This window comes from Patagioenas fasciata, chromosome Z, assembly GCF_037038585.1.
Source record: "Patagioenas fasciata isolate bPatFas1 chromosome Z, bPatFas1.hap1, whole genome shotgun sequence".
Taxonomy (NCBI): domain Eukaryota; kingdom Metazoa; phylum Chordata; class Aves; order Columbiformes; family Columbidae; genus Patagioenas; species Patagioenas fasciata.
In genome coordinates, this window is record NC_092560.1 from 49,506,924 (window position 1) to 49,651,102 (window position 144,179).

General features: G+C 38.5%; 1 protein-coding gene across 3 annotated transcripts; it reads left to right on the top strand.

The window, feature by feature from the left end:
* Window positions 1-2,579: 2,579 nt before the first annotated feature.
* On the top strand, window positions 2,580-72,801 carry KCNN2 (potassium calcium-activated channel subfamily N member 2). 3 transcript variants are annotated; one of them, XM_071801841.1, is made up of 9 exons: window positions 2,584-3,731; window positions 4,016-4,111; window positions 23,403-23,821; window positions 48,345-48,486; window positions 60,897-61,007; window positions 63,516-63,643; window positions 65,662-65,800; window positions 68,229-68,298; window positions 70,147-70,291. In XM_071801841.1, the coding sequence occupies exons 1-9, from the start codon at window positions 2,631-2,633 to the stop codon at window positions 70,164-70,166; spliced, it is 2,226 nt and encodes a 741-aa protein (XP_071657942.1). In that variant the 5' UTR covers window positions 2,584-2,630; the 3' UTR covers window positions 70,167-70,291. The 3 variants fall into 3 exon arrangements, 2 of the variants coding, with proteins under 2 accessions (XP_071657942.1, XP_065716824.1); XM_065860752.2 differs by lacking the exon at window positions 65,662-65,800 and having other exon boundaries at window positions 2,603-3,731; window positions 70,147-72,801; XR_011736362.1 differs by lacking the exons at window positions 65,662-65,800; window positions 68,229-68,298; window positions 70,147-70,291 and adding an exon at window positions 54,026-54,168 and having other exon boundaries at window positions 2,580-3,731.
* Window positions 72,802-144,179: the final 71,378 nt, after the last annotated feature.

Genomic DNA, 144,179 nt, shown 5'->3' on the forward strand with positions numbered 1-144,179 from the left:
TGAAATTACTTTACAAGGGAAGATGTTAGATTAAATAGCATCTTTTTATTCTGTCTCATTAATCAGTCTCATAGAGAGGGTTTATCTCTTTAGCTATGAAAATGCGAACTCTCCACAATTCGTATTTTAGACCTTGAAAGCCTGATGAGAAATTCCAGGTTGCACAATGGAACTGAAATAAAACATCTAGTTGATAAGTTTTATAACATGTTGTGTGATTCATATGACCTCTTGCGTTAAAAACAGGAATATTCATTTGTTTATTTGTATAATGAAACAATCAAGCACATAGACAAAAAATCCAAAAGCTAGTAACAGCACTGTTCTTGCCAGTTCTACAAATAAATAGGATAGCAGCAGTAGATGAAGTAAAACTGGAACTTGTAACATTTATATTTGAATTAGAAAAAATAAATGCAGTCATTTTCCCGTATAGAACACAGCTATCACATATTTTAGTCTACCAAAACTTTGAAGGTCATTTTTTTCTTCACAATCCTAATAAAAGCTTGCATGGCTAGAGTAGATGAAATTACAGGACAGAGCCTTGGTGACTTCTAAATAAAACATGAAGATTTACCAATTTCTTAAAAAGCCTTTCATGGTAAACTAGGTCCTGAGGACTTTCTTTTCTGTTAGGGAGAACACTTAAAGTATCTTTAAGCAAATATTAAGGATATGACACGCACAGAGAAAGAAAGATGAAACCTAGGCCTGTCTAAGCCTTTAACCAGTGCACAAAACATATATTCTGACAGTATATTTGTGCAGGACTTTTATTTACAGAATGATAACAGCCTGGGTTCCATAAAATTGTAATTTTCTAAGCTACATGCAATTCATGTGTGTGTTTGAGAACAGAGGCAAAATAGGACCAGTGAGATGGGATTACAGCACCATATTCTTTCAAATAGTGGGAGATCTGAAGCTGTGCTAAACAGACTCTTCATTCTTAAAAATAAATCCACCTGTTTGGCGGTAGCCTTTCATGCTCAAGAGAACTGAGTGCAATGGAGAGTTTCCAAATACACTTTAGTATAATTTAAAAACATGGAGTGATGTATTTGGAAAGTGCTTTATCATTCATACAAGAATATGTGTGTGGATTTTTATTCAAAATTTGATTGTTAAACAAACTGTGAATTATCACAAGGCATTATGAGGCTGTATATCACACATACTCCTTTTTATGGGTGCTTTTTTTCCAAAATAACCTATGCTATGTAAATATACTCAAATTTTTAATTTTTGTTCACTCTCTGAATAATCTACCTATATGGTACAACTGTGATATTTCAATATTATCGAGGGTTGTTTGACTCTGTGTGTGTGCAATATGTGCTTGCTTTAAAAAGTACACCTTGGTTAGGAATTAAGTCACGGAAATTTTATGGCAGAATATGAAAGCTTTGTTAATGACAGTGCCTTACTCTTATTTCTAAAATGCAAGGCATTCAAATGTGCAGTTTCAAAGGAAACTGAACATTATGTGAGACACAGAAGTAATATGGATGTAGGCTTTTATCTGCTGAAGGCATAGTGAATTTTATCTTTGACATCAGAGAGAAGTTAAAGATGTAAGGAAACCTTCCATGCTGTAAAATTGTGCAGCTGATTTTTCAAGAGAAACAGTGCTGCCTAAAAAAAAAAAAACCAAAACCCTGCTCTTATAATCTCAGCTAGTTGACAAGAATGGCACAGCTGTAACAACAGAAATGACTTACCGTTTTCACGGTTCTTCCCTTAAAGAATCTTCCCTTAAATAAATGCAGAAAAGAGGCTACCTGCTTCAGGCATTACTCTGCCTAAAAGAGCTTCAGGAGTGAATTATACAACGAGAGTTTGGGAGGGAAAGGACGGAAGGGGAAAAGGCAAAATGGTAGCAGGCGACCAGCCTCAGGACTGCATTGGCATTGCGTGCCAGGAAACCGGAGCCAGACGCAGCGACTCAGTGGCACCGATCCCGTTTCACGGTAAAGCTCCTGCCGAGCCGCCGGAGCAGCTCTCCAGCCCCTCAACCAGCTCCTGTAGTGCTCCGGGCGGCGGCCTCGCACCCCGCCGGCCGGCTATCCCTTCTCCAGCAGCGGGAAGGCGCGGCCGACACAAGAGCCCCCCGCCCCGCTTCCCGCCATGTGCCGGGGAGGGATCCCGCGCCCCGGTTTCCTCCGGCGGCCCGCGCAGGCCCCGGCCCGAGGCCGTGGCGCGGACAGCGGGAGGCGCAGGCCCGCCAGGGCGGCGGCGGGCAGCGAGCGCGGCGCTGTGTTTTGCAGGGCGGCGGCGGCGGGCGGGAGGCGCCGCTGGACAGCTCCGGAGCGCGGCGCCCATGTTCCGAAGACGGCGCAGATGTGAGCGGTGGCGGGGAGCGGGGGGAGCCGGGGAGACCCGCCGCGGCGGCCCTTCCTGTCGGGGGCGATCCCGGGAGCAGCGCGTTCCCCGCCTCCGGGAACCCCCGTGTTTCCGCGGCGCGGGGCTCCCCGCGACGGGCGGGGCGGCGCGGGGGGCGAGGGCAGCCCTTACCTGCGGGCGCGGCGGGGCGGAGGTGGGATCCCTGAGCGGGGCGGGGCGGCGGGGGATCCTGCGCCGCCCCCGCCGCCTCACGCCGCGGCCGGTCACCCCCCTCAGGTGACGTGATGCCCATTGTTTTGGTCCGCCCAACCAATCGGACGCGGCGGCTGGATTCTACGGGAGCCGGAATGGGCCCTTCGTGGCGGCAACAGGACTCTCCCCTGCCGACCATAACGCATTGCGCAGGGTGCACCACCGCCCGGTCCTCCTGCGGCTTTAACGGCCCCGGCATGGACGCGCCGCGGCAGTTCCCGGCGGGCTTCGGCTCCGAGCAGCAGCAGCAACAGCAGCAGCAGCGCCCGCCGCCGCCGCACTGTCAGCAGCAGCACGGCCACGACAAGCAGAGCCTCCACCAGCAGCAGCAGCAAAGCCCATGCCTCCAGTGCAACAACTGCGCCTACTATGGGGCTGCTGCGGCAGCCGCGGGGGATAACCTGCCCCTGCTGCTCCGCGCCTCCTCGCCCCTCTCGGGCGCCTTCCGGACTCACTCCTCGCCGCTCTCATCTGCCGCCTCCTCCCGGCAGGGCAGCCAGCTGAACGTCAGCGAGCTCACTCCCTCCAGCCATGCCGGCACCTCCAGGCAGCCTCACCAGTACCCCCAGTACCACCAGTGCCATACCCTGCAGCAGCACCAGGCAGCCAGCCCCAGCAGCAGTGTCAGCAGCGGCAGCACCCATCACCACCATCACCACCACCACCATCACCACCAGCAGCAGCAGCGCCGGGAGAGCAACCCCTTCACCGAAATAGCCATGAGCAGCTGCAGGTACAACGGCGGCGTCATGCGGCCGCTCAGCAACCTGAGCTCGTCCCGCAGGAACCTACAGGAGCTGGACTCCGAGTCGCAGCCGCTCCAGCAGCCTCTCTCCAGCCCCACCGCAGCCGGCACCCCCGCCGCCCCGGAGATCGTGGTCTCCAAGCCCGAGCACAACAACTCCAACAACCTGGCGCTCTACGGCCCCGCCGGACCCGGCCCAGGCGGCACCAACAACGGCGGGGGCAAGTCCAGCAAGAAGAAAAACCAGAACATCGGCTACAAGCTGGGGCACCGCCGGGCGCTCTTCGAGAAACGCAAGCGCCTCAGTGACTACGCGCTCATCTTCGGCATGTTCGGCATCGTCGTCATGGTCATCGAGACCGAGCTCTCCTGGGGCGCCTACACCAAGGTACCCACCACCTCACGCACGGGCCACCCCGGCAGCCGGTCCGACCGCCCCCACGGCCCCGCGGAGGGGCGGCCCCGGCCCCTCGGAGAGCCCAGCGCTGCGAGGTTGCCTGTCCCCCGTCCCGTCCCCGTCCCGAGGCGCTCCCCGCGTCCTGCGGCCGGGCGCCGCCGGCCCCCGCTCTGCCGCCGGCCCCGCTAGGCGAGGTGCCCTCCCGGGGTCTGTGGTGGGGCGGGAGCGGCCCGTGCCCGTGGGTCTCAGGGACGGCGATGTCTTTTCTCTTGCAGGAGTCGCTGTATTCTCTTGCTCTGAAATGCCTTATTAGCCTCTCCACGATTATCCTGCTTGGGCTCATTATTGTGTACCATGCAAGGGAAATCCAGGTAACGTTTCCTTCTGCGGGCTGGTGAGTGCTGCTGGTATATAGCTGGGGGTGCGAGGTGGTTTGTGTAAGGGCACAGTGGTGGTAAGTACTGGGCAATTCGCACTGGTTCAGAGAGCAAAAGTGCTCCCTGCTCATCTCCTGAAGTTCAGTGAATGGACCTCAGCCCTGGAGAGAAACACAGTGGGCATGTATTCACCAGGAAGTTTTGCCTGCCAGGGACTGTTGCCTGCAGTTGTGATATAGGATCGTTTATCCCTGAAGTTATTACACGCTTTCTCGGTGACACGCCTGCTGTCTTCTGTAACAGATGTACAGCAACAATCTTTTGTTTCCCAGTGACTACATTTCATGCCGTGCATTCTCTCTTGATGGCGAGGTTAATTATCTTCACCATGAAAGGTATGTAATCTTCACTGCACTGTCTCAGATATGAGTGTATGCTATGAGAATATTCAAGAGAAGGGGGAAGACTTATGTTTGACTTGTTTTACTTAATGTCGCACAACCGCTAGGAATGTGACAGAGGAAAACTGTTGAGAATGGTAGGTCTAAAGGTAGGAGGAATGTAATGATCAAAGATGCAGAATAAGTCTTACAAATGCTGTCACAGATTTTTGTTCAAGGGACTTAGTTCTAATTACATTTGTAATTTTTTTCACCAATAAATTAAAATTTTGGCATTCAGCTCAACTGAAACTTAGAACAGATTTCAAAGTTGTGAAGGTAAAAATAACTTGCTCATAGGTGCATCGATGCTTTTGCTTTTTCAGATTACTTAAGAGATACTTTGAGCTACAAGCTGAAATGACAGCTTTCAAGGGCAAATAAGACTTTTCTATGAGTACCAATCAGTAAAAGAAAAAAAAAAAAGAAAAAAGAAAAAAAGATTAAGAATTGTATAGTACCCTGCTTCCATGCAAATGAATGCTGTAGTTTCAATGTGAAATGGTACCATAGTCTCCTACTTAGGGTAAGGTTAGAGAAGTATAATGTTACTGAAGACTCTTTGCCAAATTGGATCTTCTTGTGCAGTCTTTGCATATGCAAAACTTCTATTCCTGTCTCAGAACCCAGTTTCTCTGCATTGATATCAAAGATATTGAAAGCTGTTTAATGACATTGTAGTCAATAAACAAGTGTTCTGGTGAAAGAGCATCTTTATAAACTACTAGAGTACTAATGGAGAGGTTTCTTTATCTGTATAAAAACGAACAAGTGGTGTTGCTGCAATGAGGGAGCCAGCTTCTCTGGTGTATCTTCCCACAAGTGGTGATTGAGGCATGAAGAGCAAAGCTGAAAGAAAATCTAGGTAAACATTTTAATTACTCTATGCATTTTCTAGAAGCTTTAAATTGAAAATTTTATGCAAGATAACCAATTAATGGTAGGTCCCTCTGTACATCAGCTTATACTGAGTAGTTACTCCAAGATTTGATTGTGTTTTTTCTCAGGTAAATAGTTACAGATTTTCTTTCCCTTAGGAGTAGGTTATGGATCAGAAAAGAAACTATCTTAACTAAAGTCGTAATTCCATTTTTTGTTTGTTTGCATTTTTTTAATCGTTAATTTTAAATAACTTCCTAATATATGGGACTACGTGGAAGGAGTTATGCAATCATGTGACTTAATCAAGGTTGATATAGTTCTCAGTGCTGCCTGACAGTACAGAACACAACTATACCTGCCTGTAGCAGCAATATTCTATGTTTTTGCCTGAGAGACGCTGAAAACTGCAGGAGTCAAGGCAAGGCCTGGAGTTAGCTGCAGCTTAAAGGGGCTCTGTCATTCATCTTGAAAAGGAAGTTCTCTTTTTCAAGGAGGCTGCTAGAAGGAAAGTGTGTAGTACCACCGTTAGCTATTAGATATCTGATAGCCTTTTAACTTAGGCACAGTCTGGTTTTGTGCACACACTTGACTTTTAAAAAATAAGTTGAAGAACATGCAGAACAAAATTTATGTCCACCTGTGGTCAGAAATGTGTGTTATACTTGACATGTGAAAAGGAGTACATTTAATATATTTTGGCTTAGAAACATAGGGAATTTTCTCCAGGCCAGAGAAACTACTGTGTAGCCCTGATAATGCAATGTTTAAGAAACAATTTTTAAAGGTGACTGTTTTCTGGAGGCCCACGTGCCTTTAATTCAAGGAAATATTCTGCCGTGTGCAGTAGAATGAATCAGGTCTTTAGAATCATGCCTACAGATAGTTGGCTGTGTCCTGGAGGACTGTTTGCATCAGCTATTTGTCAATCCTGTTCAAGTTTGAACATTCTTTTCTAATGCTTCTCTGAAGCATGTTTAGACTTCACCAGTTGGTGTAGTGTAAATAAGTAGGAGTTCACTGATAGAAGAAAAATTGTTCTATAGACCAGAAGAAGGTCACTACTTGCAGTGTGGTATGTTTCATACTCGGGTGGAAGCAAACCAACCTAAATATAAGTGGATTTTTCCACAAAGCATGAGACAAAATATGTTGGGAAATAAAAAGATAACAGTTTAGTGATTATTACTGCTTGCAGGTGTAATATTTAGAAACTCCTGGTGGTCTAAAATGCTTGCAAACGGACATGAGCTATCTCGTTCTTTTCAGTAGTCTGTGACCTTGATTTATTAGTAGGAAGTCCAAACAGCCATGCTGCAAGCAAGTCTGTGGCTCTGCCTAGCAGCACAGCAGGTGACTCTAGTCTTTCCTTTAAAATGACCTTGCCAGTATGATTCACTTTGAAGATGGTCGGCTAATCAGTTAAACCAAGCTCTGGAGTTTGCTTGTCCCAGACCTGCTGAACATTTTAAGGGAGTTAGAAGGGAAGTTTATAAAGACTTGCAGGGATTCTTCCCTGGAGCTGTGAACATGAGACAGATGAGTTTTCTTTTTTGTTCTTTCGGCCCGTTCGACCGGGCAGTGGAGGAGCTGGAGCACCTTCCTCCTCTGGAGGCGGGGGGGGGAGGTTTTCCGCCGCCCGTTCAGCACCGCAGACAGCTCCACGCGTCGGCACGGCCCCGCGCAGCCGCAGCGGCGGGGGGCGGCCGCCCGCCCCCTCCTCCAGGTGAGCTCCCCCTGGGAGAGAGTTAACGAGCCTGGAGTTCGAGACCAGCCAGCAGCCGGGCTTTGGTTTTGAATTCCCGGGAACTTGCCCAGAGCCCTGTATCTGAGGGACCGAAGTCCCTAGAAGGGTGCAGCTGCTGTATTTAAACCAGAATTACTGTATGGGTGCAGTTTTGTGATATGCTGGAAATGTTAAAGTATTTTTGTCAAATAGGTTTTCAGTGATCTCACTGTTAGTTTTTCTGTGTCACTTTAAGAATAAAGCAGGAGCTGTTATTCAATTTAATAAATGTTAGTGCAAAAAGTATAATAAAACTAAAATGAAACCTGGTGGATTTAAATGACAGTTCATAGCTTACATTGTCATTTCCAGGAAAGAGGATAGAAATTATAAGTAAGTTTCTTTCACCCCTCCTAGAAATAAAAAAAAAAATCCAAATGAGCAACAGTAGCGATGTTGGATCAATCCCAAATCTGTGTGTTCTCCTTTTAGTCCGTTGTTGTCATGCCTGTAATGGTGTTAAGAACATCACATTTGGGAAATTATGAAATACGCATTGCTTTCTCCTCAAGCATGTATGGTTGTTGATCCAGTTTTTCAGAGCAAGTGCTGTATGTTTGCAAGATCAATGGGAAGAATGTAATTCACCATCACCCCAACCTAGGACAGGTATTTCTCTGACTATTACTCCACTTCAGAGTTTGAAGAAGGAGAGGTGGGAAGAGCTAAGAAGATAGCATGATCCAATTATCATAATAGTTTTTGATGTGTAAATTATCCACTTCATGCATAAACAGTTTGTTACTTAATACTGTTTTACATAATTAAAGCAGCAGCATGGAACATGGTTAAAATTCTAGTTCCTACACAATTTACTGTTCCTTTCCGTATTTCTCTAGTGGAATTCGCTCTTAGTTCAAAAAAGAAGGTGGAATTTAAGAAAGCTTTGGGTGGCATTTTACATTATAAAGCTGCAGTTTTTCTACCTTTATTGAAAAATAGACCTCTCCTTCTCTCTCTAGTACTGCTGGAGATAGAAAGGTTTATTTTTTTAAGTATGCAGTCCTGAAAGTTCTACTGGCACTTTCTTGTATTAGTCAGAGCAAGGGGTTAAAATCAAAAATGTCTGAGGTTACCAGTAGGAGGCATACCATATTCTGATACTTCTTGAGAGATGATGGTCACTGAAGGAATATATCCACTGGAACACTTTTGCTTTGATGCTGGACTGCTTACTGTATCCCTTCTGTAAATAAACATTACCCTTCTATTGCTTGTCCTGAATAATAGTAACCTGAGTATTGCTAACCTGAACCCCTTTCCTTCTCCCTGATACAGATGCTCTCACTCATGCAGGAACATGAAAGTTGTTGCTATTTGGTAGAATTGTTGCTATTTGGTAGAAGTGAAGAGAAATATTTTTATTTTATTTTGTTTTATTTTTTAATTTTCTCTATGACAGTTGATATTTCTAACCACTTCTAAAATGTATTGGTAGTTCATACTTACATAGAACACCTGTGGAAAGCCTTGCAAACTCCAAGGTTAAGGTTAAGCCATTGCTTTCACAGCAGAGCCTCCCAGGGCTCCAGGGAGAAAGCACCTTCAGTCCCTAGATGATTCTGAAGTGGTGAGAAAATAATGTGCGACTAATTGATTTGGAGTAAAACACTCTCAGTCTTAGTTAGCTTTATGGAAATTTATTGTAGCTGAAAGCGCAAGTATCTTCCTGAAATCAGGAGTCTTCTTTCCCTGTTCCTGAAAACATGAAGAAATAGAACAGGCAGTATTAGGAAATCGCAAAGAATGGCAATAAATACAAATCTTGACCTGTTTATTGCACAAATATATTCCATAGTTCATCATAGCAATAAGCACTGTTCACGGGAGTTTCATTATCTTATTGGCATCGGTGGAAAGTTCTGCAGTAAAAATATTGCACTCCTGAATAAATCTGAAGTTAACCTCCCTTACAGTTTCCTGCCATAAGAAGTAATGGGTATTCTGCAGGTCAAATTATTTGATTTTATCTATATTATTGCTTTGTCTTCACTGGGGTGGAACATGTACATCTCATTAGCTGTCTTGTAGGCAATCTGTTTACTCTGTGCTCAGTCTCACTTGCCTTTGCTTAGGTATCAGGGCTTGCGCACGTAGACTGTAAACTTCAGCTGCAGAAACAAGTGAGTTAGATTAAGACCACAGAGAATAATGGGTGAAAATCAAGAGATAAACTTCGAGTGGTAATTTTATTCTGATCTGAAGCCTGTTGAGAATTAGTGATTTTTTTTTTTTTCCTATTTATTTTAATAGGCCTTATATCAGTGAGAAAAGAACTCACTGTTTCGATCCAGGATACAGTAAATGTTATGGGTGTGCTCTGTCTCCGAAACGCAACACCGTGGTGTGTATGGCATTAAAGGCAGGCTAGGGAATCCTTTGATATTGCTAGTCATCCAAAGCGATCTGAGGCCTTCTGCATTAACGTGACACATAGAAGGTGCCTCTGTTTCCAACAGGCTCCATTAGAATGCAGGAGGAGGTTGTACCTGATGCTCAGGACATTGAATGTTGGACTGGTCGTATTTAGGATTATCTATTCATATGCACCTTTGTTCTCAGCATTTTTTTATTGAGGCTGTTAGAAGTTACCAAGACATAGTAGTGCATAGTGAAGTGTGAGAAGGTAAGTTATTGCCCCTCTTGGAGGAGAACATTTGTAACCAGAGAGCAGATTCTGGAGTTGTATAAATTGTGTGGCTTAGATGAAACCAACAGAGATACTGTTGTCTACAATGTTAGAGGCATTCTGCATGCATATCTTAGTTTGAATGGATTGTACATGTCAGATGCAGGGACTTCAGATTAGAAAGTTGTCAGGTACTTCACTGTGGCTCTGGTTTGCCTGAGTTTATGTGGAAGTGTGCCAAGACTGACAAGCATCTATTAATGCTCTGTTGATTCTGGTTCTGGTTTGTATGTGATCTATTAAATGTAGTGTTCTGGGCTTTGAATTCGATTTGAGACATATTTGTGGTCTGTTCTGAGCAAAGACCAAAACCAGGTGTTGCTTAGGACTTGAGAGAATTAAAAAGCTGTGTAGGAGCTTCATGCAATTTCAATCAGCTGTTTTCACCATTGAATTTGCTGATAAAAGTTGTTGTCACACTTGCCTACCAGAGGATGAATTACTGCTCTAAGTCTATGAAGCTCCTTTTAAGATGTAAATTACCCCTAAGAGAAGAGGCTGTAATGGATATTGTAATTAACTTTCAGGTAAGGTGGGTATATTGGTCATTACATAAAGTTTCCTTTATTAACTGAAAATAAGTATGCAGAAGCAAAAGCAATTTTATGAGGAAGTTTCCACAGCTTTCTTTTGTGGAAAAGAGAAAAGTTAGATATCACGACAACACAAAAAACCCATAGAGTTTAATTTAACTTTTTTCATTCCCCCACCACTTTTTTTTTTCCCCTCAATAACGTAAACTATATTACATTGAAAAATGTGAATGGAAAAACTTCCATTCAAAAGTGTGATATGTGGAATACCTATGTATCACAGTATAATATATTTTAAATGAAATTGTGTGAATTGACTTTGTCCCATTATTTAATGAAAGCTGCATTAAGTGATTTCTTCTTACTGTGGTCAGAAGATCAGAAGAAATTGCCATGAGAACATGTAAAGGCAGTGGTAAAACATGAACATTTTATACTTTGAACTGGTGCATGTGAACCCAGGCCTTTGAAACTGAAAATGTTCAGTTAATATTTTATATAATGCTGTTTTAATGTAGTTGCTAGGAATCACGCATTTGTAACTTACTGATTCATTAAGCTGTTCTCTCTTGAACAGTCCATGCAATTGAGCTCCATCTATGCAAAAACAGTCCTTAGTAAACATAGTTTTATATTGGCAGTTTGAAAACAAAAGGGTGTGAAGAAGTGAAGAGCGATGAATTCTGAAGCAGGTTGTGTGCATCTTCTGAGGTGCTTACTTGTCTCACTCATTTTGGTGGAGACTGGCAGACCTTTCAGAATTAAATTCCTTTTGAGCAAATATTAAGCCTTTCCATGACAGATGGAAATGACACTGTGAATTCCAAGTAAAGTAAAAATCAAAGGCTAGGCCTTAAATATCTTTATATTTTAAAGTCATTACTCTTAGTCTTTTTAAGAGTAAATTGCTCTGGGTTGTTTTTTGTTTGTTTGTGTTTTCATGTGGTTGGTTGGTTTGTTTTTCTGTAAAGAAACTTATTTATTAAAAGAAAAACCCACTCTGTTGAAGTGGCACCTTCAAAACTTTTATGCATATTAATACTTTACTGCTATCCTGATGGATGGAGGAGAGCTGCGTTCTGTGTTATGTGACTAACCAACAAAATTGTTTATTGAATTCTAACTGTCTAATCAGACGGTTACTGAAGACTGCTGGATTCATGAAGGTCAGAGTTAAAAGACTGTACAGGTGTAATTTGTATTGCAATAAACACTGTCACTTGTAATGATAGCTTGATACTGAATCTGGGTGTTCAGAAGATTGTATCAGAGGCAAAGGAAGAGTTTTGGCTTGTAAAAGAGCGTATTTGAAATAAAAAATAATTGAAGAATAAACGTATATGGGCTCAAATCTATAGATTTTATTGTCACCTGTGTGTAAAGAGCTTCCTTACCTGTAGTCTGCATAACTATTGTTGATTGTAGTATTTTAGAGCTTACCTCTGTGTCTTCCATAAACAATTATACATCAGTTCTCTGGTTTGATGTGTAGGTCTAAGCCTGTAAAGAAGGACCCACATGTATAACAAGCATTTATATTGTAATTTTCATTGTTGAAGGGAATCACCTAGACAAATCTTCACTTTTTTTTTTTCCATGTCACTTAAATGATGTTTTTACAAAAGGGAATGCTGAGACCAAGAGTTCAAGTGCTGTGGAAGTAATCTGGGGAAGGCTTCATAACTGCATTTGAAGCTCAGGATTTTTTGTCTTGTGGTCTTATGCTCAGATCAGTCCTTTGTCACATAAATAAGACACTGTTGTTACCATCCAGCTATGCCTATAATTTTCAAGAACATCCTGCTTTAGCAGATGTCCCAAACACTGCAATGTAAAATGAATGCAGTGCTCCATGATATGTCCTAATGAGATACTGTTGTGATCCTTCATGAAGCATTTTATTCCTATTACAATTGTTTATTCCAGCACTGCAGCTTCTGTAACATTACTACAGGTGTAGGCAGACATTCACACCTGACATAGCCCTGACCTCTGACAGTAGTGTCTTTCACAAGAGTAACTTATTAGGAAGGAATGCTTCATCTTCAGTCTCTTAAAAAACCAAAGATTCGTCCCAGGTGGTGAATGGCATTTATTTCTTTTTTGATGGTTGTTATGCTTGCAGCAAGGGAAAGAAGCGTATCTTTAATTAAAATAAAAAATTGCATAGTAGCTTTGATTCAGTCTGTACCATTGCATCCATAAAATTCATATGTATAGGACTTTTGATTTCAGTCTGGAAAACGGAAGAGAGATTGAATGTTCGGTTGTGGCTAGACAGCGCAAAATAAATTGTTTTCTATGTGAAACAAGTAATAAATATGTCCAGCAATAATGGTCACTAAACATTCACTGATAGCACCTAGGTTTAATGAATTTTTCATCGAAAGTATTCTCACTGCCTTTTTGACAGAACATTAGTTACCATTTTTACACCAGTCATGCACATTTGAGGTGTGTTTTGACTTCAGAAGAGAATCTTTCTTTATGAGTTTCTAAATTAGTGGGATCTTTAGAGCCTTTCAATTTAGAGCATCCTCATATGCTAAGGATTTGATCCTAGTCACCTTTGTCATTATTAAAATATCTTTACAAGAAGACTTGGAAACTCTTGAACAGACATTGCTTTATGAACAAACTTCTCCTTTGCCTGCTGAACTGCTCTCTGCCTAGTTGTAACATTCAGTTTTGGCCATGCAGCTGCTACAACCAAATTGTAGTGGGTTCTTTTGACTGTAGATTTCTTGTAGAATATTGGCCAGAGTTGTTCCTGGGCTCTGCATAAGAAGTGGGCTGATACAGGAGAAGTTTTCATCCATCTGTACTCCAGTATAGCCAAAAAGTTATCTTGTGACAGCTACTATTGAACACAATCCTCATCTGAATGGTGTGATGGATGAAGTGGCTTCACACTAAGCCCACCCCCTCCTTTTGTTCTCATTCAGGTTTGGGCTTCATGGTGAAAGTTAATAACTTGCATTCTGTTGTGATGTTTGCAGGATGATAGTTTACAATAACTACATCCTTATGCAGTAGGATATAGCAGTGCTCCGCCTGGTGGACTCCCAGTTCAGCTTCTGGATAGTTTTAAGATAGTTTAATGGAAAAATGGGTTAAAAATGATAGTCCAGTCCAATCCCCTTTCCAGATTTGGTTGTCAGACAGGAAAACATGCTTTTGTCCATGTTCCAGCAACAGAATGGGATGCAGCAAAGCTAGATGAGAAATTTACCAGTGCGGCTGTAAGCTGGCTGACTGTTCTTTTCATCTGCCATTTGACACTTGGAAGGAAAATAGAAAGATGAACAGTTTTTGTTGTTTGTTTGTTTTGGTTTTTTTTTTCTTTTTTTTTTTTTTTTTTAATATCCAGCCTGTGATCAGAGATATCAGCTCATCCAAAATCAATAAGTTGTGCATTTCACCTGTGACTTTTTAATGTATGCTGTGGTTGGTGTTAACTGCTGAACGTCAGACTTTTTCTGCCATGGACTGTCCTGTTGAGCATAACTGCTGTGAAAATTAAGCTTTCTAAAACATTATGAATAGCAATTTTATGTTTAAAACATGGAAGGTAAGGGACTCAGTGCAGACTTGTTTTGTGTATTTAGTTTGCAGACTTCTTAAAAAAAAAAAAGTGGCTTTGAGGCAAGAGCATCTTTTACGTGAGAGAGCTACTGTAAACTAGACATCTTTGACAAAGCTGTAACATCAAAATAGTTAATGGGGCAGCAACAAGAACTGTGTATGCTAAGAGGTGTTTGACAGAATATGCTGGGATTTGGGGTTTTCGGGAGGTGGTGGATTTTTTGGTTGGTTGGTTGTTTTGTTTTGTTTTGTTTGTTTTTGTTTGTTTGTTTTCTGAGGAAGCACCTGCAGTTGTAATTAGTAGTGATCAAGTAAAACAGTATTTACCTATAAAGTAAAACAGATAAATACCTGTAAAGAAACTCGTGCTTATGTTTAACTTTTAGTTGAAAGTTGCTCTTCTTAGAGATATTTTAACGTAATCTTTGAAGCAGTTTGAAGACTTTATCTGCTGTATGGTTTATCCAGAACCCCACTTCAGGCCTTCAGGAGTAACAAGTACGAACTAAATAGCTGCTATGTTGCTGCTTCCTCCCAGTTTTACTTGCCAGGGTGGATTGCAGAGGCAGGTCTTGCAGGAATGCCTCTATGCACTTGGGATTACTGTGTCACTATGTTTATTAGGATTTTTAAATCCACAAGTACATTGAACTCCACTCTGCCTTTCCTGCTGCCCAGTTCCTAGTTTCCCTTATTTATCTGGCCATGCCTTAGAAAAATGCTTGAATACTTAGATTTTGCATTTCTGTATTTAGATTTATTTTAAACACAGCCTTAAATGAAGTTCCTAGTTTAACAGTGTTTCTGAGACAGTAAAAACTCTACAAGGACTTTGTAATTCCTCTGGTGCTGATATGTGTTCACCCATTGTCAGTTAAATACAAATCTACCCAGTTTAAAAAGAATTGCACACATTCCCAAATACCTGAAGTGTTTATGTCAGAAATAAACATTAAAGGAAGAACCAAGAAGATATATTCTTGTGTGTATGATGTGTTGGTACCAGTCATTCCTTAAAAACAAGTTCCTGAGTTTTGAATCACTTGTGTACTCCTTTGGCAGAATGAATGAGTTAGCTCACTCTATCTCGCTTCAGATTCAGCGTTTCTTCCTTTAACTTCTGTTTCCCCTATTCACTTGCAAAAACATTGCCAGTTTCTTCAGAGAATACATATTTGTCTTTTCAGTTAGTTCCAGTTTTCCTAGGAGTAATGAAGCTGAGCATCCCTGAAGAGAATGAGGGTTTTCTCGCGCTGGGAACAGTGGCAGATGGCAGCCATTTTGGGAGATGGCATTTCTTTGTGCAGTGATCTGTAGAACAAATTATTTTTAGTACTGAATGAAGAAAAACAAATCCTAAATGAAGAATTGTAAAATAATAATTTAAAGTGAACAACATAAAAATATTGAGATGTTGATAGTTCTCCACAGTGAGTTTTACTTCAGCAAGAAGATTATAGAATCAAAGTTACTTTCTTTCTGAGGTACTTGAAATGGAGAAAAATCTAACAGACCACTAGGTTTCTTAAAAAAAAAATGCTTTCTAAAACGTATGAAACAGCACAGTTATTTTGTGGGAAGACGTGCTGTGTTCTTCACATAAGAAATTTTGAAACTGCTGCTTCAGTGCAAAACCGAATTAATCCCTAACTTTGAAATCAGTGTTTCCATCCCCTTACTGCTAAGATCAGTGTAGTATTTGTAGCAGACCTAAAAGAGCAGAAAAAGTTTTTAAGGAGATTTTTTGTTGTTGTTTGGGGATTATTTTATTAGCGTGGTAATTTGTTCACTGTGGTCATTTGTTTATATTTGTGAAAGTGCAACAGGAACATAAGCAGTTAATTCACTATTTCTTTGCAGCGTTCCCTTTAGATGCAATAAAGCCCATGTCCTGCTGCACTTCTTGGCAGGGGGAGAGAGCCAGAGCAGGCTGGCAAAAGCAGGGGGTAGTGTGGAGTGGTGGCTGATGGAAGTTGGGTTCTGAACAAGTTGTGGTGTGGTTAGGTTAGGTTAGGTTAGGTTAGGTAAGGTTAGGTTAGGTGCTAAAATGTTTCATAAGGACTTGCTGCATCCGAATAACCTTGCTCAGTCCTTGGGTTCTTGTGGAAAAAAAGCTGTGGTTGAAAACTATCAGTCTTTTTCATTCCATCTCTGTCAATTGTATGAAGCTGCTATTCTGGATTGCTCTGGGCCACCCAGTGCATTCTGTAGCAAATAGATCTGTTACACAGTAATGTACATATTCTTTTTATTTTCTTTGTTATTTCTTCCTTGGTTTTTTAAATAGCAGAATAATAAACAGTATAAGACAAAATTAGTGCTATTTTAGTCAACAGGTCCCATTTTCCCATTTTGCATGTTTATGTAGGAGACCTATCTCAACTGTTCGTTCTCTGTTACTATTCTTGCACCTAAGTGCTATTCAGAGCTTTATTAAGTCATGCTCCTTCTGTATCTGCTTGGAGAACATTTTTGACTGTCAACCCCAGTCACAAAAGCTTTTGGCAACTACTGGTGCTGGATGGAAGCCTTCTTAACCTGTGTTAACTTAAGGCACTTACTGTGTTTTAGGCAGCTGGAGAGGGTGGGATCTGAAGCTCTGCTATGATGAAATAGCTGTTAAATTAAGAATACTCTTAAAACACAGAAGTATCTGTCATGGACATTTGCTTTGTAGAAACTCCCTATTCAATCAATTCAGTCACTTACTGCTGAGTCTACGGAGTATCTCAAATGAGTATAGTAACCCTGAGTGATGAACTTTTATTTCTGGACCTATAATTTGGTTCAAAGGTTCATAAAATTTCATATACCTAAATATCTCCCTCTTGTTTACAGATCTGAGGAAGCTCAGCTGCGAGTGTTCCAGGAAGAGTCCAAACTACATTAAATTATGAGATTGTCTTGTGAAATATATTTGAAATAATAAAAGATAACACAAGTAAAAAAACTTTTGTTTTGATATCAACCTTTTTTTAATCAGACATTTCTATTAATAATAATAATACATTTATTATCTAATTATTTTGATTTTTTCATATAAGTTTGTGATGATTTTTAGTTAGATGCATAATTATGCTTTTCTCGAGGGCTTCTTCTTCTCCATACCATTGGGAAAGAAATCTTGATATCTTGGAATATCCTTTTTGTTCTTTTGTTGCCCTTGGATTTAAATTCTTAACACTATTACCTGTGTAGAAAGTTACTGGGTAGAAAGAATGGCATTTTTAGGATCATCCTACCTTCGTTGATTCCCTGGAGCACATACATATATATGGAGAAACCTATATGAAAAGAAATTACATATTTCCCAGCAATCGCTGAGTGCTATAATGGTCTTTTGTCATTGTAGGCTGTTGGGGGGTTTAAGCTCTTTCACGACTGTAGATATAGACAAACCTGATAAGACCGTTGTTTAACACATATCTGTTTTTGAAATGGTTGTGGTCTGTCAGAGTAACAAAGATGTATCATTCAGATGTATTTTCATGTGAAGTTTTTGATGCTGCACTTCTGAAAATATTGTTCACAAAGACTATAAATGGCTTGAGCCTCTCTTATGCTTGTCTTCCTGAGATAGTAAGGTTAAAATGCAGTCTTTGAACAAAGTATTTTGAGCATGCTTAGCCACCAGCACACATTAACGTGATGTTTTCTTTACATGTGTTGACATACACAGTGTTTATGGCAAAATATCAATAATGATGAAAAACTCATTTTGCACAGAGACGCCAAATTTAAATAATACTACGCAAATAATCACTTTCATGCTGAAGCTAAGTACCGGACTTTTGCAATTCTCTGTTTAAATCGGCATTTTTATAATGGAGGGTGGGGAGTGGCATATGCATGTATACATGTATAAGTGGTACTGCAGTCTAGCTTCCCTGTTTTAATGAACCAAGCATGTTACATTTGGTAAAGTGCTATATCCAGAAGACCTTGTGAATCGATATCTAATGACCTGCTAGAAAGTTTGTTTTTAACTCTGGATGTCTGAAACATTCTGGAAAATATAAGATAGCCAAACCCTTTGACTTCTGTACTTTGCATGCAGAAGGTGTTTGATGCCTCATGACTTTACACATTACACACCAAGGTATCTGCTCTGTGGTGTTGTATTTGGGATGAGGGGTACAGCAGCCCTCAGGAACTGCTGCAGTCTCTCTGTGGTCAAGGACAGGCCTATTTGATTATGTGCCTTCTGATTATAAAAGAAGGTCCTTTTCATCCCCTAGTTAGGGGGAACTTTGTTAAAGGCTTGAAATATCTATCTCCCACTGCCATATGGCTTTACATCATTTTTATTTAGCAGGATACTGTGAGAGAATCACTTGGCTGTTTGGAGTAGTGAGACTAAAGCAGTATCTTCTTCCTCTCTGGGTGTCATAATAGTCTTTCTGATTGTATAAATAATACTTTGGGGACTACAAACTATACAATAATGTCTGGCCATAAATGTTTGTAAATCAGCAGCTCTATTTTGGTACTCTGAATCATAATCCCATCAATTCTTTTACAGCATTTATGTGGCTCCAGTATTTAACCATTTTAAATTTGGATTTTAAAATTAAACAATTGCAACAATATGTTCGTGAGTACTGTTGATTCCCCTTCTGCAAGGAATACTTCCAGGAGTACAGTTGATCCTACTTTATTAGTATTTATTGTTTCCTTTTTACTCCTGTGTTAATGTATCTCCACAGTATTACAGCAAGGCAGTGATAGTTTTCAGATTTTTTCTTTTACCTGGATTGTAAAGGCATTTTTAGAAAATGGCTAGTTTCCTTAATCTTTGCATTCACTAACATCCTCTGATAGCCTTCTAGAAATCTGTTTTGATATACTAATGATTTACAAAATTAGCTTTCTCCTTTTGTTTTAAGTAGCTTCAGGAAGTCTCTGATCTAAGTTGTCGTTGTGTGCAATCTGTCTGCTTTGAATGTGTTTCAGTTTTTCTGATCTGGTGTTACATGAATTTAACAAAATGTTATGTAAATATACACATACCTGTATATATATGTGATAATATATTTATTTTTATGCTTTTACTGTATGGCATTGAAAGTATTAAGTTTATTTGAAGTTAAAGATTGATTTATGTCATATTTACATACAACATACTGGAAATACAGTTCATAATTTCAGGTGAAAATAACCTTAAGATTTCTCATATAAAATACAGATTTAGTAAACGTATATGAGAGTTTTGTATTTAAAGAATCTTGCAGAACACCGATGAAGTACTTGCATTGGATTTCAACACTGAATAATTATAAGAAATTTGAAATCTATGAACAGGTATAACATCTTTGACCTTGACTGGATTTGACCTTGTCTACAGAGCACAGGACTCAGTTCTGTGGGAAGATTTGGTCACTCTTTTGTTATGTCATCTTTTTATTGCTAGCATCGTTCTCTGTTCAAATGGAGACTAGTATCTTGAAATTAATGCATGGTTATTATAACACGAGCAACTGTAAGCAGCTGAGAGAGTGTATACATACCCTTGAAATTGTGCTGTTCTGTTGTTCTTTCTCTTCTTCATTCATTTACCTTCCTCACTTTCTGAATAGGAAATGTACCTAGCCAAGCACACAGGTGCACACAACTAGCTCTGTATCTTCCAAATTAAAAGTGAAACTAGCATTTAGTAGGTTGCATAATTGCAAGTATATAAAATGTCCATGAAATCCCGTACTAATTCCTTTGTCATTTCAGTACGTCCAAATTTAATTGATATTCACAGCTTGTTTCAGAGGCCCATATTTGTTCCAGAGAGTTTGGTATTCGTCATAGATTGAATTTTGAGGCACAGAATTGTAATGAAATCTTCCTCATAGATATTATTCCGAACTGTTAACGTATTTGTGAAAGAGAAATGTTTGTACTGGGTCTATGGTCCTTTGTGAATTCTGGTGTTTTCCACCTTCCATGTTTTCACCTCCTAAATCTCATGATAAGAGAGCTGAAGATACTGTAACTTAAAAATATTATTTTCCTTGGAAGAAATCGGCACAGCTAAGGTGCTAAGGAAGTTTATATGGGTCTTCTGTGTCTGCAAACGTAACCCGTTCCACTGAGCACTACTGAGAAAGTTCTTTCTTTGTAGCATGTTAGGATTTCTTCTGCCAACAGGTGCTATGTTATGAAGTATATATTCCATAATGACATCTTAAAGTTTTTTGAAGCTCAGTGGTTAAAATAACATTTTCTTCTATGGAAATTATAAGATCAAATTTTAATGCCTAGGTTTAGCTACACATTCTTCTATTATCATTTTTTTAATTGAATCACTACTTAAGGTATCATTTTTCTTGAATTGCCTTTCTACATATAGAATTCTTTTTGAAATCTATAAAGATGGTATGTAAAAAGGGAGGACAAAAGACCATTGCTTTTTTTCAGCAGATTTTGAAACTTTAAAGGAAATTTTAAACCACTGCCAGTTTGACATGTATTTGATAATGTATCTGAGAATTGAAATATTGAACTCTGTTTTTATTTTATTCTTTTCTTCTGAAATTCACACAGCACTTGAGAGATTTTATATTATCTTCCTCTTTTTCAGTGAAGCTGATTACTATTCATCTGTGTTCTAGGTGTTCTAGATACCTGGACCTTTTCATAACTAATGTAGCACTTCTCTGATCTGCCCGATAGCATTAACAGGCTTAATTAACGCAAGAATTAATTAGCACAATTAATTAACACAAGAATCAAATGCACTTGAGCCTTACTGTACTTGTTTGTTTTATTTTCAGGGAATACTGAATTATTTTAATTGTACTTTGAAAGTTTGGTCCTTCATACCAAGTAGTATGTTTGCTAATTGCAAACCAGCACTCTTTTGGTAATACATACATATATACACACATATATAAACTGGCCTTCAATTATCAATTCACGTATCTAGTATGTAAAGCGTGCAGAATGACCACAGGTAAAAGAAAGTGTATCTGCTCGTGTTATATGCATTGAATTCACTGAGTGTTTCTTTAGCTTAATTCAACATTGTGTTTCTTTGTCTTTACAGTATTGCAGTATGGTTCTTTCCTTGAACTATACTTAAGTGTGGTGGCTTGACCTTGGCCAGCTGCCAGACCCCACCCAGCCACTCTCTCACTCTCACTCCCCAACAGAACAAGGAGAGAAGTTTTAAAAGTTCATGAGTAGAGATAAAATTGGGAAGATCCCTTACCAATTACCAGCACTAGCAAAACAGGCTCACTTTGGTGAAAATTAATTTAATTTATTGCCATTTAAAAATAGAGTAGGATGGTGAGAAAGAAAGACAAAAACTAAAACACCTTTCCCTGCCCCACTCTTCCGAGGCTCAACATCTCTCCTTCATTCTTAGCTCCTCTGTCTTTTCCTCCATGAGTGACACAGGGCATATGGGGAATGGGAGACTGTCCATGACAGCTCGTCTCTGCCACTTCTTCCTCCCCACGCTTTTCCCTTGCCACACTGTGGGTCGTCTCTACGGCCTGCAGCCCTTCAGGCTAAAGCTGCTCCAGCAGCTGCTCCAGCATGGGTCTTCCATGGGCATTAGTGGAGAATATGCTCCAGTGTGGGCTCTCTGCAGGTAGAAGTTCCTTCAGAAAATACCCACTGTGGTTTGGCACAGGCTGCAGTGTAGGTATCTAGTCCAGCATGGTCCTTTCCATGGGCTCCAGGGAAATATCTTCTTTGTCATAGTCCTCTCCATGGGCTGCAGGGAAATCTCTGTTCCAGTGCCTGGAACCTCCTTCCACTTCTTCTTTGACCTTAGCATTTCTTGGGTTGTTTCTCACACTTTTTTTCCCTCACTTCTCACTGCCTGGGAAGCATTTTACACTTTTTAAAATGTGCTTTCGCAGAAGTACCACTAGCCTCGCTGATGAGCTCAGCTGTGTCCTGCAATTGGTCCATTGCAGAGCAGTCCCGGATCTTTTCTTGCAGACACCACCCCTGCAGCCTTCCCAGTACCAAACCCTTATCACTGACACCCAATATAGTAAGATGAAGGAAAATAAGATAAAGGGATGAAAACCAGGTGCACAAATACAGAAATTGGTTTTGTTTTGTTTCTTACTGTGGTTAACTTTTTTTTTTTTAGTATCAGTTCAACTATAATAAAGGTTAATTTGTGGTTATCACGTTCCTAAACAAATGACTGGAACAATTTTCTGAAAGACAAACTGAATGTATTGGAAGGAGATGTTGACTATGTTTTTGATCTCTAAAATATACAGAGAGAGATGAGGCTTGTATTTTTAAACTCTTAAAAGATGGAAAGGGGCAAAGAGCAGTGCAGATGAGTGTGGTTTTGGTTGTGTATATGTGTATATGTTAAAACACTTTTCTTACATTGAGGAGCACATTCTTTGTGTACTTTTCTTTCTTACCCATTAGTTTTGAAGAATCTAATTTTTAAAGTCCTGCAAAATAATTTTTATTTCCTCTACCCTGTTTACTGAACAGCCCTGTTTAGATTTGGACTATAGCTGAAGTGATCAGGTCTTCTCCTGTCACTGAGATTATATCTTCATCATCATGGGTTACATTCCTTTTTGAAAAGTTGCCTATTTGCATCTTCTTGCATACCACAGCTCTCCACTAGTGACAAATACTTTTTGAGTATGTATTTATTTAGTAAATCATCAGGAACAAGATTTACTAAACAGTATAAAAAGTTTCTGTACCTTTGTTCCTGAGTGGCAAACGGAAGGCCTTGATTGTGCAAGAACCAACATGTACATTTAATTTTCAGCTACGGATAGACACCGCCTGGTGCCTGGGCTACTCTGATATTTGCTGGTCTTTGCTTTTCAGATTTTCACCACAAGATATATTTTTGAGTCTTTCTGTCTTTTCTCATGTAGTTTTGATGCCTGAAGCTTGAATAGAACTATAATATCACCCTGACTGAAGCATGAATATGCTCTAGAGCAGGCTTAACATTGCAGTTTAGAAAGCATTTTTCAGTTGTAATTTAGATATCTATTCCGAAAATGCTTTCATAAATTGTTCTCAATTTTATGAACTTAGAGTAAGCAATTGATTTCGAAGGGACAAGGCTTAATTGGTCCAGAGTTTTGTTTTGTCAGAAATGACAGTTACAGAAAATATGAGAAATTCTTGGTAAATAATATGTAAAAATTCAGTTTCATGTACAGTTTTAAAAATAATGCATGAAAAATTTATTTTTTTCTTAACCAAAGTTATGTTTCAGTTCATAGTGGTGTAGTAATGTCATTTTCTGAAATGGCATATTTATTTTCTTTTTAGTGGTTGTTGGAAGCTCTGAAAACTATGGTATTTTAAAGTGGAATTATAACAAGATTTGTTAATGATATACTAAAGTTAACCTTATATTTTATTATTTCAGTTGTTCATGGTGGACAATGGAGCAGATGACTGGAGAATAGCCATGACTTATGAACGTATTTTCTTTATCTGCTTGGAAATACTGGTGTGTGCTATACATCCCATACCTGGGAACTATACATTCACATGGACAGCCCGGCTCGCCTTTTCTTACGCTCCATCCACAACAACAGCTGATGTGGATATTATTTTATCTATACCAATGTTCTTAAGACTTTATCTTATTGCCAGAGTTATGCTTTTGCATAGCAAACTTTTCACTGATGCCTCATCTAGAAGCATTGGAGCATTAAATAAGATAAACTTCAATACCCGTTTTGTTATGAAGACTCTAATGACAATATGTCCAGGAACTGTACTGTTGGTTTTTAGTATCTCATTATGGATAATTGCTGCATGGACTGTCCGAGCTTGTGAAAGGTAAGGTTGTTCTGTTTGTTTAGTTCCTTCTGTCTGTCTGGTTTTTATCCTGTTTTGCCTCTTCAGTTTTTGATTTGGGCGACCTAAATATTTAATGAAATGGAGCTTCCAGATCCTTGATATTTTGAGTGTTGGATGGGTTAGATTCTGTGTCACAGATTGTCAGGAATGCTTTGCCTTTTAATCTGAAGGACTTCTGCAGAGAGGTTTGTGACACATGGTTTACTGTAGCATTGCAATTTGATTTCAGTGTTTTGATATAACTTTATATATGTTTGTGAAAACACAGTGGACAGGTACCATAGAATGTTGTTAAAAGTAGTTGATGATACTCTGCATTAATATCAACTTTCATTAATTTCTGCTGCTAATTGTTGACCATTTTGTTTTTCCCTTCCTTTACATGTCTACCCATTTTAGCATCTGTTTAGGGGAGTTATTTGTGACAGGTAGCTGATTTAAATTAGCAGTTTTGCATTCCAACTGTTATGGTTATGATGCTTTTGGAAGATACTCCTTGCGTTACTTCTCAATTTATTACAAAGAAAAAGAGCTGATCTTATAAACTGACTGTAGGGATCATGTTGATATTGTAGTTTTTATTATTAAAATGGCCAGAATTGTAGAATGTGATTTGCTATGGTAGATGCTTTGTGTCAATATTTTTTCCTCATGTTATGGTAAGACCAATCATTTAGGAATGTTCTGAAAATGCCATGTTAACAGTGACGTATTGTAGTTTCAAAATACTCTCTGTAGTAGGAGCAGAAGTAGCACGCTAGACATCAACTTAATATATAATAGTTCTATTTTAATAAGCATGTTCTCATTTCAGATGTAATTGACTTCTGCAAAGCCTCTCCTCTTTGTCTCACATTCTTCACCTCTGTTCCCACTAGTTTTCCTTCAACAGAATTACTGCTTAGGAATTCCTGAGTGTCTACTCAGGCATTTCCCAAATTATCACTTGTGAAGTGGCTCTCAATAATCTCAGCATCCATTGCTGTCATTGTTTTACATATTGCTGGTTAATAATCTATATTTTTATTACTACTAGTATCATTATAAAGTGGCATTAAAAAGTCGTTGTGTTATTAACATTCAATATAAGATTATAAAACTTGTACCTCTCACAGTGCAAACTGCTGAAAAATATTAACTACTGTCTGATACACATTTGTAGAACATCTTTATTTACTAGTATAAAGATGTCAGGACAAGAATGTATACTCCGTAAGTAATATTAAAAGAAACAAAGACTACCTCAGCTATTTTCCAATCAAGGAGAGTGAAGAAAACACTATCACAAAGTTTTGATTCTGTGAGTGTGTTTATTTCTGTTTAGAAACTGAGGGACATCACTGTGATCCTGGGAAGAAGCTTATTTTGTTTGATCAGGTACATTGAACTCAGGGTTGCAAACAAAGCTGAGTTTTCTTCAACTCTCTGCTAAACTAGTAATGTATTTTCCACATTTTAATTTGCAGTTGCTGTCCTTGAAGTGACTGTAATGGTTTGGACAATAAGCTGGATAGCCACTGACTCGTCTAAAACTGAAACAAAACACAACTAAAAGCAAGTTAAATATAGAAGTGAGATTTAGATTAATATTTCTCTAGTATAATTACATTCTGTCAATGGAGTCCAGCCCAAGATTATATCCCTTTAACAAAATTCTTATTTTTTTGTTTCAAAAACACTAAAAGGGATATATTTTGGCTTTGGGAATTAGATAGTAATGTCATTCATGCTAGTTGCACCATCAGTTTTGTTTGTTTTGCCTCAGATTTTCCCTTGTAAGTATTTTGCCAAATGAATGATACTGGCTTTGCATTTGGGGTACTAATTAGTTCACCAAAAACCTGTAGGTCCATAGCTCATAAAGAAGTACATTTTTAGAAAAAGCTCTTAGAAGAAAACTCCCAAACCCCACACATCAGAATGCTCTTAACACTCTGCCCTCTGAAGCTAAACATCCCTTTTTTTGTAGCTGGGGACAGATACAATACCCATTTGTTGTGGGAAGGGGAAAACATGGCTACTGAATCCATTCTGTGCTGTGTAGAGGTCGTAGTCCTCAGAAGATGTCTCCCAAGATCTTGATGGCTGTGATTTGCTTAGTAGTTAAAAGTTTAGTTTACACAACAAAATACATTTCTTGCAGCTGCTCCTAAGTTTTTGTTTGTTTTGTTTTGTTTTGTTTTTCTTTGTTTTCTCTAGAGGGAATCTTTATCTCTTGGAACAGACTATTTTATGTACACAAAATAATCCTGAAAATAAATGTTGGGAATATACCTACTACAAAGTTTCCACCTGCGAAGACTGGGTTCAGATCCAAGCTGAGGGCATTTGGGAGCTTGACTATTAGCTTCAGCCTTTCAGACTAGAACCAGGATTCTTGCCCCAGGACCTTGGTGCAGCTGACTAGTCATGCTCTGGCTCTTCTGCCTCCTTTCCACAAGCCAGTTTGTACCAAAAAGTTCCCAAAACCACTCAATGCCATTTTTCCATGTGTTTTTCATGATGTTAAGCAGTTGGGCAAGAAATCTGACATGATCTACATGACTTTCTGTCTTCATCCATGAGAGAAAGTGGATAGTCAAAGGTTGTCCCTGCTAATATGAAAAATCATGCAAAAAGTGGGAGTTTTTGTTGCTGTTCTTTTTAATTCATCTCTATTCTCTACTCAGAAATGGATGTGAGTTTGTAGAAATGACGCCATGAAGCATTTTGGGAAGAGGAAAATAAGACAATTTTTGATTAAGATAGAAAAGCTAAGCTAGTTAGTAAACGGCTAGTTAATGAAAAGCCTAAGAAATATCCACCTCTGCTGGCAGTACCCACGAAGAAGACTTTTCTCGGCACCCCAGCCTGCTGCTGCCAGCACCTTGTCTCAGCCAAATTCCCCTTGCTCTGGTTGCGGCTGAGGTCCACGTGCCGCCATGCTGTGCCACCTCTCTCATCCTCCCGGCCAGCTTTTGGTGTCACCCTGGCGCAGGGGCTCTTTGCAGAGAGCCCACCTCCATGGACGCAAAGCTCTCCACCTTAAACACCAGCTGGTGCCAGGAGATGGGTTGGACAAGTCCAAACTCCTGAGGGAAGAAATGTGGTTTGTTGCATACTTGTCCCGTTTCTTCAAAGCTGGACCGTGCCATGCATGAGAATTTTTTTTGAAAGAGTACTTGCTATTTAGCGTGACACTGTGCATGAAAGTCTAATGAATTTTGATACATTCAGCAAAAAATTTGGAATTAAGCAGCAGTCTGGTGGCTTTGTTTTGATGATGAAAGATTTACATGAATGAAATGTGATGGTGTGAGATGGTTCTCAGTATCCCTTGAGCACCAAGCCCTTAAATTTATGTTATATAGTAGTTTTACATGAAGCTTTGCTCTAGTGGTTTTAGTATTTCTTCAGTGTATTAAATCAGTTAGCTGGCCACCCAAATGGGAATGAGATGGTGGTGATGAGATTTAATAGACTAAAATATTAACATTTTGGAATGGAAATGAAACACTCTCTTGCTATTTTGTGTCCTCAGTGAGGGAGGAGGTTGCAGTAGGCAGTGTCCTTACTGTGAAGTTGTGTGTGCTCAGCAAAAGCTATGGCTGCAGAATCACAGCCTGATTTTGAGACTGTTGTTCCATTCGAAGTCAGATATTTTCCACTGCAGTCTGTCCTGGGAATAGGAATAGGAAATTTGGAAGCACGGCACAGAGAAGAAGGTAACATGAAAAAGGATCATTATCCATCTCTGTAAGGAAAACCCTGTGGATACACGTTGTGGGTTGAGGCAGGCAAGTTGTCTGTGTGAATAAAGACTTCACCATTTTAATGGTCATCTGACTGATCACTTGATATACACCAAACTAAGGCAGGACGTGTATCTTTCTCAGTGCCTTAATGGCTTTGTTAGCTCCCAGAATGCTAATTATAGCAAGTGACACTTTGGGTTGGTGAGCAAGGTATTTTCCAGGATTGCAGTTTAAGGTCATCCATGAGGGCAGAATGTGAGATGATGGTGGACAGCCAGCTGAGTATAAATGGGTTGCTATGGCTGCAGAGTAATCTGGTTGAGCGAGTTTGGGAGGAAAAGGTGGGGAAAGCATGAAATGTTGCCAGAAACTCTTGCTTCTTTATAGCTCAGGTTTTTATGTCTGTTTTGAGGGGAATATTACATTACATAAGTTTTTAATATCTGCCTTTTCATTGCCAGTCATACGTGGGCTTCATAATGAAAAATCTAAATTTTTTTATTACGTCTAACTCAGTAGATGTTTGTGTTTATAACATTTCAGAGGCACATGGTCTAGAACACTTACGAATACATTACTTTCATATATGAACTGTGAGCCCTGTAAGCAGATTACTTTTTGCAGGCTCCCTTACTGATCGTGTCATTGAAATAGCTCTGTGCGTGGTCATCAGTTGTTTGTGGCAGTTAAAATAGAAATGTTTGGTTTCTCAAAAAAAAAAAAAACAACAAGGAAGTTAGTATGTATAGGATTACGTCATTGAAAAGTCTGACAAATCTGCTTTGCTCTTCTGGAGAAGACCTGTCCCTGCTTTAAGTGTGCTGCTTTTCTAGGGTAAGTAGAAGGTAGTTGCTTTTGTTGAGCCTTCATTTTTTTCTGTGCAAAGGAAGAAAGGACCTTGCCTTTTGAATACCCACATGGCTAGAACATGCCCAGAAAATGCCCATCAGTGCAGCATGAATCACATGCACCCACCTTACGCTCTTGTATGTCCAGAACAGCTTCTGTCACATGCCTGGAGTTACTGTGGATTCACAGCAAAATAACTGAGAACAGAAGTGGATTTTCTGCTTCCCCAAAGAGCACATTTTTGGCACCATTTTTGGTTCTGTTTGTACCTCTTTTTAACTTCTGGCAATGAAGTCAGTTCAGACTGAGTTGTTTGTTTAGTCAGCATTACTTCCTCCCTTTAGCTTCTGCTCTATGTTCTTTCCTTGCTTTAACGAAGACAAAACCAAACAAAAAAGCACTAAAAAAATCTGTTTGTGAAGGTGAAATCCTTGTCTGCTCTCTTCTCATTCTTGTTTTCTGCAAATAAGTAAATATCATTCTTAATTCTTGGAAATACGATGCCATCACAAAGCTTCCAGTAAGCAGCTCATGCATGACAACTGGTCGGCAAATGTTAAGGCTTCATATGACACAAGCAGGTGGAGGCACTCAGACTTTCAGCTGTAATTCATGCAAGAAAAAATGTTTCTTAGCTATCTAATTTCCTTGCAGTATATATTTGACTTCTTGGCTTGGCTTGAGGACCTTATCTGAGGCTGTACACTGCACGTATAATCCCAAGGCCACACTCCACTGGCAGTTGCCTTTAGAAGTTTTCACAGTGCCAGTGTGAAGATTCTTCCCAGTAGTTTAAAAACAAACAAAAAACAAAACCTCCAAACCACAAAAAAAACCCATGAAGCTTGGGTTTTTAGTGTTAACCCTATTTTTAGTCCCAAAAGCTCAGAAGCAATGAAGTATCATTATAATTTTTTCTAGCTAATATGTCTAAGTACTGTCAACAGATCAAATAATGTTTGTGTAGTGACAGTGGTGGCTGTTATCACAGTTCTTTAACTTCTCTTGGCTCACTGAAATGAAAATGTCTTACTTGAAGTCAGGTTTTTCTAGTGGTGGCAAATGCTAACTGCTAAATATTCAACACATGCTATAAGTGAATGATTCTCTGCCTTCTAGTCTTAATTCTTGGTTTGCAGACTGAGGGTAGATTCAGTGTAAATGTTAGGTTACACTACATGTATGTGTCAGAGCAACTCATAACTAAAAGCAGATACAACTGGTTGCATTTTCATTGCAAATGTTATCAATACACATCAGATATATTGTTTTATCAAATAATGAAGGCAATAAAGGAGTCTATCACAGAAGTACGTCAGTGAATGTCTGATATACATAACCCAGATCCAGAAAAGAACAATAGATCCAAATAAAAAATTGGTTTGCTAGGTGTATCCAAAAGGATTAATGGGTAAATCATGTGTTCTTCAGCTACTTGAGGACAAAACAGTTTGTGTATATTTCATAAAACAGAGTAGTTTGGGTTGAAAGGGACCTTCCAAGCTTATCTAGTCCAACCCCTCTGCAATGAGCAGGGACATCTTCAACCACATCAGGTTGCTCAGAGCCCTGTCCAGCCTGGCCTTGAGTGTTTCCAGACATGGGGCACCTGCCACCTCTCTGGACAACCTGTGCAAGTGTTTCCACCAACCTCATTGTAAAAAATTTTTTCCTTATATCTAGTCTGAATCTCCCCTTTTTAGTTTAAACCCATTACTCCTTGTCTTATCACAACAGGCCCTACTAAAAAGTCTGTCCCCATCTTTCTTATAGGCCTCTTTTAGGTACTGGAAGGCCACATGAAGGTTTCCCCATGTGATGGATGAAGCAGAGGCACCCATTCTAATGCATGTAGACTTTGATCACTATTCTTTTGAATTCATATGTTCCTTCCCTTTGGAACAATGCTGCTTGTATATTCTCAGTAAAAGAATTTTGAGAATACAAGTAAGAACATATTCTTCAGTTTGTTTGGATTTATAGAATTAGCCTTATAGCTACGGAAAATAACTGGTGCAGTAACTCAGTGGATATAGTCATCCCTTCACAAAAATTTATCAAGCCGAGATAGAGTATTTCTGTAGTCAAAAAATAGCAGATTCAACCTGAGGGAAAGGAATGCAAAAGACAAAAAGTTAAGAAACAAGCATAAAAATTTTGTGGCTTACTTAAGAGAGATCTTATATCTGTTTTTCAGGGTCAACTAAATAGAGCTGGAATTTTTTTTGTTTTGTTACATTCTCTTTTATTTACAAAAGATTTACACATCCAACAGTCGGCTGTATGAACAGAAAGAAATGGAAAAGTTAATGTGTAGTTTCAAGGTCTCATAAAAATGGTGAGCAAAGTGAAAACTTTTTCTCTAAATACAAAAGTCTGAAAAGAATGAGAATACCTACGAAGGAGTACTTACCTATTTGCGAGGACAAAACACCTTTTTTTCCCCCACCTTTAATCTTGAATCTGGAAAACACAATTCAGGGATCTTTCTTCTGTTCAGCAAGAATGTTTGCATCCACTTCATATTCTTTCATATAAGAGAGCAATTTATGGATTTTTTTTTTTTTTATCACTATTTCATTACTGGATGCAAAGATAAATCATCTGGTCTTTGCATTTTTGAATGTGATCGTTCATATATTTCCTCTCCTTTGCAACCCACACCTCAAACTATCCAGAATATTTTGCTTCAAGAGGAGTTTACCACAGTATCTTTAAAGCAGTTCTTAGAAAAGATGATCATGATAAAGGAGAAGTCTATTTTTTATCACTTCAAAATATAGTTTGTTGCTCCAGTTGCTTAATGTATTTGAAAAATGCACCCTGAAATCAGAATTTAGGCTTACTGGTTTTCTTTTGCTTCTTGATGTGGATATGAGGCCACAGTGAGGAGTTTGTAACCTGGTTCTCACTTCAGTGCTGATGAATCGGTGATATGCTGAATGAACTCAGACCTTAGACATCAAATAATTTCTTTTATGGGGAATTTGCAATTCAGTCCTAAAAATTCAAGTCTATAGGGTCAACTACAGGAGACAGTTGGGGGGGAGGAGTAGAATTGCACAGTTTAAAGAAATTACTGGTTATATGGAGGGAAACATCAGAAGATGCTTTTTAATATTTTACATGTTCTTACATGTGCTCCTCCCCCTTTTAACTTGTTGTCTCAATACCTTTAGATTTTTTTTTACTTGGTTAGTTTCTTGCCTTGATAAATTCTAAGTCAGCTGTAGTTTTTGTTCTTGAGATGGTAGGTGGTTTATAGCAACTTGGTAGTAAGTATTGCAGAGACATCATACTAGTGGTTCAGCCTATGCTCAGAACTTCTGTGCAGGGGTATAGCTGTACTATATCCCCATATAGTTAACATATATATGGGGAGTACAGCTCACAAGACTAATCTTTACTAGTGGTAGGTCCCATAGCTTTAGATACTTTATCAGGTATTTTGGTACTATTTTGTTTACGTGGAGCTGAAAAAAACTTTACATTAAAACTGCTTATTGAAGGGCACTCCAACAGTGTTTCTTTCCAAACAGCTCAGTTATCTACACAAGCTCATAATCCCTATGGAAACATTTGGTATTTAAACCTGCCACAAAGTTTAGCAGCAATTACAGAGAGCCCTAATTTTGTGTCATGCTGCGGACCAATGTCTAGTGAGTGGTAAGGCCCCATCACCAGCCCTTCTGAGAGTATTATTGAGATATTACTGTGGAGTTTAGAAATGGGAGATGCCTTCTCTTAGTGGGAGGGGAAATGGTCACAGCTCTGCCTGCGTGACCTCATCAGTGTTGCTGACTGGAAGAAATTGATGCTGCAGGAGGCGGTCACTACTGAAGTGGAGTTATGTGTAAATGGTTTTACATATACATTAAAAAAAAAGAAAACAAAGATTGTGGAAGAGTGATGTAGTAATAGAGGAAGGACATTTTGCCTTCTATATTTGGTACAAGTGACAAGGCTCTTCCTCATCTGGGCCCAAAATACCAGAATTCCCATATCCTGCTACTAGTATTTTTGTAAAGCTTCAGTATTTCTGGACTGAAATCCAGACACCTTGTTCACTTTTATTTATACCAATTTATTTTAAATATTTTTGTAAAGAACCCCTACATTCTAACATTTCTAGTATGTTTTAGGCATTTGTATTTGTGCCATTGAATCAGAAGGAATGCATTATGTTTTCTTTTTGAAAACAAACCTTTTTTGCACTTCTATGATCAGTGGAGTTTGTATGTGTTCCTGGGATCTCAGTGTTCTCAGATGCACACTGCTCACTAGAGGGTTAGGGCCATGATATGTGACTTTCTTAATCTTTTAACTGTGCAAGTGTTGTTGTGTGTTATCATCTGCACTCATATTTCCAAAACAGTGGGGTTATACTAGTTCAGAGCTTTTAGGTTGATCAGTCAAGAACATGCCTGAATTAGAAAATTGAACATGAATCTACTTGCAGTTATTTTTCTCTAATACTGAGTGATATCCATTATTTCTTCTTAAGCCCTCTTCTGTGTTAAATGGATTTAATTGGCAAAATTCCTATGAGTTTCCACAAGAGTGGTTCACTGAATTTAAGCATGTTAATAGAAAACTGAAACTATGATTATGATGTGAATTGGACAGGTATCTCAGATCACTCAAGTTGCAAGCTTCTGTGTCAGGGGCTACTTTTTTTCTGTGTTTGCACACTGCTTAGCACAATGGTATCTGAGAATAATATATATATGATATTGAGGTATTAATAAATGTAATAATTTATAGTGACAAAAAAGGGAACTAAACACTTCTGAAAACTGGTAGAATTCAGATGAAGATGAATGCCTTCATGTGTTGGTATAGCAGTTTAAAAGGAACCCTTCAATTTTGATTGATGCCAACTGTGGTGACAGCTTGTGTTGAGAATGCTGCCCAGGCAGGAGTAAGGCCCTGCTAGATGACTTCTTTTCCCCGCTACCCAAAGTGGAGAAGGCTGAGCTGGGAGGCTCTGGAGTTTGATTTGCAGGGAAGAAGCTATGTTCATGTCAGTCTGATGGTGGGACCTTAAAATCCGCTATCTAGTAGGGTCAGTCAACTGTACATGTGTTAGGTGTGTGCAAGCGCTATGCACAGCACTGTTCTGCAAACATACATCAGGCTGAGTTGGAATGGCCTGGTGCTATACTGGGCTCTCTCTGCTATACTTTGATTTTGGCATCTGTGATGCAGTGCTTAAGTGTATCTTCTGATGCCAAGCTTGACAGCAAAAGAGACCAGTCTCTGATCTCTGGGAAGGTGCAGTGAAGATAAAAAGCATTCCAGATATCCCAGGGCAGCAGATACCTGAAAAAGGGAAGAGCAGAAGCAGTAATAGATGGTGTTCCTGCCATGGGGCTACAGCCTGGTTTAGAACCTGCCACAAAATCTGTGGAAGCCAGCGAACTTGCATTGACTTCAGGGCCTTTGATGATGGAGCTAAAATGTTGCATCCTGACTGTGTAATCATGCAAATCATGCCAAGTTCTTGAGATGAGCCTTGGGTACAAACTTGTGCATCAGTTGTAAGGAATTGTTCACAGGTCTAGAAAAAGGTTTTGTAATGCCAGGAGATAGGGATGCATGACAGAAAAAAAAATCTGCAACCACTGTTACTGGCATCAGTGTGCATGAAAAGCCATGTTGTCATCACCTTGGGATATCTATCTCAATGCACATTTATATGAGAGAAACGGAAAGGGGGAAGCATGTCTGGCAATAGGTACAAATGAAAGAACTGTTTTGTTTTGGTTTTAAAAGATTTGTTTATTCTATTAACTCACTAAATATTTACATATAACTTTGGCTTGTGAAAGACTAGCAAAGTGAAAATAGAAGTAAAAAACAGTGTATGGCTGTCTTTCAAACAATAAAACATATTGCAATACATAAACAAGAAATGACAGAGTGATTAAAGATGTAATTGTAGGATGGAAGATTTTTATTAATGTTAATGTAGTCTTCTTTGATAATCATGATCACCTAGAAGTGTAAACAAATGATTCACTGAATATCAACTAAATGGGATTCATATTGTTGGTGTGCCAGGACTGCAAGATTGTGTCCCAGTGTTGGGAGTGCAATGATGAATTGCTCATCAGTGCTTATTTTGTTATGATGATATAATAAAGCAGGCCCTGGTCATGTTAAAGACTATTCTTCATAAATCTAAACTTGAGCAGATACAAATGTGGTTACATAGCATTTGTTTTGTCTCATTGTATGGGCTGCATTAAAATAATTGGAGGGGTAGGCAACTGGCCGCCTGTTTTTTACCTTCAGAACTTCATACCTTTCCATGTTGGGGTTTTACCTCTTGGATCCTTGAGCTACTAACCATCCCTCTCAAGCAGAGGTGTAGTTTGTTCTAGTTAGAGTAGAATTTAGTGATTATGACCCAAAGAACAGCTAGCTTATGCTAATCCATTTTGGAGCATGTTCTTCATTTGTAGAAAATTGAACATTTGCATCTTGCTGCCTGAGCAAGAACAGCTGAACTTCCATTTCATTTCATCTTTGTGTCTGTGGTTGGGTATTACTTTATTAGGATCAATACCAGACCAACAAAGATACAACAGACCCAGTTTCAAAGTAGTATTCTTCTGGTCATTGCACTGTAGAGTGAACAGTTAAGTAGAGATGTGACAAAAAAAAGATCTCTAAAAGTTTGGGGCTCAAAACCTATGACCTGGTGATATCATGGTCTCATAACCGAAGTCAACTTGAGCCATGAAAACCTGTGTTCAGAAATAGGTACTGATTGAAAAACTGGTGCTAAATTATCTAGGAGTTAACAGTTCTGTGATATGGAAGTGTCATTTTTCTACTATTTAAACCAGTGCCTAATTATTGTCTTTAAAGTCTATGGTATTTTTTCACAAGCACGAGAATAGTATAAAAAAAAACCCTAGCAGAAGTACCTTCTCTTTGCTTGCAAAAAGGACTATAAGCCAGTAATGCTTTTCTCCCCTTAGTTTGCTACGCTTTAATTGTCTCACACTGTCTGGATAATTTTGAAATGAAAAGAAGCAACAAGGAGTCAAAAGACAGTGTTGTCTTACCTGGCTGTGTAAGTGTTAAACAGAAAGATTTTATGTAAATGGAAGAAAAAATATTTTAGTCCTATTGCAGCTTGATGCCGATTGAGGGGAGAGGAGGATTTTGGATTAGTGCATTTTCCTTTTTTCGCTGCTACCTCTCTAGTAGGTATAGGATGGATGTAGGACATGAGATCTAAAGGGGAGAAGCTGCGCCCTCAATCCAGCTCTGGAAGAGTATTGAAGGGCATGAAAGGTATTTTGGTTAATACTCAGTCATGTCAGAAGGGTCAGTGGCTTTGTTTTGAATTCAGTATTTGGCTATGGTACATCTGAGGTGGGAACTTGAACATGAGTTTGTAAAACATCGCACACCAACAGCTGGGTTTGCAGTGAGATGGTGCTAGGAGAACGTGGAGTTTACTCTTGTGCAGGTGCTGTTTGGCAAGTGCACCTCAGTTTCACTGCTCCAGGCTTGCTTTTGGTAATTACAGAGGCATGATATTAATCTTTGTCCTGCCTACTTCAGCCACCACATTCTTTTTTGCTGCTGCATAACCCAGATTTATCTGTTGTGTAGACAGTTAAATTGGCTCGACCTGATAATTGTCCAGAATGTTTTCCCTTGTGATCTTAGTGTCAGTTCAGTGGCTGGACTGCATATTTCTGGGCATGCAATAGCCTATGTGGGAAATGACCTTGCAAATGATTTACATTAAGTGATAGCCTTCTAATAAAAATGATTTCTCTCTTCACCAAGTTTCAGAAAAAAGGTAGTTGATGTTCTAATTCCTTGCATTATAGATGATCTCTTATTTTATACTATAAAGAATGGAATAAATGTAACCTGCAAAACTTTCCACAATCTGAAATCATAGAGATGCAACATTACCCGAAGTTGAAGAGCAAGGTTTCATACCAAATATTAATGCCCAAGTGTCTTTTCCTTTTGACTTTGTTTTTAATCATTCATCTTCTCAGAAAATCATCATACACCCTCAGACTAATAAGCTTCTAAAATTGTAACCTCGACTGTTTAAACTTTGGTGTTAAATTACAGTCTTTCACAGTAGATTCTTTCCAAGGTATTCAAAAGCAAATTACATGTTACATTTAGTTAATTTAACATAAAAGACTCTTGTCAGCTCTCAGTAATACTTGCAGCATTAATTTTCTTCTTTTTACAAGACTACCAGTGTTTAAGAAAATTTGTGCGTGATAATTCTTTATAATGCTCCTTTTAGAGCGGTATTTGCTCATGCAGTTGAGTCACCTCGCAAGCAGATCGCATTGGCTGTTTTCCTTGTTCTTTGTGTGCTGGGAGGCAGAGGACCTGCTGACGCAATCAATGTACTGCAGAAGGACACTGTTGTCCTTCAGTGATTATATTTCTGATGGCAAGGAGTATGATTTCTCTTGATTTTTGGAAAATGAGATCTAGCACAGATAATTGGCCAAGAATCTGATGCCGTGGTGTGATGTTCTAGTGTCTGCTGTAGATGCAGCAATCTGCACCAGGAACTACGCATTTATCCGTTCATTTTCACTTTCTTTCAAAGGAAAATTTAGACTAAAATAGTCTTAATGTGGTTTTAATAGGATCAACCCTAATGCTTTGCTGTTATTCAGGTAACTAGCAGTAGTGTTGTTGGTAGTATAGAACATGGAAGTAAAGATTTTAGTATACCAAAAACATATGCTAAATTTGTAAAATATTTTATAAATTCATGAAAGTATTTAGAAGTGGAAAATTTTGGTGGAAAATGCCGTTGTTTATTGTCACAGAAGATGTCTTGTTTGTTAAAGCATGCAATAGAGAATCCATCCCACAGTCATGTTTTGACCTTGAGCAAAGTCACTTTAGCTCTTTGTATCTATTCCATGAAGAGAATTATATTTACTGTTTGGTGTGATGTCCTTATATTGAATAACAAAATGATTTGAACTCACCCAGCAAAAAGCCCTATCGAAGTATGATTGCAGTGCTAAGGCTTTTATGTTATTTAAAATTATTGTACAGGCAGAGATGCAATCTAGCTATATACATTCTGAGGAGCAAGTGGAGGGGTGTGAAAATGCAGGAAATGCTGTTAATTCTGTATGCTTACGTTTTGCTTTCTCACGTTTTGGGGAATGATATTCAGAAAACATAGGCCATCCCCTGCAGAAGGCTGTGTGGCTGTACTGCAGCTCCACACCTACTTCTCTTCAGTCACAACTCCTGAACCTAAAAGAGAAATTGACTGAAGCTGGGTGGCATGGAAACGTTTAAGATCTCCCGTATTTTCAGGGATTTTTCATCAGTATAGTTGGAAGCCTTTGTCCTCTTCCCCCGTGGGCAACTGTCAGCTAAATGTCTTGAACTGAAAAATTGCAGTCTAGAGAAACTGAAGATTTTTTTCTTTTAAAGATGAAAGATCATTTTAGTCACATATTGTCTTGAGATCTATGAAAGGTCATGCTCAAATGTAGTTGAACACTTATAAGCAAATTTTTCACTCTATAAAGTATGCCTTGTTTATATTTGTGAGTATTTTGTAGCTGCAGAAAAACAGCTTATGTATGAAGTCCCAACTCCACTAGGATGAGCCACACATCTTCAGTTCTGTGCCTAGTTCAGTTCTTCCCCTCCCAAACCAGACACCTCCTGTTGAGTGTCTCTGACTTGTTTATTCTTTAATGTCATGGACTTCTGCTAATGGAATAATGTGTCTTTGAGTTTCAAGCTAATGGTCATTATTCATTTAAAATGAGGGGCAAAAAAAAAGAACAAAAAAGTATCTTTTTGTGTCCTTTGTGATGCTTTCAAATTATAATCTCAGATACTTTGTATTGAGTAGGACAGCTGAAATACCAGAGAAGCTATAGTTCTGCAATCACATTTGGAGCTCTACAAATGCCTGTGATCTTTTTTATCTTTTTGTATTTGATTCAGTTTCTGTTGTATTTGTAAAGTCTTGCAGAAGGCCAGTTCTGCCAAGCAAGTGAAAGAAGGAGGATTAACAGCTCCTTTAGGACAGCATTCTTACCACTACAACTAGACCTGCTTCTGCATATATATACACTTCTCTGTGTTTCTCCTGGCACTGAGCTTGTTTAATTTCTAGGACCAAGAGAGCACTATAAATTAGTTTTCAAGTTTGTTTAACATTCCATGTTCCTGGTCATACTTTTTGTTGCAATTTAATACTAATTATGTCGGCAGCCTTTATGAACCATTCCACAGTCTGAAAAAGGGAATAGTTAGTAACAGTTGAAATTAAATTTAGTTTTCATATCAAGCTAGTGTCGTTACAGACAGCATGACCAAATTCACATGGTACCACCCTGTATATATTTAGTTAAGCATGACCCCTGATTATGTCATTGCCTACCTGAGTCATGTAGATCCTTCACACATTTACTGTATGATTTGCATAGAAGTTACCAGTAGACCAATCAATAGGCATTAGATAATTTCTGTTTAATTAAAGGATTTTTCCAACATGTTTAACATGTAGACTGTAAGACACATGAAGACTGTAAGACACAAGTGTAGACAGTGCAAAATCTAAGTTCAGTTGCCACTCCATCTGGAATTTTCCTCTCCAGTACAACACAGGGTGACAATATGTAACTGCTCACTCCTACTTACAATGTCACCTGCTGGAGTTCATTTAGAGCACAGAATTTCATTCATTTCTTCAGTGCTTCACCAAAATCAATAGAAATGAAAAACCTGAAAGCCTTGAATGACAGCCAAGATACCAAGCAACAAAATGGACTTGGTAAAAAGATTTGGAAATAGAAAGAACTCGCTCATGTGCATGATATTTAGAGAAAATACTGCCATCAAAATGAGGATGATCCCTATAGGGTAAGTGAATTTAGAAGCTACTCCAGCCTGAAAGCAAACAACAAGCAAACTTGAAAACGCAAAATTAACAAAACAAAAAAGCCGGATTTTAATCTCCTGTTTACTGAGAAAGTAGGAAGGAAAATAGAAAAGTTGAACTTCATATAGTATCCCTCTCCCAGTATTACAGAATTTGACAGTGACACACCAAGGCCTAAAACAGAGCAAAGAAGCCATAACTGCGTCTGACATTTTTTATATTCTATTGTGAAGGTCTTTGAAGCATTTTCTTTTGGGGTATGTTTAGCTGAACAATACTTCTGTCTTCAAATGTGACACTATAGAGGTCTGTGTAAGCAAATGAGGATGATATTCCTTTATTATCATCACCAGAGTTAAGCACTGTGGGTAGTATATTACATTTACATACAGTATATTACATTATGTACAGAGTATTACATTTCTGATAGCTTGACTGAAACTACATTATCCTCTCAGGTTGGATTTGCCTTGAGAGACTTGTGGCAGAAGTCTGTCCCATAAGTGATCTGGACACACACTCACTCCCGTGTAAGGCATGTGGCACCACAGAGACACAAAAATTTGTCCACTGTGTAGATAACCTTTCTCAGTCCCTCATAAATGAACATCTCTAGATTTATCACAAAATTCACCCCAAAGTATTTTCCTAGCCTTCTGATCAGTTTTATTGGAAAGAACAGAATGGAAAAAGGGAAGACACTTTTTTTTTTTAATATTGACAGCCTCATGCTGAAGTTTCATACATACAAATATGAGTAAAATATTTATGTTACAAGTGCTTTCCTTGTTTCATTTGCTATATCACAATATATAGTTATGTCTTTGTAGATTTTTATGTTTCATAACATTAAATGTACTAACTGTCCCCAGTACATCAGTAATCAACTGTTACTGAAATCTGGCATAACTTTCAGATGACTTTCAAAAATACACAGGTTTTCAGTTTGGAATTGTCTTTATAAATATTCAGTAAAATCTGTCTAGCTTCAAGCAGTGTGACTAATCTCAATACACCTTTGCTTTTTATAAAGGAAATTGAAATATATTCAAGGAATAAGTGCACTTTAGCTTGATTTAAGTTAAGCATATGGCTCCAGCAGTGTCCATGATACAAGGTGTGAACCTGGTCCCAACTCTGAGACAGTCAATGAAATTTTTTCCACTGACTGCAGGCTTCCACTCTGATCCAAAGTTAGTTTAAAAAAATCTGCCTAGGTTTTATAAAATAGTTGCTTTTAAGATGCTGTGCTATATAGAAAGTTATATTCTTCAGTTTATCCGGAATATACATTCTGATGGATCTGTAGGTTTTGTTTTGGTTTTTTTGGTCATCTGTTTCCAGTGTTCATTGCATTGGAGAACATGCATGTGTTGGTAAAACTGTTGAAATTCTCATGAAGTTTGGAGAAAAAAAAGCAGGTTTTATGGCTATAGTCTCACACTTAATTCCTTTTCATGGAAGGCAACACACCATCTTCTGCTGTAGAAAAATAAGATATGTTAAAAAATGGTAATTTACAGGATGATAAATGAAATTAGTTCAATGAGAGTAAAATACCTTCAAAGTGCCCAGTTTGTCAGAAAGTCTTCTCTGAGAATTCAGCATGATCTTTGCTGTAGAATTTCCCCTCCTCTTTTCTTGCCCTCTTTCTCTACATACAGAAGAAAAGAAAGACTAATTTTTACCTAGTTCTGCCTTTTTATATCAGAGAAAAAGGGTGGGCTTAATTTTAAGTGCATAATGATTAATTCTGTTTCTAGTCTCTAAAATTTCTATTTCTGAACTTTTTCTTCAGCAAATTACTTTGGATTCTTTAGACATTAATGGATTCTGATGATCTCGACTTAAAATAGAAGAACCGTATACAAACCTTTCCTCCTTCTGCGGGGGGCTTGTTTGTAAAATAGAAACTGAGTATCTCCAGAGAAAATGCAAAATGCAAGACAGGAAAATGTTAGAAGGGAATTAGTTGTTAGTGAATATAATGAATGTTTCACAGTCAAGCTCATTAAGAAACTCTTTGATTTTGGATGATTCACATTTCTATCATAGCACAGCTTTAATGAATGCTGTTACAGACTATGAAAAATCAAAGCAAACCTTAAAAATAAAATTCATTCTTACCTTATTGACAAAGATTTCAAAGGTTATATGGTGTAAAAAATATGGCTGCAGAAGGGAAATATATATGCATATGTATATCTTTTAAAATAAGATTACAAAGTGCAGTGCTGAAAAAGAAAAGTTTTAGCTCAAGATTGCTTATGTCACTTCAGTTTACTTCTTTTATATTCAATATTCTTTTAACTGTGTGTTTATAGTAGCTTCTTTTACTGAACCTCATTTGATAAAGTTGAGATACAGAACTTCAGAAAGAGCAGCTCTTGAATATTTGGGGTTTTATTTCTATTAGTCAATGTGTTTGCAGTCTCAGTACTTTCTTAATTACTTGAATTTTGCTTTGAAAGCAGAGTTATTGTTTACTCAAAAAAGTGATTTGTCAGGGGTATGGACAGACATGATCCCTTCTCCAGATCCTTCCTAAACCTTTTAGGCAATATCCCTTTCCACTAGATTAAAGAGTCATGCTCCCTGAATTTTTAATTCAATTTATAGTTGAAATACCTTCAAAAATATATTCTGATATACTTTGCTCCCCATGGTCCATGCTCTCATCATCAACATTCTAGAGTAAAGAAAGGTTATCAACAGATCTTTTCCCACTGCATTATGGGAAACCTGATTGGTTAATTGTTCCCCAATAAGTTTTCCATCCATGTTGCTTCGCATATGGATACTGAGGCATTCGAAGGGCTATTTTGCTGCTTCAGGACATGCTGTCATTTTTGGCAAAGGAAAGAATTTTGGTGTTATGCGACTTTTGGACGTTTCATTTAAGAGACTTGGGGCTTGGGGGATGGTGGGTGTGTTTCTTTATGAAAGCAAGAAAAGTTATCCTTGAACAAACTAAAGACTTTCAAAAGACACATTAGTGGTTTTTTATAGTCTAGGATCTTCTGAAGTGTTAGTTATCACTTTATTCACAGCAGTACTTTTTTGTATACTGATAACTGAGCACTCTTTTCTTTGCTGCTATTCCTCTTAGTGGATTGCTGTCTGTCACAAATTTAAAGGTTTCACAATTTCCCAATATTTGTAGAATTGATTCAACATATTCTCCTTAACAGAATTATTAAATGCAGGTTAAAAGTAAATTAAGCAGGTGATACTTTCAAGGAGCTTCAGCAACTTTGGTATCCTCAGATTATGTTTGTAGCTGAGTGTCCTCCCTTGGGAAGATGGAAATTTTTTCCAGCCACCATGGTTACAGACAGGTTTATCGATTTAGCAGAGTAACAACTCTTTTCAGCACCAGGAAAACAAGGGAAGACCTCCACCAGTGGAGTTCATATAAAAGTTTGGTATCTTTTGAAAAAATGCCAATTAGTCCTTATTTCCCTACTGGCAGGTTACCCATTGCCCATCCACTGAGAGGTATTTATCTGACAACAGTTAGGGGTTTAAATAATTCTATGTCTTCACATTTATGTTTAAACTGTAATTTATATACAAGAATAATGATAAAAATTCTTAAAATACGCCATCAGACCCTTTTATTTTTGGGTGTTTTATTTATCTCCTCTGTCCTCTTGATTTCTTTTGGATTATTTTTTCCAACCATCTAAGGTAATGTAGTAACAGATGCTACTTATGTAATAATATTTAACATTTCTCTGTGGATTTATTAGTTTTCCATAAATAGTTTGCAAATAGTTTTAATTAAAAAATCATTAACATTTTGACTCATGTAGAAGCAATCCAGGCAGTTTATTCACACCTATTGCTTTTGATTGGGTTCAGAACTACTACTGATGGGAATCTGTCTGTATGAAATCCAGACATTTGCCATGGTGTTTTGTACTTTCATGAAGTGGTTTTTGTGACAAGGAGATTTTTACTGCCGTTTATAAATATTTGGAGGATGTCAACAGCCATGCTAGGAAAAAGACAAGGAGTGACATGCACTTTTCAAGCTGCCTTTCTGATCATAAAGCCATCAAGGCATGCAAAATTGCTTTTGTTGACTTCCTTAGACTGGGAGTCAGCCCAACTGTTCCTTACAAGTGCTGTTGTGGTCTTCCTTTTTTTTTTTTTTCTTTCTTTTAAATAGGAGGAAGTGAGAGAGAAGAAAAATACGTCTATTATCACCATTGTATTAACAGATAAAAAGCTGCAGGTACCTACCATCTAACTAAGACTAAAAAGACACTGAGTAGCAGAATGGCCTGGTGCTCTGGAAGAGCTGTAATAGCTGGTTAGATCAATCAGTGTCTCTTGACAAGTTTCTGATTTAATGGGCTGAGCCTGTTTTCAGCTGTTCTTAGTCTAAAAGTTTTTAAAGTCCAACAAGACTAAACTCAACCTGAATTGCCATTGTAGTGCAGGCCAGGAATTTCTTCATGATTATATTAAAAGCAGGCAATTTTCTGCCCTACAAAAAGAGTAGTCTTTTCAACACTTTTTTTCAGGTTTTTCTTTTTGTTCAAGAAAGTAAAGCTAGAGATGGCAAAGTTATCAGAGGCTGTCTGTGGAGGCAAGATAGACTGAAATGAAGCTGCTAAGTGTGAATTAACACTCCAGTGGTCAAACTTAGTGTTATACTTGGTTTCTTCTTGTTCAACACGTTTTAAGATGAAAGTGTCTTAGATGTCAAGACATCAATACATGATAACTTTGTGCAGCTAAAAAGCAGATGTTTTACCAGTTCAAGGAAATGTCATCAAATATGAACATAGTTCTAATGGAAGGCAGTACTGAAAATCATGATACCATTAGTGAAACCAGAAGAAAAGGACTGCTTTTTCACAAAGAATCTGGAATATTGCTTTGACAGCCCAAGCCACTGCAGTGTTGTCAGCTGAGGAATATATTTATGTCTTCCTGAGATGAATGGCAAAACTCCCACTCAGTTTGGCTTGGGAAGGAGTTGAGTCATGCTAGTTTTTACACAGACATAATCATTCAGCTATTTTTGGTTTAGAGTAGCCTCTGGACTGATATATGCTGCTTGGTGAGAACTGGATAGTTGTGTTTCAGAGGATGTGGATTGCCTGTGAGTAGTGTATTCCAGCTGCAGCAGGATTTGCCTGGCAGCAAATTACTTGTTAGAGAAGGAGAGAAAAAGTGACAAATAAAAGTGTGATTTCAGCCAAGGATTTTCCTGTCTTGGGGGAATACACAGCTTTTCTAAATGACCCTTTATTCATAGCTGCAGTTTTAACACAAATACTAACTCTTATCTTCAAGTGGCTCAATGTGTTTCTAGGGTAAGTTGCTATTGACTAAGCATAGCAGGCTTTAAATATTTAAATAAATATTTCTGTAGTGATTCAGAAAATGAAAATCTTTATAAAAAAGAAAAACCTTTATTAAAGCAAAGATACATGACAAAAAGCTTATGTTTTGGAATTTGGTTGGTGGTGTCTGGGTTTTGCTTTGTGTGGAACTTGTTGCTGAAAGAAACTCATTGTTTATTTTTCTTTACTTCCTGAGCTTTTGGGTTTCAGAGTTGTTCATGGTTACAGTATTTTCCTGTCAGAGTTCAGTGTTCTCAGATGCACAGTGAATGGATTGTTTAGAAGAACTGCATTTGAATTCTGGAGTGTGGCATCCAAGTTGTCTGTCACAGTCCAGCTGGTAGAAGGAGGAGATATCTGTAGCGGCTGACAACTGACAGAGAGCCAGACAGCTCTACTCCTGCTGTTCATGTGCGTGGCTTTTCTCCTCACTCGGGATGGTCTCAATAATGAATTGAAAAAGCAGTGGTGGGAATTTTATTTACTATTCCCTGCATAAATGGAAAAACTCAGTCTTTAGAATTGTGATAATTTTGAAAGCAAGTAAAAGCAAGTAAAAAGGCAATGAGTAGATTTCTTTCCCCCTCCTCAAAACAAAGGAATTTAAATGCCTCCAGTGCTCACTTTCATCCATTCCCATGGTTGTACAAATAAGATCTTGCAATTCCTAGTTTTTTGAGAAATTGCTTTTCCTATTTTGATATTAGATGTAATAATTTGCTACCTGGTGGTGGACTCAGTGTAGCCAAAGTCTCATCTGACTTTGCTCGATCAGGGTTGAATCTGGAGTGATGATGGTGCCTAATGACATAGCAGACTTGGAATCATATGCCGACACAACTGTAATCTTGTGAAAATCTGAAGGATGTAGGCAGGTACCAGAATTACTAACCAGAGTGATACAAAAATCATGACTGAGGCTGCAAAAACACCAACCCACCTTCCTATAAATCTGGCATAGAAATGATGGGATCATCAGGACAGTGACACACACACAGCCCCTCATCTTTTTAGACTCTATTTTACTTGCAGATTTTTAACTTGAGAAGTCAGTCTTTTGACTTTCCCTGTACAGTTGTGAGAGAAAAATACTTTTTTGGTTTTGTTGAAAGAGGGAATTTGGTTGTAATTTGTGTGCTTTGCCATTCTTGAGCAGTTGAGCCCATAGAGAGGGTACAAAGTATCCTTTATTTCTTAGTCACAGTAAAGTCATAATTATTGATTATGATATTTAAATATAGTGTGCAGCATTTAATTACAGAACTATAACTCTAAAACCACATCCAGGTGAAATATTCAGAGTAGGTAATCCAAGAGCACTCAGCTAACAAGATAAAAACATTTCAACAGGTCCTTGAAATGTCCTGTTACAAATAGATGCAGGTGGCTTTAATGAATACTTCATCTAGGGGACCTTACTAATTAAGATACATGTCTCCAAAGAAACTTGAAAAATGACTTGTGCATTTTTAAATTTAACCCTATGTCACCTTTGTTAAATGATCTATGTGAAGATTGGTTTCTGTATTTTCTGGTGTGGGTAAAGGAGAATAAATGGATAAAGACTGCACTATCTTTTCCCTGCGTTGTTCAAGGATTAAGGAACAGGTTTTGGCATTCTTTATGTGGAACTACCATTTATTTCAGGAATTTACTGACTTGTATTTGAATGTTCTGTTTTGGAAGGTTGTAACTATTTGGACAAAATATAGAAAAAATTACAAGCATTGCATTTCATTTTCATCTTCATAGGAAAACTGTTTTCTGTCTGAAGTAGGGAAATGGCCAGATTCAAAACCCAAGAGGGGTATTAAGGGAAGATACTATAAATATTTATGGTATTTAACCGAGTTGCTAGCCTTAGAATTTGTGTGGTGGGTTTAACTCCCTTCTGTGAAACTCATCTAAAGCCTATGGGCCATGCCACTTACATTGATACTGCGTAGGGACTTGCATGATACACAGGCTTTCTTGTTGCTTCCTGGGTGGGATGAATATGTCGCTCTCCCTGTATCCATATATTTCATAGCTGTTATTTGCTATGTTTGTTAAGGGGATACTAAAATCCCTAACGTTTAGTGTAGACAGGAAAAAAAAAAAGGCAATGTCAGATCTCTTTTTGTTATGCAGAGCTCTGTGGTCATGAGTTAAATCAAGTTTGCTGTCTTTTTTTCTTACTTCTCTTGTTCCTGTTGTGGTTCTGATTATTGGTGTCACTGTCATCCTTCGGAGCTCCAAATGTGAGCTGTTACTGTGCTGTTCTAGGTGCAGAATAAAAATGTTTTGAAAGTTCTGTAAAGGATGTGAGAAAGACAACACCAGAAGAGTACACATGAAATGTGGAACAGACTTATCTGGAGTGATTGCTGTAGTCTCTGGCAGTCAAAGACTTTTTAGGTTGTTGTAACAATCAGGGCATGGATAGGACTGTGAAGATTACATTTTTCAGGTATTTATAGTGAATATCTTGCAAGTGAAAGAGTAGAGAATTTCCTGAAAGCACCTTTGTGCTCACTCTGAGTTCCTGCTCCATCCATGGGGACTGCAGTCCAGAAAGGAAGAAAACTGAAGCAATTTTTTCAGTTGTGGAAAGCAGGTTGCTTATGCATTTGTGAACTAATTCCATAATGGCCTTCTGTGACCTCCGTGACTCACTATGAGACACAGATATAGGGACTGGCTGATATAATAACCTTGAGGACCCAACAGCAGAGATAGCTCACTTGAGGCCTCACCACAGCTGCAGGGGTTTTTGCAACCTTGAGGCTGCAGTGGCTGCCACAGATAGTCTCTGTTGCAGAGCTACTCAGTCTGGGGAGCAAAATTCCACCTATGTTAGGCTCCCACAGAGTGGTGACAACAGTTTTTAGCCCTAAAATGTGTTCTTATGGCTTCCCACTTGATTAGGTATATATGTTACGTGAAGATTATTTATCTGAACTTTTCTTTGAAGGAGAAAATGAACATATCCTACTAGAATATTAAAACTAAGATGACAAATTGGGAAATTCCATTTAATAGCAGGCTCAACACAAAAGGGAGCTTTTGCTATATTTAACACAAAGATCTTTTGATGACAAGAAGCATAGTGGCATGCTTTTCTATTTATCTCAAACATATTGAAGGAGGGAAATCTTAGGTTATCTAAGTCAGCGTTTATAGGACAGCATGAGTAGATTTCTGAGCATAGACTTTTATTCAGGCCGAGGACATGTAACTGTGCTCTGCTGTCTTCTTGCCCACACACCCTTTTCTGACTTTCATATTTGCCTCAGACTGCAACAACTATAGTAGACTGGTGTCCTGTGCTGCTTCAGGGGGTGAGCAGGACTGGTAGCACTGATGAAGAGATTCTGTTGAAAAACAAGAAGTTTCTTCTGTTTTAATAACATCAGAATTATAAAGCATCCTGAATATCTCTACTGCTGGTGCTATTGTTGTACCTTCTGTTTCTTTACTGCTGATGTCATTGTATTTTAGTTTTATTTAATTCCTTGTAGCTACTTTTAAAAAGGAAATAACTGTAGAATACAGGAAAGGTTTTATGACAAGTTAATGCAATTTCTTTATGACAGCACAAAAGTCTAACAAAAGCTTTTGTGATAAAGAAATTGTTTTCTTTTTCTTTTCAGGTACCATGACCAACAGGATGTTACTAGCAACTTCCTTGGAGCGATGTGGTTGATTTCAATAACTTTTCTATCCATTGGATATGGTGACATGGTACCTAATACATACTGTGGGAAAGGAGTCTGTTTGCTCACTGGAATCATGGTGAGTGTTTCTGAATTTACTCACTGGATACGAGGTTAAGCTTGCTGCAATTAACCCTCAAACTTGTGATAATCATAAGGAAATATTTATTTGCTGGCTTGTAGAGTATACATATTATACTTAGGTGCACAATTCCCCTGGTCTTTCATTTCTAGTAATGAAATGGAGGGCTTTCTTCTCCAGGTAAAGTTTAGCAGCCATGTAGTGACAGACAGAGAAACAAATTGCACCCTGATGTAATTTTCAACTTCAAAATCTCAGTAGAGTCTTTCATTAAATCTTAAGGTATCATATCTAATAATATAATTTCATATCAAAGTCTCAACAGAGTTTTTCATTCAATCTTAAGGTATAATATCATTTTGATTATCTCTTGACATGTGTAATTGGGCCGGTACTAATAATGAATCTACAGTTCTGACTTTTGCTTCTTAAAATTAAGTTGCTCACAAACAAAGAAACGTGATGGTGGCTAGTCTCCTAAAGCATTTTGCTTGAGCATAGTTTTTTACTTTATTTCTTATAAGTCTAATAACATACTATCCATAGCATTCCATTGCTTTAAGTGGATTTATGTAGTGTAATTTTTACTTTAAGAGGTTTTGTTACCATTGACATGATGTAGCAATTGTTAGTCCATGCATATTCAGGATATATTTATTAATTGTACTTCATGTCTGGTTTAAATTTTCCTGTATTGCATCATTTGGTCAAAGTTAGACAGGGAGTGAGTTGATGTGTTACGATGTCTGGAAAATGTATGCATATCTATAGCAAATTAGAAGTAAAAAAGCTCTGTATAAACTCCTGTGTAAATGTCCCTCTGAATGAGAAGGGCAGAACGAGCATCATAGATATTGTATATAACAGTAAGATACATACTTGTTTCTGAATTTTTGCCATTCATCATAAGTAATGCAGCTCCAATATCTACCTTCTATTAAAAGACGTATATTGAGATTATGGTTGACAACCCTTTTTAGCACGTGTTTTGATAAAATGTTCATCTATAAGACTGGATTTTATGTCCAAAGAGTAAAATAGATCAATGCATTTTTGTAATATATAAGAATTTTTTCCAAAAGCCTTTTTTTTTTTGTTTCATTTTGGTTTTTTTAGGATCTGACAGGTTTCAGGTCATTGACCTTTATTGAGAAAGACTTCCAGTAGATTTTGCTGGTGGTGGCAAATGCATATATCTTTAAACACAAAGTTTGTAATTTAGTTGAACAGCATAGGCTGAAAGCAGAGAAATGATTCAGAAGGCTTTTTTAAAGGTTGTTGGCTAAGCTCAAACCTGCCATCTTCTGGGGTAGTTGCCTTTGCTTCTCTTTCTGAGCTGGATATTGATGCCAGAGAGAAAAAACTGTGATCATAAGTTCATGAGGAAAAAAGGAGGACAAGCAGTATATATTGCCACAGAGGTGTGCAGAATGGGGACAGAACCCTGTTATAATGCTTTCTTTCTTCTCAGAAGAAAAGAAGCAAATACTTGCAGGTATCAGATAACTTTTTTCACTCAAATTGTTCAGCACTTTTCAGCATTTCATTATGAAAAACTTACGGTAACAGAAATATAAGAGCTTCAAAGCCCTGCAGAAGTGCAGTTATAATAGTAGCATTGATTCTAATTGTCTGTGGGTTTCGCACTGCTATTTGGTTTATGCTAGTGCAAATAATAGCAGCATCTGGACTTATTTTGAATAGCTCTGGGTGGACTTATGATTTTATTAATAAGAAAACAAGGTAAAAATAAAATCAGAAAAGCAGACTAGACTCTACATTATTGCAAATGTTTTTCTATACAACTGTGAATGAACCACACAGAAGCTGAAATTATAAGATTGTTTTGTCATTTTGCTTATGATAGCACCATTTGGATTCAGATGTAAAATTATTTATTGTGATTGCTTCCATTGCTTTGGTGAAGAACTAAAGTACTGGTTAGTATGTACCATTTGCACATGTGGCATTCCTTTTTCACAGCTGAAACAAGGCTTGTAATACAAGGGTCTGTTGCAAAGATTTGAGAAGGATTCTTTTCCTTTTACATCCAGTATTATGTGGTGAGCTAATGCATTTATTGTATGATGCAAAGCTAAGGATGCAGAATCTTCCTGCAGAGCCAACCACCAACAGTTAGAAGCAGACATTCAGAACTAGTTGGTCAGATACATGTTGCTGCCATGAAATTAAATAAGTTGCGATTGTCCTGTCACAGGATGCACAGGGTGGTTTACTATAGCTTGGATGAGAATTGCTTTGAACGAAACAGCTGTTATTTCAGAGTGCCTGCCTTGCTAATGCTGTAGTGTAGTGTAGCTTAAATTGTCTATTATTGTAATGAACTCCAAAGAGAACATTAACTCTACGAAAGAACCAAATAAATCATGACTGTTTCCTTAAATTTGTGTCATAGAGGTGGACAAAACTAGGTGTTTCTTTTGGAAAGATTTTTAAGCAGCATCTTTTAACTACGGGATTTTACCACCACTCATGTAGCTGGAGAATTCTTATTAGAGTAGTCACGATGCAGTCAATATGTCCAATCTAAACGTAGGGATACTAGTTTTCATTAGTTCTAAACCATTAATAAAAGATGAATTTTCTGATTTTAAAGCATCTCATGCTGCAGCTTTCAATGTCCTTGTGCAAGTCTGCATTTAATTCAAAAGAATCATGGTTTCTTTCCTGTGGATCATGAAAAAAGTGATGAGGATGAGGTGTTTCTGCTATGAGAACAGAGGACTCTTCATCTAAGGTTCAGTTGTGGTATTTGTGCATACAGTTTTACCTCAGACTCTGCCTGGTCTTACCAATACATACAGAGATCTGCAAGGGCAACATGGTACCTAAAGCAGTATAGTTTGTAGCCATATGATTTTTGTTGGTATCAAAATGTAACTGTAACATCTTTGAAATTTAATTGTTACTAGATTCCTAAGAAAAAGAGAAAATGTGTAGATTCTAACTGCGTAGTTAACATTGGTGCAGATCTTCTAGGATGACTCCTTGAAGAGTGAAAAAGAAGGTAAACATCATGTTTGAGCAATGAAACATGAAAATTATTTTCTAGAACTGTCTATGGATAATGTATAAAAAGGTCATAAATTGTTTTGCATAATAATGCTTAAAACATTGCATGATTTTTTGTGAAAACTTTTGTTTCATTGTTTAATTCTGTAATGAGTTGTGGTAACACACAATTGTTTATGAAAAACAGAAGTGTATTTTGAATTAAGCCCAAAGACCTGAAAAGGTATGTTTAAGACTAATAAGCTGCTTTGTGGGCAAACAGATATGCTTAAACTACTAGAAGCAACTCAGTTTGCTATAACAGGTAAAGAATAATAGGTTGTATTGCTATTTAAAGGTTAACCTAGAACATTTTCAACATTGATCAAGAATCTGTAATATTTATAATATCTGGTGGTAAAAGGTCAGAACAATGTGGTGAATAGTTTTGTGGATGAGAAGACTACTAGAGGAATTTCAGAAATGCAGAACGGATCTCAGTTTGTACTTTCCTGAGTGTACAGGAAAATATGAAAAGTTTTTCATGGAAATTGATCTTGAGTCCACGTCTCAGATAAATGGTAGAATTTAATTCAGTTGGTTCTGAGAATTCGATAATAAATGTGTGACAACGGGATTCAGAACAGATTGTGTTTTTTCCTTCAAACCTAATACAACCTAACTGGCATGTCAAGCAGAAATGTAATATGAAGAACACAGTTAATGATGTCTGAATTATTACAGTTGAATCTTTTAAAAGTTGAGCTGCTGAGAAATTCTTCAGCTCCTCTACTTTTCATCCAGTTTACTAGATTGCCAAAAGGGAAACTTCTGTAAGGAACAAACATAGTTTGGGATTATTTAATGGCTATGGGTTGTTTGGATTAAATTTCTAACCAAAGCAAAGAAAAATAAATGATAAAAATCAAGTTGAAAAGCTCCAGAAAGTGATCCCTGGAGTTAGGGCAGTAATCTGAAATGTGAGGGAGCACCAGAGGTGCTACCTCCATTTGAGTAAACAAAATCTCCTGGAAGATGAAACCCTCTTTTAGAATTATAAAAATTAAGGAAAAAAATCTTCCTCTCAAGGTTTTCAGTTCACACCAGTAAAACAGGGAAGTGTCAGAGTACAGGGAAACTGTTTCCTACTTAGTTCTAGTAAAGAGTTACAGATGCATTTCAGCAAGTTCAAAGGCAGTTAGTTACTTGCTGGAATGAGCAGCAATTGCCCAGTGATATCGTTGTTTGCATAGATGTGACTGAACCCAACGACTGCTACAACAAAATACTGGCTTTGTTTTAAAAAAAAAGTAATTTCATCTGCAATAACTTCAGATTTAATACAGCAATTTTAATATACTCTTACATGTATTCTCATGAAACTTTTATATTTACAACACAGGTGTTGGACCAGAACGTCATCAATAGCCATCATCCTGAATTACTAAAGTAGTATTTCCCATCAGCTTTGTAGGTTGTTGAGCCTGCCCGTTTAGTGAAATCAGATTTCACATCTTTGCTCAACAAAATGTTTTTCGCATATCAGCAGAAAATGTCTTGATCTCCAGAAGGCTTTTAGCTGATATGACCACAGGAGGTTTCCCAGGAGCCCAGCCACCAGGTTCTGTTCAATTCTTGTGCTTCTCTGAGTTAACACTGCTATCATTTATGGGTTGCTCTGTAGAAGAGAGATTCTTCATTTTATAATCATCATTTTCTATGCTGTTTCAGAAGCCTTTCCCAGTATTCAGCTTACATTACTCAAGAAAAGGAGTTTACTTCACCCTTGCTGTCACTACCTATTACTGTGTCTGGGACTATTTAGTCAGTTTCATATTTGTATATGATATTTCATACTTTTCATAATTTTTATTTTTGCAACATTGCTAAAAACCTTATGGACTGATTAGAAGTCATAGAATCATAGAATGTCCTGAGTTGGAAGGGACCCACAAGGATCATTGAGTCCAACACCTGTACCTGCATATGACAACTCCACAGTTCACACTGTGTGTCTGAGGACATTATCTAGTAAAGGAATCTTCTCATCCACTGTTGTATAGATAGAAGTCAAAATGTTGCAATGGAATTCTAGATGTGGTGCAGACAAACTCCACTGAAGATAACAGTAGCCAGGAAAATATGGAATATGTGAAAGTATAAATAATGCAAAACTATTTTAGGTCGCTTTTTGGCTGAGATGGCATAGCTGTTGTCCTATTACTCATCCTATTTTGTTTCAGTGTTGCTCAAGGTTACACATCTCTTCCAGCAAACAATGACAAATGCAAAACCACGTTTATACAACATCATGTCCATAGCCTCTGTCTGTCTTGTGGATGGATTCCTCCCTCAACTTTTCCATTGCTTGTTTTGGAGAGGTTTTTTTACTTCAAGCAAGCTTATTTTTTAATTATTATTTTCCTCCCCTTCCCTGATGGTCCTGGAAGTCTACCTTCTAGGCAGCCAAATAAACAGAGTACCTGTTTAAATTCTTACAGGATTTTCATTTTATGCAGAGCAGCAGGAGGAATGTTGTGCCTTTTCTGGTGCAGAGCTAAATTTCCCACCAGAACCATGTGTCTGCAAAGCGGACCTTCTCTCTCCCTCAGTGGATCTCAAGGGAAATGAGCAAGAAATGTGGCAACTGCCTTCTTTCAGCTACAGGCAAGTATAGCAGGACATTTTTGTGACAACTACAGCACTAAAGACTGCACTTAACTTCCAGTCTCACAAACGAAAGCTGCCAGGAGGCTTTCAGCTGAGACATGGATACACAGTGTTGCTTCCTTTCTCACCAATACCACCCCCCAGGCAAATACGTGGACCTCCAGGTACCTGCAGAAATGGCGCAATTCACTGTTGTCTTGGGAAGGTATTTTTGTATGTTACAAAAAATAGAACCAAGTGGAAAATGCCAGAGGTGTTTACTTGAAGGATAACAGGTTTCCTCTGCTGATCAAATGCTGTTTTCTCTATCAGCCAGTACTAACCATCCTTTACCTTAGATAATCCTTTAGTTGAAGAGTTGCAAGCACCTCTCCTTGGTTATCACAATTGGACCTTTACCAGAATGTTACATGTAAGTGCAAGACTTTATTGAAGCCTGACTCCTGTAGTTTTGCAGTCACTGTGTATTGCATAGCTTTAGCCCCATCAGATACTTGGACAACACCAGCTTTTTCCCTCTAGGTGCCATGGCTATGTCTGCTGTGTTTTACCATAATGCAAAATTCTCTGTGGTAACTTTAGGTCAGCTTTGGTCTGGTGCTTTTGGTGATAACAGCAGAAAGCTCAGGGTGGCCTGCATCAGTGAAGAGAAGGACAGAGGTCTGTGGCTGGACTGCTAAGCACATCTCATCTGTTATAGTATATAATAAGTATATTCATACATAATCTTGTAAACCACGGTAGGATATGAAGGAAAAAAAAGACAAACTCATGTCTAGTATTATGATGTGTACAGTATATTTGGTTAGTACAGACCTGCCATCTCTATTCATTATTATTTATATTTTTGTAGCTCTTTGGGACTAACGCCTGATCCTGGTGATACCAGCACTGTATAAAGACAGTAGAAATACATAGTCCAAATTCCTGAAGAGTTTACCATCTCCATATAGCAAAGAGAGTGAGCAACGGGGAGGCATTATGTGGGGCCAGAACAACTGATCTTGGCACAACAAAATCTTAAGTACCTTTACTGTTTTGCTAGACTTTGTAGTAAGTAATATCCTAAAAAGGAAGGGGAGGAATTTGGAAGAGAACTATTTGTTAGATTTGTACGTGTTTCCAGGGAGATTTTCCTAAGTCAAGAGGTGATGCAAAGGATTTTGTCTGAAAGGGTTTATTAGAGCTCAAATCCATGAGATAGAAGAGTCTGGAGTAATAAAATATTGCAACTGAGGGCAAATGTTCTATATGTGGTGCCGTAGAGAAGGGAATAAATGAACACAGAGCAGAGTAATAGTAAAAATTACAGGAAAAGAAAATAACCGTAGCAGCAATCTCTGATATGGCTAAGAAAGAGAAAATCTGCTTTGTTAAAGCAGATTAAAGGAAGATTGCAATAATTCAGAACTTAGTGCCAAGAAGAGGGACTGTGTAGGCAGATAGGGAAAGTTGAAGTTTATGATGTCTAAGCATAAAGTTAAAGATAACACCAAGTAATAGGGGTTGGTTGGTTTGTTTGTTTGTTTGTTTCTGAAGGATGTGTTTAAGCATTTTGTTCAGTTCCTAAATTTAAAGTATAATATAACTTAAAATTCAATGAATTCACCTTTCTTCTCTTACTGTTTTCAAATAGTGTGGACTTCATATAAAAAAGCCAGTGCCTGTTGACATTTTATTTTTTCCCCTCAACTGAGTCCGTTCTTCCATTTGTGTTTCTAAGGAAAGTCAGTCATCATTTAGGCTTCTATAACTGAGAAAATAATTAGCCTACTAGTGTTTAACAAGTGCCTAAGTATGTATGTGAGTGAAATACCCACATACACTTATTTCTATCAGGGCAACACACTTTGGATTCTAGGCATCAGAGAGAGTACTGAAGGAGAGTTTTCATGGAGTGTTCCTTACATACATGAGCATTTGAATTTGAGACATTGTTCTTTGTCCTGAATAGGAGCAGCATGTTTAGAATTAAAGATATTAAGAATGTCCTGAAGTTGTTTGCAGATACATCACAATGTTTTCGTACAGCATGGCAGCTAAACAGATTGGCAGTCAAGGCAAATTCTGTCCGGTGTACATGTCTGTAAACCTTATGCTTCAAGATTCTACTGCTCACAAATGCAGGTTTTACATCACCATCAAAGGTCTGATGCCACTGTTCAGTCCAGTGTTTGTTGCTTTGCTCAATGGAAAGACTGAGAATGTGTAATATATGCTTGTTTTCATATTTCTTGCTTTTGCTGAAGACTAAAATGCACAATTTCATATCAAGCAAGAAAAACGGTGCATTCAGATCCTTGCAAACAGAAAACAGGCGTTGCTCAGCTCATCATCAGAATCCTGGTCTGGCCATTTTAGAGAAGCTCATTTTTAAATCTATGATCTTTAATGGCTTCTCCTGGTTTAGTAGATAAGTTTGTTCAGTTTGTACATGCTTTCTGGAAAATAAACAAATTTAGGTAGGTCAGCTTTTAAAACTGGTGGTTGCTGGCAAACCCTTGATCACAGAGTATGTGAAAGGAATCAAATTAATGGATGATTAATTCTGTTATTACCTGTCTCCATTAAATTGAAAGAAGAAAAACTGTCTTTCACAGTAATAAAATTGCGTATGTTTGCAAGTCAGGTAAACTTTCCCGCTGAATAGTCAGCATGAACTAAATTGAACTAATTTTTTTTGGTCATCTTTTCCCTTTCTTGTGAAATAGTCTTAAGTCAGACCTTTTACTTCCGATGTACCTACATATGGACATTAACTAAGTAGCACAAACTGATGCTTTTTAATTCTTTGAAATCTAAGACTTGCTTTTTCATCTTTTACTTTAGGCACACCTGAAAAGGACTGTTCAATAAGGTAGAAGCTCGTGGCTTTCAGTTACGTATATCTCTAGCTAAAGCTGCAGTGGAGTGATGAGGGAACATTACGAATATTAGTTCTTTTATTCTTTTTTCCTCAAATTTTGGCATACTGGAGTTCTTAAGTGCCCTTAAAATCATGTTGCTTACCAAGCCAAAAGACACTGCAAGACACAGACGGGGCTGAGGAGTGCAAATTCCGAATATGTTTAATTACACTCTTGATACTTGAAAATATATACATTCTGGCCTTTTAAATTTCATTTGTATGATTCATAATTCCCCTGAAAGTTAAGCAAGAGCTTGAAGCAGTAATGTAGTTTATTATTTACTTCAAAACACTATGAAAATGTGAGACCCCATCTGGAATATTGTGTCCAGTTCTGGGCCCCTCAGTTCAAGAAGGACAGGGAACTGCTGGAGAGGGTCCAGCATAGGGGAACAAGGATGATTAAGGGAGTGGAGCACCTCCCTTATGAAGAAAGGCTGAGGGAGCTGGGTCTCTTTAGTTTGGAGAAGAGGAAACTGAGGGGTGACCTTATTAATGTTTACAGATATGTAAAGGGTGAGTGCCATGAGGATGGAGCCAGGCTCTTCTCAGTGGCAAACAATGATAGGACAAGGAGTAATGGGATCAAGCTGGAACACAAGAGGTTCCACTTAAATTTGAGAAAAAACTTCTTCTCAGTGAGGGTGACGGAGCACTGGAACAGGCTGCCCAGGGGGGTTGTGGAGTCTCCTTCCCTGGAAACATTCAAGGCCCGCCTGGACACATTCCTGTGTAACCTCACCTAGGCGTTCCTGCTCCAGCAGGGGGATTGGACTGGATGATCTTTCGAGGTCCCTTCCAACCCAAACATACTGTGATACTGTGATTATAAAACACAGAAAACAAATATAAGACCTTTTAGAATTTTATTCTAAAAAAACCCCTTATTGTATTTGAAATATTATCATGGTACTTTTTACTTAGCCTAAGTAATGTTAATAAAAATGTAGTTACTGTATTATGTAGGATTGATATAAGAAAAGAATGAGCATATGAGCATGAATTTATAGAATTCATGTTACTGATTTTAATGTGGATAAGGATATGCAAAAACATGACAAGCATTATTCTAATGATGCTACTATTTTAAAGTAACTGTATTGCCTCTATTTAATTTCTGCAATATGGAATAATTCTCACTTTATTAATATTTTTAAGGATACTGATTCTTTAAGTGAGCTATATAATAGTGCATAGCAAAGTAACATAAAATGTTAATTAACTTCATGTACTTGAAGTGCAATTTCAGTCTTATTTCTATAAGCTGTTAGTTGTTAAAAGAATGAGTGTAATTCATCTTCCTTCAAGGTACCACGAAATGTAAACATGCAGATAATGTAATACTTCCTTATTTTGTAGAAATGCTGAAAGAGCTCATTTTGATATCCTGAAATCCCTTCGTATCCCACAAAGCCAAGAAGGATAACCAGAATCTAGAATACCTTGCTGTTACCATAAGCTGTTCTGGAGATAAGGAAGATAGCAGTGCATGGAGGTGGTGGTTGCAGCCTGCAGGTGACAATATTCTGCTGTGGGCATTGTCTTTCATGTGAGATACAAAGCTGCTGTTTTTAACAGTGCTTGGCCCCTGTAACTGCTGTGCCACTCTGAAGAAGCATGGGAGTTAAATCAGAAAGACTAGAATGATTTCAACTCAAACCCAGTTCCTTTTGTCCACCTTTTTGGGGGCTCTGGACAGGGGTATCTAATATTTCTCTGCCCTGATAACTTGACATAAATGGCTGGTTTGTGCCACTGTGATGTCTGTATTAACAATCTTTTTCCATTTTAGCATCCGTGCTGTAAGCAGGCAGAACTCAAATTATGTCATTAAGTCAGCGTCTGGCCTTGGTTATCCTGACATACTGGGCCAAAAGATGTCTGCCTTTCTCTTCATGTTCTTCTATTGTATAGGGTTATTTATTTATTTATTTATTTGCCCACAGAGAAGTCTTCTGCTTATTAGCACTTCCCTGCTCCACAGGAAGGAGACCAAAGGAGAGCTGTCTGTTTTGTGGGGAGGTGTGGAAGGTGGTAGGTCATCTCCTGCCCAGTCCTCTTTTCGGAAGGCCCGATGTATTTCTGGAGTACTCAGCCATAGGCTGTGTTGGTTGTCTTCTTCCGTCTTAACTCTTAGTGGGATCTGGAGAAGCAAAGGAACTTACAGCGCCATTTTAACTCACCTCTTGGAGAGAGTAAATTTCTACGAACTTCCACCAACACAGGCTTAGGGAACAGAGGGAGAGGGAACAGCAAAGCTAGAAAGCTTAGTATTGAGAATGGAAGAGAAACAGGAAATGCAGCAAAATTGCAAGGGCCTCATTCAAGGGAATATTGAGAGCTGTTGGGGATAGAAACTTTGATAGGTGAGAACTAATTGCAGAGAATCAGGTGTCTGTGAGGGAGCAGATGGATTGTTGTCGGAACAATCTATCAGGGAAAATGATGGATTAATTAGTTGGAGACTCTCACAAAATTGATTTGGTGCCTCAGTAAGTAAACAAAGACAGCAGATTCGGTTTTTTTGAGGACACTGTGAATAAAGGTTTCAAATGGGTTTCAAATGGGTTAACTTATTTTGCAGTTATTATGTGTGTATTAATAGAATTTGTATTTTGGAAGCTAGATTCAGTGATTTCTTCCAGATTTTCTGGAGAGAGGCAGTTGTAGAGGTGGGTAATAGAAAGAAAGTGAATTAATGGGAGAAATCCAGAAAGAGTAGAAGAAAGCTCTGCAGATGAATATGTGGTAAGCTTCAATGTGCAACAAGAAATTGCTTTATACTGGAGAGTAACTGACATAGATGCAATGACAACTAGATTGGGGTGAATCTGCAAATTAAAAACAGCTTCATATATTTAAGGTGATTTTTGTACTTTTTTGAAAAGACCCTGCAAGGCGTTTATGGAAAAAAGAAAGCCTAAGGCAGCAGAATTTATTGATAGTGTGAAGTAAATGATATCTCTAGATGTGTGTAATAGATGCTGCTTCTCATTATCTTGCTCATTTTAACCTCCTTTCCTTTCCTCTTTCCCCCCCGCCCCCAGAAAAAAAAAAATCAAAATTAGTGATGCTGGTAAAGGTGTCATCATTCCAAAGGGACAGACACCTGCTGGCTTGACATGTTGTGAACATGCATGTTGATGTATGTACATGTATATGCATACATATACACAACACAAGTTAGAAAACTGGTGCTTTCTCTGTCCAAGTTTTCAATAAATGATCTTGTGTATGTGCTATTTCAAATGGTTGTAAGATAAGCATAAATAGTATAGGAACAGATAACTGAAGGACTGAGACTACAACAGGGAACTATATTGAGGTGATTAAATACTAAATTTATTATCATTTTTAGGCCTTACAGAAAATCCTAAGAAACATTTTTGTGTGTATTAGATAATAATCTAATCTTATTTCCTCTTTAGCAATTGCTGTAATCTTGATACAAATGTTAAGAACAGGGTATTATGTATTTATTTAGTAATATTTGGGGTTTTAAACGTTGTTTTGATCAACCCCTTTGTTTATGCACTAGAAATGGGATGTGTTCAAATTTTCAACCCTTGCAGGAAAACACCCAGAACTTTAAAATTGTGCTGCTCACTAATTATTTTGATGCCTTGACAGTTTACCAGCCTGTAATTACTGACTTTTCCCATTACTCTGAACTGAAATAGCTGTAGCATGTTCAATGTATTTACCAAGGATGAATCACCTGATGCCTGCTATACTTCTAGACTAAAGGAGGAACTTCCACAAAAAGCTCTGCAAAATGGAGTAGTAACATCTTGGGGGTTTGTTTTATTGTTTTCAGGGTGCTGGGTGCACTGCCCTGGTGGTAGCTGTGGTGGCAAGGAAGTTAGAACTTACCAAAGCTGAAAAACATGTGCATAATTTCATGATGGACACCCAGCTAACTAAAAGAGTAAGTCACCCTTTATATTCACAACTGAAAAGGAAATGTGTGTTAATTTATTTTTGCATTTGTTTTGAATAGTCTCCTGCTCCATTCTCCTACTGATCTTTTTCATGGATGTAATTTTGCTAGGAGAAGGAATCAAATGCCTTGAGCTTTTCTCTCAATTGAGGGCAACTGTGAGTTCTCAGCAGATTTTAAGGATTTAAATATTCTTATATAGAGGGTCCTTGCAGCTGGAAGATAATTGGTATAACCAACAGTTAAATGCTGTCAAATGAAAGACTGTTATATTAAATTAAAAAACTTTCATGCAGCATATGAGAAGAATATATAAAACTTTTGCAGCTAAAATAGGTGAAAAGACTGATACAAGAATTTCAAGCTATGAAGGGTGTTCTTAAGAAAGAGACATTCATAGCTTGTGAGACAGCCTTTGCAATTGCTTTGTGTAGTCAACACAGGGTTCACTTAGCAGCATACTGCACTGAAATGCCTTGAAAGGTGTTTGTAGATAGTAATATTTTTAGAAGCAATTATTTTTAAAAACCCTCTATAAATCATTAGAATTCGTAAAATAAATTTTTAAATTTTCCTTATGAAATATCATAATTAATAATATAATGAAAGAATGTAGCAAACAAGGCAAAATAAATCCTTTATTGAAATAAAATAGATCATTGTTGAGAGAACAAGAAAATGAGAAGGAGCTATGCAGTCTTCTCAGTGTGTTTGATCTTCATTGTTGCGAAGAGTCAGTATGCTGAGGAAGGTCCTCACACTCACAGCAGAACTCAGCAGAGCTTGTGGTTGCTGATGGGCAGAGAGGATGAGGGTGCTTGTGCTGGAGAGCAGGGCTCCGCTGCAGCCGGGACAGAGGTTGGCTGCCCCAGCACAGCTCCACACAGCGGTCCAGCCTCACGCTGGCACGGTCCTCGGCTGCGGAGAGTCCCATCATGTGTCTACGTGTCATGCTTCCAGCACATGTCAGCACACCGCTCTGGTTCTCCTGGCTCCCTCACTTCTGTGCTGGCCACTGCCAGCAGACTGTGTCTCCCCTAAGCAGTTGCAGTGGCAAAAGATTAAGGATGAGTGTGAATGCAGTTCTTAGATAGGTATAAAGGGTGTCTGACTCAAAGTGGCTGTCTGAGCTCATTGGTTTACACTCCTATTATAGTCAGTTAAGGTCTTGTTGATACTAGATCACAGACAACAATTCATCCCTTCCTAACTCAGGCACTTTTCTAGTGTATTATGACAGAGAAGCTCAAAATGTCTTTCAGGAGAGAAAAAGGTTTTGTAAAGATTGGTCATATTTTGAGTCTGGTGTTTATTTGTGCCTTTAAAAGTTTATTTTATTCAGTTATCCTTCATATAAATCTAAGTTTCAGTCTAATAGTGTATCCAAGTGGTGCTTTGTTAACTTCAAACTTAGGAAACTCGAAGTGCATTAAAAGCAAACAAGATAAATGAATCTTAGATGCACATCAGGTCACAAATTGGTTATGCAGATACTAGAGGAGTTTCCTCAGAACCTGAAGATAGCCATACCTTGTGGAAATGCAAGGGCTAGGTAGAGATTGTGAAGCGGTCTCTAAACTGTGATTGTGCTTCCACTGAAGTTAAGACCAAAGATCTCTGACACTTCTACAGGTACAAGGTGGGGACCTTTTGCTGGGAAGAGCTTCTCATGGCATCCCTGCAATGCCTTTACCTTGACACTGGCTTAGTTCTGAGACTGCCGTGACTGGCATAATATGAAGTTAGAGGGAGACAAAATAAAGAGGAATAATAAGGACAGTTTTCCTTTGCAAGTAACCTAGTCATTCTGTCATTAATCAACATTGCACTGAAGTTCTTTGTCCGTTGTTTTCAAGTGTTCTGGAAAATTTTGTAGTGCCTAGGAAGGAACTGTAGGTACTCTTATCTTACATTTTATGGAAAGCCTCATTTTAAAAAATTGAAAGTACATATGAAATAGAACATTGCCCACATTAATAGATGGGGTATTTTTTAATCTCCTTGGAGACTGATAAAAAAAAGAAAAAAGAATGAAAATGTAAATAAAACCAATATGCTCAAACAGCTCTCTAAATTTAAAAGACTGTTTAATTCCCAAGAGAACTAAGAGATACTAACCTTAGAACAAGAAAAATAAATCTTATTATCTTATTAAATACATTCAGTTAATTACCACACAGATAATGCATTAGTATTTCCTCACTCTAAATTATATTGCCATAAACAGTAAGCAGTGCTAACTCCTTAAAAAAGGACAAATTATTCCCTGATGGAAAAGAGAACTGGTTCCAATACCACATTTATAAGTAACACAGAAATCGCTCAGCAATCCCCTTGGTCCTGTTATTACTTTCTGCCTCAGTGCTGCAGCTTCTTAATGTACCCACTTCCCACAGTTAGGCAGGGTCTTCAGTGCTTTAGAAAGAGATTTTACCAGAAAAGAGAAAACATAACATAATGCTTTTGTCAGCCTGGTATTTTTGTTTTATTAAACAGGTGAAAAATGCAGCAGCCAATGTACTCAGGGAAACATGGTTAATTTATAAAAACACGAAGCTGGTCAAAAAGATAGACCACGCAAAAGTAAGGAAGCATCAACGCAAATTTTTGCAAGCTATTCATCAGTAAGTACTATTTTGCTTTGATTTTCCTCTTCAAGTCTTTTCTCTCTTAGTTTCCCTCTCCCTCACAGTCACTCTTGGTCCCTATCTCCCATCCTGCCCCCTCCCTTCTATCCCTCTTCCCACTCTCTCTCGCCATTCATAGAACATCACACTTGAGGTTGATTTTTCTAAGAGTAACACAAAGATAAGGCTTTTCTGCATTACCTCTTTACAACAAAGTAAAAAAGTACATAGGCTGTGTATGTCCAATATGGTGTAAATCAAACTTGTTTATATTTTTTTAGAAGTTCCCAGTGCTTCTTGAATTATCTAAGATTTTTTTTGTCTTTTGCCACTGAGACTATCCTTTATTGTCGTGTTTTGGTTTACAGGTAGTAAGATACAAGCAACAACAGACAGAAGAAAATGAAAAAAGTTTCATTTGTAGTAGACATTAATAACATGAAGTCAGAATGATGTGACAGAAGAGAGTCTATGAATATGTATGTGGTGTTTAATGAAAAGAATATGCATCAAGCATCATTGTACAGTCCAACTGCAATTAGTTGCCTCTGTCTACCTCATATTCTGAGTGCATAAAATCAAATGTTGGTATGTTAGCTATGACCTCTGACATGTGTTCTAGAAAACAGGAGTATATGCCAACACTCATGTGACCTTTGATCACCTCTGGCATGATTCAGATCAGTTCTTCCCTGCTGCTGAAATCTTAAGGGCTTGAAAACAGGCCTGAGAACTGGAACCAGCAGTAGGACTAATCTGAATTATGGTGTTGCCAGACTATAAATATTTATCTAAAACTCATAATACAAATTCATTAGAAAGCACATCAAAACCAGCAGAATTGCACAATGATTTGATTACTCTTCATGGGCTACATGGGGGAAAAAATGAGACTTTCGTCCCCAGGAACCACAGGTTCTTCTTGAGAGGAATGGTCAGGACCCATGCCACTATTTGTCTGCTCTGTTCAATGTCCCCTTCCAGCCTGAGGCAGCCATTTGTACAGCCTATGAAATTTGTTTCCATGAGATACTGGGGACATGTAGATAAACTAAACAAGTTTAATTTTGAACTGATGTTTTCATAGCTTTTGAGTGTGGGTCTGTGTCTAAGCTGAGATGTGAGGGAAGCATCCATCATGAAAAAAACACGTGTCATCTTGCGGGAAAGACAGGAAGGAAAAGCCAGGTTATCATATTTCCTATTAGTAAGCTTAATCTAACAGTCAGTGTTTCTCTGTTTCATAGGCAGGAAGTGTTCTACAAACCTTGATTACTTATTATTAACCTTATTACTTATTATTATTACTTATTATTTAGGAAACTTGCAGGATTAAATGTTACAGTGCTATTGCAGAAATGGAATAAAGAGACGATAAAAGTTGAAGCCTTTTTACATACATATAAAAAGTTTATTGTCTCGGTTTGGTCATCGTGCTTAGTTTCAAGGATTGGGAGGTAGAGAGCAGTGGCAGGGGTTCTAGAATAGAGGACGGCAAGTCTTGTGTATCCTTTTCTAGACTTGAATCCTTGATTGCAAAGGTTATTTTTTAACATTTTAACTTTGCTATTTATTTTGTGTGTTTGTGTGTGTGTCTGTGTGTATGCACACACATGTTCATTGAAGAACCCGAAAAGCGCAGCCAGCTTGATCTGCAGCTTTATATATCATTCAAGCCCAGAAGAGCTTCACAGGATGTAAAGTGTTGTTCTGCACCTGCCTTAAAAATCCATTAATTGAAGGTGTGAAGAAGGTGGCAGCAGTAGTTTTTTTCTGTCTGTGCCAGCAGACTTCGAACAGTTGTGTTAACGATGCATTTCCCTCTGTATTTCAGCACTTTGCATCGTATTCCCAAAACTTTTGTATTTAAGAAAAAAAAAAAAAAATTCTCAATATACTGATCAATGTGCCATGGATTAAAACATTGCTCTAGCAGTTTGCTTTCTTCCAGCTGTAGCAAACTAGACAGGTGCAAATTACTTTTTCTCTCTTTGCATTTTTGAACTTTTCTCAAGGGACTCATGGCTCTTTTCCATCTTTCTGGATTCTTTTTTGGTCCCCCTCCTTCACCTTTCCAACCATTTCAGTGGAGAAAGAAATAACAGGAGTGAAGGTTCAGGGCCAGTTTTATACAAGAAACCCAAGGAGATCATGGTAACAGTCTCAAACTCATGGTCATGGCTCTAAAATTGCCTTTATCTGGTCTTGGTTGTTTTCACTTCTCAAGCACACTAAATAAGATGAAGCTGAAATAATCACTCTAACTTATACTATTAAAAGGCATTTTATGTCTTGTATGTATAAGAAAATTTACAGACAATAGTTAATGGGAAGGCTTGGAGCTACTGTGGGTGCAAGTGAGTTAAAATCCACCTCAGGCAATTACTGGTTGAAAGAAGGAGCAGCTCCCTAGGACTTTCCACATGCTGAATTGAGCCCACTGTGCTCATTTTGTTGTTTTAGTATATTTTACAGTTTGTTTTCTTTTGTTTTGTCTTTTTATTTCAACAAAATGAAAATAGAGCTCGGAAGTAAGTTGTATAAGCTGTTCCTTTCTAAATTTGCAGAATTTACCACTGTCTGCATGCAAAAAATAGAGTCTTTATTTGTGAACTTCGGTAGTCTGATTGCTGCCATGGAAACACAGTCCAGAATCATGATCTTTTGCTGTGATAAGTGAAGTTCATAAAATCAAGATGTTTCATATTTTCTCTTAATGAATTTAGGAATGAAAGTCTGACGGTTTTCTTTAAATCTGGCTGTTGCAGCTAAAGACTTGCCATTACCTAGAGATACGTTTTTGCAGTCTGTGATAGGTATTGCGTTAGTTATCACGACGAATTATCATGTTGGTGTCAGCTGGTACTTGTATTGCTAGAATAACAATGGATTTCTTGGGATTTTAAAGTTAAAATACTAACTGGGAATCAGATGAGTCAATGAATCTTAAGGAAAGCAGAAAACACATGTTCTGCAAAATATTTGAGAGATGCTCACCGGAACACTAGGGTTATCATTCTCTGATCAAATCGTTACATGCTTACCTTTGAGTAATTATTCTGTTCTGAGACTTTATTGATATAACTCCATACCTTGGAGACTCCTCCATTTTTTTTTACTTTAGAATAGCACCAGTACATAGCCTCTGAAAGCACCATTCCTACAGTCTGCATTTATGTTGTGCCCTGAAGGAAGCTTCCAGGGAAAAGAAGAACCTATGACTATCCCGTGAAAACCCACTAGAATGTCAATTTTATATGAACAATTGACTTGTACCTTAACAGAGTTATTTCCATGTGTTTTAAAAGATATTTCACTCTTTACAACTTATTTTCTCATGGCAGTTAGCCCAGATGTGAAAGGAAGTGCTCAGTAACTACAGATATGAGGAGAAAATTCCTGCGTTTTGGAATATTTCCAAGAAGGCTTTCTTTAAACTAGCTTTTTAAGTAGCACCATCACAAAGAAAGAGGCAGCGTATGCATTAGCAACCCACCTGCCAGAGAATGCTGCCGAACGTATTTTTGTTTGACAGTTAACAAATTGGTTAGTTTGGTTGGCCCTTTACATACTAGTAGACTGCATGGTATCTTATCACACATTGTTTATAAATTGATATGTGTTTTTTCAAAAATGCTATTTCCTACTTAGAACAGCCACCAGCAAAGTCGTTCAAAGTCCAAGTATTTCTCTGTTGGGAAATGCTGAACAAATTACTCACACTTAAGGGAGAAGTTGCTTATTTGTGAAAATCAAATCTACAAACCACTTTTCTAGTAGTTAATCTGAAAAACATGGACTTTGTTTCAGGGAACACATAAGAAAGGTCATCTATGTGTCTTTCAAAGACAGTGCTTAACTAATAATAGAGCAGATAGGCAGGCATCAAAAACATACCCTTGCTGCTTCTTTCATAGTTTTTCAATGCTGTAGTTTAAATAGCACATTGAAAAGCAATGTCTAATGCAAGTTTAAAATGTAATCATATTTAGGTTCACAAATTATGTAAGAAAATCAAATGTACTGGCAAGTAAGTTGATTATTTAGCTGCTGGTCAGATGGAAGTTCTGTTTAAAGTAATGCAAAACTCACTTATCACTGTATTTCCATCAGGTTCAAACACCTGCTAACCCAATCCATTTCCGACAGAACAGGGCTAATACCTGTATCTAGTCATGTAGGCATGGGAAGATTCTTCATTGCTACAACATTAATGACAAAAAACTGTTGTTCTATGTTTCTTCCTATATCTACTTGTCACGATACTGAGGCTTTGAGGAATGTTTTGGCTTCCTTTCATACAGTTTGGATAAATTGTTATCTTCCTTCTTGAATTCAACTTGGGCCATGGCAAATGGTATTCTCAAAGGCATCACATCTCCTTGCTCTTTCCTTTTTTGCGGTGTTAAAGAAGCATGCTTCTCATTGTAGCAGACACATGACCAGTTCTGACTTTACAAAAAGTACTCAAGGCATTGTCCATGCAGTTATTTGCTCTTGTAAGTTTTTTGCATGCTTTTTTAGAAATCGAACATGACCACACACACACACAAAAAATCTGACTTAAAATTCCACTTTTTAGATTAAGAAGCGTAAAAATGGAACAAAGGAAGCTGAACGATCAAGCCAACACTTTGGTAGACCTGGCAAAGGTTAGTAGGCAATTATTGTTGTTTTAATATTCCTCTTCTCAAAATGAAAACTTTTTAAGTGAAAATACATGCAAATATTGTTAACAAGTGTGGTATTTGTAGAAAATGAAAATATGTGTGTGTTTTGTGGTAACACCTACTGAATGAAAGATCTGGTGTATGTCTCTGACCAAAGCTTGAGTGTACCATATTTTTTTTGTACATTTGAAAAAGATTCCACAATTGAGAAGCTGAGCCTGAGAGTTCCTGAAGTGACTGCAGTGGTCATGGTAAATGCTGTACTGTGAGTGGGTCATAGCAGTGTAGTGCTGAAGAGTAAAGAGATTTCCCATCCAGTGATATTGACTGTGCCGTGTCGAACCATAGTACATGCACCGTCTCTCGTGCAGACTGGAATCACAGATTGTCGTTTTCTTTTTCCTGCTGTCTTATGCAGCAGTGACTTTCGACAAGTTAATTTAGGTCTGCATTTGCTTAAGTCTTTATAATAAATAATAGCTGCCTCTTTGACAATATATCATAAGGCTTTATTATTCTTTTTAATGATGAGGTAAAAGAGGCTATTCAGTTGCAAACTGCTTGTCTATTGTTGCTGGGATTTCTCATTAGTATAAAATAATAACTAGGGAGTTAGAGGGCTGAGCTGATAGCATTCTAGGTTTCACCTTAGACCTCAGTGTTTAACAATTACTTTTATCTTAACTTAAGGCTACATTAGAGGCATTAATGGGCTTTTCCTGAGCGTTTCTTGTATATCTCTTTATGTACCTCAAAACCCTCCTCAAATTGAAGTGCTTCAAAGCAAAGATTAAACTCTTCATTGTTCATTCGCCTTTTGCTTTAGACAAGCACCTGACAACTTCAGTTGCTTAAAATACATTTCAGTCTAATGTTCTTAGCAACTGATAAGGAGTTTTCAGACACTATGTAATGTAGATTACTTTGCTTTCAAGGATTATGCTAGCATCTTAAAAAGGGGGGCAAAGAAATGGGTTATGGACATGCATCTGATGCCGAAGTGCTTCACTCTTCAGGCAGTCAGTCATTCAATTAATTTTAGTTTTATTTGGATGGTTTATAAACTTCAGTCAGTTTGTGTACTGAATTATATCCACTTTTGACTGTAGTTTTCTAATCCGAAGTCTCAGTCTATCAGAGGGAGAAATTCAGTTGTTATTGACATAACAACTGTATGAAATAAAACATTTCAGGTTACATTTTTATTGACCACTGTGGCATTTTAAAGTACACCCTATATACTTGCTGTAACCACATGCTGTTTTGTAGAGGGCAGAAGTAGAGAAGCACCCAATTGAGTTTTTACTCCTTGTACTACATTTCAGAAACAATCCACCTGACAACTCTTACTACAGCCAGTTCAGAAAAACCTGGTCAGTTTAAGGAGAAAGCAAATGATGAACATTTGTGTTCTGCTTAGAAGAATGAGGGTGCTTAAAACAAGAGGAAATACAGAAGAGTCAAGGATGGGTCATGGCTTTAGAGCCTTCAGTCTCTTGGTTGCTGAAACAGCTGACTATTTACGAAGCTTAGCATGCTGCATTTCTAAGCACCTGAACTTCCATAAAAGGTCTTTTCTTTTGTTTAATTCATTTGGACCTTGACATCTAAAGTGCTGCTCAAATTATATTACATTGCTGCTCAAAAAAAAATAGTAGAAAGTTTATTCTGGATCTACAAGGAAAATTATTTCACAAGACTGGGTTTTGTTATAATATTCATATGTTTTGTGAAGTACGAAAGTGTTTAGAAACCTTTGTAGAGTTGTGCTTCTTCTTACAATATTTATAAGGTCTCTCTAAAACTTTGCTTACATCCTTCTATTTTCAGACTCAAAACATCATGTATGACATGATTTCTGACTTAAATGAAAGAAGTGAAGATTTTGAGAAGAGAATTGTTACTCTAGAAACTAAACTGGAAACTTTAATTGGTAGCATTCAAGCTCTCCCTGGACTGATTAGCCAGACGATCAGCCAGCAACAGAGGGATTTCCTCGAGGCTCAGATACAAAATTATGATAAGCATGTTGCCTACAGTGCTGAACGATCACGATCTTTGTCAAGAAGAAGAAGATCATCCTCCACAGCACCACCAACTTCATCAGAGAGTAGCTAGAAGAGAATAAGTTAACCACAAAATAAAGACTTTTTGCCATCATATGGTCAATATTTTAGCTTTTATTGTAAAGCCCTATGGTTCTAACCAGTGTTATCTGGGTTCTGATGTCAGAATCCTGGAAACCTGAAAATATTTTAGGCCAAAATGAGTAAAAACTCTTCTTTTTTCCCCCTTCCTCCTCTCAGATGCACAGTGAATGCACCTGTTATTGCTATATTAGATTATTCCTCCTGTAATTTCACTAACTTTTTATTCATACACTTCAAACAAACTTTACTACTACAGTATATTATATAATATAATAAAAAGGTTAATTTCTGCACATAGTTGCTTGTTTACTTGGACTTAACAACTAAAAAAATGTTCACAATCAAAAGGCCTAATTGTAAACTTCTAAGAAACAAAATTGAAGCTTAATAATTATCTCTCAGTATGAAAACTAATTCTCTAAACATTGCTTGCAGTGGAGGGGGAAAAAATCAATATTCATCTAACAGTGTGCTGTGTATGTATAGTCATTTTAAAAGGTCATTGACAGCTTCGATTTCTGAAGTGATTAATTAAAAATATAGCTTATCCTAGCAAACAGTATGAAGTATGCTATGGGTTTTTAAAATCTTCTTAGGGCTTTTGTTTATCATTCATTTGTACACACACATAGATAATATATATACATATAAACTTATGTATATAAAATTATTTATGCAGTACCCATGGCAAAGATCTTTTAAACTGACTATTTGTAAAGCTAGTGGCATGCCAAAAGCACAGGTAAGGTCCTGTTCATTTACTCAGAGTTTCATAATTGTGCCAGGTAAGTATGTCCAGACAGAAGCATCACTTTCAAGCTGGAAGTCTCCCACTGTTTGGGTTTTGAAGTGTTTAGGTTGCTACTTTCTCCACTCCCTTTTGTGTTTTTAGTGTTTCTGGAGTGAATGACTGACACACAGAGTTACAATATTCACAATTGTGGGATGGCAGCACCGTGTTCTGTATACATTACATTTGGGTAATCCCCGTGGGTTTCTGCTATGCAGTCAAGCTTAGCAAGACACTTCTAGCAATATTTCCAAAAACTGTTGTAAAAAAACTGCTGTAGAATGGCATTATGGCAGTATCTGCGGTACTTTACTTTCATGGACAATTAATAAGGTCTTCTGCATTCCTAAAAAAAAAAAAAACAAAGCATTGTATACACATTTGTGAAAAAGTTCTGACTTTTCTCCCGGTTTATATTCCAGAGAAGCAAAACCAGGTAAGTTTAAATGCTCAGCACATGCAACATGCATTTGCAGTTCCAAATTATAAACAGAAAATTATTTGACTTTATGAAATATTCTACAGTACTTGTTATTTATGAAATATACTAGTCCCATTCCCCCAGTTCACAGGCAAGGGTGACACTATATCTAAATACAACAAGTGGGCATGGCTGACTGTGTCCAAGGAATACTACATCTGCCCAGAAGTAACTAAGGTTCTTATTGAAGGAAATACTGATTGCTCCATGAGACATGAGTTCTGGTCAGCAGCCACAGGTGGGGAAGACAGTAATGCAGAAAGTCAGGACAGAGCCGTGCTGGGTAAGACACAAGAGTTGTTCTTCCCAGCACCCAAAATTCCCCAAGCCAAATACATAATGTGAAAATCAGGAGACATTTTAGGCTTTTTTAATGTAAAGGGTCTACCTTTTTGTGGGGTACAAAATACATAACTGATGAACATAAGTTACATCCAGAGGCATTGCTTATTTATGGAAGGGTCAAGGGTTTCTTCAATATTTTTTGGTGTTCTTGAGAAAGATGATGACTTTGCAGTATTTTCCACCTAGATGAGCAGGACAATTGCATGACTTTGGAGTGCCTTGGTTACGGTCTGTGGTATTTTGTGACTGGAAAAAATAAGCAGTATGCACAGTATTTGCAGTTCTGCTTTTGTTTCTATGAAGTTTGTTTCCAAAGGAAAATATGGATATTATTTAGTGATAATACTGCACTAGCCCAGTCCTGAACTACAATGTTTTAACTGGTCATGAGGCCACCTGCTTTACATTGTTGGCAGGATTAGAAGTAGTGATTAATAATACTAGAATTGAGTAGTCAAGTTTCAGAACTCTTTCTTTTGGAGATTTTTGTTTGTCCTCCCATTTGTTGTGTTTTTAATAATGTAGAATATTTTTTCCTGCCATTGAATGTGAAATACACTTCCTGTAGCTTGAATACATTCCTTTTTGTCCTGTCAGCTTTAACTAGCTCTTTGGTTGTTTACAATATCTTTTTTTAATATTTGTAAGACCCGTTTTTTCTTCTCCTCTAGATTGTACAACCGGATTTTTAAAGAACTCTAGCTCCACATTGAAAATTATTTCCAATCTGTCACAATTAATTTTGAATTAAGGTCTAGCTGTAAGTTTTGAGCTGTTTTATTCCAATGTGAAAGAGCAACTGTCATCTTTGACCTTTCAATTTCTTGACTCAGGAGCCTGACACACTAAATTCTTCCAACAGCTTTACGCAAGCAGTGCTGTGAAGTATACCAGGACTATCCTTTTCAGTAGCATTTGGTAACAATCTGCCAAACTCTTTTGGATTCCATTCTTTGTTTTAAAAGCAAATGATAAATTATGACACCATGGAATTGTCCAGTTCAATAGCTTAGTTTAATCTAAATCTCACTATAAATATTTTGTCTGCATTTTTGGTAAATGATTATTCTTTTCTGCTAATACCTGGTTATGAAAAGCACTTCAGTGCTGCATGTGAAACCAGTTCAAGAAAAGACAGATAAAACCTTATATTCAGGAGAATACAGAGCAGTATGGGTTTTATTTTCTCACTCATGGTACAAGCTCCCTTTAATCTTTCCTTTGGGCTTTGCTGTACCACAAGTTTTCGTACTAATTTTTTAGTTCCAAAACTTAAGCTCCTTCAACATGTGAGCTCACAAAAAATAAAAAGTAGCATTATGATAAATTTCTGAAACTGCTTGTGTAATTGAATTTAGGTTTTTATTTGCAAGATTGTTTATGAACGACAAGGAATTCTTCTCAAAGCATATGGCATATTTACCATGTTAGAGTTGAAAAGCTTCATGCACCTTTTGCTTTAGCACCTCTTGCTTTAGTCTCAGCCATAGAAAAATTCAGTTTTCAGTTGCTAGTGTATTTCTCCTTTTCACTGTGTTGCAGACACTGATTGCATTTATCAGTTTCTTTGGAGTCTTGTTGCTAATCCCTGCATTTTTAATGACACATAGCAAAGATATCGTGCCTGTAAAGACTGAAACGTAAGATCACAAATAGGCCTATTCACTGTGCTTCAAACTAAGTACATTGATTTAAACAGTATTTTTTAGTCACATTTAAGTTTTGCAGCATCAGAAATAATACATTCACAAATATTGCAAATGCTCTGCAGTTCTTACTTCTGCAAATCATTATCTATTGTAACCTTGTGGTTCTTCCCAGAGAGACTTGTGAGACTCAGACTTTCTTTACCTCCTGCTGCTCCAGGATGGATCTTATATAGAAAGAGCTTCACTAATTAAAAGTTAAGCATCCAGCTTAGGACCTCTGAATGCCTTCTGGAAGTCCATACATTTCCTTCTAAGCTATTTAAAAGCTTGGCTTTCCAGACTTGGTCTGAATCACTGTCATCAATAGAGATGAAAGATAGGTGCTTGGCATACTGTTTTAGTGTCGCTCAGTTTGTAAGACTTTTCATGTGGGACCACATGCGCACATTCAAATTGATATGCTGCACACTAAAAGCCTATCTAAGCATAAAAGAATAAATGGTTTAAATATGACTGTTTCATATTCAGAATAAAACGTATTACCCATATCAGTAGTACAAGTGGAAACTGCCTGAAAGCTCTTTTCCCCTAACTAAAATTTATTAAAAATTCTTAGCAATTTTTATCTATGGAAGATTTTCTGGTTAGTAAGTCTGTTCTATCTGCCAATTTTTTTGTTGCTCATATTGTTGTTTTTTTCTTTTTAAAGAACATCCTTAAAGTCCTTTTGCCTTTTTAGTCCAAACCTCTCAAAGTAATTATTAAGTGGTGAGAAGCAGCCAAATAAAGAGGGTAAGGGAGGAAACAGCTAACACTGCTGCAGCATGTTTGCATATGGTCAAGTAGAAAGGATCACAGCAGCACCCCTGGCTGCCTTGATAGGAGCCAGCTGTAGCCCAGGAAGTGCACTGCCCTATCAGTATGGTCCTGAGCTGGAGCTCACACACACTGAGCCAGCCATTTACATATGTGAAACTTTATGTATACACAATAAAATTAATCTACATCTATCAATCAGGGTTTATGGATCTGATCCTATACCTGTTAACACAAGTGCAGAGAATACTGAGCTGTGATGTCTGTTAGATTATTTGCTACAAACCTCATCAGGAATATCTATAAGGATCTTTGCTATTTCCATGACTGAGAAAATAATAAAAAAGAGATGCTTAGGAGACACTTCGCAATCTGGTGCTCACAGGTATGGCTCTGACCTGCCTGAGTGCCTCACCACCTGCATATCAACTCTGGTCCAGAAGCCACAGATTCTACTCACTATAAAGTGAGTTAGCACAGCACTGAGCAAATAAGCCCTGTCTCTCAAGAGCAGCCTGATGTGCAAGATGATCTCAATAAACAGGAGAGAAGAGATGTGTTAATTTATGCTACTCTGCTCAAGACTCACAGCTTAGCATAGCACCAAGCCTAATGCAGACACTTGACTCCCTGCCAAGAGTTGCTTGCAGCTGGGAAGTACAGCACATGGATGGAACAGGTGCAACATAATCTCGGGCTTGGGTGTGTAGAAATGCTCTGAGAAAACTAAAATGGAGGCAGCTGCCAGAGTTAGCATGGCCATACTGTCGTATATTAGATTTTACTACAGTGATACAGTTGAAGCTCCATTAGGTCAATAATTTTCAGGCTTTTATATGAAGATTCTCTTGTAGAGGACTGCAAGCCTTTCTACGTAGTGGAGGATATGCAACACAGCTGCAGTGCAAGAAAACCAATAAGCCACAAGCATGAGCCTGTTGCAATCTAACATGGCAAGTAACCACATCAGATGGAGAAGTGAAGCATGAAATGCTTTATGCTTACTTCCCTTGCATTCAGATTCATTTAAAGCCATTAGTATCTTCAAGTATTTAGGAGAATCCACACTGTTTTCAATTATACATTAACCAAGCAACAAGCTTTTAGTTAAAGGCTCTACTTTAAAATGATGCCTGTTCTGACCTCTTGTTTCCTTCCAAACATGCATTTCCAAATATCTTGAGTCTAAAGAGGAACCTCATGTTCTGCTATGTAGTTACACCAAAGCAGGTCTCTGAGCCGAAGACCATCTCCAGATACATGATCAAATATCATGTGGCACCAGGAATAATAATGCAGTTAAAAGAAAACATTCGAGTAGGTGAACTGACCAGCTACAATCTTCAGAGCTTAGAAAAGGTTTAAGTGAAGCCTCATTCCCAGTTCTAAAAATCATGGGTATCAATTAGGAGACTGTGCAATTGTATTTCCAGACAATGAACAACAGGGACACACTGTTTCTGTGTTCAAACTCTGTGACAGGAATGAGAAAACCTGAAAGACTTTCTGCTAGATTATTGTCTTGAAAGGCTTCCAGAAAAATTGCAAAAGAGGAGGTTTCAAGTGGTCTCAAGCAAAAAATCAAACAAAAAATCCCTCAGGAGCAGTTTTGCACACCCAGAATTGCCCTTTAAAAAAAACACCTCTACAATGTGCTGAGTAGCACAGATCTGTGCAAAATGAAATGTGGCAGTGATCTGCTTATCCGAAGTGACTGAGTCCAGATTCCTGCTGGAGACGTTAGAAAAATGTCAGATCACGGTGACGATCAGAACTCCAAGACTTTACTTTTGTAAACATCACTTAACCACACACACATGTGCATGCACTTTGGCTAAAAGGTCTCTCAGCAGTGCACAGCACCCACTCTCCTTCCATTGCTCCTGGCCACCCTCAGCCCTTTGCTCAGTGTGTTTTCCTCCAGCAGCTGCTGAGCACTGAGGACTGTGGCCACCTCTTGTTGACATCCCTGGTGCAGAGCCACCAGTACTGATCTGAAAAGCGAGGTGACCCCTGGACACTTGAGAAGCCACTGGGCCAGTGCATGTAGCCAGAGAGAGTAGACAGCAGGACCCAGCCTGGAGGAGGTGATGGCTCCCTCAGCAGGCCAGTGACACATAACCTGAGGGTTATGATGACTCCAGCCATTCTTCCTCCCACATCACTGTATCACTGTGTTCTTCTGTCTCTTGGATGGTCTTATGGACTGAAAAATGCTTTTCCCATCACATCTCAAGTGTGATTAGACCTCATGCATTTTGACAGGCTGTGTCACTGCTGTGAGGACAGCCTGAGGTCTGCTGCTCCACTGCAAGCATGGGGCAATGCTGTGCCACTCAGCAGGACCCTTCCAGACAATTGCACACTTTCGAGGTTGAAACCGACAGCACTCCACCCGCACCAGTCATCAAGATTCAAGGTGAATTAACCTTAGTAAGGTTTTCTGGCTGACCAATGAAATTTAGGAGCCTATCTTCTAAGTGGTTGACCGTTGAAGTCTACTTCCAAAAAAAAAAAGAAAAAAAAAAAAGAGGGGATAAAAATTATGCAAGAGGAGAAAGAGGAGAACAAGAGGAGAAGTCAATTAGCCCTTCTTGATGTCTGTGCTGAGTCTCACTTGTGCTGCATGATGGCGAGACAAAAGACCTGCAGATTCACTCCTGAACACACAAGTTCAGAAGACAGTCCCAAGGCTGAAATGTGCTAGCAAGCCAGCTAGGTTCGTTAGCTTCCTTTGAAACCGAGCTTTCGGTCAATTTGGCTAATAACACTGAATCAAATGCATCACACTACCTGTGGTTTCAACATGCTTTGAAAGCATCTCCTGCTGGTGGGCTCAGGAGCCCCTGATGAGTGTACTGACTGCAGGCAGCTCAGCTGGCATCACTGCCAGGCCATTTCTACCGACTTTCCAGAAAAATAATTCATCTGGCCTGCAGGTACTGTAACGCCTTTTACCGGCTGCTCAGCACATCATCCCCAATCAGGTCTTGAAAGAAGTAGCTTTCTCAGGCTACTTTGGAAGATAATGCAGGAATAGATGGAAGAGTTTGTCTTTTTCAAATGTTTCAGTTACAATATATACGCAGAGGAAGCTAATCAGGTATCAAGAGTGCAGCAGTAGGAAATTAAGCCATACATGTTTCAGTTATCAAGTGCATGAAAAGAAATATAAAAATTGTACATAAGAAGTAGACTGCTTTTCCACAACTCCCATATTCAGGGTTATATTTCCTGCCTTGCTACCCTGTTTTCTCCAGCCTATAAAATGTATTTAGTGATTCGGCTATATTTACTTTCAGTTTGAAGCAAATGCTGTAATACGGCAGCATGAAATATGTGCACTTCCAGAACTGCAGATGTTCTTTTGAGCAGAAGGGAAACAGAAGAGAGATGGGCAAATAGTGGATAGGCTTTCATATACGTTTTGCAACAAATTTCGAAGAGGTAGAAATAGGAGAGTGGGTTTGATTCTCAGATGCCACAGCCTGCAGCCTCTCTCTTGGTGGTCAAAGGATAGATCTGAATTGTCCTTTGGGTGCCATGTCTATGTCTGCCATGCAGAAGACATGGGCCATCTCTACAATGTAGAAAAGGCCTGGTGTGTGATGGCTGCACAAGGGCATCTGTCTGCAGCCCACACTTTGCCAATGTGAACATCTGCTTTCCGTGTCAGATTTCTGCTTGAAGATCTCCAGCTGTAGCATACAATATTCAAAGAGGGCTAGACAAAAAAATGTAGACAGCTAGATTGCTACTATAGAAAATATTGCTTTTAACTGTTTAACATTTGCTTTCTTTTTCCTCTGCATTAAAAAGATTAAGAAGCAAGAAATATGAAAAACAGTATTGGTTTTATTCAGTAGGAACAGCTTGTTTCCATGACATTTATACATTAAGCTTTTTCTAAATGACAAGGAGATTGGCATAGTCTCTCTCTTTGTTTTAAAACTGTCTTCACCCTCCCCCTCTTTGATCTTTACTTAGTGGATGTAAAGAAGACATTGTCAGATACCTTTTGTAACCTAAGTCAGTGGAGAAAATGCTTCTTACGTGTGTATGAAATGCCCAGATAGTAGCTGGTGGCATTTGAATGCACAATTTGGGATGTGAAGTTCCACCTGCCTTGACTCACACTATTTGTCCTGCAAGGAGCTACAGAATAGCACACCTCACACTTCTTTACAAGTTGTTTTACAGTTTTTTTAACAGTTCTGACTCAGTTCAGCTGAGTGCATGATAAATGCTGGCTGAGTACCACGGCTGGTTACAAGGCAACTACACAAAGGAGCCCAGAAAATGGTATGGTGATTTCAGTCTTGTGAATGAAGAAGTACTATCGCACTGCTCTGTTTAATTTACTTAAACAGAGCCAAAAACTTTCCTGAAACTACATGTGTATTATTGCACCAATTAATTTGCAAGATGACTGTTGGAAAATTTTGATGGCAAATAATTCCATTTCTGTTACAGGCCTTGGCATTTCTGCTAGATAACTCTCCCCATGGAAGGGAAGTCCCTGAGAACAATAAAGTTCTCTATCCAAAGTAATCAACAGGAAATACCACTCTTTTCCCTGAGATTTGATTTATAACCCTTCAGGGATGGATATGCATTTCCCACACCTGTAAATATCCTTGGCGTTCACTACTTCTGCCAAAAGAGAAGACATTTCCTTTTCTGTTTGGTTTTGTTTCTTTGTTTTCTTTTGTTGTTGTTTTTGAGGAAAAGCATTTGAATTAACCCAGAACAGGGTAGCAATGATGCTCATAGGAAAAAAAAAAAAATCTGCAAGGTGGTTTGGTTCAGCTGTCTAATTTTCTGTATGTGCTCAGATGACTCAAATATAAAGATTCCAAATATAAAGATGCATGCTGTAATGACTACCCATCCATCAGCTTAATTCTCCCTGTGACAGGATGCTTTCCCCTAGAAAACAGGAAGGCTGAGCTCAGATCCCCATAGAAAGTACTAAGTACATATAAGTACATATTTCCTAAAGCCTTGTTCTTGTCTTGTTGGCTGTGAGGAAGCCCTAGCTGCTTGCTGCTTTCCTCATTCCTCTTAGGAGTCAGTGACAGTCTGAACTTTCTCATCAGGTAACCACGCACAACTGTAATATTAAACAAAAATGAAGCCGTTTCTGGTGGGATTTGGAAGTAACCCAGACAGAGAGCAACTCAATGGTGCAAGTGCTAGAAACACTTTGAGAACCATTGCCATGATTAAATGCTTCTCGAGAAGTTAGTCCTAGGCTTTTTCTATGCCTGCCTGGTTTTGCGGTAAAGAAAGAAGAAAAAGTGCCTATAGCTTTTTTTGAAAGAGGAAGCAAAAAGTTAATTGCTTTAACAGTTCTTCTATAACAGAAAGAATGAACAAATAATATTTTTTCTAGAAATAATGGAATGCTTTTGCACTTTGTAGATTAAACCCATAGGGGGCCAGCAGTGAAGACAGACAATTTCACAGGTTGTCCTATCAAGTTCAGTGCTTCTGCTTTCCGTAGCTGTGTTGCCCTGTTGGCATTCAGAAACATGTAGATCATCTCCAGCACAACAGGTTACCCATACTTTTGGTTTCATGAGGAAAACAAACACTAATCTGTGCTGTTTGCCTGTCCAAGCACTATATTTGAGCACAGTGATATAGCACGAATGAACACTACCAAAATGTACCTCATCAGCCAGCAGATCATCAGGGCAGAAATTTCTGCCTGGCAGGTGTTTGTATAGTGCTTGGACACACGATGCTTCTCCCTGGCTGCAGCTGGCAGTCTCTGGCCAGCCTGCTGGCCTGCCCACTGGTGCTTCTTGCAGCACCACTGCAGCCCCGAGAGACACCAGGCATGTCCCGTCTTAGAAGCGGGCCCATCACATCATTTTGGTCCTTTTTCTATCACAGCCTTAAATACTGAGTGAAGATTGTGTTAACACAAACTGATGTCTAAACTCCAGAATTCAGTACTGTAACTAGAAACTTTTATATGAAACACTCCCATAGTGAAGAAATGCAGGCATTTACATGAATCATCCAAGAGTCTGTGCCATACTGTACGTTTCGTTGCTTTAGGAAAACAGATTCGTTTAAAAGGTCACAGAAATGACTGCTTAAAATTATACTAAAAAGTGATGACTTTATGATAAAGGATGTGTTTATATTTTTATTGAATATTATGTTCCATATATTGCAATAAGCAAACAGGAAGATAATGGTAAAGTTGTTCTATTGCTATACTATTGATGCACATGGGCACAACCTAGCAAGCTGGTTTAAGTTAGACTGTATGCTATTCGAGTTACGGTTATAGGAAAGGTTAGTCTGATCAAGGATAAAATTGCTGAGACATGAAATGTACAGAACAGTTACAAAAATTGAGTTGTTAAACTCAGGGTAATAACTACCAGTTTAGTGCTGATCTCTCATAAGAGGATTTGAGTACCTGCTATCCTATTAATGATAAACTGGGAGATAAAGGGTCTTCCCAGCTGTGATTTAAGAGGCAGTTAAATGTAACAAGAAAAAGCTTAACTCCAAGAAGAGTGGAATGATGCACTCAACTAGGGAGAAGTACTTATTAAATGCCCAAATCCTTTTTCCCCACCCCAATTTACCTATCCATCTTTGTGCTTCTGGGCATTTTTCTTCTAACTATCCTTCCAAGCTGTACCCCAAAACAAGCTGGCCCACTACATCACCTTTGTATGCTGAGTTAGTTCTTCCTTTTATTTTCTGAGATGCTTTGGATGCCAAATTCAGGTCTGAGTATTCCACTAGGTGGCTTGGCCATCTTGGGAGTAGAGATATGAAATACAAGTTGAATGGCACCTAAACTTTTTTGAAAGCACTGGTTCTAAAATATCGTTAATATATTTTCAAACTTCATTTCCCCTCAGTAAAATGAGGTCTCTCTAAGCTCCCAGAGCATAACATAGGGGCATAATATAGGAATTTTTGTAGCAGACACACAAAGAAAAATGTTAGAAGAATACTTGCTTATACATTAAATGAAATGAAAAAAGCTAAACCAGCAGTGTTATTGCTGTTTACTTTTCACTTAAAACATCGCAAGAATTCAATGATATGTAGAATGCTGTAAGTGGTTTCTTTTACAAGAGGTTCAGCAATTACAGAGGTAAATTGTAACATGCAACCATCTGGGCATTAACAGTCACTTAAAAAGAATCACATGGGGATTTGCTGCTGAAATATTCATACAACATTACTATTTTCAGCTATACTAGACTCTAAAAGTACTTGGGTTAAGTTGACATGTTATGCTTCTCCCTTCTTTCAGGTTTGCATTATTTCAGATTACCTGAAAATAAGTATTTGAATTACTGGCAAGAGATCAGCACTGTGGTTTGAAGAAAAAAGTCCATGCAGAGTTTTAAGATTTATTTTAAAATATGGGTGCTCCTTTCAAACCTTACACAAAAATTGGCTCCCCCTTCACTGTTGATGACCTGCTTTCTTTCAGACTTCCACACACTTGTCATTTGTATTTAAGTAGTGACAATCACACAGAAGTCTAGCATAGGTATCAGTAGCACATCAACTGATGGGTAGTCATGTTTTTGTTACTGAACACCTCACTGCTCTTGCCAGTCAAGAAAGTTCCAGAGTAATTGGACTACAGGAAATTTACATTCCTCTAACTTCAGCCAGTTCCTATCAGTTCTATAACAAAGACAACCAAAGGGGAAAAATATCCAGTAGAATCACAGAATGCCAATAACAGGGAATAGGTAGGGGACAGAATTGCAGAAAGATTTAAAAGGTTATTAATTAAAATCACAAACACATGAAAATAAAGCAATAAACAAGAAAACACAGAAGCATTTCGGAAACAAAGTCAATCTAGATTAATGATAACCTTTTAAGGAGATTTCAACAGGTTTTAGACAAAGCCCTTTATGGTTTAACTGGATCAGAAAGAGTAAATATTAATACTACATCTTACCTTTTGGTCAGATGCTGAGACTCAGTGCTGTTTTACCTGTAGCAGGTACAGCCTTTCAACTCTGAATATATTTACTGTTTTCTGTGAAAGAATCTGTTTAGTTCTTAATGAACAACAGCATTCACTCTCCACTCTGCTGGGAGTTAACGCGACTAGTGCTAGCGCTTTACAGCTTGAACTACTTCTCCACCCCTCTCTTGAAGGGACTCTCCTGTTTCCACAAGTTGTAAAGGTTTAACTTTAGCAGCAACTGCCTACTTGCTAACTAGAAACCCTCCCACTGGATTTTCAACTGGTTGTTCTTAACTTCTGAGGAAGTCAGGTAATGCCAGGAGGAGAATACTGGAACATCAAATAACTCGCACCCTCTATAAGCATCGCTAGTTGTGGGCTTTATTATTTTATAAACAAAGAGAATCCTGCTGTTCCCTGACACTAGTGGAGAGGAAATAATTCATGCATAATGGTGCACCCATACTTCAATTTTTGTTTTGATATATATATACATAGACACACAGACATAATACAAATCAGTCAAGAAATAATACTTAAAGAAATAAATAATTTAACATTCTAAAGTGTCTGTCATTGTTGTAAGATTAACACATCTGTGTTACTGTATGAATTCATCTTCTTGGTTAGCATTAACAGTTTCTTAAGTCCTTTACAAATTTTACTTATATGCACACTAGATCTTAATGACCTGTTACATCTTCCAAAGGAAATAAGGTATTTTGCTGCATGTTTGTTCCTTAGGAGGACAGAAGGGAAGTCCACTACTGTTACAGCTTCTAGCAAATAAAGGTAATCAAGGAAAAGCAAATAAAAGCAGTGTCTGTTGTGTGGCTCCCCAGCACTATGGGACAGTGCAGAGGACCTTCCACCTCGCTGCAGCAGTCCCCAGGAGCTGTGAAGCCATCTAACTGCAGAGGTCTTGACAACAGGGAGAAATAGGTCAGCTTTTGATACTTCATTTTGTTCTGTATGAGAATAAAGAAAAAACAAAAGTTAAATGAAGCCTTTCAAATGTATCCACGGTAAATAAAGTGGTTCTACAGTGTACTGGTAAGGGCACAGTACCAGGTTATTCCTGGAGATGCTGGCTCAATCCCTGCTTTGCGGCATAACTAAGACTAGCATTTTTATGCCTATCAAATAATGGTAGTTTATGCTTGCATGGGACACATTTCAGCCACATATCCATTGGCAATTCAGCAGAAGTCTCCCTCACCTTTTCTAAGTCATGAAGAAGAACAACACTTCTTCATTAAATAATCTCTCCCCAATGAAAAAAATTTCCCTGAAAACACATTTGTCCAGCTTCTCCCTACAGAGCATGTGTGCCTTCCTATGCCACACTTTGGTTGACAGATTCAGTACAGAGCAGCATTTACTTCTAGGTAGACTAAGTTAGGAAGGCAGGGATAAAGTCAGACCCATAATGCAAACTGGCAATTATACTGGCAATTATAATTCATTTGCTCTTAGCTATTGATTGGTTGTGAAACCTGCTAAACTTCTTCTTCGAGAATGGAAGAAAACGGCAGTACTACTTATACCAGCAGATTTTGTTAGTGAGGAGGTGGGAATAGAGCTTACAGGCACAAAGATGCTCAGCACTATTTTCCTCACCCCGTAGAACAGTTAGCACATTACTATGTCAGTTTTGTCATTGCTTAAAGGCCCAGAGCCTTTCAGTTGTATCTTTTTACAGTTAAGTGCAGCTTAGAGGTTTTTTTCTTAAAGTACTTTTTTTTTTTTCCTCCACTTAAAGAGCTGCTTATAGGTTATTCCTTTGTTTTTCTTCACTTCATTAACAGCAGAGTACTTTCCTGGCTTTTATTTGAGGTGCACAAAATCACATCTGTTTACACAAATCTGTTCATCTTTGCAATTACTTTATTCGCTCTTCTTCAAGGTATTGGGCATCTGCCAGAGCACTAAACAGAAAGCAGCATACCAAAGCAACAGGCTTCTGAAATGAATAGGTGTGATCACTGAAAACAATCCATCCTCAAACAATTGAAAGTATGCACTACCTTCTCTGGTTTATTTTCTTTATTAGTAGTATTTTGGATGATCTATACTGACAATTAGGGCGGACTAAGTTTATTCTTATCAGTAAAGACTGAGGTTTTTGTGTGTTTTGGTTGTCACTGCCTGCAATGTGACTATCCTGACCGTCTTGCAAAGCCATCCAAGTCTAGACAAGCTTAAAAGCATGTGGGAAACTCATTCACCAAGCCCACCACATTAAACTATGGCAGAATTTGGAGGTTTCCATCAAGACTGGACCCCTAAGCTCACAGGCCATCTGCTGCTCTACCAGCAGTTGTACCAGCAAGCTCTTGGCAGCTCTCTGCTAAGCACATGGAATTTGGATATCGTATTTCAAAAAGACGTAACCTTTCAGACACATTGCCTGCAAATCCTTGACACCTAACTTCGGCAGTCAGGGTCACACAGGATAAACAAGGAAATGAGCAAATCACACATGACCAAAGCTTTTGTTATGCTAGGTCCTCTGCTTTTTTTTTTTTTTTGGTTGGCTTTGTTTCGGTTTGATTTTTTGTTTATTTGTTTTTTAAAGGACCATTATGGCAGTGTATTGATTTTATTAGTAGCACTTCTACCCTATCTTGAGATAGCACCTTTGGCCCCAGATATCTCTTGTCCAAAGTAACCTCTTTGACCTCACTAGGTGATAGCACAAAAAATGTAAACCCGTTTACTAAGGCTTTGGATTTTTGTGCTGCTGTTTATGGAGTTTTCATTTCACTTTTTATTTTATGTTGGTTTCAGGGTTTGAGGTCTCCCTACAAATCTACTGCAGCTTCCTTGGACATGGCAACTAACGTGGAACGGTAGCAAATGTCATATGCATTAGAAGACTGCTATATATCTAAAAATAAGAAAGCTAAATAAGAAGTTAGGATTGCAGACAACCTGTTTGTGAGAATTCAGATGAAAAAAATGTGTTTCGAGAATGAATTTACCTGCACATTTCATCTTTGGTATTTTCTTTCTAGTCTTTTATTCCTGTCAACTTGTCCTGTTTCCCTCTTTTCTTTGAAACTCTTGCCCAAGAACATCGGTCCTTGCACAGTTGCTTCCCCCTGAGGGAAGGCAGACAAAGACCAAAAAAACTGTAAACTTCTATGAAGAATTCAACAGAGCCCAAACCAAAAATGCTTGTAGCAGCAGATGAAGTTGAGAAAGGAAAGCAGAGTCCATGACAACTAAAAGCAGTGTTGCCAGTTAAACAAGAATGATATTGAGAAACCCTTTCATGACCTCTGGACTTTCCTGACAAATATTTCCAAGTTTTAATGCACTCGTTAGAGCAGGAAGAGGATCCCTGACAATAACTGAGTCTTTCAGATGAGCAGGCACAATGATATGCCAGGAGAGAGCTGACTTCCGAATGTGAACTTAAACTGGAGCTGTCATGGACGTTTGTAAACCTCAGCACCCTTTCTGCTCACGTGTAGCTGGATCTGCACAGCTATTAACTTTGTCATCAAACTTCAGAGAGGTGGTTTTAGCCCTGTTTTCACAAGTTGGTCTAGAAGAGATGACAGAAACGTGTCTGTTCTTTCAAGAAAGATGGTGTAGGATTTCAAACCAGTCAGGATCATATCATCATTTGCTTTAAAAATATCCCAAACCACCACCACCAAGCCTTCACTTTTCTCCACATTACACAACACCCTCTGTATGATTCTCAAAGACTTACAGATAAGCAGTTCCATCAGTGTAGGGATCACAAAACTGGTTACCCAACAGACCTGGGCTGAGGATCCAGCTCTTGGAGGGATGCTGCCATGCCACAACACTTCCTCCAGAAGTACAGTAATAGATCCTCTCTTCCCCCAGCTGCTGAGGTCCTGGAAGTTTTGTAATAATATTGGGCTTTACTCTTCTACTCCACTGTTAAATTTGTCTGAAATTAGCCAACTCTTTGAAGAGGAAAGAAGGGACTGACTGACTGCATAATTCTGTACGCCTCATTGCTTTAGGAAGCCAGGTGAAAGCACAGAGATACTAATCTCTACCAAAACTAGTAGCTAGTTATCTATTGCACAGAATTGAGAATCACTGCCTGAGTCACAAAAACTGGTTCCTCTACAACTTCAGAGAACCCTAAAATGGGTGTCTAGCTCAGACATCTCCACAAGCCTCCTTTCATACATAGGTATTTGTTAATTAAATCTCCTGGCTGACCTGTGGCAATGATGCACATACTACCTTTCAGAGGCAGCTAGTGGGTGGAGGTGTAGAAAAAAATGTTATTTTTGCCTATGGACTCCTAACACATGGTTCATGCATGAACTACAGGACTACTCACAACATATTAGTAGCTCCTTTGGAGTTATAGTCCACATTATCTGGAATCCCTCAGACTCTCTTATAACACAGCTTTTCAGGCCAGAGCAATCCAGCCACCTAAATATTAAAACACAACAACATTTGCTCATGTACACATAAAGATGTATACCTTCTGCTTTCAGCCCACATTCACCAATGATGCTCTTATTTCTCCTCAACATAATGTGATATTAGCTATCAATTCTATTTTTCAATGATGGTACATTCACTGTTACTGTAGGACACTTCAGTCCACCTCCCTAAAGATCTTAAGATGTGAAGTCTGAGTAGAGAAAAGGAAATAAGTTGTGCAGTTGTCCTTGGCCTGACAATAAAGCTGAAGATTTTCATTCCCTCATCCCCCATCTCCACTTTGCCAGATATTCCAAACTTGTGCTTTCATGGTTGGAGAAAGTCCACCACCACAGCAGTGCCCTTGTAAACATTTACATCCAAGAAACATGTTTTCATCTTTGGGATGCATTCCACTGCACATGCAAAATTGGCAAAAACTGGCTGATGACACCAAGCTGGGAGGAGTGGCTGACATGCCAGAAGGCTGTGCTGCCATCCAGCCATCAGTTATCAAGTTTCCTTATTAGGATGCTTTTTCCTCAAGAGTTTGTCCTAAAGGGCTCAGTTCATTAAATATGAACATCTGTCTAGCTTCTATTTGCCACAGATGGAAAAACTAATAAATTGACAGGATGATGATATGAGAGAAATAACGGTAGAGAAATCAGATGTCAATATATAAACCAAATGTTTGATGCAGTTCAAGGTTCACCTTTCTTTTCCTAAACCAGTAAATATACTTCAAAGTTTTAATACTGCTAGCAGGACTTAGTATTAGCCTTTGTACATAGTTAATGTGAAACATTTCTGAGTGAGCAAGTTTGTGGAGAAATATTGATTTCTCTATGTTGGTCTTAAAAGCGCCCACATATAGCTACTAAATCAATATTCCAGCACATAAATAACCAGCTTAATTTTAGAGGTTGGACAACACATGAGCTTCTATTGAATTACCTGATGCTTTGCATATTGTAATACTTGGATAGCAGTTTGCATCCCTAAACAACAGCATACCATTCTAAAGTTTTAAAATTCTATTTAGACGAGTTATTTCAGGTGTTCTGTGAATAAGAAAAACTGCTGCATGTAATTTAAACAAAAAAGCATTGTCTAGTTTGACCAACCAACTATAAATTCTTTGGCTGAACCCTCCAAATAACTGGATTTGAACTGTATTTGAATCACCCGCTGCTGTCATTGCAGATACTAAGTACCCATTCTCTTAAATAGGTTGAATTTTTGTCAAGACCCTGGATCTATCTCGAGGAGTTTTTCTGAATCTTTCAAATTTCAATAGCGACTTAGTAAAGAAAACAGGAAGGGTTAGGGAGGATAGTCCATTTTTTCATTCTCCAAAGCAAATTTAGGACAACTGGCAATGCAAGAGGAAGGGTTGCTTAGCATTAGAGTACATAGATACGGATAGCCTCCTGCACGACCTCTTGAAAAGAAAGGTTTCTCTTGTCCGCTAACAAAATTACTTGCAGAAAGATCGGCTGTGCTTCCAGTCTTTTCAATAAATAGTTGACAGGACAGTATCAGAAAATGAAAAGAATAAACAAGGCCTTAGTAATAAGGTCAAAGTAGGTATGAGGATAAATAGTTCTGCCTTAATTACTATATTCTTTGCCAGAGAAATAGTCTTTCTCACACGTGTTTGAAAGCCAAGATGATATAATAAAATCTACCTGAGTTGATGCAGAATTGTTTTCCTTGAAATAAGATAATGCTAAAAGGAAAATACATATTAAGTAAGGAAAGTACATATTAAGTAAGAATGTTAAGTATCATGTTGCAAAATAAGTTTAAGTATCATATCGCAAAATAAATCTTAACTGCAGTCTCCCTTGTAGACAGCAGCCCTCTACCTCTTCTCAAGTGAAAAGCAGCTCACCTTGGCAGCTGAAGAGCAAAAAAAACTATAACCAAGAATTAATGTTAAGATCCAGTGATGGCAAATACAACAGCGAACAACTGCGCTTGTTTCTCTCGTGACGTCTTGTCCCCCAGTACAATAATGTCAAAGACAGTCTCAGACAGCATCAGATATATCCAAAGACACTCAGTCTGTGCTCTTCAGTATCTGAAACCAATACAGAATTTTGTATCGCAGACAGGTTTCTTTCAAAACTTTATTAATCAGACCAAAAACTTCTTTTACATTTAGAGAAATCCTATTTAGGGTGAAAATAAGTGTATTTTGAGTTCCTAAACAGTCTGCTTCAGAAAATCAAGGATTGAAAGCTTTATACAGATCTTCCTTTTCCTTTTTGCTTCCTATGTGAGGTAATGAAGGAAGAGATATCTATGTGCTTTCGTGCCTGTGACCTTTGCGAGGGAGGGAAGAGGAAGAGGGCAGAACCAAATCAGGTTCATCTTAGCACTGAACTTCTGAAACTCCACCTCAAGAAGTGTAGGTCAGAGATACTATGTTTCTTAAGAAGGTGCTAAAATCACAGTTTTAAAAGTTATAATTATTACTTAATGCTGTTCTATCTTTGCAAACAAATAACTAAGTCTAAACTTGTCTAGGCAATGATACTTCTGGCCATGATTACACTGACATAATAGTTCATTTCTGGCTAAACTAGCAGTAAGTTCCTTTGTGGTCTGTCTTCTAGCATAAAATAGCCTTTTTAAAAAAAAAAATAATAATAATTCCCTGGTATCACTGAATAGTGGAGGGTTCTCATGCTGACATAAGCCTTTCATACCTTCAGAGTGTGCAGCTAGAGCATGAAACACGCACTGGGTCTTTCTGCCCTTAGCACAAAGCAGTAATAAAGAAAGAGGGTCTCAGCCCTATGCAATCATACCTTGCTGCTTTACAGTCCTGATCAGAGGCTGATGCAAATAAGGGGTTTGATTTAGGCTTATTACAGTCACAGAAAACAACAACAAAAAAAGACAAGGTTCAGTACTTTGCAGGAATATTGTGTGTGCCTCATACAGCCATGTATGTCCAACAATAGCTGGAAGTTATTGTTGGTAGGGAGAAATTAATTAATACATATAAGTGGATTTGGTTGATTTGGATGGTAACAGTGTTTCTGGCCTGAGCCACATCTTCATAGGAAGACATGGCAGTTCTCCACAAATGCAGGACCTCAGTGGCTACCCCTGCCGAACACCGTGGCTGCTGGCCCTGGGGTTACCTAATGAACATGGCTTTTATGTGGGTAAGCCTCCTTGCACTGATGTGAGCTGTAGTCTCCTCATGAACAAGAAGGAAAGCATCTGAAGCTCATGAGTAAGCAATAAATCTTGTTCCTTTACCTTTGGTCATGGTATGAGTCCTAGCCAAACCCTGGAAGTTTTGTTTTGACTGCAGCATTCAGCATCATTTCTCTCAAAAGCCACAGAACCAGAATTATAAATCACTTGCTGGATAGTTAGAGGAAGATTTCTGACGAGTATCAAGAGTCATTTCACGCTTTTAGAAGTTTGTGAAGAATCTGAGAAAACCTCCTGGTTTATGTTTGAGATCATCATATGTCAACGGGACTTATTTTTCTGAAACTACAGTCAAAGCTGGAAGGTAACTGGCTGTTGAAAAGGCAATGCGTGACATAAAGGAGATGAAACAACTTATTAATAAAATGCAGATGATGATACTGTGACCAGTTTCTGAACTGTCTTCAATCTGTGGCAGAGAATTCTGTTAACCAAGTATTACTTCAGCTTTTCTTTTATCTGTCGGCAAGTACCACGAAAATATGAGAACACAACCATGGTGTCCCAAATTAGCACCTATATTAAAGAAGCTTAATTCATTTTTAAAGAGGTTTGGGGAAGGGGGAGGTGGAGATGGGCAGTAAGTGGATGCTTATGATCATGAAATGCAAAAACTAGCAACTCACAGTACACCCAGGAGAAGAAACCTGTCGCTAAATGCTGCAGCACCTAAAAAAGGTTTTTTAACTTCATAGATCCATAGTCCTGTAGCAGACATTCATTTCTGCCAGCAGATTGAAATTCCAGAGAAGATTAACATGAGCAAATAGATTTAAAAAGGAGAAAAGCAAACACTACTGCCAGTTCACCAACTGAACTGTTGGGAGCACAAGGCTGTCTTCCAGCAGCTGGCTAAATACCACCTCCGACAGCCTTCCAGATGAGAAAACTGAGCCTGCTAGGAGATCCAAGTACTTCTTTAAACTTAGTATTAACAGCATATCCATTTTCGGAAGTCAAAACTTAAATTAGGTTGCTATAAATACTGTCAATTCCTGCGTCATAAGAAAGAAGCTCAATTGGCTCGATCTGGTCCCAAAAATCATATTCTGCAAATGAGATAATGATGAAACATCACATGTTTTTTTTGGGGGGGAGGGGGTTTGTTGTTTGTTTGTTTGTTTTAAATTAGCCATTCTGCCTGCAGCTCAAAGGGAAAGCTCAGCAGACAAGGAGTCTTTTCTGTTAAAACACAGCAGCTGTTTGTTAAGGGCTTGTTGAAGTCACCATGAAACTTGAACTGTACTGGAGGGAAAACCGTGAAATAAAATAGCCTGTAAAGAGCAGCTGTGTCTGAGGAGTTCAGCTTCAGTGCTTTTAAACTGCAAGCTCCTCACAGGGAAAGAACACTCCTGATACCAGGATCAGAGGAGTTTTTTAAACCCCCGTGTATCAGAAAGCTCATTTATCTATTTTCATTTCTTGCTAAGACTAACCCATCAAACTTTCAAGAACTGATAATGATTCTCTCACTGGTAAGTGACTTAAACAACCAATTCACCAGCTACCAGGGAGACGATACTTGACTTTGTGTATTTAAAAAAAAAATTAAAAAATCTAGGATCACTTACAATGCAAGTCTCCTAAATGTTGCTTTTACCTAATGAGGTAAAAAATAGAAAACAATAAGCATTGTAAAAGAATTGCCAAATCCTGAGCCATTTTTCTGATTGTTGCCACTACATATTTATACAGAATTGCAGCACACATTGCTTTACAGAAGTTTCCAGAGGCACAATTAATACAAATAGGAGGCTTTGGTATCCATAGGTCATAATATTTGCTTTGTAGTACTGGCAAGCAATTAATTTCTATAAAAACTTGTGCAAAATCTAAACCAGGGGGAACTTGTTAGTATATGCAGAGACATAGCACGCCCAGATCCCAGGAAGAGCTGCCTGAGAGCAACAGGTGCTCTCTGCATGGTATCTAACTCATCACCTCTGTAACTGCTGGCACATGTAGGGCAAGAGGAGATGCATACCCGGTTAAAAACAAACAAACAAACAAAGCAAACCAAAAGAGTATAAAGGCATTTAGAGTCCAAAGAGCAATTCTTCACACAGATATCAGAAATCACACAGCCTGCAGAAATTGTGCAATATTTGCAATAAGTGAAGTTAGCTATGCATGGGTATGGCAAGTTGACAGTCTGGGACCTAACCCTGATTTGAGGTGTTTGAGAATCATACCACGTAAAGGGGATTTGAACAAACTGCAGCTGTTCTGCACAGTGACAGTCTCCAGGACTCTAGCATTGGTCCTCCGTCTGCCCTTTTCCAGCTCTGAAGTCAAGACACCAGCTTGCAGGCAGAGTAAGGGAGCAAGAAACACAGCGAGGGTGGTGACCTCTATCCCTGCATTAGTCCCATCCTCCCCAGCCCTCTCATCCCGTCAGCCAAAAAAGAGGCACTTAACTGGATCTGCAGTGCTTCTCAGACAAGAGGCTGGCTCACTGTCTGCAACCCTTTTTGCAGTCTCATGCCTGTTATTTGCCACAGTACAAGGCTGGATTGGCTGAACAATACGGGGCCTGCATCTACTCCTGAGTGGCTTTATAGGAAGATGGCATTTAGACAGGTCTGCCAGAACCCAGCCTTGGTTAGACACAGTACACCCAAAGTTGAAAGAAATCAATATTGAATAATAATAGGTAGCACATATACCAAGGAAAATAAGAAAGATACTTTTTCCTCACCAATTCAAATGAAATCTGATTTCACCCTCACACAAAACAGAGCTGTCAGTGTAGTATGCTCCCCAGCTCTGACCTTTCTACTTTCTTTGGGTTTTTATGCTACATCTGGTCAAAAGGAAAGAGGAAGAGAGAGGAAACTGAGATATACGAGTTCATATTTGGGAACTGTCAAGCTCATTTGTGTATGAGCAGTCCTTGCCCCCAAAACTTAAGTGATATTTTCCCCATTTATAATATGCTCCATCCAGTTCTCACAACATTGCACGTATCTGCCACGGTAACAAACAGAGTTAACATGATAGTACAGCATCAGGGTCAAGGTTGAGCAATGCCTTGGCTCTTTCACAGGCCTGCACAAAGCCTCCATCCCCATTGCTGCAGCTGCTCTGTTGCATTCATTTCTGCCACATCCCTTTCTGCTGCTTGGCTTCCCAGAAGAAATAGTGCCAGAAGGAGTTTTAGAAGGGATGTGTTTAGAGGAGGACTATGCAACTGCCACTTTCATTTTTGGAACTGGAGAGCAGAGTCAGCAGCAATGGGAGCAGGGAAGCACAGATCTCCATTGGCAGCACATTGTACTGGAGGCAAGGCAGTCAGCCAAGACAAAGCTGTGTTTCCCATTTCTAATACTTTCTGTGGTTGCAATGGCCTATTGAGATGAGCAAGTCAGAAGAATATGATTTCATAATACCTGTTTATTCTGCTTACTGGCGACTGAGCATTTGAAGGAAGTCAACTTTATTAGCGTGCCTGATATGTTGGTACTTCCGGTATGTTTTCCAGGTCTATAATCTGTAGTGTAATGGGTTAAAACATGAGCATAACAGATAACCCATGAAATATAATAGCATGAGGCTGCACTTGTTTAAATTTAAAAATTAAGTGTGAAGAAAGACTTAAAAATGCTTCAGGAGGTCAGGGCACTGTTTAATGAGGGGAGACTCTGCAATCTTTCTACCCTGCTCCTCAGGGTTTAACTGTCTCTGTCTGTGTTCATAGTTGGCTGTCATGGTGCAGCCATGCAGCCTTGGATAAAACTCCTGTGAAAACAGCTATGTTGCAAGAAAGAGCTCTGAGATGTCTCCTGGAGCACCTCTTCCTCATCGGCTCAGGAATTCCACACGAGCTCAGCTCTCTTGAGCCATCTTGCAGGTATGTGCTCCCTGGCCTTGCACCTGCTGACCCTGCTCTGCTGACTCGGATCCCTGACTGGACCTCCTGCTAGCCTCATTGGTGGGTCTGATGTGGTGTCCACAGGCCCCTGGCCCCATCTCCTCAGTTCCCCTACCCTGTACAGCTCTTGTTGGTGTTGTCATGTCCGGCTTTTGTGGAGCAGCTGATCCCTGAAAAAAGGTGTCTTAAAAATAGAACAAGTTTTAAAACAGAGGGATGTGTATCATGTATCAGCATCACAAACCTACCTGGAGGATGCACCAGGCTACCACTTCCACAGTTGCTTTCTCACTTTCTTTCAGGGATGCCCTCACTGAAATGTTGTGAGCAGTAGCTTTCCTGCCCTCCCCTGCCTACTTTATGTTGTAAGGCTAACAAGCAGCCGGCTTGCCAGGGCTGGGAAGCACGACAGCCTGGTGGGTTCCTTCAGAATTTATGTGTAAGTGGGGGTGGCAGGTGATGAAATCCATGAAGAGCAGAACTTTCTTCTCACACTCCCCGTAAAACTGTATGCCAATTAGCCCGCACAGCCTGTGTGGGATCCCAGGAGTTCTCAAAAACAGGAACCAGGATGAATTCTCAAATTATTTCTGCTTCAGGGAAGGGATATTCCCTCTCACATATTCATTCATCTCTGCTGCACTGCAGCCCCTAGGTATCAAATCAATTACTAATTTTGACTCTGTTTTCAGAACACATCAGAAATCTCTGAAGATACTCACTGAGAACTGGTTGCAATCATTCCAGTGAATTAAGTGCCCTTTAGGAGGCTTTCATTTCTTCAACTTGTGAGGATTGCCTTTGCGGGAGAGTCAGTCTAATCTAGAGCACCTTCAAAATGCTGTTGATTTTGATCAACTCCAGTAGATCAGGCACTTGCTATTTCACTACTCATTTTTATACAGCACAACAGAAAAATCAAATGTTATCTGGGTTGCTGAATCTTTGCATTTTTAGTGATCCTAAGAAGAAATTTTTTGCTTAACAAGAAGAGAAAACACTCACATTCTTCTTATCTCAGCCAACATCTGTATTTAGATGCTGGGAATTGTTTCTTAATCTCCACAAAAATCTTTACAAATATGTAAGGTCACATCGCCAAAGCATGTGTGGGAGTTTCTTGAAGAAGTTTACATGTATCTTTTTTGGCATGTGAACTATGTAGCAAAAAGATTGCTATGGTAAGCACACAGTTTTTTTGCTTTTGAAATATGTAGCATCATGTTCTAATTTCTGAAAGTTTCTGGCATATAAATGCTGCTACTCTGAGGTTATCTCATCTTTCAAATTCAATAATCTTGTTTTTTTCCTCTTTTTTTTTTTTTTTACTCTAATTTCCTTCAGGAACAGATATTTTTACCCTGCAACCCTGAATTTTCAAACATTACAGCTGTTTGTGGATAAACATTGAGTTCCCACACACCACTCACACTGGCTTTCCAGAAGAACACAGTTTAAGATGTTTTAGTCATGCAATTAGTAGGATTATACTAGTTTAACAGTACACACATTACAGCCATGTTCTGTCGTATATATCAAATTTTTCACAGTGTTTGGGCAAGATTCTGCTTTCAACAACTGCTGTATTTTGACAGAATCCAGCTGGCAGCAGCACTACACCCTAAGGTCTGTTGTTACTGCTTCTTGTCCAGAAGTCACTCGGTGTTATGAAAAGTTCTTAGTCTGGTAGTCTCCCTATTCTTCCCCACCCCACCCCATCACATGCATTTTCATTTAACAAAATCATCTCTTCCACTCTTGTGCTCTACTCTGTTTCAGCTGACCTTAATTCTCAGCAAAAGACTTTAGAAAGCACCCACCACACTGTGAGAAGGGAGGGGAATGTATTTCCAGAGCTTTTCAACATCTCCCAAATATTCTTTTTCACAGTCAAGAGCTGCTCTGCTTCCACAAAAGCCTCTGCCTTTTTGCAGTTACTCTATTGCATCTCTTGGCTTTCTTTGCATAGTTACAGCATCAACAACAGTCAAAGAGGACATTGTTCTGTGCTTGTTAACATCTCTCTACACATACCAAATACTGTGGCCTGTAACTGGCAGAGGAATACTTCTGTTTGGAAAGGATCACGGTAAACCATGAAAGCACAGAAGCATGGATTTTGGTTTGTTTGTGTTTTTTTTTGTTTGTTTGTTTGTTTGTTTTTTTACTATTTTGAGAAAGTCTTCCCACCTTTTCTTTGTTTTCTTCCAGGAGAAAGCAAGTATTCTATTATCAGGACTTGTTTATGCTCATTTGGTGAAAGTCCTTTATATTTGACACAGTACAACACAAGCTCTAGACATCACTGTAAGGCATCAAGGACTTCAGAAGATAATGCAACACCTGTATGAGGTACACTGAAGTGGCTTGTGCTTCATATGTCTTGACATACCTAACCAGATATTGCTCCCCATATACCTGACTTTCCTAGGTGAAGGACTGGTCCCTTGCTGCTTTTGGAAGAGCAGACATAGAACAACCCTTCTGAAGTGCATTTATGTACTTCATAATTATTCCATAGCTGGTTTTATTTTGTGTTGTTTTACAGCAAGAGAGCTTCTGACAATATACACAGTTTGCTGATCTGGAGAGCTCAAATCTGTCTTTCTCTTATAACAGAGATGCAACCTATGAATATATATGAACAATTACAGCTTTGAGCATGCCTGAGATAAATTAACCCTATAAAAGCTGCAAAAAATACCAAGAAGTGCTTTTCCTCAGCACTGCTGTCAATTCTTCCACATGCTGTATTGACAACAAACTGAATACTAGTTATAATTCTTGTCAGATTACGTAGCAGGATAAGCAAGAGTTATTCTCCAAGTGTTTTGGAATCACTGCAGTGACTATAGAGCAAGTAGACTTTGGCATTCATCCTGCCCCAAACCTTTGTAGATAAAAAATTGTCTTCCTGAATGAGTCTCCAAGCCAACAATATGCAAGACAGCACATTTCAGCCTTGTGCAATGTCAGAGAGACAAGATCAGATCTAAAAAAAAAAAAAGTCCCCAAAGTCCAAGACAGCAATGTCAGCAAATTCTCATGTTTGTTAATATTGCTGAGCAAGGTTATTACACAGTCTTCTCAAACCATTCTGAAAATCTTCGTTGCAATCTAAGGTCAACTGGTTGGCTGCAGAACTAAATAAAATATTATTCCTTTATTACATAAACAAACATTTAAGAAAGGCTCTTCCTTCCCATTCCTCACCCCCTGCTTTGATTTTTTTTTTTTTTTTAAGCTGGAAGGGGGAGACAAACCAGAGCCAAGGATTTTTTTTTTTTTCCCCTGAATTGCTACAGGGAGCAAACTGCTGCTTGGGACAACAGTGTGGCATTTTTCAGAAGTTTCTCCAGTTTCTCTGGATTTCATAGAGCCCCAGAACCACTGACAGCCTACTTTCCTGGTTAGACTCCCTGTGGGTAATATGCCAAAACAAGTCAGACAACTGGAAGCTTAGAATCAGGAATGGATCTCTACCTGCAAATTAGGAGGATATCTATTCTTTAGCGAAACTACTTCTTGAAGATATAGCCTTTAATTTGGAGATCTGTCACCATCAAAAAACAAACCACACAAAAATCTCAGAAGCACTTTTTTCTACAGTTCTATAGTTTCTGCTAGTTGAAATACTTGCTACTATTCACCTCTGTAATCACACTGTACTACCAGAATTTTCCACCAGAAGATACTATTGCCTTTTGAGAACATGATTCCCAAGGAGACAGGGAATGAGAAGAGGGAATAGCAATTATCTGATACGGTCTCAAACTTCAGTACTAAGAACAGAAGGTTGGTTTTATTTTTAAGGAGATGAAAATACCTGCAACGGCAACTTAGTCAGGCACTACTTGTCTCCACTATCTCTGTAATTCCAACAGATACTGAACATTTTCCTGCCCTCCACATTTGTTGTTGGAGAAGGGAACATTTGATTATAAAAGCTGTGGGTTGAAATGAATGAAGATAACACAATTTGGAGGATGCCAGAATTCTGAGGTACACCAGTAGGACTCCATATTAATTTTCTGATTGTTTTATGCTACTGGAGTGTTTCATCTCCTTTCAGCACTATCAAAATGAGAAGAGAGACAGATATAGGAAAAAAGACTGGGAGAGGCTCAGCCAATAAAAGAGACAAAATAATAATTGGCTGATGATTTTCACCTGACATTTTTTTGTGATCCATATGTCTGCAGTCATCTATAAAACTTACAAGTAAGGCATGTTGCAGAATGGGAAGGTACAGGTATTTGTATTGTATTTGGCAAGGAAAGTATACAAAATTTCGATATTGTTTGAGCAAGTTCCTTATAGCATCTATGAGAAATTTCAACAAAGGCAATTTCCTTCAAAACTTTGATAGTAAGAACCTACTTACTTTCTTCCTGTTCACTAGCACAGAAGGCTGGTTCTATTTCTGTTTCTGTTTACCTCCAATTACCTTGGTGTGTAACAACAAATCTGCCTCTACATTTCAAAACCTGACCCCAGCACAAGATAAAAGCAGCATATGTATACTGAATTTAATGCAATAGGGAACCAGGAATGGAAAACCAGTGCAGAAGCACAAAGACCTAGGTCTGTACATGCATGTGGAGTTCCTTTCAGTTTGATGTTTCTTGCAGAGATGCTCAGGCTCGTGCCTCAAGAAGGCCATTCGTCCTTAACATTTGGTAATAGCAACCCCCATGCTGAGTTTCATAAACTCAGTAGGAAACAACCCCAGGTCTTGGGGCAAACAGCTTCTTGGTGTGCAATGTCTGGTACAGTTTTGCCGTTTGCAGAGATCAGCACTGATCTTTTCTCAGTTCAGTTTCTAGTCTGTGCTAAAAAATTCTCTAGAATTGCTTATAGCCCTCCAAGATATTAAAACTGAGGTGCCTTGATCTTGAAACCTTTATTTTTTCCTGTATTAGCCTTCATATCTCCAGAATTACAGTTTGAAATGTAAATACAAATTCAGAAGAATTCAGCATTTCAGGATATTTCCTGTTTCATGCCTTCAGGTGTATGAATATGAACAGGTCTTTCCTGGGCCAGGGCTTCTGCTGTGCTTGAAGGCTACTTAGTTTATGAGCACAGCTTTCCACTCCACTCTGGTGTCTTTAGTGTTGCACACTACATGGTTTGCAGCCTACATAAAAAGTATGTATAGCTCAAACAGAAGGTATCTTTTACACTGGGATGCCGTCATCACTGTACAGACCACAGATGATACGGTTGGTTCATGGTTTCCAACACTAAATCATCCTGCATCATCCTTTCAGACTAAGGGTTCAGAAACGGTTTGAAATCTTACCTTTAATTCAGAGAAGATTTAAATAAAAATAAATAAAAAACCAAACCAAAATAAAATTAAATTAAATAAAATAGGTATGAATAAAAGGAATACATTCTTAAAAATAATTCATACTAATGAGAAAAGGTAATTCACATTCTAACCCCATGAAAGAACAAAATTCCACGTCTGTTCTAAATATGTTTTGCATTCGTACAAGAGTAGCTGCATTATTTCTTTCAAGGCAGGGCAAAGTACGTGACTGAGAAGCTCTACATGTGATTCTAGTGGCATCACTAGTGGTTAACGGTTTAATGCTGTTTAATGCTGTACTGCTAGAAACATGCTGCCTTTAGCTCTTGGACTGGATGAGAAAATGCTGCAACTGTATATTGCACAGACCAGCTCTGGTATAAACCCACTTGGGTAGATCACATTCTTATAGGAAAATCAATTTTGCATAAGCAGGCATCAGGCTAGTTTTATGCTGCCTAATGAAAGAAATTAAAGATTTTGCCTTATCTGTTTTCTTTACCACATCCTTTGGCAAGTTCTGCAGAAGTACAATCACATGCCATGCCTAATTCAGGTCAGATTTTTATCACTGAGTTACTTAGTACTGTGCTGATCCAGTTTTATGATTATGGAAACAGCAGCTGAAAACAGCAAGAATCTGAAGAATCTGAAAACAAAACTTGCACTTCTGAATAAATTATTTTCCATGTGTAGCATGTTGAAAGCTACGGGGAGATAAACAATCTCATAATCTTCATTAATCATCTCTCTACAGGTTTTTGGTTTTGTAACTGTACCGATTATTTTCTCTTGGGTCTTCCACATTGTTAGTCAACTCTAGACTGTATTATTTATACTTACAGGAAACTGACAACAGCTCCACGTTCTATAATTTTTAAAGTTGGTATCTGTCAGGGACTCAGTGCACAAACATGCTCAAATGCTTCCCCTTTGCATAAGTGTTTAGTGTCCTCATTTGAGGCCAACTCTTGTGCGAAAGACCTGTGAGAGGACTCCCTGAGCACCGTTCTCTCCCTGGCCCTTGCCCCTGTCTCTCTCTGACCTGCTGTCTTGTCTTTGTGGCTGACTTTGGACCTGCCTCTTCAGTGGGGGTGGTGCAGTGGCCACAGATGCCTTGACCACCCCATGTCACTGCCTCAGCCCTGCACTGCTGTCCTTGTTGGGGTGCAGTGGGTCTGTACCCTGGCTGATGTGGGCATGGTCCTGCCAGCCTTCCTATCACCCTCAGGTCTTGCTCCTGATTCTTGCAGAGTGTTTGTGCCCTGACAATATCCTAGACTTGTCAATCTCCTTTTATCCTGGAGTTAACTAGTGCTTCTGGTTTTATTTCAGCTATTTTCAGCTTTTAGATTGTGTCCTTCTGCTGTCCTTTAAAATCTACATTCCAGGAGCCGTAGGGGAGGTTGCTTTTTTTCTTAGATCTTCTCAGTAAATTACCATTTTGCACTACTTGCAACATTAGTAGTAGATTTTGTCACATTATTTTTTTTTTTTCTAGCTAGGGATATATTTGCATGAAAACTTCGCCACTTCTAGTTGGACACTGATGATCATCCAGAGACAAGAAAAACCACATGCTTCCCAGTTAGTTTTGTTCATAGTGGAACTGGATTCCTGGATTTCTCTTGCAACACATACTGAATGATTTATGACAGTATTTAACCACACTGATAGCAATTTACCTTTGGATGTAATGATTCTTAGTATGCCTTAAATTCAGATATCATGAAGGCAAATATTAATCTGAAGAACCTGAAATGTCTGTTTTTCCAATGTTGTAGCCTGGCAATGAACACAATTCAAATCCCACAGCACAGTTCACCAAAAGTTTCAAAAGAATTCAGCACAGAATTGATCACAGATCTACAACTTACATGATGCTTTACATCACAGTGAACAACTCATTATATAAATTCTTCTTTTGAATACTTCTATAAGCCAGTTTTTATTTTTTGTTTGTTCAGTAAGTTGTTAAAACTGTATATCTATGCAGTGAATTATTTTGCAAGAAATGGTTGTGATAGAGTAGCATTTTGATACTGCAATGAATATGAAGTACATTTCTTATCACTCCTTTCAGGAAAGAGGGAGGCTAGATGGAGGACACAAAGCAACTTTCTAGAACAAATTATATTCTTACTTTTTCTTTTATTTGGCTTGCACCACAGTATTATTTTAATCTGTATGGGTGTGTTGGTTTGATTGAAAATTAGTTAGTTTTCTTCGTGCAGCTAGAAACCTTTCTTTTTCATAGCTAGCACACTCATTATTTGGACTTAGTTTGAGAACAAGTGATAACACCCCAGCACAGAGCTAATGTTTTTAATTGCTCTGGTCTGAGAGCCAAGGACATTCTGATCGCTCTGCCCACAAGTTTGAGCCATCAAGGAAGGGGGGCATGGATGGAGCAGAGCTTGACTGACATCCAGACTGATCAATAAGAGTATTCCGTCCTCTTTGCATGATGCTTCATATTTAAGGAGCAGGGGGAAATGGGTGGGTTGGACCTTCTGCTTTTTCTCTCTCTCTCAGGAGTTTCTTGCTCTTGTTTTTTTGCTCTTTTTGTCAGAGCTGGGGGAGTTTGGTTTGGAATATTTAGTTCAGCTTTCTGATGTTTTGCAGAGGCTTCTGAGCCTTTCTGCCTTTTTCCTCTCTCTTCTCTCTTTAGGATCAGCTGTTGAGACCGGGTGTTGTTGCTTCCTAGGACTGGCTCCTTGGTGTGGATAGTTTGTGGGGAATTACATTGTGTATATTTTATTTTATATTCTATTTCTATTTTATATATATATATATATATATTTTACATATATATATGTATTTTTACTAGTAGTGTATTAGCATTTTGTTATTTTGTTAATCTCTATTCAAGTTTCTCTCTTCCCTTTTGATTCTCTCCTCTGTTGGGCAGGAGGGGAGAGGAAGGGGGTGAGTGAGTGGCTATCATGGCTATGTTACTAGCTTGGGTTAAACCATGACAATGGGAATGAAGTTTTTAAACTCACCATAAAGACATGGAGTAACAAACAGTAGCACTGAAATTTAGGACCCCCAACTTAAGTGCTGCAATTGCATAGTTTGTCCTCATTTGTGGCTCAACAGTCATACAGGGATTGTAGGAAAATCTGAGCAATGTCATCTGGATATTTGTCAGTAACAATAAAACCAATATATCAAAAAATATGCCAGTACCCAAGATACAGATATAATCCTTTTTCCATTTACATCTCCAAAGGTACAAGGGAAGTACAGAAGGAGATAGATGGTCCTGTAGACCAGCGCACTTATTCAATAAGTATACTGGTGCCTTTTCAACACCTAATCTTGTAAGCTTCAGGGTCTTCAAGCCTCGTTGAGATTTTCCCTTGTGCGAACTGGCCCTCCATCTCCATCCTGAAAACTGCTCTCATATTCCCACTTCTGTGCCTTGACCATCCTTTTGCAGTGGACACTCACCTGACGGGATTCATATTTGCCATAAGCTGCAGCCAGCTGGGGCCAAGAGTTCCTTAAGCTGCAGCTGATTCCAAGTCATTTTCCTCTTTACTGACCTTCTCTTCTGCCCCATACACCAACAAACCCTTATCCCTGGCATTTTCTAGTTGAATAACAGACTAACTGAAATTTTACTTCACTTTAGACTTGCTGTTTCAAAAGGCCATGTGATGAAAAATGTTTTTGCCCTGCCCTGCTATCTTATCTGGTTGAACTGATTACTTTAAGGCCATACTTCTGTATTTGTACCTACTTTCCTTCATACATCAATCACGTCACCACTCTGCTTCATGGATTTCAAAGATCTCAGGAAAAAGCTGTCTTACAATTCAAAGTGCTCACCTAAATTCTAGTAGGATTGTGGGCTATCATAAGTCTTACGTTCTTTTTCATCAGGGGTAGAGATTTCAACCTGTTCTCAATTAGATGATTCAAAATTTCACTTTGAGGGCTGTAGAGAGGTGGAATTGCTGACCTCAGTTCTGGTGCATACTAGGGGATGCCTGTATTTCCTTTGCTCATTCATCTAGCTTTAAGCCTGATTCCAACCCCCAACACCATCACAAGGTGTCATTACAGAACTCTGTAACACTTACCTTGTCCCTTAAGACAGCAGCTCAAATTCTGATCTGATTAATAATCATATCTCATAGTTTTGCTACAAAGAACTTGTGTTATTTTGTTCCTACCTGGAACTCCAAAGCTGTGGAACTCCGAAGACTCTGTGTCTTTTCTTAAGCAATAAGTAGAACCATACTGCAGACACACAGATCATCAATGCAACAAAAAAATCAAACTTTGGGTATTACTCTAGGAGAAGATTTTTTAAGGCTTTGTTTGAATCATTATGCAATAGAAAGGAATCCCTTAAGATCTGCAGGATACTTACCTTTGTTTATATAAAGGAAGATGAAACTCTAAGAGCATCCAAACATCTAAGAAAGGGGAAATGCACAAAAATTACTGGGATAGGAGGTCTTTACCATATAGAAACCATAAGTACAAAGGAGGATAGGACATCACAAAACTTTTTCTTTTTTTTTTTTTTTTTTAAATAGGGTATTCATCCTCACATAAACACCACTGGAAGTTCTAGAGACAGGTGATCAATTAAGAAAACATTCAGATACTTATATAAGTTTTTTTAAAATGTATTAGTCAAATCACATACCTGTTGAAGCTGGGAAGGCAGAAAATTCTAAATTTCAAAATAGTAATGCTACTTGGCTAGTTCTGGAAGACTTAAAAAGCTGAAGCGAAAGTAAGAAAGGAAGAAGAAGAAATGCTGTAAATTGAAAAGATCACAGGCATGAAATTATTTTTCTTGCTACCCATAATAGGAAGTCTTTTCTCAAAAAGGTGCAGGGAAGATGATGTTGAAAAAGTCAGGAAAGCCTGGGCAGTAGAGCAGCTAAAAGATTTATTGTGATAGGAATGGTAAATTGCAAATGCGTGCATGTGCAGGGCCACTGGGTATTCTAAAAGTAGTAGCACAATTCCAATTTCCTTGCAGAGGAAAAGGAATTCACAGATTTTGTCTAAGCAGCTTTACTGTGGTCATATGTGAAATAAAGCATTTTTCTCCAGAATTATCTCCAGGCAAACTGGAATAATTAAGAAAGAAAACTATGTTGCCTATGCACAAATGCAGTCACTAACCTAAAAACAAGAACTTTAAAGAAAAGTAGATCCAACAGGAAAGGCTGAGGGAGCTGGGTCTCTTTAGCATGGAGAAGAGGAGACTGAGGGGTGACCTCATTAATGTTTACAGATATGTAAAGGGTGAGTGTCATGAGGATGGAGCCAGGCTCTTCTCAGTGACAATGATAGGACAAGGGGTAATGGATAAAAACTGGAACACAAGAGGTTCCACTTAAATTTGAGAAGAAACTTCCTCTCAGTGAGGGTGACAGAGCACTGGAACAGGCTGCCCAGGGGGGTTGTGGAGTCTCCTACTCTGGACATATTCAAGACCTGCCTGGACACCTTCCTGTGTAACCTCATCTAGGTGTTCCTGCTCCAGCAGGGGGATTGGACTGGATGATCTTTTGAGGTCCCTTCCAATCCCTAACGTTCTGTGATTCTGTGATTCTGTGGAAACTAAGAAAGAACTGTTAGTCCAGAAATATTTATGTCTGATGATATAAAGTGGGGGAAATCAGCCATACTGCTACAAAAAGCACATTCCTCTACCACTTTCCTTCCACTCTTCTCTATAGACTCCTATCGTAACAAAACTGAGAAGCACCCCAGGTTTCAGTTCTGCTCTATCATTTCCATGGCAGCTGCTACAGCAAAGAACGCAGGACTGAGCACTCAGACAAGGAGTCAGAAAGGAGGAAACACACGTTTGTTTCTGTTGTTCCACAGGTTAAGTCACATGTCCAGGCCTGAGTCATTTGTTGCTCTTTCTCCTCCTCCATACCCTCTCTTATTTGTGCAGACTGCCTCTTCTCTTAAATACGGCTGCTATCAGCATTTTACTCAGCATTTACTTTTCTTCTCACTTCTTCTCACATTGCTGGTAGAGTCCTATATGTCAAATATCCATACCTGGCTAATAACCTGTATCTTCTTTTCATGCTCCCCTTATATGTTAGAAATGCTCAAGCTGTCCACAGAATAGCAAGCTTCTCCCTGTCCCTTCATGGCAGTTGTGTGCAACACGAGCACAGCTACCAGACTGCACTTCAGATGAAGATGAGGAGCAAGATGAGCATTCAGCTGGTTGGAGTAGGGAACCTGTGGAAATGCACATACAGATGCCTCAAGCGAGATCTGAGAGGTTTTGTGCTGCTCCAAGTCTCCAGCATCTCTGAAAGGAGGGCTGAAACCATAGTCCGCATCACCCACTACTGTAGCTCTTCCTCAGGACACACGTTGTTACTCTTACTAATTTTGAGAAGCTGATTAGACTGTAACTGACTTCTATGTCATGCATGTTTCCAGGTATCTTTGGGGGCCAAAAAGTTTCCCTTGTTTATTATTATTCCTTGTACAATGAAGCAGTGGACCACTAGAGTGACATGAGATGGAGTGCATATCACAAGTATAACAATGCATATCACAGAAGTAAAACAGGAATGTGGCATCCTGTGGTTGGGGTTTTAAAATTAGGTTGTACTGAGCACTACTTATACACTAGGAAAAGTCCTTAGTACTGCCAAGGCAATAAACTAAATGACCTCTGAAGTCTTTTTTCCTGAGGTTGCTGGAATCTTCTAATCTTTTTCAAGGACCTATTCCTTGGTGTGTTCAATACACTACACAACAAACTAGAAAAAAAAAAAAAACCACACAACAAACGAATAGGCTTAGCAAACCTATTACCACATAACCAATATCCTGTTGCTGTTTTGATGTGCTTCTTGCCACCATGGAATTAAATGAAATCCTTAATACAGCAGGAAGTAATTAAAGGAAAATCTGAAGGTTATTATTTATTTTTTGCTATGTTTCATGACAAAATAGCCAGAGGACCAATTATTTTATTAAAAACTAACACCCTGAAGAAAATAAGAAAATTTGAATCTTTTGCTTTGAATGATGGAATGGGAATAAATAGTTTATAAAACATTAAGCTCCATTTAAAGCTGAGAGTCATACCCTCAACAGTTTTAAAGGACATTGACTCCCAGGAGTCAATGAATGAGCTCACACCAGCCACAGCAATACTGAACTTCCACCCTCCTGGATAGTCAGTAAGACTTACCTTGCAAACCTGGCACTAAAACATAGTCTCCACATATTCTCCACAGTACATTAGCTACATGAAGAAGCTCTTAGCATTACGTTTCTGTGGCATTTTCTACTGGGAAAATAGCTATGCCACCTCCTCACTGCAAACCCCTTTGCCAGTTAGAAGCATTTTAGCAATCTGCCACTAATGCTTATCTTTGTACTTAATAGAAGTTCACAGCATAGCTTCTTAGTTTTCTCTTCCTTCAAGACTACATCGCATCTATAATTATTTTGGAAAAGCAAAACTCAAAATCTTGTGTTTACTACATTTAAGAACAATTTCCAGTACACAGACATAGTTACTGGCACATTACTTGTTACTTAAAGGGCAGCATGAAGCCCACCACCCGCCAGCTGTACACTGTCTCCTGCGGTGAGCTTCATTACCTCATCAGGCTGTGGGGCAGGGTCTGGCGTGGGAGATCACTGCTGCACGGTGCAGTGATGCACAGCGCTTGGACTGCAGGGCTCATGCCTGCAATCACAGCGCTTCAGGATTTGCCGATGGTTGTCTACAGAGGAACTGATCCTGTGTCCTCTGCACATGAAAGAGAAAGCCACAGACCTCCAACTCATACATAGATTATACAAGATAACTGTTGGAAAGAACAAGCAGTAGACTTCTAAATGCTAGAAAACGTATCACAAGCTTTCTATAGTTAAAAGATACCAGTTTGACTTAATACAGAAGAATGTCATATGGAGACCCGCATAAGAAAGAAAAGTTTAAATATGTGCTGAATGGAGGAAGGAATAGAGAAGGACTTTCGAATTTTTATTTAAAACACTGAGTAGCCATGCACTTCACTCAGTAGTTGTATCACTCCTTTCAAAACAAGTTCAACACTTTTACATTGACAATTCAGTTTATTTGTATTTTTAACACTCCCTTAAAGATCCACTAAAATGTAGTCAATGTGAATGACTTCAAAATTAAGTCAACTGCCAGGAGCTCGAATTTGCATCCTTTTAATAAGAAAGGAAAAATATCTCATTTTTTGCACAGCATCATAATAGGCCCCCGATTTTGCTGCATAGATATTGGAAAGGGGATGGGATGAGGAATAAAGTAAACTCTAGTCTCTATGGTTAATTAAAGCATCCTCAGGATTGTTTTCACTCAGACACAGCTGTATCTTGGCCCTTTCAGCTTCTTCTGATTGCAAGAGATTACTGGAATACATAGATTGTTCAGTGTCATCCTTTTTACCAAGTAATACACTTGCCACTAAGACAATGGTTGTGAGAGGGATATAAATATTTAAGACAAACTGCAAGAATTTCTCGACACCTTATTCATCAGAGCAGAGTACAGCAGGTGATACATGTATTTGTGGTGATATTATAGGCATGCAATGTATACAAGTGTCCATGTAGAAGCTGAGAAATTTATACCTGAATTCACTGAAAAACAATCACTGATCTGATACTGCAAGTAAATTCCAAGGTTGTACTGTATGTGCAGTAATAGAAATAACACTGCCTATTTTGTACTTAGCATTAATTTCTAAAGTGACTTTTAGGAAACTTTTAACTAATAATTCACTGTAATTAAAAGAGGTCTCATATTACTCTTATTACCGTATATTCAGCAAATTCAAAAAGTAATACTGCAGATGATGGTTGTAAGTTAAATTCAGTCTTAAAGAAAACCAGTGATTGTCCAAAAGTGCTATTTTCATAAGAAGAGCTTCCTTTAAAAATCATCTGAATGTTAAATATCTAATACAGAAAAAGCACTACTATCCCTCATTCATCTTTGAGAAGGAAGAAGAAGTAAAGGATGAGTCAAATATTAACCAAGTCTTCCTTTTCAAATATTTTTTTTTTTTTTTCACGTTATTCAGAAACGTAATTTCACTGTGTCTATGCACTTGGTGAGAGGAAGTGCTTCAATGTATGCCTGTATCCTGCCAAGTCATAGCTGGTAGCAGAGAGTTATGGTGCTCCTCTCTGCCGCTGCCTTGCCAGTGGTAGCTGCAGCATGAGCGTGGAGCATTCTCCTTGTCTGAATGGAAAGTGAGAAAAAGGTTGCAGACTGTGAAATACTGTCCTTGATGATGTTACTGAATGGTTTCTATTAGACAGCCATCATCAGCAGACATTCTGCTCTGGTTTTGTTGTAATTGTTCCCAAAGTAGAAAGACTTGAAGGTATTTAATGAGTGAATCATATTTGAAAGGTTATAGTTCTGACATGGGGACATATCCCACTGTTATTCACAGGATCACTGGTCATTTGCTTTCCAACTGTTCAGTTGAGGGAGGTTAAAAAGGCAGGGCTTTCAAATGTGGACAATTTCTTTGATGGAAATAAGGTTCACAGTGTCTGACTTGTTAATTCACTATTATTCACATCAAGGTCAGTGAATTATTCTATATGTAGTGACTATAAGACATTTGACTTTCATATTTTTCAATTTCTTTCTCTGTCTCTCTCACTTTCAGCTCAGAGACCCTAGTAACTCCTTTCTGTTACAAAACAAGCCCATCTTCTTTTCCTCAGGTCCTTCAGGCATCATCCTAAAACCTCGCCCTTCCTTTGTAGGAGACACTCAAACTCACTGCTGGCATCAGTGGTATTCCCAGGCTGCTGATGGAGGCTGTGCTGCTAAGATAGGGTAGTAGTAGAATTCAAAAAGTCAGAGGAGCAGCAGTGGCTGCAGGAAGGCCTGGATGAAAATGAGATGTAACGTGCTTCACATTGTGCAAGGTACAAAAACCGTACCTGCAATACTATTAAATCAAATGCAAAACTTGACAAAGATATGAATCACATTGCTTCTCTTAAAAGGAAAGGATTCCTTTTGCCTGCATCTGCTGCACTCATAAAAAGTCATATTATATGTATATCTAAGTAAGCTAAGTCATCAGGTGGCATGAGTGAACCTAAGAGTCTTGTTACCTGTAGAGCAATGCTGGTCTGCACTGTCATTTGGCCTTTCTGCTTCTTCCACCAGTTAACCTTTTCCTCAGGAGAGTATTGTGGAAGGGGCTTCAAGCACGTTATGACTGCAAAGGGCATATTTGACAGTGAATGGAACCTCTTTATATGATTAGGAAATCGTGCCTGGACTCACTTTCTCTCCTCCTGGTTCTGGATGACTCTGGTGCAGTTCCATTGCTGTTTTATGACACTGCACTTTTTTGTAAGTGCTCTCATATGATTTTAATAGTCTCTCCTAGTAAGACACATAGAAGAATAGATTACCCATATGTTTTATCTTATAATTCAGTATTTGATTCTGTCCAACCCTGGTTGTAGTGCAACTACTGTATGAATTTTGCAATATACTTAGTTTTGCAATGTGAATGGTTAGATGCTAGCATAACTACATGCTTTTCTGGATGTGAATAGTGAAAAAAATAGAAAAATAATAATCCTCAAGCATGTTCTCAGAGATGAAGTAGGGATAATATTTTATCTTATCAAAAAAAGATGGAATGCAATACAATTATCTACAGGATATAGTTATGTCTTTTGGAATATAAGTGTATCATAAAGACTAGCACATTAAATGAACTTAATATGTGTGTTCATTACTACTTCAAAGGAATCATTCAGTTGAGTCACTGCTGAGTCAAAGAATAACTATTAACTGTAACAATACAGAAATGTTCAAGCAGGCCATATCTAGGACAACCACTTATGGATTACAACTATTACAGTTTTATGAAAGACAGAACATGAAAATAGTGAATTTGTATTTATGATTAAAATATAGGAATTATGAAAGAATGGGGTAAGAGGTTTGGTTTAACATAAAATTCTCAAGGTTTTATAATTTAGAGGTTAGAACTTTGGTAATTTTCCTTGCCCATTTTTTTCCTTCAGCACTCAAACATCACTGAGTAGGCTTTTGTGCACTGCAGCTGAACACTCAGAATAATAACATTAAGACATACAAAACATCTGTTACAATCCTGCTGTGAATACTGTAGTTTGAGTACCCCTCACTAGTAACAAACTTCCTCAGAGAATTGTAAAAAAAAAAAAAATTGGTGGAAAATTCCTACCTAACGTAACACACCTATCCACTTCGAAAATTGCTTTTACTCACTAAGTAATTTTAATTTTGACTGCAGCATTATATAGGAACCCAGCTGTGGACTAGATCCCACTGTGGCTGACACTGTAAACCACAGATGAAAAAAGAATCTCTGCTCCAAAGAATTCAAAAGATAAGCTTTTTTCCCTATTCTGAAGGGCAGAATTGCCAGTTATTCCCCATATCTACCCATCTGAAAATTGTTTAGACTGTGAAAATAGACATTAAATTAGAACAATATAGAGGGAAGTATTAGGTGTTAGCTCAGCTGAAATATAGAAAAGAGTATGAGACATACAAGGGATAGCTCATGGCAATTCATTACCTTGCATGTGGAACATGCTCCCAAGGAAAATGATAGAACTTCAAAACCAAACAGAACATAATACAGGATAATGTACTGTGCCAAGTCAGGTATGGCATTTGTTCTGGGGCAAGATGCATACTCTAAAATATTGTAGGTCATTTCCATTTCTGGAGTCTCGGTTGTTTAGTGTATTGTAATACACAATTCATCAGCAAAAATAAGCAGTACTTGTTAGCAAGTAAATTCAAAGACTTTGAGGCTTCTGTGGACTCTTTCCAAAAGAAAGATATCAACATTGTAGTGAAATTAGAAATGCTTGAATACGACACACTCTACAACTAAACAATGACATATAGAAGAGGCTCTAAACTGTGTGTAGTGATGAGTCATACAACTAACACGTTGCTTAAAGGAAGTTAAGGATTTCAGAAATGTAGTTTGAAGCTCTGAGATTGTACTCAAATGTCAGGGCATGACCGTTTCTTGATTCTGTCAGATAGCAGTTCTCACAGAAGATGAAAGAGAACAAGGATTCTCAGCCAAAACCTTTTACTCAGTATTTCTGTTTGGTTATGAACCTCACATGATAAACATATCTAAAAGTTACTTATAATTAACGACTATCTTCATTTATTGCTGAAAAAATGGGAATATTACTACTAACTTATTAATGTTATATATATTTGTCATGACTCTTAAGAGATTTCCATATACATTTCATACAATATGTACAAGTACGTTTTTGGTGTTTTCTTTTTTTTTTTTTTTTTTCTGCAACTGAAAGCATCTAAAAATTCAGAAAAAAAGTAAGGGACTTCTATTGCCAGTCTGTGAAGTGTTGGAACTTCTGTAAACTACAGATGGAGATACGAAAGCAAAGAATGATTAAAAGATGTTCAGACCCACAGGAACACCTGCGTTGCACAAGTCATAGTTTTTGCCAGTCTGGGTGCATCTATGTAGTTTATGTGCCAGATGTGGATGATTTGCTGCTTTTGCAAAGAAATGGAAGCATTGTATAAAAGAAAAAAAAGTCATATCATTCTGCTACTATCTTTTTACTTCTTTGGAAATTTTCTATGTTAGCTTTTATGCAGAATTAGTTCAGTACCTTTGTTAGTGTAGGTCATTTAATACAAAGCAGAGAACAAACAAATATTTTTACCTAGTTAAATATTTACTACTACCATCTGTGACTGTGGTATAACTCCTGTTGTATCTTTTTTTAATTCTATTTCAGAAATTGTATCTTCACTTTGACTCCTTAAATTTGAGGCATTTTGTACTGCTATTGAAATAGTTGCATACCCAAGACAAAATGTACATCTACTTGAAAATTACTTCTCAAAAATTACTTCTCTTTACAGAGAGGATTTAGGTTCAGAGTCAGGATGCTGAAGAATAAAGAGTATGTTCTACCGCGGAAACCAGATAATTGCTCTTTACTGGCTTTCCTTAAATGGAAATAAAACCTGTTCATATATTCAAAAGGAAAATATGTCTTGTTTCGTAGGTAGACAGGGGTGTTTATGATCAATATAAAATGAGTTTTGAAATATGTGAAGTACATAATTTTTTCAAGGGAGTTTGCAAGAAGAGGATTTGACAATATCTATCATCTGTTCTCCAAAAAGAATATGAAATACCTTAGAATACTATTTTCTTCCTGTTTTAGATTAAAAAATGTGAGGCAAAATCTTGATCTGCTTCACACTTCAAATTATTTCAGGTACTTTGAATGTTTTTTTTCTGCTGTCTACAATTTCTTTCTCCATTTCTTTGACCTAGAAATCAGTCTTTGTTTACCTTTAATTTGGAATATAAACTATAAATGAACATTAGCAGGGTCCTTTCAAAGTAAAATAGGTCTTCTTATTCATTATTCATTATGATATTCTTATAAGAGGTGGTGGCTAATGCTAAGAATTAAAAATTGAGGTTATTTGACTTACTATCCAACCCTGCAAAATGATGGATGTACAAGGAGGAAGAAGAAGAGGAAAAAGAAACAACAATATCAGAAACCACAACTCACATTGCATTATGGATTTAAGCACATTAACCACATACTTCTTAACACGTTTTTCCATTAAGGATCTCTTCAGTCTTCTCTTTGTAATCTAGTTTATGGGATTAAAATAAACCCTCTCAGCCTCCTCAGATGGAATCCATACCCTGTTCATCGCTTTTTTCCCTGTCATTGGAAAAAAGTACTCTATCAGAACAATTTTCACAAGGAATTCTTACTTGCCACTCATCACTGTCACAAAATGCCTTGGATTTAAAAACTTTGGGATGGGACATGTCCAGCTCTTGCTGTTTTGTCTCAATAGACCAGACATCTTACAAAGATTAGCAAGGCCAGAGGGACTACCATTGGTAGAAGTCTACGGCAGAAGAACTCAAATACAAAACATTGGGGGAAAACAAAAGCTGGAGGTGGGGGGGGTGAAGAAAGGAAAAAAAAGGAAAAAGAAGAAAAACTATAAACATTTCACAGATGCTACAAGTGCCAACATTGGGAAAAATAAGATGAAAATGTATTTTATTTGTGTCTTTTTGGTTGTACATCTCGACTGAAAAAGGACAGATCTCTTACTTAACGATCAGATTTTCTGTTAATGTCACACTTGGATATTTACCAGGAGCTTTTCAAATAAGTTTCAATTAAACAAAGACTTTTTCATAACCCTTTATTCACTTTGGTAGTGTTTCAGACTTGTTTGTGCACCATTATTAACACCAAATCACAACAGTGAGATAAGCATCTTCCTCATGCCTGTGTCCTCACTACTAATTGTGAAGGAGACTCCTGTCAACAACCCGTCTCACATTCTGAGTAGCATATTTCATAGCTCAGGACTGTACAGAGGGAAGCTTGTCTCAATTTTTTTTTTTTTCAGGAGAGCACAAAAGACAGAAGATTTTATTTAAAATAAATTAATGTTGATCACCAAGCAAAGACTACAGTGTCCAGAATGTAAAAAATCAGCTATTATTTTGTGCATAAGCCTGTATTTCATGGGCAATGAGGTCTGGGTATAAGAAGTGAACCTGCATCTTTTTTGGGAGTGCAGAATACCGAGTATCCAGGGCAACCAAAAACTTTCTGTAAACAAAAATTTTATTTTATAGATGGTTTTGAAAAACCCTCATCTGTTTTTTGTAAACAAGCAGTGAATGGGAAAATGTTAATTTCTAACATTGTTTAATGTAGCTAAAAACCACTTTGTCAGAAATAATGATTCACGTGTTCAGATACCTGTCTGCAGAATGTATGGTGCTCTAAATAAAAGACATCAGGCCTATCCATAACCTATCTATACTGGCTGCAGAAAAGAGGGTTTGCTCCCTGATGCTACCCTAAATTATTATACATTGCTCTTCAGCTGATGGTGGCTTCAAGGTATTACAAAACATATAGAAAGTATGATCCACAGATTCAGTAGGATTATCACACTCAATATGAATAGATGACTTGCAAGCAAGGAGAAAATAAAGAGGTGAGATTGGCAGAAATCATGATACTTTGCTTGCTGTGAGTTTGTGGGTGGGATTTCATGGTACAACAAAAAGCAAATGAGTTTTAGAACCCTTTTAATGTTTAATTTTTTCTTTCCATTTCAGACTCTGACTGACTAATCTCCTGACGGAGCTTCTTTCTTAATTTCCAAACTATGGTTTATACCACTATTTCATGATTAGCTTCTGTTGGCTGGGGGCAGATGTTCAAATATGTTAATCAAAGCTACAGTTTGAAAATTCCTTCAAAGCCATTATTTAATGTAAAGTAAAGACATCTAGTCTGTATATGCTTCCCTCAGAAAATACAGCCTAAGCCAAGGTGATGTAGGAGACAAGAAGAAAAGAGGAAAACTTGTATCAGACATCCCTTGTGGAAAGGCAGCTTGTCAGTGAATTGATTCTTGTGGGTTTCCTTTGTATGCCAACATCTATCCATTACTTCATTACTTTTACACATACTATGTACAGCTTAATTTTCATAATTCCACATAATTTGGGCACTTTAATTGCAGTAGAAAAAACTTTAATTTCCTTTCTTTCCCTCTCTAGAAGTTTTATCCTCTGAATCTCTTTTCAGTGAGGTAAGTTTAAGAAAAGAAGCTGTCAAAATTTCATGTTAATATGGTGAAAGTACTTAAAACATTAACACTAATGATCACATCCTATGATCAGGGCTGACACCTGATCTTATTGGCTGCAATGTAATCAACAAATTCTATCAGGGCACCCATTGAGCTTTTAAAATTTCCAGCCTTCTGAGCAGAAGACAGCACACCACCAGCACCCAAGAGCAAGATCTCAGCTTTGGAGTTGGGGTGGGGACAGATGGACCATTTCTTAGACTGATTCATATGGGTGGTGAAATCTCAGTCTGTATCTCCCCTGTCTCCCCTTGAAAATATTTCACACCAGTGTAATCTTGTACAAGCCTCCGGTGAGCAGGGTTTTGTGACTAAACATACCTAGATGAGAGGAAACTAGACATCCACCCATTTTAAGTAAATGGAGACAGCGGAAAGAAACAGGTGTTTTTGGAGCTCATTTCTCCAGTTTCCAGCCAGCCCAGACATATTCCAGAGGAAGAAAATGGCAGTAAATGAATTATGCAAGTAGTTGAGCAGGACAGCACATTTTGTAACTACATCTAGACTTCTGCGAGATTATGCTATGGTCATTGCATGAAAATTAAAAGAGTTGCTTTAATGAGCAGTGGTCTGAAACCACACAATTGTTTATTCAGTTACTAAAAATTAGTGAATATTCATAAGTAATGTTTTTATGGTGGTTGTTGCAGGTCTACTACATGACCACATCATTGCAGTCTGAATAACTTTATTAATTAAAAAATTAAATGAAAGATTTTATTCAGCTCGAGAAGTGTACATAACTATGACCCATCTTGAATAAGCATATTATATTTTAAATAACACGATCTTCCTTGAATCAGTTACATGTCATAGTTCTTTCATCTTTTTCTGCTTAAACATCAAACAGGTAGGGATGCCTTCAGACATCCTGGAATTTGGGTGTGCATGGGGCAGGGGAAGCTGACATTAAAGAAAGAAAAAAGAGGTACCCCATGCCAGAAATTGCATTTCTCAGCAAAGGTGGCATATGGCATGCATATTATAACTAAAGTGCTTGAGAAAGCTGCTGGTTTCTGCAGCTGCAGGATGCCCTGCAGCAGCATGACAACTTTGAGGGTAAAGACTAATTGATTACCTCGTTTTGGCCATAATGAGGAGACCTTTCTTAATCTAGATTACAAGCACATTTATATAACTTAATTAAGTTCCTTGGATCTTTTTATAGAAAGAGAAGTAGGCAGCATCTGAACTTTGTAAAGTCAGAAAGTGGATATAACAAAGCATTTTTACTATAAAGATATCATAAGAAATCTGGAGGACTCATATGCTAAGTGACATATTGAGTTTATTCCACTGAAGGAAAGAAGACTAGAAACATGGTCTGGCAATTAAATAGCCTAGGCAATTGTAGACTTAAGTCTTTTGTTTCAGTAAGTCTAATTATGAGGAGCTCTAGAACTATTGTTATGTTGACAATATTTGAGTCATACCAGTTTAAAACATGTGTCCCACCCAGAAAAGCACATTAAAGGTGTTTAACTTCAAACACATTAACACTTGCATAGTAGTCAATGGAATTACTGAATGTTTGCTGTCAAACACGTGTTCAAGTCACAGGTTGAATCAGCGTTTTCTCATTGCTTTTGAGTGGATGGCACAGACCAATATTTTTTAAAAAACTTCAGCAAAACCTAACTGCATGGTTGAGTTACCGAACAATGAGAGTTTCAGATGCCAGTGATATGCTTTTTCTTAGTTTTAACAAACAGGAACATATGGGATTCTTAATGCTTGCAATGAATCCCTTAGCAAATTAGTATAACACAACTAGAATATAACAGCTCTTGACAGTTAATCCGGAAGATGGGAAACAAATCTTTGCAACTTATTATAAGGAAAAGAAGACGTATACATATGCAGTTTTTCAGATTAGCCTAAGTAACGCAGCCTTCCCAATTTACGAAGAAACTGGTGACAGAAAAGTAAAAATACAGACTGAAAATACAGGCTCACTGAAACATAGAACCATTTAGGTTGGAAAAGACCTTTAAGATCACCAAGTCTAACTATAAACCTATAGCTGCCAAATCCATGACTAAGCCATGTCCCTAAATGCCACATCTACAGGTCTTTTAAATATCTCCAGGGATGGTGACTCAACCACTTCCCTGGGCAGCCATGACTGGTTTAACCTGTTCAAAACCTTAAATGGAAAGTAGAACTCTGCAACTGAGGAAAGTGCCTCAAAGCAAAGAAAGGCAATTTGTAGACAAACAATGGAAAACAGTTTTTTCTTCCACACTGATCCTAAAGAGCTCTAAGGAGCCCAGGAAGCTGAAACAACTGTTCTGAATCACCATTACTTTCAATCTAAAACCCCCAGCAAAGTAATGTTTTATCCAAAAGTGAAGCTATAAGTTTTCCAAGGCAATACACTGTGCAGTAAGAGTTCAGCATTCCCGTGGTCTATCACGTTTAGCTTTGTGTGATGACCAACAGGTATCTGATAGCAATGATGTCTGTCAAGTCACAGTTTTATTATGCGTAGCCTCAGAATCTGAAATACTCGTTGTAAAGGCTTTCTGTACAGACAACCTCATGACAGAAATGAGACAGAAGGAGTGAGGAAAATATTCCTTGTAAAGCAAAATAGTAGTATCCTTACTTGCTACTCATTTGACACTCTACTGTTTCTTCCCTGCTGTTTAATGTGCTTATCATATGAATGTCCATATGGTTATTTCGTGCTCCACATTAGCTGATAAGTAGGAAGACTACTTGATAGCAACACTTGCCCTCAGATGGACAGAAAGAAAGGAGGAGAAACGTCAGAAAGGGCTTCCACTGTCTATGCAGGGGTTCCCTCTCTGCTGGCAAGAATCAAAACAGAGAGAAGTAACAGCTGGCACTATGGGAGCAACAAGTGAGGATATACAGGGAGTTTCAAAAAGATGGACCCAATTTCAAAGCAGTATATTTCACAATGGCAACATGTTACAAGTATACAAAAATTTACCAATGGTTTAATGAGTTATCAAGCAGTAATAATTTCAAACTCTATACCTCACCCTTTCAAGTGTTTAGAGTTTCATTCAATGGGCAGTTCATGGTTGCAGAGATACCATGACTTCATATTGAGTCCATCTTTTTGAAACAACCTGTATTTACTGTTTTTGTGAGTGTATGGACCCTTTTGACACCCCACTGAAAACAGAGAGTAGTATTTAACTTAGGCTGCTACTGCTGCTTCATAAATTCAGCTCACACAGTTAGGATATCGATCATGGTGTATATGGTAGAAACATCAAACCAGTCTGGAAGATCTCCACTTAGTTTTAAATGAGGAGGTCTACTGTAGTGGTCTCTGCACCTGTACAATTTTTAAGAATTTCTTTAAAAAGGAGGGCCTGATGACAGAGGTGTAGGTCTGAGGATGGCAAAAAATAAAGACCGTTACAAAGAAGCTAGAGTATCAAGAAAATTACTTCTGAATTCTCCAGATTCTGAAACTCCCATATGAAAATGTGAGTTGCTGTCAACAGCACAGTCTAAACTGCTCTCAGAGATATATCTATTTCCAGTATGTGAGTGTTAGCAAGTAATGCAACATCTTAACATATAAAGAGCAATGAGTAATTGCCGTATTGTGCTGTGACATACGGAAATCAAGTCTAAGACTAAGTGGTGTAGAAAACTAGTACAGCCCTACTGACTGTATGTCAGCACATTCAGCTACAGAGAGGCAGTGGAAAAAAAAAGAAATAATAAAAGAGCTTCTACCAAATTATCAGTTATCAAACCTGGCTGCTTTCCAACTGCTTTGTGATAGCACAAATTTAATTGTACAAAACTTTTTACCAGTAGTACAAATTCTGAGTCTGATAGCGCTTCAAGTGATGGGTTAGACCTGGTCTGAGGACCACATGCATATCCTAGGCTCAAGAAACATTTCTTCCCCACATCCTCTTTTCAAAAGGTGTAAGAATCATTATCTTCATATTGCCATTGTCAAAGACTTTTCTGGGTTCTGAAGGGAAATAGTTAATTTCCAAGAAAAAAACATTTTCACCACTTAACTTCATACAGAACCAAACTGCGATTTTCATGGAAGTCACCAGATTGGAATAGTCCAAGAATTTAGAGTTTGCATGCAAAACATTTTAGAAAAATATTAAAAGTAACCTCTAGCAAAAGGCAATGGAAACTAAAGAACTGGAGAGATATGATTATTTCTCCTGTTTTACAAGCTGTCTATATTTACTGGGGGTTTTTTTGTTGCTTTCCTCACCTCCTTTCAGACTCCTTTGTCTTGCACTTGTTATGTACAGCTGTTTAAGAACAGGTCTAGTAACAGTCAAATGAGGGCAGAGAAAGTTCTGCTCAACTTGCATTCAGGCTGGCCAGCTTGAACACAGGTCTCCTATAGCTACCTTAATGTCTGAATCTCTGCTAACATACTGTGAGCATGGCACACATTCCGTCTCCCACAAGCCAGCTGAGTTACGCAGCTTTCAAACCAGTCTGGGCATGCCCATCCAGCACTAGGCTGGCAACAGTTAAAATCGCCTCTCATGAATGCCCATGGGCTGCTCATCTGCTTTTCTGCTTGGGCTTTTGGCCATGTGCCTAAGTCTAATCCTGGGCAGATCTCAGCTATTTTCATTACTTCCATGTCCAAACTGACCTAACTGCCCATATCAGCCTGAGTCTATGTTTGACAAAGGGTGAGTGAAGACCAGTTGTGCCTTTTCCTCACTGATGTATGCTCTGATACTGACAAGGCAAGGACTGCTGTGCACCTCTAATACAGCTCAAAAGACCTCTCATGGGTGAAGTCCAGCAGTCAGAGTCAGTTCCCCATGCAGCTTGTCAGGACAGTCAGTGCTTCAGAAAGGTGGAGGAACCACATGGAGTGTCCCACAGAGAAGCAGTGGAGAGTGCTCACCAGCTGGTACCGGCCTGGCTTTCCATTGCCCTTGGGAGCTTGGATGTCTCTATCCATTTCAGACCTGCTGTCTATACACTTCCCCAAAAGACAGAGGCCTTTCAAAGGAATGAGCAGGTCACACCATCTTTGCATTTCACATGTAGCCAGAAGAAGATGCAGGCATGTGAATCTTTCAGATAATAACTGCATTATCTACACCTCCTCAGGTCGTAGTTCCCATTTGAGTTCTATAGTGCCTCCTTCTTAAGCTATCTGTCTGCAAGAGCTTTGCTGTGGGTGGCCCTTCAGTTTTGGTACCCTTGCCTTTTAATGAAAGCATTTAGTGTAGTTTCAAGCCATGGACAGACTTTTTGCCTTAACTTCTATAATAAGGGAGAGAACTACCTAATTAGGACCTATTGCATCTACATTGTGCTGTTTCCTCTGTAGACAACAGAGAGAGAATAGGAGCAAAGTAAAAGGAAGAGTATGCATAACACATTTCATCTACTTACCTGGGTTCAGTACTATTTCAGGATGAAACTAATACAGCATGTCTAGGGGAACATTTAATCACAAGGCTCCTGAGGAAAAATTGCCTGACTTCATGCAAAGAACATTTATCTTCTAATCACCTTCCTCCTTGTCTCAAGCCCCTCATATTTAAAAGTTCCTCTTGTGCTCAGAATACCTGCACCGATCTAGATGATTGCCCTGCACACTGTATTTCCGCTGTACCTTCGGGAATGTCACACTCTCTTGTTGTAGACATCCAGTTGCTACCTCTGCTGACCTCAGCTATTGTCTTGATCTACCCAATAAAATCAAAACAATTTTATGTGAGAAAGCTTTGCAGTTAGACAGAGATTAAACATATCATTAGCAATGTCTCCGAATTAAATTTTCAGATCTTAACTCTTTAGCCCCAGGCCATTTCCTAGTAAACATATTGGGCCAAATTAAATTTCTGAATGCATTGTTCAGAATTTTTTTTTAGTATCATAAATATTAATTTTTTTATTCCTTATGCCATTTCTAAGAAACCAGAAGTAAAACTCTGTTTCAGCACTATGCATCAACATAGCACTTCAAACATCAATTAGCTATAACAGGAAAATCTGTTTAAGCAATATCAGGATGGCTCCACAAGTCTGACAAGGGGAAAATGCAATAGAAACAGGTATCGTGAAGCACTGAGTAAATCATTCCCTCTATTAGACAAGATAACTGGGTGCACATCAAGTAAATGCTTATTTCTGAAGTGAAATCATATTGAGAAACCATGCTTAGAGAAGCTACATGGCAAACATCATGCAGTTCTGTAATGAAATCCCGTGCTTGTAGCAGTCTGTAGTGATGATAAACTGATGACAAAAATCCAGCTAGAAAGAAAACACTATGGACCATGATACATGGTGTAAGGAAGATTGGAACTGGCAGCATAACACAGTAGAAATCATCTCTCTCTCTCTCCCCTTGCCCCCCTCTCCTCTTCAGCATCCCACCAAATAAACTTGAAACAAAAAGAAGGGCAATAAAAGGAGGGAAAGTAGAAATTACTTAGCTGCAATGTGTTCCTACAGACACCTCTATGGAACCTCCTGTCACCTTTCATTCATAGTGCAGGAGTATTGCTACTGGAATCAAAAGATAGATAATTTATTCTTCTCCTACTCAAACAAAGCTATTAACAAACATTAGAAGACATTTCAATGTGCCCACTTATGCAGCAAGGACTGTTAAATTTATTTCTGAGGTGTTTCAGATGTCACACAAACTTCTGGATTTCCCTTTTGGGATACATTTGGATCACTATTATCTGAGAAAAGTAAGTCAGTAGCTTGTAGCTGTAGTAGAGCCTGTGATTTAGCCCTCATCTGCTATCCGTAGACTGTCTTTCAAGGAAAAAAAAAAATGATGGGGGGAAAAAAAAAAAGACAGCTTTTGTTATTTCCCTTCTGCCTGGAATTTTAAGCAGGTTCCCTGCTACACTGCAGAAAGTGACAGTCTATCTGTGTGACAAGGTCAGAGGGGGACAGGCTTCGTCCTAGTGACTCCACTGCTGTCCGTGTATGCAGCAGGCACACTGTGTTTCTCACGAACTGACAGCAGCTGTCAGGATGACAAATCAGCCTGGGTTTGTTGTTCTGTCTCTACAGTCTTTATTCACATACAAAAGTTCCCCCTTCTAAAGATAGAAGTACTGTGTTTTCAACTTTTGAGAACTAGTGCTTCACTGGTGCCACTCTCTTAAGCAGTATTAAATATGGAATACAGTAGGTAGGCTCTTTTTGGTGGGGGTGTTAGACAGTTTCCTACAAACATACAGTACTGGAGGTAATGAGAATGCACATTTGTGGATTTCAATACATACTCCCCAGCAAAATGCTTACAGGCATGCCCATTAGTTCATGATTGGACTTCTCTATGCCAAGTATACAGTCTAACAACATTTAATTCCGTTATGTAAAATTACAGGGAAGTAAGAACAGTAAAAAGAGGCAGACAGAGATTTTTTTCCGTTGGCACACACACACACAAAAATCTGTGCCTCCTTTGCTCTAAAGAAACAATCTTTTCTTTAACATCAGCATGTGCTCTTCTACTTTATTTGATTATGTTCTTGTCTGAGAGCTTGCATACCTTTATTTCTTCACTTAGCATTTTCAAACTCAAAATGGACCTTTTAAAATAGAGTTTTTCTGTAACATGTTTATACTCTTAAATGAAATTTAGTACTGAGAACTCCACATCACATGTTATCGTATTTTAGGATATGTTGACACAGATAAGCAGTGCTAATTATCCTAATTCCTGTAAGATCTCACCTTCAGCTCTTGCTCCAGCAGTCACAGTCAGATATTATCTGAAGAAAAACAGCTTTCTGTCAGACCAATGTATAAAAACTGACTGCAGGCAGAGAGAAAGTAGAGAAAACAGACATAATAAATACATGTAGCACAACCCTATGTTTTATGAAAAGATTCTGTAATAAAATATTTGAATGTGTAAATAACTGCTTCAGTCATAAGCCTCTCTTCCTTATCTATTTTGCATCTCTCTCCAGATGATCTCAGGATTGCAACTTAGTAAATGCAAAGACATATCTTAAACTTTCTTACTGTTCACCATTTGGAAATCAATTCCAGTTTAACACACAGGAAAGTACTGGCATGTCACACTGCAGAGCTGCTAACTGCGTTGGCACTGTAGGATTCTGTAGCTGGGTTGCTAGGCTCCTCACAATATAGGCATGTATAACTCTTATTAGTGTTAACGATGTTAATTTACATACAGGGAGCTCAGTCTCTCTATGAGAGGAATATGCCACTCTTGGGTTTCCTTCTACTTTCTTCTGCCCTCACGATTTCACACTAGGTACTTTCTGATTACACACTTGCAAACCAATCCAAAATGAGCAATGTATTTTTCCTTCTTTGCAACTACTGCAATTACAGGATGTTACACAATAACACAAAGCAATTCGTTTTTTAAGAGAGGAAAAATAAAGCGTTTTCTGTGCAGCAGTACAGCACCCCACAGGAATCAATGTCATTTCCCACTGATCTCTCATTACTTGTGGTTAGGACCCTCACACTGAACACCCCCAGCAAGCCAACCTTGTAATGTTTGTAATAACAGTAATCAATCAACATTAAGCACTTACACGGTACTTCTCATCAATACATCTAAAAGTGCTATAAAAAATATGCAAGAGCAAGCTTGTACAGTTGGGCTAACACCAAGTAAGGTGAAAATTGAGATGACACACTGCTTACCTTCAGGGCAGCTCTATGTCTCTCGTTATGTCTGTATCACTTAATGAAAGAGGGACAAGCACTGATCATCAGTGTTAAAGCCAAGTGGCAAGCGGTCCCAAAGTTGGTCGATGCTGCTTTAGTGCTTGCCACCTCTGGAAGAGATTTATTGTTGAAGGACAACATTTGAGTGGTTCAAAACAGCCAGGGAGTAAACTAACAATGAAATTTTGTGGATAATCACAGAACTCAGTGCTGTGACATATCCCTTTGACCTCTTTGTTAGGTGTGTTGATGCATCCTTCTCTTCTGATATATCTTTCAACCAATATAGCTGTCCCTACTTGTCCCTACGGATAATCTGTAGCCTCCTAACAGGCTATCCATTTAATATAATTTATTGTGATGATGAAAGTTTTTGTCACTTCTTAAATGCCTTCCCAATCTTTGATGTTCATTCATAATATCCTTCATTGGAGCCATGTCAGTTTTCTCTGAGAAAAAATAATCTCTACTGCTAGGTGGAAGAAAACAAACATTGTGAAAAAAGGTCAAAAATTCACCAAGGGATAAAAAAGAATATTCCAGACTGTTAAAGAACATTCAGCATCTTAATAAAGTTTCAGTCTGTACTGTAACAAAATGCAGAGAATTCTGGGGTAAATTTATCATGTCAATTATTTAGAAAAAAACAGCATTCTTGAATTTCAGGATCTCCTTCCACATATTTCATAAGCAACACATGAGATACAATTAGATTAATATATTGCTCATTATGATTCTTTTAACTGTCTCAGTAAAGCAATTAACTCCACCTTTAAACTCAAGAACAATAAGGAAATTATTTACTGCCTTTGTTCTCTGTTATATCAGGTTATATACAATTCTTTCTGCCTCCTAGAAAACGGTAATGTTGCAGTTTTTTATATTAATCTTATTTTTTCCTACTGAGTTCACAGAAGAAAGGAAACTATCAATTATCATTTATTCTGTTCTGATAAATGTAGATTGTGTTCTGATGCCTTTTAGTTTACCTTACATGGCAAAAAGTCTTTCTCAGTGAGACTTGTAAGTTTGGCAATCAGACTTATGCATGAAGCAAAACTAAAGGGAACTCCAAAGGAGCATCATAGTAATTGATTATGGCCATTATGAAACAGGTCAAATCTTCACACACAGTAACAAAGTTAGTAGTATCACACTTGGTCTTCGTAAACACTACCTGGCATTAGATTAAGTCTGGTCACTAAATACTTCAAAGGCATTTCAGAAGCCATAGCTGACTGTTGCCTTCCACAACAGGACAGATTCTGAAGCCTGACTCAGCCAGTCTTCCTTTGAGAGATAAGATCAGGAAACATAAATCAAGGTATTTTCATAATTTTCAAGGAGCAAACTGGATGCCACTTTTCCTTTCAGTCACTCTGGAGGTGATGTAATGAGTAGTTGAAGGTGTTCCAGAAGTTTATCAAGCCCAATGTGTCTACCCCGTACAGTATGGTGGCAAGAGGTCACAGAATCACAGAGTCACAGAATGTTAAGGGTTGGAAGGAACCTCAAAAGATCATCTAGTCCAATCCCCCTGCCAGAGCAGGAACACCTAGATGAGGTTACACAGGAATGTGTCCAGGTGGGTTTTGAATGTCTCCAGAGAAGGAGACTCCACAACCCCCCTGGGAAGCCTGTTCCAGGGCTCTGTCATCCTCACTGAAAAGAAGTTTCTTCTCATATTTAAGTGGAACCTCCCATGTTCCAGTTTGTACCCATTACCCCTTGTCCTATCATTGGTTGTCACCAAGAAGAGCCTGGCTCCATCCTTGTGACACTCACCCTTTATATATTTATAAGCATCAATGAGGTCACCCCTCAGTCTCCTCCAAGCTAAAGAGACCCAGCTCCCTCAGCCTTTCCTCATAAGGGAGATGCTCCACTTCCTTCATAATTTTTGTTGACTCTCTCCAGCAGTTCCCTGTCCTTCTTGAACTGAGGGGCCCAGAACTGGACACAATATTCCAGATGCAGTCTCACCAGGGCAGAATAGAGAGGAAGGAGGACCTCTCTTGACCTACTAAACACACCCCTTCTAATACACCTCAGGATGCCACTGGCCTTCTTGGCCACAAGAGCATAGTGCTGGCTCATGGTCATCCTGCTGTCCATCAGGACTCCCAGGTCCCTTTCCCCTACACTGCTCTCCAACTGGTCATTCCCCAACTTATACTGGAACCTGGGGTTGTTCCTGTCCAAATGCAAGACTCTATACTTTCCCTTGTTATACTTAATTAAATTTCTCCCTGCCCAACTGTCCAACCTGTTCGAGTCTCGCTGGATGACAGCACAGCTTTCTGGCGTGTCAGCCACTCCTCCCAGCTTGGTGTCATCAGCAAACTTGCTGACAGTGCACTCTATTCCCTCATCCAAGTCATTGATGAATATATTGAATAGTACTGGTCCCCGTACCGACCCTTGAGGCACTCCACTAGATACAGGCCTCCAACTAGACTCTGCCCCATTGACCACGACTCTCTGGCTTCTTTCCTTCAGCCAGTTCCCAGTCCACCTCACTACCCAATCGTTCAGACCACACTTTCTCAGTTTAACTGTGAGGATGCAGGAGACTTCATCAGATGCTTTACTGAAGGTAAAGTGGAGCACATCCACTGCTTTACCATCATCTAGCCACTTGATTATGTCCTCATAAAAGGCTATGAGGTTGGTTAAGCATGACTTCCCCTTGGTGAAACCACGTTGACTGCCCTTAATGACCCTCTTATTCTTGAAATGCCCTGAGATGGCATCAAAGATAAGTTGTTCCATCGCCTTTCCAGGGATGGAGGTGAGGCTGATGGGTGTGTAGTTACCTGGGTCCTCCTTGCCCTTTTTGAAGACTGGAGAGACATTTGCTTTCCTCCCTTTCTCAGGCACCTCTCCCATCTCCCACAGCTTATCAAAGATGATGGAGAGTGGCCTAGCAAAGACTTCAGCTAGCTCCATCAGCACCTGCGGGTGCAACCCATATGGACCCGTGGATTTATGGATGTCCAGATTGCTTAACTGGTCTGTAACCCAGTCCTCATCAACCAAGGCAGACTCCTCCATTGTCCTGACTTCCTCTGGGGCCTCAGAGGTACGAGGCTCCTCAGGACAGCTTCCAGCAGAGTAGACAGAGACAAAGAAGGCATTCAGTAACTCTGCCTTCTCTGTATCTTCTGTCACCAGGGCACCCACCTCGTTCATCAGTGGGCCTACCTTGCCTCTAGTGTTAGCTTTATCTGCCATGTATTTGAAGAAGTTGTCCTTGACCGCTTTCACCAGGTTTAATTCTGAGGACGCCTTAGCTTTCCCAGTTGCCTCCCTACATCCTCTGACAACAGCCTTATATTTTTCACAAGTGGCCAGCCCCTCCTTCCATGATCTGTAAGCTGTCCTCTTTCACTTGAGTTTGCCCAGCAGTTCCTTGTTTAATCAAGCCGATCTCCTGGCTCTCTTCCTTGACATCTCACATGTCAGGATGCTCTGATCTGGAACTTGGAAGAAGCAGTCCCTGAACACTAGCCAACTATCTTGGACCCCTTTACCTTCAAGCACTCTTGGCCATGGGATTTCCCCTAGCAATTGCTTGAAAAGGTCAAAGTTGGCCCTACTGAAGTCCATAGTGGCAATTCTGCTTTCCATTCTGTTCCTGCCACATGAAATCCTGAACTCCACTATTTCATGGTTGCTGCAACCAAGGCAGCCCTCAGCCTTTACTGTTTCAACCAGACCCTCCTTGTTAGTGAGAATGAGTTCCAGCAGTGCTCCTTTTCTAGTTGGCTCATCCATCATTTACATCGGGAAGTTATCATCAATGCACTGGAGGAACCTCCTGGACTATGGGTGGCTGGCTGAGTAGTCCTTCCAGCAAACACCAGGGTAGTTAAAATCCCTCATGACAACCAAGACCTCTGACTGTGAGGCTGCTCTCAGCTGCCTGTAGAAGGCCTCCTCAGCTTCCTCACCCTGATCTGGTGGCCTGTAATAGACACCCACAATAGTATCACTCCTGCCAGCCTGTCCCTTAATTCTCACCCATAGACTCTCAACATGCTCCTCATCCACCCCTGAACACTTCTCAATACATTCTAGTTGCTCTCTCAGTAAAGAGCAACTCCACCACCCTGCCTTGCTGGCCTGTCTTTCCTGACAAGGACATAGCTATCCATGACCACATTCCAGTCATGTGAGCAGTCCCACCATGTCTGTTAACTGTCACCAGGTCACAATCTCCTGGCCAAACACCAGTTTCTAACTCCTCCTGCTTGTTCCCCATGCTGTGCGTATTGGTGTACAGGCATTTCAGGGATCAAGCTGAGCACACAGATTTCACCCCAGACGGATGGGAGGCCTCCCGGTCTTCATCAGTTCTAGAGTGCTGCCACACTGGTGCAAGCCTGAGTTGCTTTACCACCTCACCTTCCTTCCAACTGAGAACAGTGAGGAAAATAAGAAAAAAAGAGGAAAAAAATAATCAACATGTTGTCTTCATGTTAGTTGGTTTATCACCTGTCCAGACAGTGGTGAAGACCTGCTTTCTTAGAACAACCTATAAAATGCCAGGATGTGGAAGAAGCCAACACATTTCCCTGCCCTGCCACTCGCTCCTCCAAAGGAGTGTGGACACCAGCACCGTGTGGTGGTTCTCTGCAGTGGCTGGAGTACAATCATGGAAAAACTCAGCTCATGTATGAGGTAGGGTAACTCAGGGTTTGCTTTTTGTGTTCCTCAGCTTGGGGTTTTGTAAGAGGTTTTTTCTCTTTTCTTCATTAAGAGAAAAAGAAATCACTGTTTGCAACTGCAAGTCCATTTTGACACCTCTGCATGTGCTTACGGTTTCAGACATTGTGTATGGGAGACAGCCAGTGAAAGGAACAGTAGTTGCAGCTTTGTGGACTGAAGAAAGAGTTTCATACTCCACAAAGAATTACCACTGTTTCATGCTCTGCTCCAATATTTAGGCTGCTGTTAGCTACAGGGAGTCACTATTAACTGTTTTCTCACATGGAAGGAAGTGCTGTAGATTACAAAGATTTTCAGTGTTGCTACAGTTGGTACAAAATAATTGTCGGGTTTCTTTATTTCCCCTTTTCTTTTGTAGAAAGGAAAGAGAGGAGAACACTTATGAAAACACATGATCCTACTGAGCTGCTCCTGAGGGCAATGGGAGGAAGAGGGCAAAGTTCAGTGGTTATTGGCATGTGTTGATATTCCTAAGTAGAAACTGGAAAAAGAAAAGTTGTTCCATACTTTGCAAAATACTTTGCACTAAGACGAGTATTTGTTTAGTTACAGAAAATATGCAATATGTAAACTTTTGAAGATTTGCCCATTACTAAACTCACTCAAATTTAAACTCCTTACAGTTAAGAATGAACTACTTTTTCTGTAACTTTGCGTTCAACTTTCTAATACTTCACTGTGTAGTCCAATCAGTGTATTTGCTCTGTTGACAGTCTTACGCTATTATATCCAGCTTGATTTTGGTGGTGGGGTTTGTTTATTTGTGGTTTTTGTTTGGTTTTTGTTTTGTTGGTTGGTTGTTTTTTTTGGTTTTGTTTTGTTTTTCCAAATGAAGGCTTTTAAACTGTATGCAGGTGCTCTTAGTTTGAAGGTGTTTTCAGGCTGAAAAAGTTTTTTGGGAGGCAGTTGTTTTGTTTTGCATCCCTTCATTTTCTAGCATGGCAGCATTTGTTTTAATTTTTCTGATTGATCCCATTGGCCTAGGCACATTATCTGCTTCCTGCAGAATTATCTAGTAAAACAAACAGCTGTATTTTAGGGATCAATCAAAGCAAAAACTCAAAAGTCAGGGCAGGCAAAACAATTAAATGTTCAGATCTAATTAATCTGCAAAGCAATGTGAGAATAGAAAATATTTTTTGAGATCTTTGGGATTTAAAATAGTATTAGATAGCTTGTGTTTCAGCTGAACCTTGAGAGTAAATGAAACTTTTTTTCTTTTATACTTAATATTTCATATCTTGGTCAAAAATATCTTATTGACATTTAACAGTTTGATGACACCTGTTTTGTTGGAATAGTGTCAATACAGTCCTTGAAGCTGTGCACACATTTGTAATAAACAGTAGAATTATTGCGGATTTCCTAAATTAGGAAAAAATAAAGGTAAAAAACATCTTTCAGTTGTTAGTCAAATACATATCAAGAAATTATTATCTTCCATGTAATGGAAAATAGTAAAAGTCAAACTAAAGTAAAGGAGATTATACCAGTTCAGGACCTAAGGTCCATGAGGTAAAACAGTATATTCTAGCAAACACTTTCAAAACCTGAGAAGAAATGTGCTCAAACAACTGACCCTTCAAATAGTGCTTCAGGTATATTTAAAGTAAAAACTTCTATAATTCTTTCGTACCTCAATTACCTATGTGATTTTGAGAAAGGTCCACTTGTCAAAGACTTTACAATATATTACGCCCACACAGATAATGCCTAATTAAAGGGATACCTTGTTCTGCCATAGCCCTGGACTTTTTTCACAAGCAAAAGCATATTTAAAACCTCAAACTAAAGATGGTATATGATAGAACTGTCAGAAAGAGATGTGTCTACTCTTATTTCAGTATTTTACTTTTGTATTTATTTATTCTTCAGATCTAACCATTATTTCCTACTTGCTTTCTCACAGATAAAGAAATGACACTTTACAGGACACAATGCATTTCATCTTTTTAATACTGGTTTTCCATTTCTACAACCCTAAGCTGGCATTCCCAAATTCCTCCAGTTCATTTGACATCAATTTTCTGGTTGAAACCCCTGATCTGAAGGCTTGCTATGGCACAATAAAAGACTGTAAAGAATCCTAAAATATAGCTCATGAAGATTCTTCTTACTAAATATAGTTGATGTGCATGAGGCCATCACGTGAAGTAAGAGTAATAATTTCTATTTACATCAAGCATATTAGAGATGTGTATTAGAAAACAAATGTGGAAAACAATTGAGCAAGATAGTTACAAATAAATGTGGCATCCAGGAGTTCTGCATTTAGAATCAGACTAGGGTTCCTACTTAGCTGGGTCTGTGTGACCAGGCACACTGAAGGGATCTGGAAACTTTGTGGATACAAGGCATGAATAACTCAGCACTGAGGGCATCCAGCATGTCTCTTCCACACAGCTCACCTAATCAAATGAAATAGGTCCTAAATGCAGGTGGGGAAAGAAAAAGGAAAATTTGCAAAAACAGCTGCTTGTGCCACTGTGCCACTCCTGGTCTGTCATCTCCAGCTGCTGGAACAGCGTGTTCACTTGTCCCTGAAATCTGCAACCTCTCTTCTAACTATTAGTTCAAGGCCTCTATAGAGCCCATGCATCTCCTGATGACCCCGATTATTGTGTCCACTATCTTCTGTTTGTCTGATTCTGGATGTTGTAAGAAGTGAACAAAATGTGTAGCCATCACTGACCTGATGTTCCCTTGGTTTGTTCTTTTTCCTCTGACTGTCTGCGCCTGCTACTAACTGAATGAGGCAAAAGTACTCAGACCAGAGCTGACCCCTAGGAAAAAGATTGAATTCAACATATTCCATTAGGGACAAAAGCTTACAAGAAAGGAAAAATTCTGCAGATGGTTTTCTGGCATTTGGGAACTGGCAAGGACATATGTAAAGGAAAGAAAGTTCTGTGTCATGAAATGATGTAAATATGAGACATTTCTAATAAAGACAAAAACTACTGAAGTTTGGGCAAATCTTCATTCTTATATGCTATTTAATCTATCTTTTTAAAAAAAAATAAATCCTTGTTTGTTTTATCTCTTGTTGAAATCTCATTTCCTCTTTCGTATGCAACAGTAGCCTACTGAATACAGATGAAACAGGAAATTACAAAAGGAGAATTAATATCCATACTCATATGCCATTAGTTCTCCTCCCACTGTCTCTGCAACATCAAGATTGGCAAAGAATTGGAGAGGATTGATGATCCTTGCAGCTGCATCCCACTCAGTAAGGAACTGCTAACTATGCAATACTGCTATATTACATTTATCACTTTCTTAGAATATTCCTTTAATCTTTTCCATGTTTTCCCTCTTTCCATCCTAACAATGGTGTTCAACTTAAACTAATGAGTCTCTTTGTGGGGCAAGTCACTCATGTATCAGGTATTCGTCTCCACCCTACTGCAAATACTGAAAAACTGTTTGCAGAGTAAGACCTGCTTTCATATGGTTCATCATGTGGTTACATAGTAATCTGTTGTGTTTCAGACTGGGCAGGGTGGAGTTTTGCCTTTTTTAATAGGAATCATTAAGCAAAATGTCTTAATAATTTTTGTTTAAAAGCACATCTCCATTTTAGGAAATTTCCAGCCTCATTTGTATATCTTCTGTTAAAAAGAAAATTCGCCAAAGTTTGGAACTTGTCATGATTAGTCCTTACAGAGGATAACAGCTGAGATCCATGAATGAGCTTTGGTTCTGTGTTGCTCAGTACTTCAGTGCTGACGAATTAAGTATCTGCCTTAGAGGACCTGATCTGAAATCCCCATACATCTTTGTGAGCATATGAAGGACACTTAAATACACTCAGCAATCACTGCAGATTTTTTACAGATTAAAAGTAGCATGATGGGAGAATTTAGAATTTTGAAAAGTGCTACAATTGAAAAATATGCTCAGAAATTATTTTCGAAGTTTTAAACAAACTTAATGGACAGTCTTCATGTTCTTCCTTTTATGTTAAGAACAGCATGCCAGGAAATAACAGCAATCAAGAGAGAATATAGAATTACAATAGCCTGTATTGGATTTGGATGGCAAGGTTTTGGCAGTGGATGGGCTACAGGGGTGGCTTCTGTCAGAAGTTGCTATTATAGAAGTTTCCCCTTTGTCTGTCAGAGCCAATGCCAGATGGCTCCAAGACAGACCCACTGTAGGCAGACAGAGCCCATCAGCAACAGTGGTAGCGCCTTTGGGATAACATATTTAAGATGGGGAAAAAAATCCTGCACAACTGCAGTCAGAGAAGAGGAGTGAGAATATGCAAAAGGAACAACTATGAAGATGCCCAGGTCAGTGAAGGAAGAGGCAGGAGGTGCTCCAGGAGCCAAAGGAGAGATTCCTCTGCAGCCTGTGGCCAGGCCAGGCCATGGCCAGGCTGGCTGTCCTGCAGGCCATGGAGGGCCATGGTGGAGCAGATACTCATGGGGAGGACTCCACACCAGAGTGAGTGGATGCCCAAAGGAGGCAGTGACCCCGTGGAGAGCCCACTCTGGAGCAAGTTTGCTGGCACAACTTATGACCACACAGGAAAATGCAGACTGGAGCAGTCTTTTCCTGAAGGACCGCACCTCATGGAAGGGACCCACACTGGAGCAGTGTGTCAAGAACTGCAGGCCATGGGAAGGACTTAGATTGAAGAGGTTTGTGGAGGACTGTGGGAGATCTGAGGGATTTTCTTTGCAATGCAAAAATTGAGATATTGTCTTGAATAAGTGTAACTCTGATCTATCTGCATATTTGAACTTGGTATTTGGTTTTCATATCTGAGCTCAGTATTTTAATTTGCATATTTATATTTGGTAACAAAAGAATTTTGTTTGGGGAGATAATTACAAAATGGGAACTGGTTCCACTGCTAAAATTCCACCTTGCTCCCCCTTAGGATGCATCCTTATGCATTAGAGTAATTGCTTACATTGTTATCTAGTAATTTTGAGACCAGAAAAGAATTTAAAAAAGAAAAGCAAAAAGAAAAGCAAAAACAAAAAAAAGAAAAGAAAAGCAAAAAGAAAGAAAAACAAACAAACACCTGAATGCTATAATGGATGTGAACTTGGTATTGTATGAGGTTGTATATAAAAGTTGCTAGAGTATGAACTGATTTGGAATCTAGGAAAATGGAATAATGCATTGATGCTTAATATACTGTTTTTTGACATCTGTAAATTGTAAAAGGTAAATGAGGCTGAGGAGTGTGGCAACTCTTGAGCTGGTTGGAATTGTGTATGAAGTGTGTTGTGGTTGGAGTGAAATGGGAGAACAAAAAAGCAGAATATCCCAGGCCTGTGCCTGAACATGGATTTCGGGCCTGTGTGAAGCTGCCAGATAAACTCAAGTCATTGCAATCGAGGAGTTTGCCAGAGCCTCCCACTTCGTACCAGCGATTACACCAGCTGTGTGGCTTTGGCTACATCTGAACTGCAGCAAGAAGAGAAAGAAGAAAAAAAAAAAAAAAAAAAGGAAAAACCTGTTTTCCCGCTGCTAAGCAGAGAAAGGGGGGCTTTACTGCCCCCCGCTCCGTCTTTTTTTTTTTTTTTCTCTCTGAAGTATTGTCATCCATCGTTGTTGTGGCACTCTGTTTCTTTGGCTTTGAATCAGGGGTTGTTGTTTCTTTTTGTTTCTGTCTTGTTTCCTAGGTTTTGGCACATCTGGGGAGAGAGCTCATCATTTTACCTCCTTGCTGAAGTCAGTCTTTCCACACTGGTCAGCTTTGGGGAGGTCAGAGTGCTCAGTGCTTCTCTGGGTCAGAGTGATACTGATTTGAGTGTGGAGTGGAGCCAGGTTGGTTCGATGTGGGGTTCAAACTGATTTATTTTCATGCTGGGTTGGAGATTCTGCCATCTCAGATGGGAGCGAGAAGGAAGTTTTATTCCCCCACAGCAGTGTTACTGCTAGAGAACTGTAATACTGCATCAAGGAGTCTGAGGGTTGAAATTTAAAGGCATTGCCAGTGCATCCATAGTTCTAATGAAGCTGGGAAATTAAACCAAATTTTTTTTTAATAATAGACTCATTCTGCGGTAACTAGTTGTAAGAGACTTGTTAGTAAATTCACCGTGCTAGTTTTTGAGGTCATGGGAGAGAATGAAAGAAAGGCTGTTTTTTGAGACCAATAGAATGCCAAATTTGGAACAAAGTTTTAATACATGAATTCTTGTAGTTGCCAGAAAGTCCTATACCTCTCTTGGGTCAAGATTCATTACTAATTGTTACTCTGATCAAGAAATGCAGGGAATTAATTTAAATCTTAATAGGCCATGATCCTTTTCTCATACATGTACTATTTGTGAAATTTAGTTTTGATTTTTTATTTGCAATCTACATCCTTGTAAATTGCATTAGCTGATTTTCTTAACAGCACAGCTTTTGGCATGCATAAATGTAAATTGATGCAGAACCTGCAAGTCTTTAACATCAGGTCACAGACCATACTTGTAGTTGGTCTGATTCTACATACTTGCACAGTTTTTGTTGATGGTTCTGTGGAATCTCATAAAGCTGAAGTGGTCTGGCGTGAAGATAACAACTGGCATTATTCTGTAAAAATTATTGAAGGTTCAACCCAATTAGCAGAACTTTGTGCAGCTTTACATTACTTAGAGCTTTTTAAGGAGGAACCTCCAAATTTGATTTGTGATTCTGAGTACGTAGTCAAGGTCCAACACATGTATCTGATTCTGAACTGTTTTCTGTTTTTGTTTTTGTTTTTTAAACAAAAAGGGGGGAGAAGTAGGGAAAACACCACAAAACCAATTGTCAAAAGCATTGTATGTGATGAATCACTTATGTCTAAGTGGTGCAGCCCAAATTTGCCCTGCGATGAAACACTTTGCAAGTATGACCCAAAACCATGCTAAATCAGAAAGAACCTACATTAGTTATGGTCAAATCACTAGTTAACGGTAAATGGAAAAGGCCACATCAATTGATAACCTGGGGAAAAGGTTATGCTTGTGTCATTGCAGGCTGAGGACTGAAGTGAATTCAACAAAGATTCAATGGATGCAGATGGACAGGAGGGAGATAAGGTGTGAGGACTGTTTCAGATGTAAACCATGAATCCTAATTCAGTGTTATGGATGCTCACAGACCTGGTGGTCTAGAAGCCCATTAGCAAGCAGATGATGTCCCTTCTGTGGAGAATGGCAATTTGAGCAAACAGCAGGAGAGTCAAAAGGGTGATATTACACTTAGATAGTCAATGCAAAAATGAGGTAAAATTATGAGACATTCCTACCATAGTATCTACTGCACTCCTTCTCCCTAGTCTAGCAGCTGGTAAAGCTTTAGGAGACATAGCAAAGTTAAGCTATTGGTCTTTTAAACAGGCTAATCTAACTTCTGAGATACTAACTCAATTAATAGTAGATGTTGATGGTATTAGGCATGTTACACTTCAAAATCGTGTTGCTATAGATTTTTGCTGTTATCATAAGGACATGGTTGTGATGAACTTAAGAGAAAGATGTTGTATTAACTTGTTTAATCATTCTGGATCTATTCATAGTACTTTAGACGAACTAACCCAGCATGTTAATAAGATTGTCATAGTAGAATTAGGGTTTGACAAATGGTGGGTAGGTGTTTGATCTTATTATGTAAGGCTTAGCTACATTATATGTAACTGTAATAATTGTTGTTAATCATATGTTGTAGGCTGTGGTGTATTTCAAAGATGATTCTCTGCATTGTAAACAAGGCCTGGCTGGTTCAGAAACAAAAAGGGGGAATTGTGGGAGATCTGAGGGATTTTCTTGAGGCTGAGTTGTGGAGGGGTTGCTGTTAGATGGAGATTTGTTACTGAACTAGCCAGGAATTTCAAGGCTGGGAACAGGACCTGCCGTGGGAGAGAAGCAACTCCGAAATAACAAGGCCCCAACGTGGTGTAAATCAACGGACCTATTAGCAGTGAGACAGCCCATGAACATGGACAATATCCAATCAGCTAATGCATACTTGGAATGAGGACGCGTGATCAGGAAATAACTGCATATATATAAGGAGGCTTGTCTCTGTAAGCTTTGCTTTGCTTGAATTCATAATGAATTGTGTGGAGTCTATGAGTTTTCACCCTCACAGAGGACTGTCTCCTGTGTGACAGACCCCACGCTGGAGGAAGTGCTCCTCCACCGTGGACCTCCATAGGCTGCAAGGGGACAGCCAGCATCACCATGGTGAAGCTTCTGCCGGTTTCTCACAGAAGCCAGCCTTGTAGCCCTCTCACTACCAAAATCTTGCCACACAAACCCAATACATAACCATATAATATTTCTGATTATTTTGATAAGATTTTAAAAGGGATACAGGTTTCTGATGACGTTATATAGAGAGAATAAAAGTCCTCAGTTTTCTGCACCAGGGTAACTAGGAAAGTTTACTAAGAGAACTTGGACTTTTCAACTGAAATAAATTCAAGATAAAGTGCACATCCAGTATATGTCTATATGTCTCACTCTGTTGCCAAACATAAACTCAGACCCTTCCAGAAATAATACCTGCAATGTACTAGAAGAATAATATTTACCAATCAGATCTCTACGTATTTCATTCACAGTAATGTGAATCTGGAAATGAGCACACTGTGCTAAATCCAAAATCCGTGCAGCTATATCTCCTGTCTCCAGCAGTAGCCATAGGCAATTGAGATAAACATAAGAGACTGAAGTTTGATCTTCTGTTACAAATTTTTGCATTTAAAATTCATTGCAGGCAAATGCTGAGAAGTACAGATTTGCACTTTTGTCAAACTGCTTCTATTGGAACACTTGATTCAGAAGAACAAATGTTTTGTCAGACTACCTTCTACCAGAAACTAAGTCTTACCATCCTTACATCTGATACTCTACACTTTTCAAAGCATATTAAAATATTATCTGCCATTTTGTAATTTATTTCCAGTGTCCTAGTGTATCCAACATGTAGAGAAATATAAAACTTCTATCAGTCAGATTTCTTTGAGCAACCTATGCTGAGCATCCAAAATCTGTGATATGCAAAATTTCCCTAATATTTGTACAAACCTTAGTTCATTAAGATTCAGCCAAAACAGTGATTCAAAACTAACCTAAAAGTTAATTCACTTTAGCAGAGTTTAAAACAGCTTGTTTCCAGTGTTTGATGCTTTTTAACAGCTGTTTAAATAAATATTGGCATTGTAAATTTTGACTTTGTCTTAGCTAAAATTACTTTTGTTTATCCTAAAATATGTAGTAACTTAGTGTAAAAAATCTTATGATATCTCAAATCAAAAATGTTTCAGATGTTGATCACTTGTGTTAAAGAACCTCTTATAACAGGAATACTTTTCCATTCACTTCTTAGTTCCAAGAAAAAAAAAAGTAAATTAAGTCAGTGAAACAATACTTTTGATGCATAACGCGTGCAATTGAGACCTAGAAGCCATAAGAGTTAGAGCTTGTCAAACACTAGTGCCAGTTTTGTGTTAAAGTGATACTGGGACTTGGCAGCTAAATGCTGATAGAATAGGCTTCAAATGAGCCTTGGAACTTTGTTTTGGTTAGGGTTAAAAAATGGGAAAGAAAATTAGCTGCAGTTATCAGAAGTACCTGATTGTTTGCAGAGTTAATTTTAAATTTAGGCTTAAACTATTGCATTGAAGAAACTGAGTTAGTTTAATGCACTAAAGCAAATGAGTCAGAAAGAAGTTTCACAGTATTGGGGTCCATTAGCTCCTTTCATCCCCAGCATAAGTGTAATCTCTGTACGCTGACCTTCTCTGTTACTGTGGTCCATCAATATCTCTCAGCATAAAATCAAACTAAATCTGAAATCCTAATCTTCATTAAAGCCCTGTCCTAGCTATTTTTCAAACATCCTTCTGTGTAATGTGGTGTTATATGGTGATGATTGACTTAGCTCCCTCTTAGCCCTGTCTAAAGTTAGGTCATCGCTAGTCAGTGACGAACCAAAATTCTTGTCTTGCCCAGAAATAGCAAAAACTACAAAATGCCAAAACGTATGTTAAAAGCCCATACTGTATTTTTCATGTAATTTCTGACAACATGTAGAAAAAGAGAGGAGGGAGAAGCTTTTAAAATGCTGAAGTTGTATCATTTTTCCTTGGTTTACTATCATGAAGTGGCATTAAGGCCTTACTTCTCAAGCTGCTCGGAAGTTTTGCTTATAATAATAATGAATTCTATTACTATTAAAAGTTTAACTTCTCTTTTCCCACTGGTAGTACCTCAACTGATCTTCCAGAAAATACACCAATACTGCACCCTGACAGCAGTTTCTCTGCTATCAGAACCCCTCATGTTTCCTAAACAGGTTGTATTTCTTGTATCGTCACTCTGTAGGAAGTAATTAGTCTCAAAGGAAAATAGCATGGAACTGAACAAGAACTGGGCAATACAAATGGAAAAAGTAGCCAAGTAATTAATTTAACAGTCTAAAACTGCCTATAAAAACAAAATGTGCATAATTATACGGAAGTCAAAACAAGCTGACAGATGCACACTGCTTCTCTAACATTTGTATTATTTGGCAGCTGTGTTGAGTTGGACTCACAGGCATCTTAATTTTATGAATGTAACTGGCACCAGAGAGATGGGCTTGTCATGGAAGGAATAAATTCTTCTCCCACAGGAAATCAGGAGATTATACAGAGTGCAATTTAGCTACTAAATTTCTGAAATCCCAAGAAAAACAGGGCAAAAGTTTGGCTTTAGTAAAAGAGGCAGAATATAAAATAAGTTAACACCTTATACAAGAAAACAAAACATGTCTGAAATGCAGTACTAGTACTTTATATTATAATGCTAATTATCTTATATCTAGTAACAATATTTATTAGATAATAATAATTAAGAAGAGCTTTTGACGTGCTCTATATTATTATGTTACTGTGGTTTTAATGAAGAAGCCACAGTAACACAGAAGCATCACTGCTTGGAGCATTGCCCAAATTTTAAGAAATACTTTCAGTCAGATGCAGTTTATAGCTGCAGTGTACTATAAGCAAAGATAGAGTAATTTGCTTTTCAGATGGTCTGAGTTACTCTAAACTTTTTAACTGTGATCAGTACTCTTGTTAGGCCCCATTTCACACAACTATAAATCTTCCAGTCTACAGGACAACTGATTTTTTTTTCCTTTGGCATGTTATTCACTCAGACAAAGCCACACTGAGCAGAAGACAAAGTGTGTAGTCTGTTAATAAGAAAGCCAAACTGTCGGTTCAATATGTTTCACTTCTAGGGCAGAAAGAGGTTTAGTCACTTGGAAGGAATCATAGAACAGTTTGGGTTGGAAGGGACCTCCAAAGGTCATCTAGTCCCACCGCTCTGCAATGATCTTCAATTAGATCAGGTTGCTCAGAGCCCTGTCCAGCCTGGACTTGAATGTTTCCAGGGATGGGGCATCTGCCACCTCTCTCCAGTATTTAACCACCCTAATCATAAAAAATTTATTCCTCATGTCTAGCCTGGTGGGAAAAAGGTCAAATCATTGTCACAAAGCAGACAGTAATCTTTGTCTCATTTCTATTATCCTTTATGTGTCATAAAATATCAAGATCTTAAGAAAAAACATAGAAGCTCCTTTCTTCACTCTTTGTCATTAATAAATTTGTGATGTAAGATTCTGAAAGTAATCTGAATTATTAGCAATCAGAAGGTTCACTCTTTGGACTCTGGAAAATCACCTTTTGTGCTTTCAGGCCTGTCTATGCAACTTGCATTTGTATTCAAGTAATTGTTCACAGAGGTAAGTTCAAATCCAAAGTATGAGAGCCAAAACATGGCAATTATCAGCGCAAGTCCAATGCCAGCCTACGAGGAATTTCATCAAAACTAGACAACTACACAAAAGCTAGTCAGTGATCAAGTCATCTGGGTGCTTCAGTTTTACTGATCAAATCTGAAGGGATCTCAATCTAGAAAGTATGCTGCATGCCTGCCTTCTAGACACAGATCCCTTTGAAATGTCTCAAACTAGTTTTTAAAAAGTTTTAAAAAATCTTGGTTAAAAAAGTTTTCAGTTGAGCTAGACCTAGCAGGTTTCAATCAACATAACTGATTTCAAAACAACACGTATTTTAATATTCCATATAATAACTTGTAGGGCAAGTGATTCTTCCTCTATTTCTTGCTTCTGGTTGTCTCTCTGACATGCAGTTTCCCTCTCTGAGTGACCACACACATTCTGTATTCCCCAGCTAAATTTCATTTTTAGGACCATGGTCAGTGAATGGTTTAGCAACTGTCCCAAATCAAAGTGCTGTTAGAAGCATCTCTGGGCTGTGTCAGTCTCATGTTTGTCTCTCAGCACAAATGTGTTCCAAGTTTGCTGTTTTCTTTCGCTGTATTTTGTAATGCTCCCTTTGATTGGCAATTTCCTGCATTTCTTTTTATGCTGTTAGAAATTTAACTTTACTTCCTGCTGCAACCCAGTCGGAATTTTCCTAGCTTTAGCAGGCTTGTTAAAATAAGCACATTGTATACACTATCTGTCACTTCATTTAACACGAACATTACTTCATGTTCATTCAGGGTACATAACGATGAAAAAACGAGTCTGCAATACACAAAACAAAAGGAAGCACAATCACATTGCTGAAGTAATTAGCAGCATTATTTGATAGCTGCAATCCAGAACTCAAAGAGAGCAGATAAAATTCAAGCCTGAAAATTTTTACAAGTTACAACAGTCAGTCTGAATCTAGAGACTCTTTTGGGTGAAAAACTTTATTTATTCCACAGTGTATTTCCTGATACTATGTGTCACTGATCCAAACCAATCCATTGTCAATAGATCTAGCTGGTTTTGTTCTCCATAACATAGGAAGAAATGGAGCACAGTCCACTATGACCCAGATCAATAATTATCTGCACTGTTTTAACAGAATAGCAAATAACAACTATACATCTGAAGAGTCATTAATTACTCATTGTGCCACTTGTTTTAGTATTGTTTGGTCTGGATGAAACTTGCTTCTGTGAGCCAACACGGCCTATTTAGTATGCACAATGAGTTCTTGCACAATACATAGATTACATGCTTCCTCTCTGCCCAGAAGTGGATTTCGTTTGCATAGCTCTCCTGGAATACAAAAGCTTACTGCCTTCTTGAGCACATGTCCTAGGCACACAAATGAAATGTGTTTCAAACCATACACATGTAATATAGAAATAATAAAACTGTATGTTGGTATTTACTTGATGCTATGTATTAAGATATCACTTAAGTAATTACCTAAGTAAGGTAATAATATTGCTAAAGTAATTGCATAAGGAATGTATTACTATAACAATAGTATGACTATTGTAAGTCCCCTAATTGATGATCTTTAGAAAATCAAGTACATTTACTGCAAGAGCCTATCAGTCTAAATCAAAATTGAACCAAATTGGAAAAACAATCAACAGTTCAATATGAGCTCTTCTTAAAAGAACGCTTGGAAGACAACTTCTCCAAGGTCCCTATCTTGTATGCATTGAATATCTCATTTCACCACCTAGGAAGTGCAGAGATCAAAAGGAAACTAAACATTTACTGTTTTCCAAACCCAAAGGAGGGCTGGAACCTAAAATCCATCACCCACTTCTGCAGCCAGGAACAAAAGGAAATAACAAATGTCTTACTGGTGGCAGGGGACAGTGCTTGTACAGACAATTTGTCTCCATCTGCACCCAATATAAACCACTGCTGGTAAGAAAACAAAGATCACTCTCCTGGTTTGGATATAAAGTATCTGAAAACTGCTCAAGATAAAGTGTGATCTATCATTGTGAAGCAGTACCATATTGCAATTGATGCAGATTAAGATAATCTAAGGCTGACATCGTGATTTGATGCCATTTACCTCAAAATGTGCCTAGATTTTGCAGCAGGAAGGGCTGGTGTCAGCATATCTTCACTACCACCTTCGCACTTATACAGTCATATGGCGGCATTGAAAGAGTGACAATGTTTACCTATTTGTTTGTGAGGTGTTTTTCTAGTTGCTCAAATAATTCTTTACAAATGACTGACAAATACTGGTTTTTTTCATCAGCTAACTTATCCAGTAAAGTCTTCTTAAACAAAACAAAAACTATTTTTCCTGTCTTCTCTTGCAACTGTATGAATTTGTCTTCAGGTCTTTTTCTGAGATTATTATTAGCTCTTACTCTGTAGCTCTTTCTCTCTTTTTTAATAATTAATTTAATTTGATATTTCACTTCATCTTTTTGTCACTATTAACATCCCTTCCTTCATCTAACACATGCTCCACCTTCTTCAAAATAAGAAGTGGAGTCCCTGCTACAGGATGGTGTGCATCATGAGGTAAACAGAGTGCAAGGAACTAAAATCTGTTTTAATACCATTAAATGTAAAGGCATTTACTTAATAACAAAACAAATAAGGCATACAAGGCAAAGGAATTCTATCTTGGGAAGAACTGACTTAAAATCACAGAGTTCCTAGTTTAACTTTACAGTTGAAAGAGGTAATATCAAACAACGGTTGCACTGTTATGGGACCAGGACTAAGTCCTTGAGAAGGGTCTGAAAAACAAATGGTAATAGTGACATGACATTTCCCTGGAAGATCACAGCGTAGGAGGGGAAGGAGAATAGGCTATGATGTGAAGTTTGATGGAAAACCAAGAGGCACTGCCAAATCTGTCTTTAATTGAAATACTATCTGTGGATCAAAGAAAGATTCAGATACTGCCAGTGTCCTCAAGCTTTGACTGACACTGTAATAAATACCCATGAAGATATCTGCACTCCTTGCCAAATGAGGGCCAAAGAAGGAAAGTGAGGCTGACAAGCAGACACTACAGGATTTCACTTGCTATGTATTAGCCAGGTATCAGAGTTAGATGAGGAGAGGGGAAAAGTTTGAGAGGAAGAAAGTAAAAATGAGAATACATGAGCAGGAGAATAATGTTTTGCATTGAGGCATGTAGAAAGTAGTTGTATGAATCCATATGCATCTTCTGACAGTGACTCGACATTGCAGTTCACAACTATAGTTCACAACTATTAGTGTTTCTCCACCTGCCTTGCTAATCCAACGTGTAGCTGTGAAGGACAAGTTGGGCTTTTTCCCCTCTTACACATCATAACTCACAAGAAAGTGTTCTGATTACTACTACACTCAGATTTTTACAGCTCATTACCTTGAAGTTATGCTCACATGTCTTTGTTCATATGATTCTGGCTGGTTTTGTAAAGGACCGGTTTAGCCTGTGATTAATAAGAAGGAACAGACTCCAGCTCATATACATAAAATAAAAATTAAAAACAAAACAAAACAGCACCACCACCACATGCAAACAAAACCAAAAAACAACTATGCTGGGCAGGACTCTGGGCAAATGCGCATGTGCATACACATGTACATGTGTACTGATGTGTACATGACAGCATTTCATTTGAGATGTATTCAGGTAGGCATGCCTTAGTACACACTTGTATAGTAGTGATGAATGTATTTCCAGTAGGTTTTTTTCATATGCAGCATCACGATATTTGTTAAATATTTCTTCACTATTATGTAGAGTACTTGTGCAGCTTCTCTTCTGAAATTACTCTTCAATTGCCTTGAGAAATAATTTTTTTTTTTTTTAGCCACGTTGTATGTATTTCTGTCTCCTTTCCCATGTTATGGTTGCTTTTTGTCA

Excerpts from the sequence above, each read along its gene's own strand:
- KCNN2 (XM_065860752.2), top strand. The coding sequence starts at position 2,631 with ATGCCCATTGTTTTGGTCCGCCCAACCAATCGGACGCGGCGGCTGGAT. Across the intron at positions 3,732-4,015 it reads CCTGGGGCGCCTACACCAAG|GAGTCGCTGTATTCTCTTGC; the intron begins GTACCCACCACC and ends TTTCTCTTGCAG. Across the intron at positions 61,008-63,515 it reads ACACCCAGCTAACTAAAAGA|GTGAAAAATGCAGCAGCCAA; the intron begins GTAAGTCACCCT and ends TTTATTAAACAG.